At 47.3% G+C, this 130,914-nt stretch overlaps 3 protein-coding genes across 4 annotated transcripts; 2 read left to right on the forward strand and 1 right to left on the reverse strand.

Annotated features, from left to right (window-relative positions):
* The first annotated feature begins 31,689 nt into the window (after positions 1-31,689).
* EDEM2 (ER degradation enhancing alpha-mannosidase like protein 2) lies at positions 31,690-41,331 on the forward strand. Its single transcript, XM_064521390.1, has 11 exons — positions 31,690-31,855; positions 31,939-32,049; positions 32,184-32,223; positions 32,660-32,765; positions 33,774-33,899; positions 34,599-34,810; positions 36,520-36,661; positions 36,789-36,913; positions 37,361-37,505; positions 38,666-38,787; positions 39,636-41,331. Exons 1-11 carry the CDS (start codon positions 31,758-31,760, stop codon positions 40,122-40,124), a joined length of 1,716 nt encoding a protein of 571 aa, XP_064377460.1. The 5' UTR covers positions 31,690-31,757; the 3' UTR covers positions 40,125-41,331.
* On the forward strand, positions 40,183-83,269 carry TRPC4AP (transient receptor potential cation channel subfamily C member 4 associated protein). Of its 2 annotated transcripts, XM_026101142.2 has the most exons (22): positions 40,183-40,320; positions 41,358-41,478; positions 42,853-42,943; positions 43,577-43,670; positions 55,286-55,414; positions 55,659-55,775; positions 58,821-58,878; positions 60,058-60,113; positions 61,663-61,791; positions 62,728-62,929; positions 64,827-65,015; positions 66,634-66,776; positions 70,509-70,640; positions 71,299-71,357; positions 73,780-73,881; positions 75,728-75,811; positions 76,143-76,233; positions 76,592-76,732; positions 78,485-78,593; positions 78,799-78,911; positions 79,142-79,348; positions 80,424-83,269. In XM_026101142.2, the coding sequence occupies exons 4-22, from the start codon at positions 43,668-43,670 to the stop codon at positions 80,571-80,573; spliced, it is 2,214 nt and encodes a 737-aa protein (XP_025956927.1). In that variant the 5' UTR covers positions 40,183-40,320; positions 41,358-41,478; positions 42,853-42,943; positions 43,577-43,667; the 3' UTR covers positions 80,574-83,269. The 2 variants fall into 2 exon arrangements, with proteins under 2 accessions (XP_025956927.1, XP_025956926.1); XM_026101141.2 differs by lacking the exons at positions 40,183-40,320; positions 41,358-41,478; positions 42,853-42,943; positions 43,577-43,670 and adding an exon at positions 45,598-45,874.
* A 492-nt stretch (positions 83,270-83,761) lies between these two features.
* On the reverse strand, positions 83,762-119,260 carry MYH7B (myosin heavy chain 7B). Its single transcript, XM_026101140.2, has 44 exons — positions 117,552-119,260; positions 116,063-116,204; positions 115,155-115,313; positions 114,193-114,296; positions 111,922-112,065; positions 111,483-111,639; positions 110,816-110,843; positions 109,183-109,279; positions 108,327-108,350; positions 106,158-106,250; positions 105,580-105,643; positions 105,362-105,460; positions 104,220-104,323; positions 103,496-103,634; positions 102,030-102,148; positions 101,062-101,211; positions 100,580-100,750; positions 99,722-99,901; positions 99,504-99,636; positions 98,897-98,973; positions 96,996-97,083; positions 96,437-96,554; positions 95,683-95,806; positions 95,053-95,189; positions 94,347-94,602; positions 93,532-93,774; positions 92,917-93,093; positions 92,424-92,569; positions 91,717-91,807; positions 90,700-91,089; positions 90,098-90,224; positions 89,267-89,385; positions 88,569-88,765; positions 87,989-88,338; positions 87,249-87,373; positions 86,810-86,925; positions 86,463-86,655; positions 86,162-86,365; positions 85,888-86,013; positions 85,547-85,717; positions 85,077-85,181; positions 84,481-84,576; positions 84,123-84,263; positions 83,762-83,888 (listed from the first exon to the last, which is right to left on the reverse strand). The coding sequence occupies exons 3-44, from the start codon at positions 115,249-115,251 to the stop codon at positions 83,877-83,879; spliced, it is 5,832 nt and encodes a 1,943-aa protein (XP_025956925.1). The 5' UTR covers positions 115,252-115,313; positions 116,063-116,204; positions 117,552-119,260; the 3' UTR covers positions 83,762-83,876.
* Positions 119,261-130,914: the final 11,654 nt, after the last annotated feature.

The raw sequence follows: 130,914 nt of genomic DNA on the forward strand, positions 1-130,914 counted from the left end.
TGTGTCTCTCTGGCAATCCCCAACTCAGAAACCATGCCCAGTCTCTCATTCCTGCTTCAGGGCCCTTTAGTCTCCTGTGCTGTGGTGTCCTGGTGCCTGTGGGGAGCATACAGCCCCCGTGCTGCATGGATAGGCAGCCAGAGACAGTAGGGGAAGGATGGACTTCTAGCAAAGGAGATGTGCAAAAAAATATCTAACAGGCAGAAAGAAAACATTTTGGAAGGGTTCTAGGAAAAAATCATCTGCTTTTGTTTCTTGTCTTTATTCCTGCCCCACTAAATATATATATACATATTTTGGGCAGAATATTTGCTTTGGGGCTTAAAATAGGACATAAGGAAGTACCCCTGAGCCAGGCTGTCTCCCCCTGCCTCGCTAAAGGAAAGAAGCTGTTATGCATAAGACCAATGTACTGTTCTCATTCTCTCTCTCCCAAAGATAAAACCAGCTGAGCAAAAAACAAGGCTTTAAATGACATCAACTGTAAATGAAGAGTTCCCAAAATACAGCTGCATTATCAAGGAGCATAGCAAAAGCACATAGCAAAGCATTCTCTTCTCAGCACACTTCCAGCACCACCTCCCATCTCAGCACTGGCTCCCTGGGCCCAACTCTCCTCTCGTCCTGTAGGACCGGGAACCGGTGCAACACCATCCAGGCACCCCCAGCAGCCGCGACTCGGCTGAGTTGGATATTCATTAAACAAAGGTTCTGCCAGTTTTGTTTCAAAATGATCTTTTACAGAGAAAGGTGTGTCAATTTACTGCTGCCACTGCTGATGCAGAGGTGAAAACTTCTGGAAAACGATGTGAAACATCTCATTCTCGGCTAAATGAAGCATTGTAATGGTCTTCCATTTGTTCTCGAAAATTGATTTTACTTTTCCAGGCCATCCAAAACTTTCAGTTTTCAGCTCAGCCGGGGAATCAAACAGGCGGTTATTTGCACATCTCTAGCTTGTGGCTGTTTCTGAGTGGCAGCAGGAAGGGGAGGGGAAGCTGCCCTACCGTGTCTGCTCTGTGTCTCTGGACTGCACCAAAGAGCAGAGAGGACAGGGCTGGCTCTCGGTGGACGTGTCCTGCAGCCCGGTGAGGAGCTGAATACCAGGGTATGGTGCAGGGGGCCCACGGGAGCCCCACGGCTGCGCCGTGCTGGAGGAGAGGGACCTCAGACTGCCTTACAGCATAGCATCCCCACTGCTGCACGAGGCACCAGCAGCTTGCAACCAGGCTCAAGCCATGCAGGTGCAGTAAGATTTTGCAAGAAGTTTCCAGGACTCTACAGACCCCAATACTGGAAGGTTTTACCCCTTCTGCTGGGTTTTACCCACTCTGTCAGGGGTGGGCAGCTGCTTGCCATGACCTGGCCAGCACTCTCTGCGCAACAGGACCCCATCCTGCAAGAGAGATTTTCCTCCCAGCAGGCAGTTATTAATTAGTATATTGGCCTCTTTATTTAAGGTGCACACTGGCCTCTAGTGGTGCACAGAAAAATGCTTCGCAGCGCTAACTTCGGAGCTGTGTTAACAGAAATAGGTGTCAACACAAATGACTGGTGTGGATATAGATATATACATAGGCATGTGTGTGTGTGTGTGTGTGTGTTCTTTTAATTATATATATAGAACATATATATGGCCTCCTATACTCTGTATGTCATACTTAACCCCAATGCATACTTGTGGGCAATTCTTCTCTCATTACCTGAACTGCATGAGCTTCCTTGTTTTTCTGCTCTGGCAGAGACAAAACAGCTCTCTGTAAAGTTAAACTAAGTTGAGCCATGTAATTAAAAGCCAGCCCAAGCTCTGGAGTCTGGTGATGCTTTGGAGAAGCTGTGACCCCTACCTGAATGATGCTTCATTGCTCCCACTGTGTGCAAATAGACAGGCTTTTGGCTGAAATCTGGAAAGCAGAATGTCAAAACTGGGAACAATTTTGGCTGAAGACTTCAAGCTGAAAAACAAGCCTTTCCCTGAAAATTCAGGGCAGAGAAAAGTTGGTTTCGGCATAGGAGACAGTGGGGAACATTTGTTCCATCAGGAGTGGCAGACCGTGATGGGAATAGTGAGTGCAACATAGCAGATCCCAAAAGGGAGAGATCTGCAGAGCCCCAAGAGCAAATGAGTTAGATCTTCAAACAAAAATCAAAGCCTCAGGCTTATTTCTCCTGAGCACAGATTTTCAAATGAGAGCTGGTGAGTAATTTTCCTTGGTTCCCTGACAGCTTCCAAGGGAAGAAGACCCTGAGCCCTGCATGCTTGCAAGTGTCTTGCTCACCTGCCTTTGCCAGCATCCGTGTGCTCAGGCAGGAGGGTGTGTGGGGAAAGTTGCCAGCGAGGCTCACCAGGGGGAAACTCTTGGTAAATAGTCTGGCCAGATGTATTTTGCCAAACAGCTGATTTGGCCCCATCTCATAGGATCAGAGGCTCAAGGGATAATTCAGGTTAGAAGGGACCTCTGAAGGTCCTCCAGCCCAAGTGCCAAAGTCTCCTTTCCTGCCCTTGTTTCTTACATGGATGTTAGTTAAACATGTTAACGGAGACAACCTTTTAGGCTATTTCCCCAACAGGGACAGGGCCTAGGACCTCCTGGAGAGCTGGGCCAGGGCACAGCACCTCAGCCTTGCCCTCTGCTCTGCATGGAGGCTGAGGATGATCTTTCCCATACTCCATCGTTTCTGCCTTTCTTCTCCGCCATGATCCCGACAGTGTCAGCTCCATCCCATGCGGATCGGATCCCTTACTCCTCTCAGTCTGCTGATTCTAACTGATGGTGAATAATAAATGTTTCAAATTTACAAACATGTCTTGCACCATCCCCTGTCTTCTCATGCAGGTAGGCAGCCACCAGCCTCACCTTCCCTTAGACCAGCTCTAGTTTACTCTTCATTACGAACCATCAAGTGCCACCTCTTATGCCTACTTTGAATCCAGAAAAGTTGGCACCATTTGGTTCTCATCTTCTTTCCCAAAGCACAGCAGCGAATGTGCACAGTCAGTCAGGACTGGTCTTGGAGGAGACACCCCAAGCGGGGCTGCTGGAGGTGGGTGGCTCGCAGTATGGAGGGGGGGTGCCTGTGGGGCAGCAGGGAGCAAAAGTTGGCTTCATCATCTCTGGAGAGAGCAGGGAAACAGCCACAAGCAGCACCAAAGACCTGCCAGCCCAGGTCCACACATCTCCAACCTCCCATCAGTCAGGCCGCTCAATGTGCAAGCACGTCCGTGACAGGTGATTCACAACCAGCTTTATGTCGTGCACCTACCCATGAATGGAAAATAAGCCACTCATGAACCAAGGGATCAGTGCAGCTTTAGGAGCCTAACCAAACATGCCATCTTATCTGCTAAGCTACAGCCACAGAAAGAAACAGGATGAGAACGTATTTACTGTCTTCAGAATGGCAGAAGGAAAGAAGGAAGGAAAGAAGGAAGGAAGGGAGGGAGATAGGAGGGAAGGAAGGAAGGAATAAATGAATGAAAGAATGAAAGAAGGAAGGAAGGAGAGAAGGAAGGAAGAAAAGTTGCCTGCAGCAGCTCCTCTCAGTGCCAGCATGGGGAGAAGCAAACGGGTGCAGCTGTGCAGCCGCAGGCCATGGGGATGCAGAGAGGTGGCATGAGACAGAGCCAGCTCCTGCCGTCACCCTTGCAGCCAGCCTGACGCAGGCAAGCCAGATCCTACAGCAAAAGCAGGAGCCCCCAAAACCTCACGGCCACCTTTCCCCCAGGTAGTAAGTCACCAGGGAGAAGGGTGACAGGGAGATATGAAGGCTGGGCAGAGGAAGGGAGAAAGTGGGGGATAGCTGGGCATGACATTACTACTGACCACGCTCCAAAGTTGAGGAACTGGGGAGGATGGATGGTCCCAGGGGAAGAGAGGAGCAGAGCTGGGCAGGCAGCAGTGGGGAACAGCTGTGGCATCCAGTGTCGTGGCTGTGTGGGAGCAGGACAGACGAACACATGCACAAATGCCCTTGTGCCCCTCAGCAGCAGAGGCAGCGAGGTGGCCAGGCTGCGTGGGCCAAGCCCTCCTTCGGAAGGCTCCTTCAGGCAAGCTCAGCAGGCCCAGGGCCATGAGCCACCGGGTCCCCTAGTGCAGCACAGCCAAGAAATGTTGTGGTAGCATGTAATGTGCATTGGGGAGAGGAGCTCCGATGCTATCTGAACCTCAAGCTAGGGTGTTGTCTGGCCAAAAAGAGACGAGAAAAGCGGTAATCACTGATGGGGAACAGCATGGATGCACTACTCCCCATTACCCCTTGCCTTTTCTCAGTGGTTGAAGGAGCTGGTTGAGGGCCCAGCAAGTGGAACTGAGCTCTGGGATTCCCCAGAGAAAGTCCCAGAGGCTCCTGGTTTGCTCCAGAGACATTATTCTGCTGTCAAACAATGTCATTAGGAGGCCCAAGCCAGCACAGTGTGGCCATTGCTGCTGGGACAGCAAAGCTCCTGACCAGACCCCTTCAAAGCCTTTTCCATCTCCTCCCAGTCCTTCTCCACTCAAAGGCGATCTCCATCCTGTCCAGTCTTATGCTCTTGATTTTTCTCTTGATGCTGAGCCTGAGTGTGCTGAACAGCCCCAGCCCAGCCAGAGGGGACAATCCCCACCACCACCTCTGGCTTCGAGCAACAACTGAAAAACAAGGACTCAGTAGCCCACGCAGGTGATATCCCAAGCCAAATCCAGAGCACCAGCCATGCTGGATGTCCTGCCAGCCCGAGTTCTTGCCTCTGAATCACCCAGCACTGAGTCCTGAAGCCATAGGCCAAAGTTAGGGCTCTCCCACCTTTGCCATCCCCACACTTCTTCCTGACTTTTCCCAAAAGCAGGAAGGACAGATGCTGTCTGTGATGGATCAACGGTGGAAGTCATTCTTCCTTCTCCGAGAAGAATTGCCCGATGCTGATGGCAGGAGATGTTCAGACATCTCTCCTGAAACAGGAACTCAGGTAGGTTCCAATCAGATATGTCTTTGCGCAACGACCCAGCTGCAATTTCCAAACATTTAATTTTACTTTCTATTCTTTTTCTCTGATGTATCCTGTATTAAGCATTTCCAGACACGAGTGTGAATTTCCTAATGCTTTTGCTATGGTACTAGGCTGGCAAAGTTGGCTTTTGAACTCCCACTGCTGAGCTGTATTTTTCTGTTTAATGCCATACAGAGACAGGGTCATGTTAAGACCTCTGAGCCTCTCATGGCCCGCAGAACCGCACAGGGAAGGAAGCAGGTGGGTAAGTGCCTGTCCCCTTGGTCTCACACCAAGTACAAAGTTAGAAGTGAGACTGTATCCCCAAACATCTTCCATGCACTTTTTTTTCATGTCATTAACTGTCATTCTGGTTTTGCTTGACTTCTGCAGAGATGCTCAGACCCTTTTGGTTATTTTTCAGGCTGTTCTCCAGTGGGAAAACCTACCCTAACCTCAACATCAGCTTGCAGCAAGGGTCGTGACAGCAAAGATGGAGGCTTCAGGCACAACCGTTTATTTCCCATAGACCTGGAATATGCTAGCTGAAATATTAACTGAAGACAACATCTCTGGACCAAATTTCCTCTGTATGGTCTACCCCTTTACCTAGGGTGTGAAGAAAATAACACTCTTCAGACAACTTCAAAACTGAAGGAGGCTCACCCTTTCATTGCAGTATCCGGTCCTCTACTCTGGTGCAAGGGCTGTGTTTTCGCTTTTCTTCCTGTTATTGTGCATACACAGAAATGTGTCCTGGCCACCTCCTCCTCCTCATTGCGCCAAGACAGTGTTTTCTGAGTATTTTGCCCTGTCCCATGCTTTGGCCTAACATGAAAATCCCCGAATCCCAGCACTCTGTAGGTGTATCAGAGGTAGCCTTAGAGGTGTTAAAGAGCTTCTTGGGGCTGGCAAGACTCTTTGTGCCCTTAAAGTTGGGGCTGAGCTTGAAGATTTTGCTAGCTGGAGCCCAGCTACACCAGGGGGAAGCTTGCTGTGCCACCCTGAGTGCTGTGCCCACCATGCAGAGAGGACCCGAAGTGTCGAATACATACAGCAGGAGTAAATCTGGTTTATGTGGAGCAGACAGACACGTTCCAGCCTTGTCCCAAGAGGTCCTTCTTTCTCAGCCATTGCGGACCTTATTTCTTCACTCTGAAAACCTTCCCCATAACACAGGAAAATCTCCACAAACCTCTCTGGTGTCTCTCCAAAACCAGAGTACTAAGGAAGAGGTGAAACAAGTCAAGACAAAGAAATTAAACAATTGCTTTCAAACCACAGCACATTAGTCTGTTTGGACACCACTGTGCCTAGTAATTACCCTTATTAATCAAAGATGAGGGGAAACTTCATATCCTCTACTTCTAATTACTGGTTAGAGGTATATATATGAACATTTTTCATGTTTATGGATGCTTTGAGTTCTTTCTGGTCTTCATCTGTTTTCCAAGTCTTTAAACCACATTCAAATCACTTTGCACTTTTCTCTGCAAACATCAGAACCCAAAGGTGATGCAGAATAAAATTTGAAACTTTTTGGTGCGTGTCACCTTCAATGCTTTAGGGAAGTGTTCTTTTTCACAAAATCACTTCTGATGACCTGAAATTCTAAAATTCTTTCACCACAGGAGAGTTTGTGCAGAAACACTCATCAAGCTTCACTGGAATTTTTTTTCCAACTGTATGTGAATTTTTGGTACAATTGCAACTTCAGGAGCTGCAGTGACAAGAAAAATACTGAATATCATGAAGACTCACTGGATAGACCTGACAATTCAGCAATTCAGAGTGCCAAGAATACGTAGAGGTACGGAAGGTGGGCTACTTCCCTTGGGGTTTACACCCAAAACTACTGTCACATCATTGTGGTCCAAGGGCAAGATGTAAGACAGCAAGTCAGAGATTGAACTGCAAAACTATTGCAAATCACCTAAACACCACAAGAGACAAGAGATAAAAGCCTATGGGTCATTATAATCTGATGTTCATAAAAATTTGATTGAAGTGCTTGCAATTCTAACAGCAAAAGTATACCTTGGCAAAACTCAGACTTTGTTCACCTCAGCACTAAGGTTTCTTTGTTTCTTGTCCACAGTCCCAACTGCTCCACCATGGCATCATACAGGAAGGGCTGTGGGTTTTGCTTGAAAGTCTACGGTTTTGTTTAAAAGAAAGCCAAGGCAGAGCAGCTGTGCACCCACCCGGTCCCTAGTGCCCAGAGGACGGAGTTCAGCTGGGACAGCCCCCACTGCTGGCTGATATCTATTGCTCCACCATTTGGTTAAATAACAAAATATTACCATGGATCGAAACCCAGTCCTGATCCTTTCGATGTGAAAAGAGCACAAAAAACCCCTCAGCCTGGCTTTCTTACCTAGGGCTCTTCTCTGCAGTTTCTTTGCACTTAACCAGGACAGTTCATTTAATCAAAAATGTTAATCTTTGAGTGATTCTATTTTGGCTTTGCATTACACTGGAGCCTAGTGACCCCTCATTGAAAGCATGGCCAGCAGAGCCACCCCGAGCCCACGGTGCCTCTGGGGCCACCGGGAGAGGCAGCCGGCCATGGTCTCGCCGCTCCGGCTCAGCTCTCCCCCTGGCCTGCTCCCAGTACTTGTAGGAACTTCTCACCTCTGACTTCGAGCAAATTTGTTTGAAATTAGTCAATGGATTTAAAAACTCTGTAGGGGACTGACAGACAGACGGCAGGAGGACAGACAGGCAGCTGGCACGATTGCAACACTTTGCTGCTTTAGAAAACCAGGCTGCACACGTGAGTGCGTTGTCTAAAGGCTTTCAAAAAGGGTCTCGGTGCACCCAGAGCAGCCCTGAGCAGCGGGTCTGCAGTCGGTGCTGACCCCGCCATGCACAGGGAGGTGGACCGAGACCCCCAGGCTCCTCTCCCAGCAGCAGGGCTTGGGACACCAGGAGGACTGAGGGAGGCAGCTGATGACAAGAGAAAAGGAGAACAAGCACCCCAGACCTGTACGTGCTGAGGAGGAAGAAAAAAACAAAGAAATTGCTGCCTCACCCGAGAAAAAACTGCAGGACCTCCAGGGCAGAGCACAGGCTGGAGTAAACTTAGACATGGAGAAAAGGGACTTTTCTCTGGCTCCTTTTCCCCATGGGCTGAAAAGCAGAACTGACTGCAGATCTGACCCCAACACTAACTCCCTCTAATGCAAGAAGTGGATTTGAGCTGGCTGGCAAGCCACATGGGTTGTAACAAATATTTCTATTTAGTAACCAACATAAATATGAACAGAGTCCTTGATCTAGGCCCAGCCAGGATAGATGGGGTTTTTTTTTTGTGAAACAAAATCAAGCAAAAAAAAAAAAAAATCAGAGAATGTTTTGACTCCCTCTGAAACATTATGTTTTTTCCCCAAACAAACTCCCATGCTCTGCCTTGAGGTTATTTACTATTGAAAACTGTTTTCTGCCTTTATACTTTGAATTCTCAAACGCAGGTGCCATCTCGAAACAAAAGTGGAAAAGTTTTGCTTTGGAGATTTCGAACCAATTTTTTGTCATCAACTACCAAGTGAAACATTTTGTTTAGAAAATGTCTAACAATAATATTTTGACATTTTCAAAATGTTCTCCTGTTTCCTTTAGCCAAAACACATTGCTATATTCAAAGCAAATTCACAGATCCTTTCAGCCCTTCCAAAATGTCCTGGGTTTGTTGAATTTCATGCTAATCAAAAGACTCTTGTGCAGACACAAGCTGAGCGCAGGGCAGGGAGGGATGGGAGAGTCGCAGTAGAGTAGGAGGATGCAGCGAGAGGCAAAAGCGAGGTGAGCAGCGGTTTGTGGAGCACCGCGAGAATGGTAGGGAGAAAGTCTGGAGAAGTCAGAGAGGGAGAGGAGCTCCCGATGAGGACAGAGAGGAGCAGGGCAGTCTCGGCGCAGCAGCCAAGCAGATTTGCGGGCGCAGGCAGTGATGTGAGGATTGAGCCTGGAGGGAGCAGCATGGATGCTGGTGCACCTTGATGACGGGCTGAGGTCCTGCCAGGAACGGGGCCAGGCACAGCTTTTGCACCCATCACCAGCAGGGTAGCTCCTGCCAGGAGCTAATGGGGTAGCCTGGGTGAATGAGGAAGACTCAGACTCGCCACGCGCTGCGCCGCATGGAAACCTGGCCTTTGACGTGCATCCTCTGCTGCACATCCCTTTCTCATGACACATCAAAAATAACAGCAATGAACTCAATGAGCAGTTTTCCCCCTGAGGACAAGAAGGGAGAAAAACAAAATAACCACATCTGAGAAGCTCTAGTTACACTGCTTCCCGGCAGCTGTGCCACAGTACAGCACGCGCCTCTCTGGCAGAGCAACTGCGTCAGCAAGCAGCGATGCAAAGGGGTCCCAGCCACTGGCACCATGGGGTGGCCCACTCCTTGCATCTCCTTCCTAGTGTTTGCCCAAGTGAAGTTGTGTTGGGGTGGCTCGGGCCCTGGCAAGATGGAGGGATGGAGCTTCTCATTTGGACACGGCACCGTGCATTTGCCAGGATGCAAAGCCCAACCGTGTACTTCAGCCCCTCCGTGGCCCTGGGCTGACTATGCCTGTCAGGGTGAAAATTGGGGTTGCACTGGAGTTTTCTGCAGAAGCCCTTCCCTGATGTTCGGGGCTAGCAGAGGTTCAGCAAGCTGTGAGCTGTAGGGTTGCTGGTACCAGGTGCCTGCTAATCCTGCTGAGCCAGGAAAGAAATCAAACCTGCAGCCTGAATTTGAAAGAGAGATAGCTGCAGAGCATTCACCCTTTTGGGTCCCATCCAAACCTGTTTCCATGGCAAACGAACAAGCACTGTACATATTATCGGCAAAATCAGAGATTGGGTGACATCTCATTATGCCTATATTTCCTGTTATTTTACCGGATTTACATGTGGATTCATAGGTGATTCACGGGGTTCATGACCTTCTCAGATACTGTATTATTGGGGACACAGTGGGAGGCTGCTATAATTAGTGACTAATTTCTTGAATTCTGTAACACAGGCATTGCGTTGCCTTCCCAAGCCAGGTCCCAGCCCGGCGTGCGCAGCCCACTATGGGGGCATGGTGGGTGAGCTGGAGGAAACGCTTCATCTTTCACATCACCCAGCAAGTGCTCCCTGTTCATAGCAGGGCTGTAAAGGTACAGGGGGCCGGGGGGATTTTCAAGGCCTGGTAGCAGCTTGTTCATTCACCAAGTTTGAGAACGGCTGGCTGAGAGTCCACAAAGGGGCTGAAGCAGGGGTAGAGTTTGGATCCAACTCCAAGCCCCCTATCTTATTTTTAAGCAGCATGGATGCCTTGATGTGCCCCTGAAGATCCCTCCCTCTGATTTCACTGTCTGGAGAAATTAGGCCTCAATTTTGGCAGTCTGAATTGCCCACAGTACTTGATATGCATTGCCCCAAATGACCACTTTCACAAGCTATAGCAGGATGCAGAGCTTCGAAGACAGTAGTTGTATAATGACATTGAGGTGAGCTTTGTGGGAGGGTGCTGTGGGGCTGAAGGTCCCCCTGAAGGGCCACCTGCCCATGTTCAGACCCATGCCAGCCCTTCCTAGCTCTGTTCCCATCCTAGCTGGGGCAGTCCTGCCTCTGCCCCAGTACACTGCATGTGATATTATCTACCTTCACGTGGCCAGCATCCCCACTGCAAACCAGTCCCCTGAACCCCGCAACAGGGAGAGCCCTGTGTCTGCAACAGCAGAAGAAGGATGCTGAGAGGTAACGTCAAACTGGAAGGCAAAAAAATGGAGTTTGGGGAAAATTATCTCCCAGAAAGGAAGCAAACAGAGCAGAAGCAAGCGAAAATGAAGAAGCTGGACTGTGGGAAGTGATGACCAGCACAGCAGAAAGCAGAATGCCTGGGTATTGCTTGGTGTTTTCAGAATCACCTTTGATTTCACCACTGGAGGATGACTTGGAAGCCCAAAATTTGGGCCTGATCTCATCCTGGGATAGCTAACAAAGGTGATCCAGACTGAAGTGGTAAAGAAAAGATTTGAATAAGTCTGGTGAGCTGTCTCAGTTACTAATTCATGAATCTTGGGGAAAACTCCCTGTTGGGCAGGCTAGATCATACAGGCTCTGGAAGAAGGTTTTATGCTTTCCTCTGGTATTGATCACTAGCCAAGAAATGACAGGTGGGTCATCCCCAGAAGCTTTAAAGTGACCCAGATTTTCAGAAAATGCAGAGCAGGCCCCTAGCCCTACCCTCTACCACTTCTCTGGGGTCATCTGGTGCCATCAGTGCCTTCCACCTAATGTAATAGTGGAGCAGGGAGGACTCAGCATCTCTCTGTCTCAACCTTACTGTTACAAGGCCAGTTTCCCCAGCTGAAGTTCTAGCCTAACAGTTTATCCTCACATCAACAGCACAAAGCTGCACAGATGGAGGATTTCAAGGGGAAATTATTTAGATAAGAGATTATCAGGTATACTTTGATGTCAGTCGAGCTTATGGGCTTAATGCAAAATGATGAATCATCCATCCAAATACATATTATTTTCCCTGGAGGCACTGTCCTGTGAAATTTATTTCCCTCTGAAGGGCCTTGTAAATCATTTGCAACAAATAATCCACAGTATTGCCAACCCCACATGTTCGAAAATCTGGAGTCATGTGTCAGGAGATTGGCTTAAAAATCATGAGATTTTTCCTTCCTAGCAGTTTTAAGAGCTGAATAGTTCTCTGGTTTCTGAGCCTTTCCTGTTCACCTGCCCCATTTTTTACAAGCCTTCTGCTCCATACCCCAGAGCTGGCAGTATATTCCTCTGTCTTAAATGGAAATCAATGGTTTCCTGAAATCTCTTAACTGAGTAGCTGGAGCTTTCCAACATGAGCAACACGTTGCCTATTCACTTCCTCTGCTGTTCTCAAGGTGCTAGAAAACAGAGCATGATTTGCCCAAAAGCGTTTGCTAGGCAAACCCAGGCATCAAATCATTCCTGACACCAGTGTCCAGTCCAGAGCTTAGTTGTGCCCTGTTTGTTATATCTGATATCACCCTCCACCACGTGGGCCACATGACCTGGCCTGGCATGACTTGGGGACTGGATGGCCAACCAGGTGTAGACACCATTGGTGCTGCTCTGGCATCTTCTTTATCACAGGCTTTTTCCCATGAGCAACACAGGTGCTGCCCTATTCTGAGGGGTCCATCCAGGACAGACTGTGTTGCCTTTTTGGATTAAGCCACTTTTTGAGTAACTCACTGCTTCCCTCCCACTTTCTGCATCTTCTCACTCACAGCAAGTTTGCAAGTCGGTTCCCTCACCCTCTGCCTCACAGAAGCTCCGTTTCCAGGCAGTCCTTCTCATACTGCTCGGTACGGGGTGGCCTCTCCTCCTTTCAGCCCTCCCATGCCATTTCAGTGGACATTACCAGGTAATCACTTGTGTCGAGCAAAGGCTGCAGCAGTTTGCTGCCCCTATCTGATCATACCCTGTGGTAGGCACCTGGCCCTATTCGATCCAGTAGTTATTGAAAACTCAGCTCAGTGTTACTGGGATCATTTTTCAGGGGTTTCATGCTGTTCTTTAACCACGGTGAAAATTAAAGAACCAGCTGTGGAACAGGAGAAAGCTCTGTACTTTCACTATGACACTTTCTGGTAATGAGATATTTATTAATGTTCATTTCTTCTTAAAGGAAACAAACCAAACCCAATCCTTTATCTTTGTCTCGGTGTTTAAGTTATGAGTAACACAGGAAGCTATTAGGCCATGAGACAGCAAATACACCCTGCTTGGGAGCCTGTGGGTGTAGGAGGTATAGTGATAAAACCAAGATAGATCTAATCACTCCCGTTTACCTAGAGCTTTCTGCAGCTCTTGAAATGATGTAGGGATCTAAAGATGCTTTGTCTTTTTTATGAGAAAAGAAGCTGTGATTTAACAGTTTAATCACTTTTGTCACAAAGAAACACAAAACAAAGCCCCTCATCAGGATATATATTTTTAAGAGCTATGTTTTGTTTCCCTTCAGTAAGGAACAATTTTAACTTCTGAACAGCGGGTAAGATAGACACATTATATAAAGCCCTTGACTATATCATTGGCCAGGTTTAGATCCAGCTCTCTGAAACTGCAGTCCCACTAATGGTTTAGTAATGATGCCCATGGCCACCAGCTACTGACTTTTGGCACTCAACAGGTCTTCAAAGGATGCTGGCCAACTTGAGGGTAACTTGGTATTAGCCACATAGCAAAGAGCTGCCCTAGCAACAGGCAGGATTTGGCTTTCAGATTTTTGCCCTATAGTGACTTTTAAATGACCTTTTTCAACCTGCAGGATTTGAGCACTGCCTGCTGCAGCCGTCCTGCACTCATGAAAGGCACAGACGACCTGTACGCTGGCAATCTGAATTCACTCCCACGCACTGGACTTGCAAACTTCTCACTAGTCTGCTACCAGGCATTTGAGTGTGATCAGATGAGTTTCTCCAGAAGAAAATGAAATAAAGTAATGATTTCTTTTGCCATTATAATCACACCCATGTGATTCATTAGCAAGGTTGGAAACTTCGCAGATCTCTGTCAAAGAAGCTTCAGGTCTCACCCAACCTCACCGGCACTGCTCCCACCCCAGCTATGGCTCCTGGTGCTCTGTGTAGCCAAGCAAATTTTCTCAGTGGCCCAGCCCCAGCTCCCCACATTCTCTGGGATCTTTATTTTAGTCCTCTTCCCAGACCCTCTGCCTTTGTCCAGCACAGCACTCCTGCCATCCCTACACATGCTGCTCAGTCACTGGCAAGGGGTCATGGACCAGCCATGGGACACTGTCTCCCAGCCTTGGCCAGTGCAGATGGGATCTCTGGAGTTTTTAAAAAAGCTCTTACCAACCTCCTACTGAGTGTGTGCAAAATATGATTTCTCCAAAGGTTTGTGACACAGCCAAACTGGGGCAGGTTTGCAGAGGAAAAGCAAAACATCTCCACAGCAAAATGACCACCTCTTCCAAGGCTCCAAAGACTTGCTAAATTTTCCCAAAGAAAGGGCCAACAGTTCATTACTGTTTTATATAAATAGCCAGGTGTGTCTTTTCCTCCTATTTCTTAAAAACGATGAGCAAAAGAACCAGAGCTCAAATGCTGCTGTCAGCCCAGACAAGGGAGGCTATACGAGATCTGTGAACTTTGTTTCCTCAATAACCTTTCTTTTAAAACTCAGTTTTTATTTCCTAGTTTCTGGCATGGATGGATGACTGCATTTCCCAGTGTCAGGCCATGGCAGTGCAGTGAAACATCTTGCTGTACTGGCTGCTGGACAGATGTCCAGCAAGACTCAAGAGAAAGTCTGGAAAAGGAAAAAGTCTTCATGGGGCTTTAGAGGAAAAGGCATCCTCTGCCACTTCTCCATGGTGTCCTCGTCTGGCTGCACACCTCTCCCTGCTGCAGAGCTGGGGAAGGGGAAGCTGCTCCACACGCAGGCAGAAGCCAGAGAGCTTTCCCCGGCAAAGAAAGGCAGATGAAAGTGCTCCAAGCCTTTCTTCTACATATTCAGCCCCTCTTGACAACAGGAGAAAGGGATTCCAATTATCTTATTCAAATGTTTCCAGCGAGCTGTGATACACTCGGAATAACCTTGTTGTGTTCACAAACAATGAAAAACATGAGTGCATCAGAGAAAGGTGCAGCCCAGCTGCATCCCTTATGAGCTCCTAGACAGACTGAACATTGGGTGGCACAACAGGCAGCGTTCCTGCTTCTGTGACACAGCCCTGAGCACTCCTCTTGAGTATGTTCTCGGGAGCAATGAGCTTCCCTGCAAAACCTGGCAGGAGTGAGCTTTGCCCCGGAGGGAGCTGCTAGATGATGGCGGAGAGCTTTTCCACACTGACCAATGGAGCCCTGTCACCTGCCTGTCCCTCCAGCACCCTGTGGGATAGTCTTGCTGCTGGTGTGGATGGAGCTGACAGGGAATGCAGTCTGTTTGTGATGGCTGCTGGGAGACCTGCAGCAGGACAAGAGCTTTCACATCTTCTTCTCGCAAAACCGCCTACAGCTGCTGGATCCTTCCCTCCCCAGAATCCCTTCTCATGAGAGAAACCCATGGGAAATCCCACCTTTTGGTACCAAAGTGGCAGTGCTGAACATCTCTGCCTCTTGGTAGCCATCCCATCAAGCCCTGTGGCTCCTCAGGGCACAGTGCAAGCACAAGGTTTGTTTGTAGGCTGATAGAGTCCATGGCCACAGGGACCACTGGCCTGTCTGTTTCCTGCAGCTGGCCAGAGTGCCTTCGCACCATGGCCCCCATGCCCGTGCAGGAGCAAAGCAGGGCAGATGCTTGGGCAGGGCCAGCCCACCCAACCCACATTTTGCTCACTAAAGCAATGGCAGTTTCCTGCCTGCCCTTCCAGGTGTGTCTTCTGGTACCATGGAGGCCATGAAGCTGTAAACACCCCCGTCCTGCAGAAGCAAAGCTCTCATGGGTGGCCAACAGGAAAGCTCAGAAATGGACAGCATGAACTGGTCTGTGTGACCCTGAGGAGCTTTTGGCTATGTTTTAGCGCAAGTCCATCTGAATGAACAAGTACTTCACTGCAGTGTCAGCTTCCCCTTTCCTCTTCACACTCCCTCCTTTGCTCACTCATTTTCTCCTCTTCTGATGGTAATGTGTTCTTCAGCTATAGCAGCTGGACATGCCTAGTCAGCTAATTTGACTTGTTTATAAGTCCAGTTTATGCAGGAAAACATGTTTGATCAATCATGCAGTTAAGAACAAAGCTTAGCTCTGCAGTGGGTCATGGTTCCATCCCCTACAACAACATCAGCCAGAGATGGTCAATGTCCCAGACAGCCTCAGCAGCCAGCCAAGGCTGGGGGTGCCTGACAACTGCACATGCAAAAATAGGGCTTTCTATTTTAGTAAGACCAGGCCAGGTGGAGCCAAATGGGAATTTCCTAAGGGAACCTGATTTTGTTTTGGAAAATGTGTTTTTTTCAAAACTGGAACTTTTCGCTGAAATGTGCCAGGCTTTCTGAAGATTGTGTTGAGAAAGTTTTCTCAGATTTGTGAAGAATAACTGCTTAAAATCACAAATGAAGCAAAATCACCAGCCCAGTGGTTGGGAGCTCCCATTTTGGAGGCCAATGACTTAGGTTGAAATGGCTGCTTCAGTAAGTGAGCATTTACCCCTTTAGTTATTCAGATAGAGAGCAGTGAGTGGAGATACTCTCATCGTAGCACAGGCTGGACAGGAGCAGGCACTCAGAGGGATGTGAGGCAGAGCAATGCAGGACCTTCTGGTCCTGGGTGGATCTGTAAGGAGGCCAGAGATGGTGCAGCCTGCTCGGTGTATGGCATGGCTGTGAAGGCGAGAGCTGCAGCCACAGCCACCAGCGTGGCCCCGGCCCAGCCTGCAGCTGTGCGGCTTCTCCCACGGCACAGGGAATGACTGATGGCACAGAGAAAGGCTACTCCAGAATGGGCAATTCCCACTTCTCATGAGAAATGTCAGAAAGTCACATTTCCACCACAGGCCATGATGGGAACGTGTTTGAAATCACAACCAGTTCTGCAGAACAGAATAACCACTCCTCGCCCACCTCTCATGATAAACACTATGGAGCACAAGCGCCTCTGATCTCTATCACTGCATCACTTCATTTCCTAACACCGCGCTTGCAAAGACAGCGGTTATGAGATGAGCTGGCTGGTTCATCTCCAGGACACCCGCTACAATTCTGGCAAAGACAGGTAAAACACATCCAGAGAGCCACAGGCAATGCTCGGACAAACAAAGCAATTTAGGTGACACAGCCCCAGAAAGTCATGACTCCAACCTGCACGGAGTGGCCAGTAAGGCTGAGGCCCATGACTGTGGCAGGACCCTGTGCAAGGATCTTGCACCACTCACCGGCCCCAGATCAGCAGGTGCTGCCTGCAGAGCAAAGCGAGCAGTGCAAAGGTGCTGCCTCCGCATCCACCCGTGGCCTCCCGGCCCTGCTGAGCTCTGGCCATCGGGCATGAGCCCTGACGTATCAGCCCAACCACAACTGGAATGGGTCTGAAATCTTGAGAAAAGTCAAGCTCAGGCTGAGGTGCAGCCAGTGCAGCTCCACACATCACAGTGCCTGATGAAGGATCAAGGTGTTCACGTACCCTGAATTTCCACTGCCTTGACCAAGCACCAACAACTACCAGGACACTTGCTTTGTTTCTTAAAATCTCAGCCTGAAGCCATGTGGTTCGGGTAAAATCTCAGCTGTCAGTAAGAAAAATGTTATGTTTCTAACACTGAGGGTAGCAAGGGAAGGTTTGAAAAGCTCAACAGAGGGGACCCAGAAGTTTTAGAACCTCGTAATTTTGCATCGTCTCCTGATTTCAGGGGCCTGGGGCCTAGCCTGAGGGCAGGTCATTTATCCTCTTCCGTATGGACTGTGGAGGACTCTTGCAGAACACAGTTTGAACTTCCTTGGACTGTAGATTAAACAATCCCTCTCTAATCTGTGAAAGAAACGTTTCACAGTATTTTTCATTGGATTTTTTTTTTCTTTTGCAGAGAGGAGGGGGAAGTTTCAGAATTTCGGAAAGGTCATATTTTCCCCTTCCAGCTATGAAAACCACTCTTTCACCTGTTTATATGTATACAAATTCAGAAAGTATGTGCTGGTATAAGGTACCGCCCACAAAGACTTGTTAGACTAAAATCTAGATAAGTAGTCAAGCTTAGTCATCTTAATTTTAACTAAAAAATGCAAGCTCGATAAATTTTTTCAGTGAATGATAAAAAAGAAATGCTCCAAAATGCCCTTAAAACATCCGAACACCGTTCAGGAAAGTCCTAACTCATTTCTAATCTTAAGTTTCACAGAGTTTTGTTACACCACAAGAAAACAAGAAAGAGGAAAAGACAGGAAATAAGCCCCAACAACTTGGTCTCATAATGAGCAAAATTCAATTCAGATCTGTTGGCAGAATCCGATCAAACCTGGTCCCAGAATTGCAATATATTTTTGTGGTAGGCTGGTTCGTTGTCGTCGTTATTATCTTGTTGGTGCTCATCCAGTTTTTGAGAAAGCACGACTAAAACCTTGAGTCACTTACACACGACGCAGCAGAAAAGCCAAATGCCAGCCCAGTGCAAGATGCACAGACGCAGCCTGAAGCATGCTGCAGAGGAATTGCCTTCCCAGCACAGGTTCACCAGCCTTGGCCTGTTCTCTGGCTTGGCTCTGGCACTGGAGAGGGCTTTTCATCTGCAATCTGCTCTTACCAAATTCTTGTACATCTGCACTGACCTGTAATGAAGCAGATTCCCCAGCCTGATGGATCACAAAATGCAGCCTAAGCTCATAGAGGAGAGATCTCCCAACACACTGAAGTCAGTGGGAAACTGCTGCTGTTTCAGCGGCGCTGGAAAATCATCCAAGGGAGTTTTGAACAGCCCTTTGCACTGCCAGCCTGATGTGCTGTCATCACATCTGGAAATCTGTCCTATCAAAGCCCATTGCTGCTGTGTCACCTTACTGGTCTCAAAGGAGCTTCACAGCTGCCCTGGAGAATACGTAAAAACTTGCATTTTGTCTGCAGTGAAAGCAGAGTCCCCACTTGTCTTCAAGGCTCTCTAGCAGGCTCTAGAAAACATTAACAGCATAGAAATAAATATCATCTTCAGATAAGATGAAAAAGGACCTGTCATGGCATAGAAGCTATTTGACCACCTATAATAATTTTAACAAAAAATGCACACGGACTTCTTTAAAAATCATTTTCATGTTGGCAACTCTGTTGACTGCTCGAGTTTGCTGCAGCACTGTGGTCTTTCATCTACCCTTGGCCAAGGGTAGAACAGCCTCTAACCTGGGCGAACAGGAGACCAGAGCCTCACAGGGGCCCAACAAACACGGTGATATTTGCAGGTGCTCCTATGGGCCAGCCCGTACTGCCCAGGAAGGCACAGAGCGCAATGGTTGCTGCCACTGCCTGAGCACAAATACTACTCCAAAGCCACTTCAAGACCAGCGGGAGTACCAGCACCCCTGCTCAACTCCTAGTCCATCTCTTGTGTTTCAAAGGAAGATAAAATAAACAGCAGCTGCCAAATTGTACGTAGAGGAGAGACTCTGCAGGCAACCACCGGAGCCCCAGCTCAGGAGGCAGTCGCATACCTGTAGGCATGAACCCAGGATGGTACTAGGACCACGTGGCCACACAACGATTATGGCCCTGCTCATTTCCCAGCAGTACCATCATGTCTCTACTGAATCCAGCTAAGGGCATCATAGAGAAGTTCTCCCAACCTCAGGCCTGTCATGAATCTAGCAGGGGCAATGCCACCCCACATATCACAACAGTGCCTACAGGGTCCACCGTGCTGTCTCGTAGCACTGTCCAGGGGAGTAGGAACTCTCTGGGGGCATAGCCACAGCAGTGCAGAACTGCCTTTGAAACAGTTTTGGTTGACCACAGAGGGAGAGGGTGGTTAGCCACCAAAACCCAGCACTAAAAAGTCACTGCCAATGAAAACATGTTTGATTTTTATCAATAATCCCAAACTAGCAATTGAGAACTGAAAGTTTTGGTTTTAAGTGAAGTTTTCACTCTTTTAGTTCTCCATCAACCATGAACTGTTTGCCTGAGAGGTTTCAACACAAACATCTTCATGAGCACCTCTCTTTTGGGCTGGCAGCTGTGTCCAGGCAGCCGTGCAAGTGGCCTGTTCCCGGCTGGTTCCTGACATGGAAAGTTGTCCCTGTCTGCAGCTTTGCTGGCAGCAGGACCAGGACCTTCAGCTGCAGGCTCAGAGTCCTGGTCTCACTTTCTGGTTGTTTTTGCCAGGGATGTCCAGGGTCCAAGCGGATGTCAGATGCTACCCCCCTGCCAGCTCACCCCCACCTGCAGTTCACCACCTCCCTTTTGCGACTCTCCTTTGGTCACTGGGGATGTGAGAGAGCACCCTCCAACAGGCCAGAGCAGCACAGGCCCCAGAGCAGGCAGCACACCAGCCCGGGGAGAGGAGGCAGATGCAGCCTTACCTTCCTGGAGACTTTAGAGCAAGTTTGGGGCATTGGATTTCTTTCCTCTTTAAAGACCTATTCCTTGAATCCTTGGGACACTGTGAGATTCTCAGCTTGCTTAAAAAAAAAAAAAATAACGTAATTCCTGAGCCTTCAGGGTTGCACAGAAAAGCCAGGAGACACAAGCTGAACAGGATCAGAGGCACAAAGAAAACCTGTGCTGTACATGTCCATCTCCTTGCCCTTCTTGGGCAGAAGCAGTGGAGTGGGCATGGCCTGACATGTGAATCCGTGGATGGAGAACACATCCTGCTGCCCTCCCCAGGGGTTAGCTGGAGGTGAGCATACGTCGGGGAGCTCAGCCTTGGTGGAGCCCAGGCCGATGGAGAGGCAGCTCTCCCCCAACAGGAAACTCCGCTCCAGCCGCCTGAGGAACCCCGGACAGTGAGCCAGAAACGGTAACCCACAGGGGAAAGGGCAACAAATGCCATTTCAGAAAGCAGTCAGAGATGAGCCAAACCAATGGAAAAGAGGGACAGCTGAGAACAGGCATCAGTCAGAGGCCAGCACAAGGCTCAGGGAGCACTTACTCAGGCTGAGGACAGCATGGGCCAGATTTCCAGCACAGCACAAACATGAAAACCTGGGTGAAGGTGCAGGCTTTGACCAAACATTGGTCATGAACCAAACCGACTTTGGTCATTGCTGTTGTGAGCCCAGGACCCTGAGAGGACCCTATACTGGATCTCACTAGAGTGGCTGGAAGTGTCACTGTCTCCCATGGTCACTCAGCCCTTCATGGAGATCCATGCCATGCTACACAACAGCAGAGCTGCCCAGGGCCATGACTCCCTGGTCCGGGTCAGGTCAGCTTCAAATGGCAGCACCAAGCAGCGTGTGCTGAGCTCAGGGTTCCAGCACGAGGTAGGACATGCGTCTGAGGGAGCAGAGCTTTGGGAACAGCAAGATTTTCCATAGCATGGCCACCAAACCCTCCGTGTCTCCTTACAGACTGCCACTGAAATAACTAAATCAAGATTAAGTCAGGAGCCTTTGTATTTTGCTTTCACTATTTCATTCCCATATGTTTAGCTTCTGAGGCATGGGCCAACCCTGCAAACGGGCCAACATGTTGATGGGAATGATCACAATCTCTCGCTGCTTTGCAGGCACTGCTCTAACCCTCTGCCACATTATAGGGGACTCCCACATTGTACATCTCAGCTGCTCTCCAGAAGGGTCCAGATGAGCCTGTCTCTATGCAAAGATTTTCTACCAGCTTTGCTAATGAACCTAACTTTTCTTCAGAGGTGCCTACCTAATAGGAAGGAGAGTACTTTAAACAAAATAAGTTTGCTGCATGAATCCTTCTCATCAAACATGGATGAGATACTTAAAAATGCCATTACGGTGAATCCCCAGGAAAGGAGGCCAGAATCCAACAAGGCAGAAGTTACTTTATTTAGTGTGTGAGTATACAAAGGTGTAGGTAAGTTCTGAAGACACCAAATGCCAATGACATGGACGAAAAAGCAGGTATTCATTACAAGAAACACAGCTGGGATTTCTTTCCCAGCCACTTGATGGGATCTCTAAAAGAAGGAGAGGTAACAAAGTCTGAGCAGTGTTTGTGCTGGGGTGCAAAGAGCTCCCAGTTGTTCACACATGATCACCAATCCCTCTTGCAGGGAGCAGTGAAGTGAGGCCAGCACAGCACACCTCATGCTAGACTGGTCACTATGGGGCTCAGAGCCCCACACTCACACTGGACCCACTGCTAGTCCATCACAGAGGGACCAGCTCAAAGGTGAAGTTGAGGCCCAGGACTGCCCAGCCAAGTAGGCTGTCTCCCTTGTTCCTGGATGATTGGTGCTGTCTCACTCACAGACACAAAGCAGGCCACATCTTTTGCTTGTGCCTGGCTTGTGCCAGGATCGGGTTTAGTTTATAAACTAAAGAATTGAAGGGGAAAAGAAGCTTCACCCAAGACCTGGGTGCTCAGAGGTTCAAGAATCAGGTTCCCAGTTCCCATACAGTTTGGCCACTCTCAGTTTTGGGAGGAAGACTGGGCAGAGAGGACCATGGAAAGATGGCAGAGGAAGGCAAAGCATTTCAAATAACCATGTCTTATCACAGAGCAGGGAGTAACTGGGGACCATGGGCCTCTGTGCCTCATATCCTGATGGGGCAGGCACTCACGCGATGGAAGGGAGATGTCACTGAGATGAGCAACCCTCAGAGACTCTCAGGCAGCAAAGAGCAGACTGCAATTTAGCCATGCTGACTGTACAGACAACTATTTTATGACTTGGCACCTCAAAGCATCTCAGGAAGTGTGGGAGTTGGTCTTCAGAGTTTCTAGACCAGAAGTGTCACTGCCTGCAGCCTCCTGCTGCATCTGTCTGGTTCTGATGCTCTGCTATCAGTCTGCTACAGGTTGCAAAGATAAAATTTCTGAACATGAGCTGGGTGTAACCTGGGCAACAGGTCTTCCTGAATCTGCAGGCAGCCTAAAATGACAGCTTTGAGGAAGCAGCTACTCCTCCATCTTGCCAGCTGAGGCACGCAGTTAGCTCTAATGCCTAATGAAGTTTTTTTGCCCTCAGAGTCGATCGTTTCTTCAGCTGCAGGAGGGAAGGCAAGAAGATCCCAGGGACTGAGGAGCTCTTTCTCCAAAAAGAGGAAAAGAGAAGTAATTCAAAGACAGGAGAAGAGGAAGATTGGAAGCAAAGGGCAGGAATATCTGTGGTCCTAAGGGAGGAGCCCCTGCCTTAGTGTTACGGGCAAGAGCAGCTCAGCATGGGAGCAGAGATAATGCCGAGAGCAGAGCTCCCGAGCCAGCTCACAGCACAGAGCCCACATGGAGCCCAGGCCAAGTGGAGCAGGCAGCTCTCCAGTGCTGAGTGGTGTCTGGTTGGCTCCAGACAGTGGTGATCTGCTTCGATCTCGGTCCAGGACAAGGCAAACCCAGCACCATGAGCAGCCCCATTCCATTAGATGGAAACCAAACGGATCTACCAAGGTGGCAGTAGCACTGGGAGCAAGATATGACACAGGGTCACTCTTCTGTCCTATGTCCCAGGGAAATCCCATCTCCCTGGGGTCAAAGTCCTGGTGCCCAAGAGGGCATTCGTAGTCGATGGGGCCTGGAGACCCTTGCACCAGCTGAGATCTGCAGTGACCTGGGACTGGATCTGGCCCTTTCTGCTGAAACGGATTTGCTGAGCTTCACGCTGATGATTTCAGCAGAGGTGTATGGCAGCCCTGGCATCCCCCAGAGCCCCATCAGATCCCTCTATACAGCACAGCTCTGGCTCTTACAAACTGCACATTTACATATGCATGGCTTGCGACTGAGCACAGTTATCCACTTACTGGAAAACAAATATCCTTTGAAGTCACAGAGGGCTCATTTGCCTTATCACCACCAAAGCAAGTCTTGCAGACTACACTAACGTTCAGCTGGGCCACTCAAAGTTAAAGAGCTCCCACTGAGCTACAAAGATGTTACGAAGAAGCATGCATCACATGCATTTATAACAACGCCGACTTAAGCGACACGTCTCATTCCCAAGGAACTGGGAGCAGATGTGCCCCTTTGACCTGATCTTGGTCTCTGAACTTCTTCTAATTAGCTTTCCCCACCTCACAGCCAGGGCCGGGCACCAGTGGTCTTCAGTGACTGCAAGGGGGATCACTGCATTGCCAAGCAGCTCCTGTGAGCCAGCCCTGTTAAGCAGGCAGGCATTCATACAGAAGAAATTCAGCTCCCAGCAGGGCCAGGGTTTCCCTCTGCTCTGACTTCATGCTACAAACCTAGTCACCTCCTTAACAAGCACCTCTGGGCAGTTGTCTCTTTTGACGACCATTTATGGAGATTGACTTGTGCTTATTTTACAGTAATTTCTGTGTCACAAAACTGACAATCTTTTAATATCAAAGTAATTTGCACAGAGAATAATGTGTTTCAGGGTAGACTAGTAGACTAGACTAGTCTAGTAGACTAGAACAGCTCTATCAGGGAGGAACTTGCTATTCAGTTCTGTGAAAAAATAAGTCTAGAGACAAAATGTAGCCAATAGGGTTGTCACCTGATTGGCCTTAATATGACATAATTCATGTAACAGCAATAAAGTAATTTTAGGTTGAAAGCAAAAATAGTGAGCCAAAAAGGAGATCTATGGTGGAAAGAAGTGACTCCATCAAATTATTCCAGCGTACCTTTGCTATGTCTGTCACACAGAGCCATAAAAAGGTATTACTGGGAAGTAGGCTGCAGGGTCTGGGGACAACTAACAGTCCCATCTCACAGGGAACAAACAGTGCAGCATCCGGCACAATTCCCAATTCCAGTCTTTAAATTTAACCAAGCATCACGTTCCTGGATTGCTCATTGCAGAATATACCAGGCAGACAGGAATCACCTGATTTAGGACTTTGCAAGGGGGTAACCTGAAAGTCATAGGGGACAGACACAACTCTTTGGGGCTGAGAATCAGGCAGTCTTACCACTGACTCAGCAGAGCCGATACTGTCTGCTAAGGCTTGGGTTTTCAATGGACTTTCAAGCTGGCTCCTGGGCCAGTCACAGAGTGGCTGTTGAGAAAGGTGAGTGAGGAGCAGTCCCTCCGGCCAGTACCGCTGGTCATCCCAGACTCCAGAAGACCTTTAGGGACTGCATGGGTTCAGGATCACTCTTTACCTGAGGTGTGACCTGTGAGCAAGGCTGTTCCTAGTACACCCTGCCCTCTCCACCAGGCTTAGCCAGCGGTGTCCTCCTTCCTCCCCTACTCCCACCAACAGCCTCCAGCCAAAAGTTCTTTTCCGAATGCAGAGGATAATCCCTGCAGCAGCTCCCAGCTTGCCTCCCCCTTCCTCCCCCACCCTCTTTAGCACAGGTTACTATTAATGCGTTACACACTCATGCATGCTCCTTGTCTCCTGCTTTGAAAAACAAATTTACCTTTGTTCTGACCTTTATCTAACAGCGAGAGATCCTTGTTCTGTGACAAGTTTCAGTGACTTTGTTTTACACAGTCATAAACAAGGGAATAAAATGCCTCTGCAACCTGCGTTTCCTGAGAGCCACAGGGGGATTTGCACATTGCTTCTCTCCGGCTGTAAACTCAGTCCTTGTTAGCACATTGGCCATGTGAATGTGAAAGGAAGGCAACTCTCCCAGACAAAAAGTTTTTGAACATCTAGGTTGAAATCCTGGTGCCACTGGAACCAACGGCCAAACTGGACTTCAGGGAGACAAGGATTCACCGCGTGGTTCTGTCCCCATTTCCTGACGTTCCCTGTGCGGATATGTGATCAGGATTAGAAACATCTGCTCCAGGACTATGTCCCCTAGGAGCTCCATGATGCTCAGCCCTGGATCACAAAACTGGGAGGCAAAAACTGTTTCCCCTAAGACCTTTGCTAAATATTTTAAAGCAAGAAGCAGTGAAAAGTCTCTGTCTATCAGCTCAGGTGCTAGCTGAACGCCATGTCCAGCCAGGGCAGGGAAGGAATAGTTAGACAAATTGTTCGGACCTACAGAGGCAACACAAGTTGGAGTAGATAAAAGCATCACCTGCTGGTGAGGAGCTCTATTTTTGTTAGTACCCAGAACAAGATTGGCTGCTTTAGTATATTATTTAATAAAGCATTTATCAACAAGGATGTATCCATCCTAGTTTTTTCCGAGGATGGAGGAAGCTGTAGATCCTCGAACAAAATCCTGTAGCCAGTATGGGCAGACACTACCAGTCTCTCGGGGACCTCAGAGCACACAGAGAAGTCGGCTCATGTTGATTCTCTGTGAAGTCATTTTTGCATGGGTGAGAGAAGTGATCATGGCCCATCAATGACAGTTAGTGAGGAAGTTTACAGAGTCACATTTAACGAGAACAGGGCTCTCCAGGGATGATGAAGACTTATGCTGAAGAGCCCACAACTGTCTTGGCTGTACTCAGTTCAGATTTTCAACCATGAGACCTGAAAACGTACATTTGGAAGAAAGGGAAAATGCTGCGATTCCCAATGACCGGACCACGCTGTGCAGGCCACAGCTGAGATCAAGATTACATACAGCAGTTCCTAAGCCCCACCCAAAACAACCCCTCCTCCACATCCCCCCCATACAAAAAATGAAGACAGGACAGTTTCGAGGCTCACAGACAAGGTGGGAAAAGAGATCTGGGAGTATCTCGTTAACTGAGGGGTAGGCTCCAGCTCCTTTAACACTGAATTTGGAGCCACTGCTTAGAACTTACCTCCCATAAAGTATATTACAGGAGCACTGCAGGAACATTATAGACTGGTAATTTGCCAGATTGCTACAGATAGTATTCTGGGAGGTGGTCTGAGGGACAGCAATAGAAGAGTAAGGCTGAATAACCCCTCTAGTGCCAAGGCCCATCTTTACTCTGTCTTCGCAAGCCCACCAAGAAAAATGAAAGGTGTAGAAGCCAGCCCCTCTCCAGATATCCTTGACTCTAGTAGTCTCCTATTTTGCCTATCTGTATTCTACAGAGTCAAATCATCTAAACACTTCTAAATCTTACTGGAAAAAGAATATCAAAACCACAATCCCTATGGGAAAAATCCTAGTACTTAGAGAAAGAAAATGAAAGCTCATTCACACAAGTGTGGCAGCTCTGGACTTTATCGATGTCATGCAACGAGGGTGCCATAAATCCCCATACTAAAAACCAAGACACGTTGATGTTAAGTCTATTTTTGCTTTCTCACTTGTCAAAATCACAACAGTAAACCAGACTTCCATAAAATATTCAAATCCTATACAGAGCCATAATTCTTTGCAAACACAGTGTAAACAACTTCTGCATGACCCTATTTGGAAGAGACTTATTTGGAACAGGAGTCCTCATCATGCTAATACTCTGGTTACTGCCCAGCAACAGTTTCTGCAACTGTATGTCAGTCAGTCAGTCAGTCAGAAAGAAAGAGAGAGAGAGAAAGAAAACAAAAATTTAAAGAGGACCGGCTGAAGCCAGGAAGGCAGTGTGGTGCAGTACCACTGAGTCAGCTCTCTCCCTCCCAACCCTCGCCATCATTTCTGCTCGCCGACTGTCCTCTCTGTGGGCCGCTCTCTGCTCCCTTGCCCGGGAGAGCAGAGCTCCGCGAAGGCTGCCCGACTGTCACAGCCAGCCCTGGGACATCTTGCCAGTCACAGTGAAGCAGCTGGGAGCCAAGCTCTTTCTTTTTGAAATTGCAGCATGGCTTAATATCACGGCACCAAGAGGAAGGCCAGAAACCAGGCACTCCGTGAGTTTTCTGCGTCTTATATTTGGCTGTATTTCTTTTCTCTTTCATTATGTTAGTCAGGTGCTAAACAAATAAAATCAATTCTGAACTTATAAAAAGCAATTGGAAATGTCTAGTCTTTTATAGTGAAATCTCAACTGCTGCAGCCCACAGCACTTGGAGAAAAATCAATCATCGTTTCCATCCCGCTACGTGTGCTACTAAAATTAAGAATTGATGTTCGACTGCAAAGGAAAATTATTTCAAGTGAACCACCTTAGCAACAGTTCTCAGTGTTCATAAAACTCCTGTTTATGCTTCTTCTCATAACAAACTCCTACATTCCACCATGAATTATAAATATTAATGGGTGATCCTGATTTACATACAGTTTCCATCTTAATGGGCATCAAAATTGCAGGCAGGGCAACAGCACCACTTATGGCAATAGCAAGTAGTAAACAAGTCATCAGCCTAAAGATGTCATAAACCAAAGTGTTAAACACCCCTATAATAATTACACCCTCCCCCACATCCAAATGAAACTTCACATTATTTTGCTAGTGGCCTTTTCATAAAGACAGGATGCCTGATGAGCTGGATAGAGAGACATCTGAAGAAGCACTTAAGTCTGATGTGGCCTAAATATTTTAGTAACGTGCTATGTCCATTTGAAAGTACCTCTCTCCCCATCTTGTTCGATTTATTGCATACAGGCCTATGTAACTTGCATGATCCGAGGAAATGTGCACACCACATTAATGTTCCCCTAGTGCATGCTACGGCCACACCAAAATGCACCTATTCCTCCAGATAATTCCTATCCTTCTAGTAGGATCTATTTTCATTAACAGTAAGGCAATCGCCATATGACTACCTGCAAGTTGCTGTTTATCTTAACAACAGGGCCATGCAGCATCGTTTACCCCGGTTTGTCCCACACGCCTAACTGAAACCCTGAGGACGGGCACAACATGCTTCTCTCTGGAAACGAAAGCTGCTCTCAGCCTGGTTTCTACAGCCAGTTTTCTCCAGCTCTGTGTGGTGGAGGTTGTGGCGATAACAAATTCGCTTGGCTTCAGTGGGGCTTAAACCAAATCTGCAGCTATGTCAGGAGACAGAACAGCCAATGCTTAGGAAGAGCCAAATCAGAACCCAGCGCTGATTCATGGCTCCGTCTGCCTCCCAAATGTTCACCTGGGCCTGCGGACCCGACCCCCTCCGAGGGAGCTCAGCAGCCTAAAGCACCCTCAGAAATGGCAAGTAGGGTGATGAGCACTGCACCAAATGCAGCTTTTTCACAACCAGCTCAGTTTTAACCACCTGTTCCTCCCAGCCACTGCTCTGCTACCCCATCACAGTCCCCAGAGAAGCGACTCAACATCATTTACACTGTCCTCCTCTGCTGAGCTCGTTTTGGTCTTTGATACACACCGGCCCTCGCTGGTTGAGAGACAGAAAGCTCTTTTGTGATTTTCAGCTCAAATCTGTCACAGAAAGGAGCAACATTTTCTCCAATGAAAATATTTTAGAAGTGCTTAGCAGGGTGCAGTGACTAATTACCATGCTTCAATTAGTGTTCTTGCTATTGCAGCCATGGAATCTGTCTCTTCCACGGTCACGGTGGAAATATGCTTCCACCTTCTCAGCATTCCCTCTTAAGCTGGTGGAGAGAAACTGCATGGCTCTGCCTCTGACATGTCCTCCTGTTTTTCTTTCAAGTCACATACTGTATCTGTTTCAAAAAGAGTTTAGTCAACTTTTAGAATTCAATAACTGACTTTGATAGAGAAATTACTGTTCCAGTATATGGTAAATGACAGTGGTCTAGAACACTGTTAAATTTAAGTCTGGAAAATGAACTTTAATAAAATGTGCTCCAATAATGTACTGTGACTGCTTTTAGTGAAGTCAGCTCCAATACTCAGATTCTCCCAGGAACGCAGTGAGATATACTCTAGCGGCCTTGAGCCATGGAATAAGGAAGCAGACAGCTTTATGATAAATGGCCCTAGAAACCTAAATTACAGCTGCAGCAAATGAACAGTATGTTGAAATTACTCGGTGACTTTCCGCTGCAGCCACCGAGAGCTGTGGGCAGCCGCCTCTGTACCCAAGTGTACACTGACACCTAGCGGGACAGCCCCAGGCGAGGAACCAGCCCGCCTGCCCCTTGGCCCGGCCTTGCACTACGGCCCGCCCTGGAGCAACCCACAGCTTCGGGGAAGACTGTGCCCAAAGGAATTCGGTGAAGCTTGTGTTTCCTGCTACGTCACCATCATTTGTTGTGAGGCATTCAGTACATGAGCCTTGGGATAAAGTGCTTTTTTTATTAATGAACACCAAGAACAGTCAGCCCTCAGTGATGCTAAACACTAGCATGATGCGGTAAAATGTTGGGTTATTGATGGACCTTCTTGTCCTGTGAGCAGTTTTGATTTCTACAGGCTACACCTTTGTCAGCCCACAGACTAGATTATCACCTCTCTTCTCGTCATCACTCTCTCTGCAAGGGTCCCACCCCACTTGCTCCTTACCTAAGGGCATGAACGGGGGAGAAAGTGAAGGATTTACTGTGGATCAATCAAGGTTTCATGATGCTTGGGCAGAGAGACACCACACTGCAACGAAAAGTCAAAGGAGGCTAACATGCAACCTGCTAGTGAAGTGGCAAGGTGCTAAAATTCGGTGTAATCACACCGAGACTATTTGAAACCTTCCTTAGTCTGAATAAGCCGCAACGCTGATACTCCTCCATGGGACTACCTGCCATTCTGCTTTCTCTTTCAGAGACATTGGCTGCTGTGAGCCCAAGTGCTTCAGAGCACTACCAGTGCTGGTACCGGCTGCCGTGGAAAGACCTTTACAACATAAATGCTCTACAGCTCAGGAAGTTAGAGGGAAGCACCATGTTGATGCTGATGCTCCTTTTTGAAAAGCAGCCTGGAAAAAGCACTGTTCATGCATCCTTTTGGGCTTCAGAAACTCTAATCCCCTCAAAGCTGCTTAATATCTATAGAAGCCAGAAGATATCTTGGGACTTCACAAGAGCAAGTGTCAGTGCTCTCTCTCAGTCCTTGGAATGCAAACTCCTGACAAGGAGGTCTGGGAACACTCAGGTGTGCTTGTGAAGAGAGCAGGGGGAGAACAGGCTCTCTGGGAACGGGCTGGAAGAAGGCAAAACTGAGGATCCTCAGCAAATGAAACCTTTCCTTCAAAAATCAGACAGAGAAGAGTGATTTTCTTCGCAGAGTTTGGAAAGAAGACAGAGATGGCATGAGATACAGTGTCAGTCAAAATAGGATTCAATTCATACATGAAAGGGGATACATTCTATTAAGTAAAATGTGCAATGTCTAGCATTTTGTGGATAATACACTAACAAATTTCAAAACAGTATTAGTAATGGAGTGAACTGTAATTATGAATCAGTATCACAAATAAGCTGCTTGGTGTCCTGAAACTCATGCTCGCTTCTGAAGGTGGTAACATCAAGAATTAACTTTTCACTGAAGTTCTTTTTTGATAGCACAGCATGTTATATTTATTTTCAGGTCTGAGAGTTACAACTCCAGTGCTGCCAGCACTTCCAGCTCCCGTGCGCAAGCATGCTGCAGTTCCCAGCCATGGCAGGGCCTGCTCTCACTGCCTTGTGACGGATCCAGGATGCTCGCTTCTCCCTCACGGGATCTCCTGTCCCCTCACCGTGACAAAGTTACAGCCTCCAACAGGAGTAATACAGGAATCTCCTCCTCCATACTAAAGTATTGGCAACAAATTCCTGTTCTGCTGACTTTTATCACACTAAGTCTAAATAAGAGACTATTCAGCTGCACAGGAAGCAGCACTAGTCAAACTTATTAAGCTCAGGGGGTTCACAGGGACATGTTGCTCCTTCCAAAACACACAGCAAGCGGCAAGACTCGACCGACTTTTCGGACAGATTCACTCACACGAGCAGCTCACCCTTTAGCCACTCTGGTAACCTTGCCACCAAGCACCGGCGCACTGCAGCGCCGCAGAGCAACAACGATCACATGAGCTGCCAGCTATTGCACATCTATATATATACACACATACATCTATCTATCTATGTATGTATACACATGGGCACATACCTATATGTACGTGTGTGTGTATATACATATACATCCATACTATATATATACACACACACATATACATATATATATGTATCTATAACGTTGCCACGTTAAAGAGGGCAGCAGAGCCCTCTGGCCAGAGAGGCGGTACGGTGCGACCCACCCCGCCAGGCCAGGCTGCGTGGCAGAACCTGCCGGGCCCGCCCCGCAGGGCAGAGCCGCCCCCGAGCCGCCGCGGCACCGCGGCCCCAGCCCCAGCCCCAACCCCAGCCCGCCGCCGCGCTGCGCCAAGCCCCCGCGCCCACCCGCCCCGGAAGGAGCCGCCCGGCGCCGGGCGCTTCCGGCGGGCGCCCCGTCGGAGTGCGCGTGCGCCAGCCGCCTCCGCCGCTCCCATTGGCTGGCGCTCGGGGGCGGGGCGGCGGCCGGTGAGGCGGCGGCGGCGGGGTGGGGTGGCGGCGCGGTGCCATGCTGCGGTCGCTGGGCTCCCTGCTGTGCCTCTGGGCGCTGCGCCTCCCGCCGGGCCCCGGCGCGGCCTCCCGGGGGCTCGACGTGGCGTCCTACAGGTGAGGCGGCCCCGGCGGCGGCGCGCGCCCGGCGGCGGCGCGGCGCGGCGCGGGGCTGAGCGGGGCTGTGCCTTGTGCCGCAGGGAGCGGGTGCGCGCCATGTTCTACCACGCCTACGAGCACTACCTGGAGAGCGCCTTCCCCTACGACGAGCTGCGGCCGCTCACCTGCGACGGGCAGGACACCTGGGGCAGGTACTCGCCGCCCCGACGGGTCGCCGGGCCGGGCCGGGCCGTGGGGCCGGGCCCGGGGCGCCGCCGCCGCCGCTGCTGGGCCGCCCGCGGCCCGGCCCGCGCCGCGCCTCACCTCGCCTTCTCTCCCCGCACAGCTTTTCCCTCACGCTGATCGACGCCCTGGACACCCTGCTAGTGAGTACGACCTGCCCGCACCCCCCGGGCCCGCCGTGTGCCGCTGCTCGCTGCAGCCTGGCTGTCGCACAGCTCAAGGCCGCGACCCACCTCTGTTCTAACACATGTGTTTTATGCTCTAGTGGCTGAAAGTCAATTATTAATTGACTGAAGAGGTTTTGCATTTTGCTTCACACCAGCAGCAAGAGGCTGGTGGCCAGAGCTCCCTGTCTCTGACGCCTCCTAGCCCTGGGATGAATGCCTAAAATGTGGGGAGAAAAGGGTTTGAAATGAGATGAGACACTTGCCTTTTTAGTATCTTCTGCGAATAACAATCTCACAAAACGCTAAAACAAAGCAAGAATTACCACCTAATGCTGAGTCACATCTTTGTTTTTCCATGCCATCATCCTTTGAACTCTGAGCTGTGTTCTCTGTTATCCTGCTCCCACTGCAGATCTTGGGAAACGTTTCAGAGTTCCAGAGAGTCGTCAATGTGCTGCAGGAAGGGGTGGATTTTGATATTGATGTCAATGCATCTGTCTTTGAAACTAACATTCGAGGTGAGGTGGGTTTTTTTCATGGTGCTTATGCTGGAATTCCTTTGCATACTAGTTTCTGAGTTGTACACAGACACAATGTGAAGCAGCAGTCAGAATGAATTTCTAATGCGTTGTAACAGGACATGCACACACCAACAAAAAAAGCAAATGTAACTTCCTTTCTCTCTTTGCGCATTGCCTTTCCGCTTCCTTTCTCTGTGTAAATGGAACAAGACGTGGCACTTTCATTTTTCTGGTTTTAAGCTTCAGACTAAATATTCTTTCTATTGAAATGAGATGGTACAAATGGAATCTACTGTTGTCCATCAAAATGACTTACTTTGGTTTTTTTTAATGTACTGTTTTGGAATAGCAATTAATAATGTCATGTTTTAGTGACTTAAAGTGAAATCTGTCTTTTTTCCGCCCAACTAAAAGACATGGGCAGGGAATATAACTGTTAGTTATGCTTGTTTTGTTTCTCCTGTCAAATATTGCCAAGCTGGTTTCTGCAGCACTGTAATTTCTGTATGTTTATGAAATTTTAACTTATACCTGTTATGTGACAGCAGACTAGCCTGTGAAAAGGTCTAATAACTCCCTGCCTCTGTCAGTCACTGAAATTCTTGCCTCCATCACCTAGATGCTTCTTTTCCTAGGTATTTAAGCAGGTATGCTGTATTACTTTACAAAAACATAGTTTTAAGCTGTCTGGAAGAAATGAAGCACAGTTTCTCTCTTAGAGGTTCATATTTGTTATGCCATTAGCTCTTTGGCTGTCTGCAGGGTAGCACAGCAAGTAGGACCTGATGTGCTAGTGTAATGAAAGAAATCTATCTGACTACCCTTTGCAAACAGACAAAAACCAAACTGTTTCTCTTCTGTGGCATATTGCGAGATGGCTTATCGTTAACAGTCTAGCACTTTATTCCCCATGAACACAGCCTCTGTGTCATGATAATAGCACTAGTTTCGGGTTTTATTCCTTCCCCACATCCTTTAATGGGCTTCTTATTGTGCACCTTCCAGTGGTGGGTGGTCTCCTCTCCGCTCACTTGCTATCGAAGAAGGCTGGTGTTGAAGTAGAAGTGGGATGGCCGTGCTCTGGACCTCTCCTGAGGATGGCGGAGGAAGCAGCTCGCAAACTCCTGCCTGGTGAGAACTTGGCTGTTTTGTGTTGTGTGTTGTAGCTTCCGAGGCAACTAGTGTGGCTGATAAAGATGACACTGCTTAATATTTAGTCATAAAGGAGTCCCACGTTCTCTGGGCTCAAAGAAAGTTTAGCTTACAGGAAAACATTGTGTAAGTGCATGATACCAGTTGTAAATACACTTGCAAACTGTTGTGTGTGCAAAGCACGTTAGTATGTTAATTGCTTGTGGAGAGCAGTTGTGTTTTATATGGATAAATAAAAGTCAGCTCCTGTTAGGGTGTGTGCTCTAATAGCACGACACTTTCATTGTTCAGTGTGCATGCTGGGCAACATTTGACAATTATGTACTCGGTGTTTGTACCTTGCTAGTAGGTGTGTATAGTTGTGTCTAGTTTCTTGACTGCCCTGCTTGTGCAGCAAACAAAGCAGGGATGCAGTCTGCTGTTCTGGGGAAGGTGAGAGATCTGCAGTAACCGTTCAGTACTCCACGTGTAGTTTGTAGTACCTCTTCTCTGTCCCCTTGCTGGATCACGCTACACTTTCATTTTGTTCTTCACAATTACTGGGATTGCTCCAGGCCCATCTCTTGCTGCTGTATGTGCAGTGAAATGTGAGGTACAGATTTGCTCAACAATGTGTTGAACGCTGTCAGAAGACCCACAGTGAGCACTCTCATTTGAACCAGAAACATTATGTTTCAGCTTTTCAGACCCCAACTGGGATGCCTTATGGAACAGTGAACTTGCTGCATGGAGTAAACCCTGGCGAGACCCCAGTTACCTGTACTGCTGGAATTGGTACATTTATAGTGGAATTTGCCACTTTAAGCCACCTTACTGGTGATCCGGTGTTTGAGGATGTTGCCAGGAAGGCCCTGAAGGCACTGTGGAAAAATCGCTCAGATATTGGACTGGTGAGCGAGGAAACAAACTTTGAATTTGCTTGCTTGCTTTCTGTATAGTTATGTGGGATGCAGTTTAAGTGTAAAAAAGTATAAGCAGAATGAACATAGTACTAGATAAATAATTACAGTGCTAAAAATTGTGCTGAAAGTAGTGTGCTTGACATTGTTGCTGAACACCTTCAGCATCCACATCTCTGCCTTTAGTGCCACAATCCAACATTATGCAATTGTTCTGCTCCATAGCAGATGTGGTTGGGAGACAAATGCCTTGTACTAGATATTGCAGTTTTTCTAATGGCAGCTGCACCAGATTAAATAAAAGGTTCATCTAATGTCTGGCCTCACAATGGCCTAAAGAAGAGAACAAGAGCACAGGGATATTCCCAGTCTCTACAGCTTTGACGTTTTGGGGCTATCTAGAGCTAGAAATGGTGTCTGCATTTTCACTGTGTTCTGATCAATTTTTCTTCATTTAATTTTTCTAGTTGCTTTTTGATCCTGTGTAAACTATGAGTGTTGCACCTGTGAAACAGCAAAGATTTATTCTTCTGCTATATGAAGAAGTGTCTCCTTTTGTTTGCTTTTGGATTTGTTATTTTTGCTTTATGCCCCTGATTCTTGTACTGGAGAGAACAGAGTACCTGTTTTTCATCTTTGCAAGCCAGTCATGATTGTTTATTATATTCTCCATCAGCTGGGTCTGTTTCCAATCTTAAGAGTCCTAGGTTTGGAAGATGCATCTAAATATTAGAATGGCAGCTCTTTTATCCCTCTGACCATCCTTGCCATCCTTCTTTTTATCTGTACCTCTTCATCCTGCCCTATCTTTTTGTAAAATGGGGATTAGGACCAGATAAATAATATTCAAGATGTGGATTTTTACAGTGGTATAATGGCATTTCGTTTTGGCCCTTATTCCTCTTCAAGTCCCGATCCACTGGAGGTACTGTCTGTTGCTCTCTGTTCTTTCTGACTCACTGCCTGGCCATAGGCATCTTTTCATCTTTTTCTTCTTGAAATGCTGTTTTTAATGCTGAAGTTTGACCTAATCCAAAGAAGTAAAAAACCCAAATGGACTGATACATAAAAACAAAAAGAAAGCCTTAAGTTTGGAGGATGCTGACATGGAATAAAATATGGCACTGCTTTGCGTGTTTTCCATTGACACTTCTGTTTCATGCAGAACACTAGAAGCATCTGATGTTTAAATGCCCAGTTCATACATGGCTAGTGTTTAGGAAGCAATCGTGTGGCATATTTTAAAAAACTATAGCAAAAATCTAAATCTCTGCAAAACTGTTTCCCCGCTCCATTATGCCACAGCATAGAAGCCAGGTACTGCACAATTTTTTCCTTGTGTCTGAAGAATTTAAAAATTAATTTAGTTTTCATTTAAAATTTAATTGCTCTACTCTGTTGCCTTTTTTTATGTGAGAAGAAACCCAACAAAGTTCTACTTGTGGAATCGTAATCTATGAAAGTCCTAAACAAAATGTTTGACCAGTGTAGCATTTATATTGAAAGCATAAAATCTCTATGATACTACTCTGATGTTGATAAATATGTCGTCTTATAGCAGAGAAAATGGTATTCGGTATGAACATGTGAATATATTGTTCTGAAAGCAGGCCGAGGGGTTTTTTCTTTTTTTAATGTTTAGTAGATGATCTTTGATTCTACTCTGATTCCCTCTTTTCTCCTTCCCTGACTTCTTCCAGGTTGGTAACCACATTGATGTGATAACTGCCAAATGGGTAGCTCAAGATGCTGGCATTGGGGCTGGAGTGGACTCCTACTTTGAATACCTTGTTAAAGGAGCCATTCTGCTGCAGGACAAGGAGCTGATGTCCATGTTCCTAGGTGAGTAGTTCATTTTCTTGTGATGGGTCCCAAGAACACATCCTTGACTGCACCTGTAAAAACTTTGCATGTGGGACTGTAGGAGGATAAGATACTGGATTACCTACTCTTCTGTGTTTCTTCATAGAATATAACAAAGCTATAAAAAATTACACAAAGTTTGATGACTGGTACCTCTGGGTTCAGATGTACAAGGGAACAGTGTCCATGCCTGTTTTTCAGTCTCTGGAGGCCTACTGGCCAGGCCTACAGGTAAGAGCTGTCATGCCAATAGCATACGGTAATTTTGTTCATCAGTCTTGGATCCATCTTTAATACAGAACACTTAAAAATATAACCCTCACTACTTCTGGTTAGTCTGAGCCTGTGGAAGAGCAGATGTTGATTTCAGCTGTGTTTTATAGAAATGTCTCTTGTTAAGCATGATAGGAGGGCAGTTCTGTTGGAGTAGCAAAGAGACTTCATATTATTTCAGGCATGCAGAATGTGATCCAACAGAAAAGCAGCAGCTAACTTCTCTTCAGTCCTACCTATTCTTAAGGCATCCTGTCTAAATATTAGTTATGCGATTCAGACTTTCTGAACAACCCATTTCTGTCACCATCTCTTGCTTTGACTGTAGGAGTGTTATTCAGTCAATTCCTATGCTGTTTCTGCTCCAGCTGAATGTTGCTGTGCTAACTGTTTCTACTCTCTCAGAGCCTAATTGGAGATGTAGATAATGCCATGCGAACCTTCCTCAACTATTACACTGTTTGGAAGCAGTTTGGTGGACTGCCCGAGTTCTACAACATCCCCCAGGGCTATACAGTGGAGAAGAGAGAAGGATATCCGCTCAGGCCTGGTAAGCAGAAATAAAATAAGAAGCGTGCGAAGGTCTGCTTTTGTTCTGGTAGTGAGATCAAATGTTCATAATACCTACCCTCCAAAGGTCCCTTCCAAGTTTTGCTTTGACTTTGTTCTTGCATGCATCTTATCAGTGATTTCTGTGCTCAAAAATCACACATTTTGGTATCTGCCATTCCAGAAGGTGGGGCTACCTTATAAAGGATCCAAACCATAGTGTTGCTATTATAAAGGGGGCCTGTTGGTGAATTGGGCTCATTAGGCTCATTTGATATGTTTAAGTGTTTGAATTCAAAACATCCCATGTTAGAGAATCTAAGTCAGTGCAAAGTGTTAATGTGATTGCTTGTATCCTTTAAATTTAGGAAGTAAAAGTGAATATGAATAGACTGCTCCAGCTCTGTTGATTGAAGTTCCTCAAATAAACTAATTCTAGTAACACTACTGGAGTTCAACTGATGAGAGGATTATATGTTGTCTGTGATACTGCAATGGAATGATTTATGTTTTTCCTGTTTACAACTCTGTCAGTTTTATTTTTTTTATTTATTTCACAATTGATTATATTTGTAAATGAACATAAATTGAGTTCCTTTCAGTTTGAATGTTCAGGTGACATCCACACCGGACACTTCTACCAAAAATTCTCACTAGCATTATCTTTAAAATGTATTATATCATCAAAAAAACTTGTTTGTTTAGTGAGTAAGGAAAATATAGTGCATATGTTTTCCACATAGAGTAATTCCATAATGCCTGGTTTTTGCGGTGTTTTAGATACCCCTGTTTCAGTGGCTTACAGTACTATTAAAAAATGTTATTTGGGGGATTGAATCTTTTGTATGTAGTTCTGTCTAGAAGTACCTTTTTTTTTTTTTTCTTTTTCTCCTTAAACAATTTTAAATCCTTTCCTCTCTCTCTCCCCTTCTCCTCCCTGAATGTGGGAAGGGACTATTTTTCAGTCTTACCTGAATTAATGGAATCTAGTTAGTGAGCTTCCTTTGTAGCAAGTCCTCAGTAAAAAAGGTATCTCTGTACTTCCTCTACTTGAGGAAGTACAAAACAGGCCACTTACCTGACCGTCTTAAAATAATATTGTTAAATTGGTAAAAGGAACGTCTTGTCCTGATTTTTATGCTTGCAACTGCATTTTTGCAGAGCTGATTGAGAGTGCAATGTATCTGTACCGCGCTACACGAGACCCCACCCTCTTAGAATTGGGAAGAGACGCAGTGGAGTCTATTGAGAAAATCAGCAAGGTGGACTGTGGATTTGCAACAGTAAGTCTGGCTGCTAAAATCCAGTTTTTAGCTGGAAAGCCTTCTCATGAATGATGTTTTGCTATTGAGTTGATATATATCTTAGGTTGAAACATGACTTCTTTTTCAAATAAACACCTTGTATTTCTCTGTAAAGCTGATCTGGTAATGCTGGTCATGTTTCTGGGAGTAACTTCCCTCTTAGCCTGAAAACTGGGTCAAATTCTGTCATTAGCAGATGCACCGGAGTCCAAAACGTGGGAAAGCGTCGGAAGTTTCTTCAGCATGTTGTATCTTGGTAGATGCTAGACGTTCCAAGTTTGCAGGAAGGTTCATATGCTCTTTAGAAATGGAGGTGTTTTCTGCCTGTCAGTTGTGCAATTCTGCTTTCCCTTTGTGCCTTGAAAATCTGATCAAAACCAAGAGAATTGCAGCGAGTAACTTCCCCAAAATCTGTTGTTAAAAGATTTCAAATTTGCTATCAAGCTCTGTTATACAAAAAACCTGCTTATAAATATTGGGAATTAGGCCTTGTGATTGGGGAAGTAGGTAAGAGCCTTGGAATGTTTTTTTAAGGTGGGGAAATGATGGGAAGATTACTCACTCTTCCACTCCTTACCCATGTAGGAAATGCGTTTCTCCTGATTGTTAGTTTCCTGTTCCTTGTCATTAGTCCATGCTAATTCAAAGCATCTGAGAAGTAGTTGAAATGCTTGCGTACAATCATTTAAAATATGGGATGGATTGCTGTCATATTCTGCTGTTTAAATTATATGAATTGCAAGATGGTTTTACTTTCCCCCAAAGTTCATGACTACTTATGCCTTAATTCGGTATAAGTGTAATCCACTGGATTTCTTCTCTTGCAGATCAAAGACTTGAGAGATCACAGACTGGATAATCGCATGGAATCCTTCTTTTTGGCTGAAACAGTGAAATACTTGTATCTGCTGTTTGACCCAGACAACTTCATTCACAATGATGGGTCAGTCTTTGATGTGGTGTTCACACCATACGGGGAATGCATCTTGAATGCTGGAGGATACGTCTTTAACACTGAAGCTCATCCTATAGACCCTGCTGCACTGCATTGCTGTAGGAAGTGGAAGGAAGAGCAGTGGGAGGTAGAAGACTTGATGCGAGAATTTTACTCATTGAAGAGAAACAAAAAATTCACTTTAAAAAGAGCTTCAGACCATGGTGAAGGGGAAAGCATGCAAGACACTGTAGATGCCTCTTCAGGGAGTGGCGGAGAGAAAAGAAACTCTAAGAAGGCACACTCCCTCCTGAGTTGCCCTAGTCAATCTTTTAACTCCAAACTTGCAGTATTGGGACAGGTCTTCCTAGACAACACCTGATTCTGTTCTTATTATCAGTTTAAATTATTGAACTTGATTTAGACTCTGGGAATATATTTTTATGGTTTCATAATGGAAAAAGTCGTACCTCACAATGTGAATTCTGTTATGAATTAAAACAGCCTCTCATTCTACTTCTCTCAGTCTACTACTGCCAGTTCATAAAACATGATTCAGATGATCAGCTGTTATTGCTGTAAGTTGCTAATCTCAAACCAGTTGTTTGCTTAAAAAGCAAATATGTGTTCAGAAAGAAAAAGAAAAGTCTACAGTTTGGGATGTACCATCTTTATTTCATTGTGAGTCTGTTTTGAAATTTTCCAGGCTTATGCACAGTCCACAGCTTGCTTTGCTCCATAAAAGTGAACCTTAGCTGTTCCCTGCCTATAGGGAAAAGGCATTGGATTGCTAGCTCTAGTTTCACTTCTGAGACTACAGGTCTCCTCTGTGACATCCTCCACCTTTGTTGTTGGCCTCTGTATGAATACGTGGTTAGCCTGAGAGATTTATGATCAGTCAAGAAAATGGTTTTGATTCATGAGATGCAGGCTGAGATTCGAAGATCTAGTATGGGGCAGGGTGTCTGTCAAGCATCAAGGGGTGGCATGGGGGAAGGAAAGGACTTGTGACGTAGAGCATTGCTCAGTTCCTTTGTATGTAGAATCAGTGTGGGTCAATACCATCTGCCCAAAATTGGTTTGGTAAGTGTCCAGGTAGTGTCATCTGGAAACTGAGGTGGAGCATGGACTAGCAAAAGTTTGATTGTTCAATCCCTGCGGTGGAGCTGTTTCTTCTCTCAGAATCTGACATGCCTCTCCTGTGAAATTTCCTCTTTCCTTCCTCTCCTAAACTTCCCATTAAGGCCTCACTTGCATAACTCTACATCAGCCACTCCAGTCAGTAAAGCTGGCCCTCAGGATGGACTGCCTGAGCTGTTCAGTGTGGCATGCATAAGGCTAGGTTGGAAAGGGACTTGCTTCAGACTGAAATGCCACTCTTCCTTACTGAAGAAGACAGCTGAACTACAGTTTATAAGCTGCTTGCTGCAGCAGAAAGTGGGAGATCTCCTTAGGATCTTTCTTCTAATGGAAACCAAGCTATGTTTCTTTTTTTTTCCTCAACAAGTAAAATGTTGTATTTGTACCTCTGTTAATGAAACATTTTGGTGGTGTTCAGTTGACTTGACAAATACAAAGCTTTGTATGTATTCTTATTACTGTCTGTTTTCAACAGGTGCATGCAATGACTAGAAGGGGAGAAATCAGTAGTGTTTACAGAATTGGTACTAAGAAGACTTTTGTTTTTGTTTTAAGGCAGAAAAATGATTGACTTCCTTCTTCAAGCCTGCTGAAAGGTGAGCAGTCTGGAACAAGCACAAGAAAGTCATAATCAGTGGCAGAGGCTCCAAATTGGCAGTTTGAAGTGTACATTTGGACACCAGTAAGATGGTGTCTATAGGCCTATTTAGAAGCTTATATATAGATTACTAGCTAAAATCAGCCAGAAGAGTCTTGTCTCCCCATGTGTGGCCAGCCACTGCTGCCTTATTGCTGTATCTAACAGAGCTGTTCTCTAGTGACTTTAAAGTGCACCACTGGCAGCCCAAGTATGTTAGTGGTTTGGCTTTCATCTAACACTATTTTGGGTGCCATCTAACACTGATTTGGGTTTGCATCTAATGCTATAGTCCTCCTGTCTTTTTTGCTTGCTACCATGATGTCAGTCTGGCATCTAGTATACGGCTCTGTGAGCATTGCAGCCTTGTCTTGCACTATCTGTTGTGAATATCTTGAGTATCTGAGTATCTTGATGCAACTGTTGCAGGCAGGTATTGAGTGGAGTCTCCTAGAACTGAAGCATTATTAGAAAAAGCAGGAGTTTTTGCTAGTGACTCCTCATTATAACCATAAGGTATTTTTGTTTGTTTGTTTTTCCAGCTTTTCATACCTCACATGCTATTCATTGTCCACTTTGTAGAACAACAAAATATGGGTATTCACCAACAGCTTCGTCTGGGTAATCAGCATTGCCTCACCCATGCAGTAGAGGGAAACAAAGGGCTTGTGGGATAGGCTGCAGATTGCCGACACAGTAGATCTCTGCTAACCAAAGCATTTTGGTACCCTCATGTAAGTGGCTCCGGTAGCAGAACTGAGGGGTAGTAGCCTTAGGCAGTAAGATCTTTCCTCAGCTCTGTTGGAGCTTAAAAAAGGTGTTTGTCCACAGCTACTGGTCTACTGTGAGTGATTAGACTGGATCGTGGTAGGTGTTATGGGGCGAGTCAAATTAAGGTCGTCTTGACAACTGTTATTCTTGGCCTGCTACAATATTTGAGAGCGACTGCCAGCTTACGAAGACTTGCTTTAACAAAAAGATCATTGATGTAATTTCTTAGGATCCTTAGTAAACTTTTTTATGGAAAGCACTGTGACTTAGGCTTGCTGCCAGAGGGCAAACAGCACTCTTAAACCCTAGTGACCTTTGTACAAGTTACGTTATTTCATAGACAGCATGATGAAGGACAGATGTTTGAGAAGCCCTTTCTAAGGAATGGTAGGATGAAATGATGGTGCCTGTCTGTCCCATTAGAGATCGGATTCCATTCCATATATGTCAAAGTTAAGAGATTTTGCTCTTAGTGAGAACTTAATGAATCCAGAATCACTAATATGAATCAGTTGAGAAAATAAATTTAAAATTTATTGTCTTCTACTGCCTCTTCTCCCAGGAGCCTCACAATGAAGGACATCTGTGGGAAGAGATGGTGAGTCTATTTTGGCATATTCCAGCTGGAGGGAGAGCTCCAGTCAAGCAATATGGTGAGCACTTGGTCATGTTAACAGAATGTGGAGGAGTTTTGTCAGGAATCCAAAATGAGATGTATGTGAAACACAGATGGGTAGTGGCAATTTTGGATGGTTTCCAAATGAGGCAGATCAGAACTCAAAAGGTCCCACCTACAGTACATACTTGTGACATCTGTCAAAGGCTTGAAGCAAATTGCAGAGTTGGTAGAGTTGTGAAAGATAGCACAGAAACCAAATTTAGCATTTGTTGTTGAAGCCACCCTTAATTGTTTTATCTTTTCTCTGCTGTCAGCAGTGTGTGTGGGGAGGGGGGAAGGTAACTTGAGGCCAGATTTTTTTTTGCATATTTCAAAGGTAATTGTTTAGACTTGGAGTGGCTTGGAGAGGCTGTAGATGTTCATCTGACCTTGCATCAATCTAGCCACATCTTGTGAATGACTATTTTAGTAGAGCTAGCCAAGGAGAAGATACAGGAAAATGAGTAAGACCTTCACATGAATTCCTGGCGAAAACATACCTTTGGCAAAAAAGCTTGGGAGGGGAGGGGAGCAGCAAGAAAGTGGACTGAGAGCAGCCTTTTGCATCTCTGAGGCAGTGTGATTGTATTAAGTGGAGATTGCCATGTTTGCCTTTCTTCAAATGCAGTATTTAATCTTCTGTGAGCAGCAAGTCATCCATTAGAAGATCGCGATTTTTACAAATAAGTTATCAACAGCAGGCCCCTGCATTACTCATTATGGTGAGTACTGACATAAGATGTGACACTGTGAAACTTCTAAATACATCTCCTGGATCCTATCACCTGACATGTGAGGGATACAAATGGTTAGGCAGTGCTCCTAAGTGAGATGTTAATCTCTAGTGTCTCTAATAGTTCCTGTCTATTGTTCTTTGTACAGCAAAGACAAGTAGAACAGAATATAAACTAAGGTCTGCATTCAGAACTGTCATGATTTTGGTATCCAGGTCTTATGCTGCATTCCTTGCTGTCTCACCACAAACTACAGCTGAGCTGCTCTGTTGGGCAGATGACAGCAGTTTTAAATATCTAGATGAGGCTGTAGCAAGTAAGGGAGAAGGGCAGCCACCAGTGATAGTTTTCGGTCTTTGGGAGCCATCATCACCTCTCAGCTCCTGTGGAGCTGCCACCCATGTGCTCAAGAACTCCTCTCCAAGGATGTGTGTGTCATGTTTACCCTCACAGCATGCTGTGTGCCTCCTTTGGCTTGGGTTCTTTAACCCTGTGGGGTATTTGTGATGTCTTGCTGTGGTGCGGAGAATAGCACCTGCATTGGTAGGTTGCATAAATCTACCTTTTTCCCTTTTTTCCACAGGCAGATGCAGTTTTGTCATGAAAGCCTATCCTGTGGTCTAGCCTCTTCACACAGACGTGAATTGTACTTTCATAGTTTATTCTGTTTGATTCAAGAAGCTTTTTAGATGCTGCACTATGAATTTTAGTTTTGCCCACAAGTTCTTGAACTGCTTACCTCAGCCAGCACTAGTAAAGCACATGTTGATATTTTAAAGGAAATATATCATTTTAATGTGAGCAGGCTGTTTCCACTCGTTTGACTTATTAATAATGACTATTGTCCATGTGCCTGCATAATAAGGGTCTTAGATTATGTAATAAAAAAATTTATCAAGGCAGGACACTTATGAAGTGCAGCTAATTGTTCTAGGATTCCAGCTGAAGTAACAGATTTACAGTGTTTTGGGCTGCTGTGGTGAAATGGGTGTTGATTTCCATCCGTCCCGATTGTTCTGGGTGTTGCACAGAAGATGTAAGGAGGAGGTCTGATAGGCAGCCCACAAGTCACAAGACAGGGAATGTCTTTTGAGGTCAGACGCATTACTTTAGCAGAATAAACAAGTTATCAACAAAGGGAGTTCCCTAATATTATTCATGGTGTGGTGGTTTGGTGCCTGCGATGGTCCTCTGAAGGCTGCGAGACTGATGGACTCAGCTAGGTGTACAGCCCTGTGCGGCAGGATGTTTTACCCCAAGGTTGCCTGATACTTGATTTGTAAGAACAACATCCACACCGAGTAGTGCCCCCAGCTTTACTAAATGTCATTTGAGCTTAATGCTGAGTGTAATAAATCCTGTTAGGCCTGGGGAGGAGGAGAGGTGTATTTGCTAAGTTTAGAAGACTACTGGAGAATTCAGGCCAGTGAAGTCATAGCGACAGCTAAACCCCAGGAGGCGGTGCAGGGGGTTATCTGGCATCCCTTGACAGCTTCTGTCTCAGGCTGAGACAAGTGGCTGTGGCCCCGCTCCTGCGGCACAGGTGGCAGAAGGGAATGTATGCCCTTGCCTCGGCTGGCCATCTGCTTTTTAAGATGCTGGGCTTTGAACCAAGCTATCCGAGGTGAAGGCACACATGTCCTGCTGGCGCTGCTGCGAGGCCAGCGGTCACGGGAGGAGGGGCAGGAGCGTGGCACAGCCTGAATCAGGCCGCAGCCTTGCGTGAAGGCAGCTCTGCTACGTGGCGGCACCCCCGGGCATCGCCGGGCCCGGGCGCTCCCGCCGCTGCAGGCCTCGGCGCCGTCCCCCTCCTTCCCGCCATGCTCCGCGCGCTGGAGCCACCCCCACCCCCCGCCGCGGTGGTGCGCTCTGCGACTGCGTATGCGTGGCGCCCGGCGGCTGGGCTACGCTTCCCAGCGGCCCCCGGGCGGGCGGGCGGCGCAGCGCGCGCGGGGCCCGGCGGGGGGCGCTGCGGCGAGGCCCTCGCGCCGCTCCGTCGAAGGCGCCGGGGGGAGGGGGCGCTTCCTGTTTGTCTCCGTCCAGCGGCAGGAGCGGCCATGGCGGCGGCGGCGGGGGGACACGGGCCTGGCGGCGGTGGCGGCCGGCGCGGAGCCCGCAGGGCGGCCACCAACATCCTGGCGCAGCTCCGGCACGGGCAGCTCAGCGGCCGGGGCCTCACACGGGGGGCTCAGGTATAGGCGCCGCGCCGAGAGGGGGCGGGCCGGGGCCGCGCCGGGGGAGGCCGCGCCGGGGCCGGGGGCAGAGAAGGGTGGGGGCGCCGGGCCGGTGCCCTCATGGCGCGGGCAGGGCCCTGACCCGGGCTCCGGAGACGGGCCCGGCCGAGGCCTACCCCCCCGCCTGCCGCCGTCCTGGGGGCGGGCCTGCGGGGCCGCCTCGCAGCCCGGCCCGCTCCGGCGGGATTGCGAGCGGGTGTTCCCGGCGTGCGCGGGGCTGGGCTGCAGCCGCGGCTTGGGGCTGCCGGGCCTCTCCCGGAGCTCCGGCGGAGCCCGCCCGCCCGAGCGGTGCCTGCCGCCGAGCCTGTGTTTCGTGGCAGCAGCTGGCAAGGCGGCCTCTCGCTCTGGACCTGAGCGCTCCCCGAGCTCCCCGTTCTTCTCCGCTCCCTGCCAGCCCGGTTTCGGTCCAGGCGCTGCAGCGATGGGCCTGCAGCCTCCCGGGAGAAGGAGGACGCCTTTGTGCCTTCGTGCTCGCTTCTCCCCTTTCCTGTTGTCCGTCTCTCTGTAGAAAGACTATGGAGCAGGGCAAGCGTTTGCCACGCAGTAGAAGAGCTGTCCTGCAGTGCTTTGGCTGGTGGTATGGACTGTGGACTCTCTCTCCTGCAAAGAAAGGAAGCTCCACCTGGAACTGGAACTGAACCCAGCATCAAAATTTAAGCATACTTGATTGACAAATGCAACCTCACAGCATTAGGGCTCAGAAAACCTTTAGCTCTAAAATGGAGTAGGTTTTCTGCTGGTGGTTTTCCATGAAACTGTTCCAGCTCCATCCAAAATCGTCATCTTTCCCAGCTGATGATGTTGGGAAATACTGAGAAATGAAATCGACTTCTTAACCTAGATTCTTGCCTGTAGTGTGTGCCTGTGTTGGCTTTTTGAGAAGCTGCTCGTGGATGCCTGACTGCTAATTACTTTTTATGAAGAATAAGTGGCACTTATTTTACAAATTAAACATGAAATGGTGCAAAGACTTGAAAGCTAGAGAGGGGATAAAGGACTTGCATTTGGACAGTGATTTGTTGAGCTGAAGTATCTTTGAAGGGTTGAGAAAGAATAACAAACAGGATTTCTCTGAGGTTTCTGCAGTGATTTTTCATTAGTGCAAGCAACAGAGTATTTTCCTTGATTCACAAGGATTTGGAGCAATTACTAAGAGAAGACATGTTCACCCAAATAAATGTATATAATTCTGTAGATTAGGTAGGTAAAAGAGCAGGAGATCGTACTGCTCAGTCAAATACCAGTTTAGTTCTTACTTAAAAATAATTAAAAAAAAAAAAAAAAGCAAATCATCTGCATGACCTTAACCCTGATGTTGTCTATTTTATAATAAGCTATTTCTGTAGAATTGTTTTAGGAGTGTATTTCATAGGGCATGTAGACACAATGGTACCTTGTTTCACTAACTCCTCTGTCCACCTCCATGCATTTGCCTCCGCTTTCCCCTGTAACTGTAGTGAGTTAAGTCAGAAAAGCCTGTAACAATAGACTGTGCACCAGTGTGATCTATTAGGATGAGACCTAGACTGTGGGCTTTGGTTTGCTTGAGAAGTGCAGTGATACTGTATTTTTATTTGAAGCTTTTATGGCTTATTTGAAACAGCTGAAGAAGAAAATGACTGTACTTGTGCAGTAACCAAGGAAACTTCTGCCCATTACATCCTGCTTAATGCCTCTGTTTAGGGTTTGGGTTTGTTTGTTTTGTTTAGTGTATTTCAATACCAGTATGCTGCAAGGAAAGATTTAAAGCTTGGACACCTAGACTTCCCAGTGCTTGGTAAGTGCATAGGAACATGTCATTAAATTACTTGCACTGAGGAAAAAAGTAACTCCTTGGCTGGTTTTGAAGTTTGTAAAAGAGTACTTAGTAGCAAATTTGTAAGAGAACTTAGTAGCAGATTAAGGGTATTTGGGAATTCTGCACTGGACTTCAGCATGCATTTGTGAGTCTCTGTACTTGGATATGGGGTATATGAAACATTGAAGCAAATAAGTGCACTGAACCATCCTGTCCAGAAGTTGATAAATGTTACTAGAGTGAATAGTGTGTTTTAGAAGCTGTGATTTGTCTTATTCTTTAAATAAGTTCAGTGAAAAGTTTACAGGGAGCAACATTCACTGTTTTGAAATATATTCGTGTACTTTTACCTTGAAGTGGTTTTCTTTTGTTTTTAATTGTAAAAGATCAAAATATAAAGGACTATGATGTAATTTTAAAGAAGTCCAGGGCAGTTCTGGATACTTTTTATTTAATTTCTATTTTTATCAGAATGGCTCTTAATTTTCCTGCAGTTGACTGCTCAGTAGCAGCATGGTTGCCCTTAAGAGGCTCAACTCATTTTACTCCCGAAACACCTGAGAGCAAATCGACTTTCCAAGCTGCTGTCTTGGCGTCTGGCAGAACAAGTCAGAGGAGTGTTCTCCCAGCTCTTTCTTCCTGTTCTTTGTAAGGAAATTTTGGGTTAAGTGCCACATGGACTCCATCTCTGACATCCTACGAAGAGAAGAAGCCCTTTTCAAGGTGTTAGCAAAGAAGAGCCTTTCCAAATCTCTCTGAATTATGGTGTGTGCCATCTGAGTAGTGTTATTCCATGGTATTGTCACTGTACTTCAGTATCCGATCTCTGGCAGACAGCTAGTACTCTTCTGTGGGCAACTGTGGTATTTGTTATTAAATGAAGTTCTAATCACTTTTTTCTAGATGATCTCAAAATCCTTTTTTGTATTAAGGAAAGCAGGGGCTCATTCTTGAATCACAGATCTGTGTCTGAAAGTTCACTTGTCTGATCTTAGCAGGACATATAAAAATATTTTTGACGACAACAGCCTGCTGAATATCTGGCAGTGTTGAGGCTAGCTAGATCTCTAAAATCTGGATGTTTGTCGTGGGTTCTTGCTGTACTCACCTAGCAGCAGCCACAGCTGTTTTGCCAGTTGTTCTGTTTGCCTTATCATTAATAATTACAAGATTGATAGGTAAAATAGATGTTAATAGATATCTCCATTATCTATTAATATATCCATTTTAGCTCTGTTGTTAGCATCAGCTGCTACCCTGTATGCAAGCATCAACCATTAGTATCAGATTACGCAACCTCGTATCAAGGTTTACCCTAGTACTGAGTACAGATCATGTGAAAAGGCGTTTTGGGATATTGGTATACTAGAAGCACAGCAACTTTCCAGAAGTGACACACATTTTGTAATAATGAAAGATACTGCTTGCAAACTGGCTGGTCTGTATTCCCTTTCCTGGCACAGTTTTGTTCACAGACCTTGTAAATAAGACTTGATGGGGTTTATTCTGCAGTTCCATGAAGGCAAAGAAACATTCTGATGCAGCTGAATAAGCTCAAAACAGGATTTCATCCTCTTAGCAAGAGGGCACACTCTTCATCTGGTGCAAGCCAACTGTTAGTATGTATATAGTGTGAAACCAGAAGATACTTAGGTGTAATTGTGTGAATACTTGTAGATAGAATTGTAATAATGGATTAGCCAGTGATTTGTTGGCAAACTAGTGTTTCGATTCTGGTGTGGTCCCAAGAGCAGATTGTCAGCACTGGTCTCTCACTCTCACAAGATTGCCAAGGCTTAGTTGAAACAATCAGAATGAAAAAAAAAAATCCATTTTTTTCCAGCTGTATTTCATGGTCTGTTATTCCTAGGAATAAATGCTTCCCTGAGCGGTATAGTCCATGTCTACCGTGAAAAACCTCTCCGTGAAAGGAAAGTGTTTTCTGCCTCAGACATCCAAATTTCCAGATCTTAGCATTACGGATTATCAGTAGTTCATAATAGTTTTCCTTCTAGCTTTTAGGAAATATTTTATTTTCTAAGCGATATTGTTTTCTCCTTAAAACAAAAAACATTCATGTGAATACAATCCACTTTAATAGCCCTAATTGTATTGGTCTTAGCAGGCTGACGCCTCTTCAGTAGAGGACAGCTAAATAGTATCAGAGCTCTGTCAAGCACTAAAAAGTGCTAGTGCTAGACTTCAGTAGTCTTTCTTTTGCTTGACTAAAGGTGAATTGGAAAAAAACTGTTGCGGATGTGATGGCTTCTTATCTCTGATTTTTCTGAGATATCTCTACAAATTTTACTTTTCTTCAAAATGAATAGTAAAGGAAACTTTTTAGGCAGTTCTGAGAAAAGAGTAATCACTGAGTTAATATAAATTTATGTATTAGTGAGTTTCTCTTTCTCTGAGCTTAATATTGCCAAAACAAGCATCAGGAGCCTATCCTATAAATTCTGTTGTGGTTTCCTTGATGCTGAAGAACTACTAGTGTGATCTGCTTTGGAGTTGTTCTGCTCTCAGAAACACTGGATTTTCTTGAGACCTAGTCTTTATCTTGATAGACTAGCTCTTCCTCCAGTGCTAGTGGGTAGAGCAGTTGTTTGGAAATCATGGGGATGGTTAGCCACTAAAAAGGAAACACAAAGCAAAATGCTCGAGTGCTAGAACATTTGGCTGTTTGTAACCCTGAAAACTAGTTGACATGATAGAAGATTTCAAAGTGTAACCTGAAAAGGGAATTTGTAATTGAGTTTGTCTCTGACACAACCAGCTTATCAGAGAGACTCTCGTGACTACGAGAGTCCAGTTGTCAGGATCACAGTGAATGTCCGAGTTTTCAGAGGGGGCAGAACGATCAGCAGCTCCAGTCCTGGAGAAGCCTGCCTGGATGGTTGTCAGCCAGCAGAGCTTTGGCGATGCAGATTAGGGACCTGGGTAGAAGCTAATGTAGGTTGTGTCCTGGGATGCCATGTGTCTCAGTTGTGGATGAAGCTCTGCTTTTAGATTGGTAGGAGAAAGGATGACAGGCTCAATCCAAACTTGTTGGGAATGGAGAAGTAGTAGTAATGAGAAAGTTGCTTCACACTTGAGGGATCTAGCAGCTCAGGTCTCCCTTACAGGGAGAGAGGGCTGGGGGGAGATGTTCCTATGTGGACTTCTCCCCAGCTAAATATCACCTGTACATGGTGATATTATTCTTATTCAGAGCTTCTTATTCAAAGCTATATGTAAAAGACTCAGTTAATAACTGGCAACACTATCCCACAGTTGCAAAGTAGCACTTCACTGCTTCTCCCTTACAACACTTTTCAGAATCACTTTGTAGTGTTGTACTTTTATTTTTGTAATCTGCTATTGTGTTAAAATGATAATTATGGGGGCTTTTGCCTTGGTTGTAGGCTTTTTTGTGAAAAGTTGTATGAGGAAAGAGAGCTTAGCCGGACTGATGCACATTTGTTAGTGACTGAAAAAGAAAATGTAAAAATTAACTGGGATGACTGGGCACACCCCAAAACACTGAATAATCATTCTGCCGGTGTGTCAAAGACTAATTTTCCTGGGAATAGTAATAACTTAGGAAGTAAATATTTAATTGCACAAATATTACAGTTTCTTGTTCTAAAGGTGCAGGCTAAAAGGTTTGAAGGCAAGGATATGGAAGGGCTTTGGTTTTATTTAAAGTTGGTAGAGGGAACATGTGCTTGCATCTTCCTTGAGAACCATAATCCTGTGCCTTTCTTTTTTTTTTTTTTCTTAAACTTTCAGAACATTTGAATATATACTTGAAAAGAGGTCATGAAAAATATTGAGAATGGAAACTCAGTTTTTTTCCTAAAGGGGTTCTACTCTTAGCTTAATGCAACAACAAACTTGAATTAAAAAAAATCGCAAATGATGCATCTTAGTTGTAAAGCCTATCACAGAACGAATCCCTTAGTGGTATAAAGGATGCTTGGGAACCTGAGTTCATATTTTTGCTTTTTGAAAGAACAGTTTCTCAGAAAACACTATGTTAAAATGCTCTCCTATAGTGAGCAGTGAGAGAGACTTGAGAGACTTTAAAGAGAAAACCACTGTGTCTGCTCTACGTTGAATGGGTTTGATGACACATTTTAGCTCTGTAGTTTAATCCTCTCAAAAGTATTTGCCCTTCCAGCAAAACCATGCTGACACAGCTTCAATAGCACAATTGGAGGAGGGGGAGATGACTAATAATCTGGTTAGGCTCGACTGGTGAACAGCATTAAGTAAACTGTGAATGTAAAATTGGCATTAGTACAGAGCTTTTTGGTCTATGTATTAGGTAGTTTGAAAGCTCTGTGCTTGGAGTTGAGCTAGTACGTGCCTTGTTGTTTCAGAGTATAACATGTTCAGGAGAGCCATAACATGCCATCCCCAACGTTTCTTGATTTGTGATTCAAAATTTGGAATTGTTAAGGCAAACTTCTGAGAAATGACTGTGTGATGTCTTGCTCTTTGTACCAGTTCAGTTAACTAGGTGGTAGGGAAATTTTGATACGTCTTTAGTTTTGCTGGTAATTGGCACTTACTCCTTTCTCTTCTCTTTCTAATGCAAGTAAGGCATGGCAGTTTGTAATCCCTACAGTCATTGGTTAGGTAGACCCTTTGTTTTACTTGGTGCCATTTCCAGCTGAACTTCTACAGCCTCTCCTTCTTTTTGGATAGTGTCTTAAATCCAGAGGTTTTATCCAGAGCCATTCAGTAAGTGAAGAAAAGTTCTGAGAAATTGGTGTTGGATTGGACTTGTCTCACTTGGGTGAGACAAAAAATAAATAAACATTGGAGAAGGGAAGGGAGCCAGCAAAGGCCCAGTGCTAATTTGGGTGACTGTTCACTAGTGTCTGCTTAAAGAGCAAGAAAGGAATTAACTTTGCTTATATATGAAAACTATTAACTAGCTGCTATTGCAGAAATCACAAGATGCCGATTTAAAGCCAAAATGGTTGCAAAGAAAGACAGCTCCATAGAATTTAATTGGATTTGAATCCCTCGACAGAACCAAAAATCTTTGTGTTGGCAAATACCACGCCCACCACAATGGAAACACTCAGAGACAGGGTAGCCTCATAAATACAGACTAAGAACCACAGACTAGAGCTAGTGATGAAACCAAAGGCACATGTTAAATCAAGAGAGAGAAAAAAACTTTTGAAAGCAGTTACGAGAAGATGAGAGCAAGGAAGTGTTTGCTTCAGTCTTTCAGAATTTGAGTTCCGAAAGTTTTCTGCAGATCGGGGCAAGTGACAGCTCAGAGTTTGAGGAAGGGAGGGGAAGACCTGTTAGTATAGAAATGAGAATGGAGATGGAGCCTGCCCCAACCCAAAAAGTGTAGATATGATTAACAAATGCAGAGTTAAGCCCAGACAAAGTTTTAACGGCGATTAAGAACGTTTGATCTTATCAGAGAGCACTTGGGTACTGAGTTCTGAGCTGTGCTGCTGGAATCTCAGATTGCAGTCCATGCACGTCATCTTTGCATGTGGTATCTTTCACATCAGTTGGAACTGGATAGTTGGACTCTTTCCCTGGCATTTTGCTGTGCGTTCTTTGCACTTTACCCAGCAATTAATCTTGTTCCTCCTGCAGCTTGTGGGGTTCTCCACCCCTCCCACACCGGAGATGGTGTAGCGCTAGAGTTCCTCTTGCTTTTTCTGTGCTGCGTATTATAGGGAGAAGTAGAAATTTCTGACTTTAAAGGAACTGTCCCATTACTCTCAGTCCCACTGATGAGAGGCCATTTTGACTTTCTGGGTTTGTTCTGCTATTTCTTATCAGGATAGTCTCCTTAGAAAGAATTCTGTGTCATTCACCAGCAATGCTGGTTGCTTACTCTTATTCACAAGCAGGAAATCCGAAAAAAGTTTAAAATTAGAGAAGTTGTCCGAAGTTTGTTCATACTGCCTCCAGTCACTCCTTGCAGTAAGAAAAACTGATACTTCAGAGCCTTGAAGTTCTTAGTTAAGTGGAAATCTTTTGAACAGCTGTGGGTATTTCATCAGGAAAGTACCTGGGAAGCTGGGAAGAAGAGAAAAGACTCATAGGAGCTAATATTGCCAGTCTGAGTTTTTTATGTGCAAGCATCAGTGTTCTGGTCATCCTGTATACAATCTTACAGTCAGAGAAAAGAGTTAAATTCTCAGTCAGCATTTGGAGTATATTTGCATATAATTGTCTAATCAGGAATTGAATGACCCTTTGGAATTGTACACTGCTGTGTAGCCTAGAAGGATGCCTTGGCTGAAACAATAAGCAGCAAGATTTCCTGGATGTTAACCATTAACAAAGAGCATTTAAGCAGACTGCAAAGGAAACAATGCAAGTTAACCAGAAGAGATTAGGGAGTGATTGATACAGGATGAGAGCAGCTTAGATGTTTAGGTCTGGGAGTAAGAGAAAAATCCACAAATTCCAACTTGAATTGCAGTCTTGCTACTGACTTTTTTCTTTTTTTTTTTTTGAGGGCGTACAAAAGCTTTGTTAAAACCCACCAGAAATCTTGCTAGCTGTAATTATTGTCACCTTACCTTTCTGTACAAGGATAAACACACATTTCAGCATTGATCTAGGTACCTTTGATGAAGATGCAGTGAGAAAGAGGACGGTTAAATTTTGGTCCCCTTTAAGTAGATGATGAAATTTATTGAAGAGCTCCTCCTTCCTTTCCAGGTTGCTTCCAGCAGATGCTGTGTTCAGGTTTCAGAATACCTGTCAGGGATTCTTGGACACTCTAAGCAGAATATTCATTAGTCCTTTGCAGCTACTTGATTTTTTTCAGATATAAAATATTCTGGTTAATATTGAAAGTTTTTTTTTTTTTTTTGTATTTTGGAGAGGAGGAGGAGAACTGGAGAAGTTTGCAAAAATTTTTTTGCAGGTGCTAAATTTGGTGTGGCGGGGTGGGGGGGCATTTTTCCCTGATAATACTGCCAGTGTTCTTTTCCTACTGATTTAGTTGTCAGTCACCATATATAACCAGCCAAGACTACAGAGAAAATTTGCACTGCATTGTTGACATGTTCTTCTGAAGTATGTTGTAAATCTTAGTGGTTTGGACCATTGCTAAGACTAGTAACAGTTTCAGGAATTTGGCTGAGGAAATGTTTGTTACTGGCTGCATGTAATAAAGTAATGAAGTCTTTCTGTCTTCAGTATTCTTTCTGCTTCAGGCTAGTTTAATTTTTGATAGTGTCAGTATCAGTAAATCACAGTTGTACTGATGAAAGTGTTTAGAGACGAATGTCCCATTAAAAATACATATTTGGCATAAAAATATGGAATGAGATTAAGTACTCTCAATGATACCTCTGCTTTAAGAGCTGTCCTGATTAAGATGCTCTGTCCATCTATAAGATTATGCAGCTACCAGTCCTGGATAAATTGCCACATGGAAAAAGGTACTGGATTTTATAATGGTACTGTCTGCAATAAACTGTTTTTCTGTGGTATTCTAATACTGATACTTTGAGGAGGTGATGATTTATGAGTTTGTATTCTTGAGAGTGAAACATTGGACACAAGCATATTGTATTCTTCTTTTGTTGCAGATCACAGAGGCCTTGTTAAAGGAAAGAGATAAACAAGCAAAATGGAATGGGATTCCCTTGCTATTGCAAAAGTTATATGAGCAAAGCCACCCGAACAGTGACTTCTCCCAGTGCCAAAGCATCCTTAAGGTACTGTGTATACTGTTCTTGCTGGAAGCAAAGGGTTTTGTTGTTACTTTCTGTATAGGTTGATGTGATCATATTCTAACTGAAATTTTTGAAATGGCATGACAGTATCTGTGAATTGGATGTAGATAAAAGCTAGGAATGTATGTAATTGATTAGTCACTAGGTCACATGAATAGTCTGAGACAGTTGCATCTGTATTGAGGAATAGTTTTCTTTTTGAAACTTGTGTTTTTACTACATGCAGGAAATTTCTCCACTTCTTTCAATGGAAGCCATGGCATTTGTCATAGAAGATAGAATAGCTGCTCAAGAATCCACTTTCCCAAACACGTACACATTTGACTTATTTGGAGGAGTTGATGTAAGTGTGTGCTCCCTGCCCCCCCGCCCAAGATACCTAAAAAGTTTCTGTAATTATAGTTAGACTGTTGAACAATCTGTAAAGAAGGTGTCTGAAACTCTTGAAGCTTCAAAATACAAGCTACAGATTTGTTTTACTGATTTGATGTTATCTGTTACAAATGTGCATACTTCTGTTAATCAAAATGTGAAAAAAAGGTATATTTTTCAAGGTATTTCATCATCAAAGCAAGATGCTTTTTTTCCTATAAGATACAAAAGGCCTGGTTGTTTGTTCACGTAGTCTGCTTATAACTTAAAAGTGACACATCTTGTTTCTCAGTGAAAACAGCTTCACATGATTTCTAGCTGTGTGGTTAAATACTAGATGCACTACAAGAGCACTGAGAATTTCACTGCCACAGAAGGATTTGTGTTTTTCAAGCAAACTAATGCAGCAAGGCATTCTCTTAGCAAGGCTGTGTTTATTTTTGGCATGCACTACTACCTTATCTTATGGAAGTGTTTTTAAACAACTGCTAGATTTATATGCTGACATTTTAGCAATTTTTGTTTGTTTTAATTCTACATTACACAAATACACAAGTTAGCTCAATTTTATGATGACAGACCCTGGGATCTTGACTTCCATTAGAAATATGATCTGTGTTTTTTAATGGGCTAATTGGCTAACTCCTTTTATCTAACTATACATAAGTCTCTTCCCTACTTCCGTCTTGTGGCTCTTAGTATATCTTTATTTCAATAAAACTTGTATGTAGAGCATGTTGTCTTGAAATGAACACTATTTAGTTGCTGGTATCCTGTTAATTGAGGACAAAATCTTCAGCTACCCAAGCAATTTAGAACATGCTTAAAATAATACTTTTTATTTCTAAATGAAAATAGTGATGCTTCCTGTGGAAGTGCTTTTCCCATAAGAATACACAGAAAATTACTTTGTTTCATATTTAAATAAGTAGGTGTTTTGGGTATTTTTTTCCCCACTTTTTCAGGTTAGAGACTATTAAGGTGACATGAGAAACAGAGCAAGCTATTTTCTCCCAAGCTTTTGAAATATCAGATATCCCTGTTCTTAATTACCTGGTGCTATAGCCAGAGATTTGGCTGATAAAAGTGGGTTTGATCGGACTAAAGGCAGTGGTAGAACTTAATTTTGGGACAGTATTTAAGTCAGTGCTATGTGTTTTTGAAAATCCTACTCTAGGACTGAAAAGGCAAGTAGTCTAATCTATTAGTTCTGCATATGCCACCTACTGATTCCATGTTGCAGTATTTCAAACTATGAAGCAGTAGTAATTTGAAGGACAGTGAATTTGCAGTGTACTCTTTACGCTATAATGTTTAATAGTATATTCTTTAAAATATTTTTGGATTCAGACAGCCTTTTCATCAAGGAAGAACAAAAGCAGGTTTGTGTATTCTCCATTTATATGGATATGTATAAAATATTGCCTGACAGTACAAATGCATGATCTGGTACATGAACCTCATGGACTTTGATCATGAATGCTGACCCATTCCAAGAAATAAGATCCATTAACTCCATTTCTACTCCTTCTGGATAAGTGGGACACCCTCTTTCATGGTCTTTTTCTACCTTTGGACTTGTGCACTTCTTACTGCATTACTGTTGCAGTTTTAGTAGGATGGGTGAAGAAGGTCATCAGCTAGGAATGTCTTACACCGCTGCAGTCCAGAACACACGTGAGAAGCATGAATACCAGTTCTGCAAGTATGAGGTGATAAATGCGTGGTGGTTATAGCATTCACCAAGAAAAATGTATACCAAGCAGTTATATAAAAGACGTGCTCCACGGCAGAGCACAAGACACCCTTGCAGCTACTGCCACCCTTAAAAGCCAGACTTGTTCCAGTAGGTGCCTTCCCTAGGGAAGGGGCAGGTGGCCTATATTCTGAGTGCGTACATGTATTCTGGGTGCGTATCTTGGGTACCTAGTCTTGAGGTATGCATTCTCCTGCTAAAACTTAAACCATTAATATGAGCACTACACTAGTGCTGCAGTCATTTTGCTCTACACTGCTGATTCTACAAGTACTGTGGTATTATTGGAAAATGTATCTTCATCTTCTGAGTTGCCCATTCTGTGCATTTGACAGCATTTAAAATATAAGCAGTGTCTCCAGTGTTATATATGTTTTCCTCTGTGTCTGGGTGGGTCATTCATTAAAAGAAGAGTAAAGCTAAGTTGGGAAAGAATATGGAAAACACAGTGTAAAATGTGGTTATATTGTCAGTTGGCATGATCTGAAAGTGGCTGAGTACTTTACACTGTTTTAACTATTTTCAATTTAATTTTAAGCTAGGGTCTTTTTTCAATACTTCTTCTAGAATCATCAGTTCCTTCTAGTGCCTAGCTACCACTTTTAACTAGGTAGGAACACTACCCTGGGTGAATGTAATGGTATAGGCTAGAAGAAATAAAAATCAGTTCTAAATCTATTGAAACAGAAGCCCTAGGTTGGAGAGACTGGCTGCTATATTTCTTAAAAAGAAATGAGATAACACTTCACATATCTTTAAATGTATATAGCAGTATACATGTAATGTGCATGTACACAAACACTGTTTTGCCCTTTGTTGGTGAGATTAAAATCTGGAGCAACTAAGTTCTGTTATATCTGGACCTGAAATATGTTTTGAAGCCTAGCAAGATTTAGGGAGAGTTTGCAAAGTTTATGTATTTTTGCAGATTATTGCTGACGATTCACAAGCTTGGGAGATGTGATAGTTGTCTTTGATGTTGTCTAGGTACATGTGAAATTATATTCTCTGCAGACTCAAGTTCTTAAAAACTTGCCAGTGGAAACTGTTGTATACAAATGTTATGTTTTCTCCTGGATAAATACAGTAGTGCTTTATCAGTGCAATTTTTACACCAGTGGGTGCTGATTTTAGAGCTTCCATCATTTATCTCAGTGATTTCAGCAGAGATTGGACTAAGTTTGGATTTTGCACTGTCAAGTTAAAAGGTTATTAGTATCACACTGATTTTTCTCTTAATTCTTTTTCTTGTTACTACAGCTTTTAGTGGAAATTCTCATGAGACCAACTCTTATTACACAGAAAAAGAAACAGAAAAGTAAGTGAATAGATATTTTACCTTTTTTCATTCTTGCCTTCTGTTGTTCTTCAGACAGGAATTATGCTATTTTTCTATTACTTTTTTTCTTCTATACCAGCAATTTCCTGTTCTTAAACAAATCATCGGTTTCTTTATTTTCTGCAGTATTGATTCATAATGGGATTTAGGATAGTCACCCATTACAAAGTGCAGCTCAGGAATCTTCATGCTCTCAACGTGATGTATTTTTCTCAGTGCAGTAAATCTACAATCACTAGAAACTTCTGTTGTTACTGGGCCTGTAGCTACTATTAACAGTTATTAACAATAATCCATGAAATACTGTTAATGTAATAGGAGTTGTAGAGATTGTGTAATAATAAAAAGTATGCTGTCTTCTTGAGCTAGTCATAGTGATTAGTAATATCCAAAATGTTACAAGGAAAACTTGCTAATGGGGAGCATTTGCTTCAGTGCAGCTTTCCTTCTGGAACAGCTTTGGTTTAGTATTTTCATTTCTCTTGTCTGTGATTCTGCTGGTTGCCTACAACCCTTATGAGGAAGGGAAATGTTATCATACAGTCTATGCCCTTCAGGTAGGTAACTTGAAAGGTAAAGTAACTTGAACTTGGGCTAGACACACCTGTTGTGTGTTCTGTCTGTACTGAAACTGCATTTTAAATATGAAAATGCTGGAGTAAATCAGGATGAAAGCTTTTCCATCAGTTCCTGATGCTGCCTGGAGAAAACTGCATGGACTAAAGACTTTTATTTTTCCATGTTCACTAATTGGAACTAATATCTCCCAAAGCAGTTTCCTCATATTGAAAAGCTTTTCAAGTTGATCTGCAATTTTTTTTCCCCCTAAAATACTGTTTACACCTTTATCTTTTTCTTTGGCCTATGACTAAGAAGCGCATTAGACCACAAGTACATCTCTGCCTGCAGTTGTAGGCAGTTGTGATAGAGGTGCTTTTTGAAGAAAATGTGAACAGGGCAGGTATAGAGCTGATTTTTATCCTTAAGGTATCTACAGATGTGATCTGAGCTAGCAGTTAGCCTGAAATTCCCACTAACTCTGAGCTAGCAGTTAGCCTGAAATTCCCACTGATTTTGTAGCTATTTATGTCACTAATGTGGATGTTAGTTTTCTCTGGCACCTTATGGCTAATGGATGTCTGCTTTTTTCCTTGGCAGTAAGCGATGACCTCATCAAAGACTGTTTAAGCATACTGTACAACACGTGCATATGTGTAAGTACAACTGCTATGGAAGAGTGTTCTTTTGCTTGACCAACACGTCTGTCTGCTGGTCAGTTTTGTGTGTGCCAATTGATAAGATAACATAGGTTCTTTTAAGCATAATTTAAACTGACTTTGCATTAAAATTCCTTTGGTTAAATACAGAACCACTCTATATTTTGGGGTGTTACTCAGATGATTTGTGTTTTTAAGGCATATTGTCAAGCTTAATTAATTCTGCCTCGTTTGGCTCTTTACATATCTAGGTTCCCATAGGAAAGCCATTTAAGGTTTTCTTTTATTGAAACTTAATTGAAGTGGAAATGTATGCCCACAGTCTACCCCAAGCTGCAGCTCTGCCTGGCTTGTTCAGTAATGGTTCTGGCAAGGTGTTTTAGATTTCATCCTGCAAATACTTTACGTGCTGAATATCAGTTCAGTAATCAACGGATGGCAGGTCAGTGCTGAGGAAAAGTTCTGGGCTAAAGGCCTATTGAGATAGCTCACCTTTAAAATTCTGAAGCTGAAAGTACATGCTTCGGATTATGCGTACAAGGAACAACCTCTAGATGGTTTACTTAATCATACAGTTTATTATGTCATTACCTAGGGAGCATTGTTTAACAAAAACAAAAAGTAATTACTGGCTTTGAGCTGTTTCAAAAAATCAATCTTGTCTTGAGTGTTTGAGTATTAATAGATCATGTTCTCAGTAATAAGTGTCCATATATGGATGGGAAGAAGAAGAGATGGAACACTTTTACTTGACTTCTTAAGTGTTTTTTGTTGTTGTTTTTTAAACTAGAGGCAATGCAAATTTTGACTAGTATAATATGTTAATAAATAAATTTGCAATTTATTGACTAGCTACTGTTTGACTTAAATCACTTCAGAAATACTGCTCTCTTTTGAATGAGATTCAGGATTACAGAAGTATTCTGTGTTCACATTAACTGTTCTTATGCTTCTGTTTGAATATTCAGGAAGGATCTAAGTTCAATTACTGCTCTGTGAGCGTGGGTAAAAAGTCAGTCATATAATAGCTTTGCAAGCAGGTACAATTAATTCTAGAAATGACTGTGCAAGCTCTCAGCGGAGATCAGAGTATGAAAGGTGGCCTTGCTATCGTGACTTTTAGGTTAATTACTGATGTAAATTAAGGCCAGCACTTGATTCTGGTTGCTTGAACGCTGCCCAGCTGAGAGCAGTGCTAACAGCTTAGGAGGAATCTGGGGACTGAATTTAACTTCTGTAAAATGGAGCTGGTCGTAATTTGTATGAGAAACAAGAAGCAAGCTTCCCTGACGTGTTTCCAGGCATGCAGTGTTTACTTTTTTTCAGGCAAGTAAACAATTCTGCACTGAGATGAAGTCTCTCATACTGGTGTCTGGTACTCCTGCAAGCCTCGTGTTAACTTTAAACAGGGATTCGAGTTAGTTTTGATCACTATAAAGACCATGTTTCCTGGTCTCAGGAAAAGCTGATTAGATAACACATTATCTGTAAAAGTGTCCTGCCCGTGCCTTCTGTGTGCTTATGTGTGATTCTTGCTTCTTTCTAGACGGAAGGAGTCACAAGGCGATTGGCAGAAAGAAATGACTTTGTGTTGTTCCTGTTTACACTGATGACAAACAAAAAGACATTCCTACAAACTGCAACGCTCATTGAAGATATGCTGGGAGTTAAAAAGGTTTGAGACTGGTTTCTTAAATTTATTTGTATGGCTTTTTCAGACCAGTGGAAGAAATACAGCTGTATCTATGAAGAGATGGTGAAAAAAATGCTCTGAACTAGCATTCTTGTTTCTTGTAGCTTGTTTGAAACTTGGCTGTTTAGATGGATCAGTAATTTTAATCACAGTTCTGACACCTGATGTTGTATGCGGTAAGCTGGGAGAAACAGGGCGTTTAGGTCTTCTGCACAAACTACGTTTTTGAACTTGCACTGAAATGTTTGTCAGGCTGTCAAGTACCCTGTCATTACAGCTTAGTGTCCTGAAGTGCAAATAAAATATTAGAGATGCAACCATGGAAAAACCAGGGATTAAATGCATCTATGTACACTCTGTGAGAGGGTCAGGGTCCTGTAACTTATTTTGTAGAGTAAAGCTGAGGTAAGAAATAGGCTTAGTTTATCTGAATGTAAGCCTTTTTGCTGAAAACGGGCTTCAACATCTTTTTAGTATTTTTGGATGAAAATCATTACATGAAGAAAATCCAGGAGTCTGCTCTGATCTCTGTGAGCTTTGAAGAGAATGCAGACAGAAGTGGAAAACAAAATAATAAAACTTCTTAATACCTGAATGCAATTAGTCTGTTGAATTTTTTTAAAGAAGTCCTCCAAAATTTACTTAAATACAGAGTCCTGAAGTCTTTAGAAGATGGATTTCTGTACTTGTTAAGCTGATAAATATAAGTGACATCAGTTGTAAATTCACAGGTGTTTTCAGACTCTTCACTTGTTGTTGCCTGTTTACTTCTTTCCTGCTAACATTGAAATAGCACACAGATCTCGCTAGGGAAGAGCTGTAGCTAAAACCCTCTGGCCTTCTGCGTGTGTGGATATTTTCTCTTATTGAGCATTGTGTGTGATTTACTCAAACAGTAGACTATGTTGCCTCTATCAGGAAATGTTACAACTGGATGATATTCCCAATCTTTCGAGCCTTGTGTCCAGTTTTGATCAGCAGCAACTTGCAAACTTCTGCCGGATCCTTGCTGTCACAATTTCCGAACTTGACACAGGAAGTCATGACAAGCACACACTTCTTGCCAAAAATGCGCAGCAGAAAAAAAACTTGGGTCCTTCTCGAGCTGAAATTAATCAAGGTAATTGTTATATTGAACAAATGTAGAAGAATCAAAATAGCCTGTAAAACTTCATCTCCTTCTCTCAACCTCACATCTGTAGTGTATGTTTCTAGAGGATACTGTAAGCATTTTGCCTTATGATGCATGTATCTTTATTCAGTTTCCTTGAAACTGTTTTTCCTGTTAATGAAACTTACTGGGTAGCCTTCAGTTTCATGTGCTGTCAGTGCTGAACTAAAACTGCATGCAGCATGGTTATTGTCCGGGCGGTTCCTTCTATGATTTTATCTGGCTATGTCATGAGCAGGATGTCTGTCTTTATCAAGAAGGAGGAGTGTTTAATGTTAGTTGTATTGCCTACCCTTGCCACACCAGTGTGTGGAAGTCGGTCATCTTATTTTATATATATTGTTGGCTGGACGGTTAGCCTTGAAAATCTGTGGGTGTAATCTAAACTTTTAACTTTGGGCACAGTGCAGATTTTCTTATTTTGCCAAGTACTTCTTGGATCCAATAGTCTTAAGTTTGTACCATCAAAGGTAGAATCTGCTGGTTTCAGCTTTTGAGCTTTGAAGTCAAAGCTGAGTAAGAGCTTTGTTTTAGCTTCTAGACATTTACATAGGTTGTGGTCAAACAGTTTCAGAAAGTGCAAAAAAGGTATTTGGAGCTTTCCTGCACATCATCTGACAGTCATACTGCTACATTTTGCATTAGCCATGAACAATAAAGCTCTATTTGTAACAGGTGTCATCTGTAGGTCATCCAGTGAGAGTTGGATAGTACAGTACAGCAGGCAAACGCTGGGAAACTTTAAAGCAGGGGGTGTACTGTTTTCTGCCCTGTGATCACAAGAGCTTGCTTGTAAAGAGCAATGGAGTATGTAGATGCAGGTACAAAGTTTAAATTAAGCTAGTTGAACTGAATAAGCTTGGATCCTGCAGAGCTGAACTTAGCCAAACAAATATTTAATCATTTTTTGTTCACACAATCAGAGACTATATCTAAGACTATAAAGCATACTGCATTTCAAAACCTTTACCAGGTTGCATATGCTAATGGAGATGATACCAGTGGTAGAATTGCAAGTCTTTCACATAGCATTCCTGGCTAAATTCTTTGTCCTTTTACTGTATGTGTAAGAGTGAAGACTTAACCATGAATCTGTAATAAATGGCTCTAGTAATGAAGTCATTCTGTGAAAACTTCAGGACAAAATGCAGCTCCTAGTGCTTTCCCACCCCTGCAAGATTTTGCAGACTAGTGACCTCTGTCCTTGACCCACTGTGTCTTAGTGTGCAGTTCCATGACAGTTAAAGCCTTCTAACTTGGAGCTGCTGTGATCTGTTCCCCAGCTGTTTTGCTCTATGATGAACTAGTTAAGGAAACTAATACTTTAAAAAAAGCTAGCAGCTTTCGGCCCTGGTGCTGAAGTGAGCTAGTTTAGTTTGCTATGAGACAGACATCTCTGAGGTAAAATTAAGGAGGTGGCATCCCACGGAGAGGAAGGGAGAGATGGAGCTGCCCCTTCCAAGGGTTGCTACTTATTTCCACCAGCTTAATTTTCAGCCAGATCAATTCCTTGATCTGACTCATCGTGGGCTGGAAAACAGCAGGCCAGCAAAGGGGAATCGACCATAAACAAGTAGCTACAGTAGGACAGGGCTGTTTTTGTTCCAGTATCAATCCAACATAGACCAGTTTAGTGTTGACTGAATAATGCCTAGAGCATATACACTGTGCTGGGGCAAGTGGACTGACTTCTTCATTCTCTGGATCTTTTAAACCAGAAGGAAATTGCTTCTATGTACTATTTTCTGCTACTAATATAGAGGTTCGGGGAGTTTGTAGTGTAGAGGATCTGATGACTGTTGTGTCCATGATCTTATGTCATAATAAAACTATTTCTCTTTTTCAGCTACACTTTTGAATATTCCAGGCTTCATTGAGCGATTATGCAAACTGGCAACACGAAAGGTGTCTGAAACAACGGGTACTTCCAGCTTCCTCCAGGAGTTAGAAGAATGGTACACCTGGCTGGACAATGCCCTTGTACTTGATGCCCTGGTGAGAGTGGCAAGTGAAGAGGCAGAGCAGAGCAGCACAGGTATCTGGCTTCCATTCTTCTAGCCACTAATCCTTATTTTACTTCTTCAGTATCTACCACGTTTTGCTTTTCCTTCCGCCTCATATCGATCCCTTCTCTTGCGCCAAAGGCTGACATATCAGCCTTTAGGTCTGACTCATGTTTTATTTTTGTATAGCACTGATTAATTTTCATGAGCTAAAGTTAACAAAAGGGAAAGAAATGTCCCAGGGCAACCATGCTCTTTTCACACCTAAATAACCCTTACTGTAATGCTATACATCCTCCGAACTAATCTTCCTGGGACAGAGAAGAAAATAGACATGTATGGTAAGTTACTTTACCAACATTTTCTCTAAAACCTAGGGTGATAGAATTCGTTTGATATACTTAATTGTCAAACAAGTGGTCCCTTCTTTAAAAAGGAAGGTAGGTACAGCAAAATTAGGTAAGCTAATCGGGGAAAATATATTGTTCCACAAGAGTATATGGAAGTGTTGATACAGCCTTAGGAATATGCTTTTAACTGAATAGCTGGTTTGTTTCTTCACCCGTCAATATTACAAAGATGCAAAGATGTAACATCTGCCTTATTTAACCCAAAATACTCTGTAACAGAATGAGAATTACCCCAGAATTTTAACATCTAAATCTTTGCTTCTGTGCTTCTTTAGAAAACTTTCCTCATTATCCAGTTTCATCAGTCTTATAGCAATTATTGAAAGTTAGTAGAAACGGAAAACACATAGCAGTTTGAAACAGAATTCACAAGAGCTCTCTGAGGTGCAATATTCTTGGTCACCACTCTTGACCCACAACATTAGTTACCAGGCAAACATACAGATATACTTTCCCAGAATACTGTCTCAGTCTCCAGTGGCTTGTGGCTCAGGGATTTCTGAGTCAAAGGTGGCGTCTGTTTTTAGTCTTCAATGTCTTTGTTTTGTTTTGTTTTGTTTCGTTTCATGTGTGTGCCTAGTTACTGTTTCTTCACATGGGTTCAAAACGCATTCACACTATAGTGTGCCAGGGCATTTCACAGCTTAGGTACGGTATAAAGAGCTAACTCCCTTTTTTGAACTGCAACCTGCAAGTTTCACTAAGTCCTGTTTACTTTCTGTCAGTCATGATTTCTGTCATGTTTTCCACTTGCAGTCATGGCATGTTATATCCTATTTCTGTGCTTAGCAATATAATTCTAGAGTAGAGCTATGAAGATTATTTAACTCTGGCCTAAGTACACTGGTTTTGAGCTGTGAAACAGAAGTATGGTAATAGTAAATGCTTCTGATAAACCCACCCCTATTTTTATTACCTCTTCTGCCATGCCCTTTCTGGTACAGTAGTTTCCTAATTCACATAGATAATCCTACTTATTTCATGTAGGAGGTGACATTTAGCTTATTGTGGAGAAATTAATTAACTATATTTTATCTAACCTAAACTTCCAGCTTTTTTTTCTCTTCTCTTGCATTTAACTTAAATTGGTTATTTGTTGTATGCTACTAATTTTTGTTGAGAAGAGGATTCAAGGAGATACTCTGGGCCTACAGCTGCGCTGTTTGAATGTAAAAGTAGCTGTAACAAATCATTTCCTGTTGAAACTGTCTCAGGCTCACATCTTTGCCATCTTGTTCAGAGTCTTCGGATGAAAGTGGATCGACCAACGTCTCAACACAAACAGAGCTTCCACAGTCCATGAAGATCATGCATGAGATTATGTATAAGCTGGAAGTGTTGTATGTTCTCTGTGTGTTACTCATGGGGAGACAAAGAAATCAGGTGAGCATTTGCAAATGGTCACACATGCATAAGTTGATGTCTTTTTAAACCTAGGTGCTCATTAATTTGGTCATAGATGCAGGAACATGAAGAGCAATGCTCAAGGCATAAAGCTGGGCAAATCCCATCATTGCAGCGATGCACAAACAAACAAGCAGTGTTTTGTTCTGAGAAGCAGAATAAGCTATTGGGTCAGGCTTGTCACAAGCTGTGCTGAGCGGTGTGGGGGTGGTATTCAGTCTTTGCAGAGCTGCCTGTCTAGTGCAAGATGGATGCAGAATAACAAAGACAGGCCCTGATCTGATGCATATGTTAAAGGAGCCATCACCTGCCCTGATCTGCAGCAGCAAGTGCCAGGAACATCTCATTTAGGAAGCATTCTCTACCTACATGTAAGGAAGCATGTGGATATACCTGGGTGCTACTGGAGCTGCCTGCTGGGGCATTCTTCCTCCTCCCTGTGCCTTCTCCCTGTGACTCTGCTTGGACAGGCAGAGAGAATGCCCAAGATGTAATTGTAGCTACCAGAATGCGGATCTGTTATTTTGCATTGTATTAAGTCAGATCTGCCTAATTTCACTCCAAGAATGCAGTTTTATAGATGCTGCAGAAACTGCTTCTAACTTGTACTTGTGCCACTGCCACCTATTTAGGGAGCTGGCAGTGCTAGCTTTGGTATCTCTGTGGCTCAGTTTTGGTGTGTTACCATCAAATGTGACAGAGTAGCAAGTGTGCTATAGAAATAGCTAGCTTTGAAGCTAACTTCTTTTATGTGCTAGGAAGAAAACTCCTTGTTCTTCCTCTGCCATTGCTGCTCCCATGCAAACAGGGAAACTATTTGACGTAGGGTAAAGCTGGCAGGCAGGAAGCTTCTTTTCTGAAGCTAATTTGGGACTGGAAGTGCATTTTGCAAGATTTAAGTTTCTAAAGTCCAGCTGCTTTGTGTCAAGAGCCAAGTCCTTTTGTAAAAAACACTGCCTTTGTAACCCATGATATATCCAACATTACTTAATCTACATAGAGCTTTCAAGGAATTTTGATGGATGTAAATCATGCCACTTTTTGAGAGAAAGTCAGATTAAGAACTAGAACTGAACTGTTCTCCTTCAGAAATAAATCCTTTTATGTGGAAAGCTCCAAAAAGCGGGAAACAGCAGTGTCTGCGTTAGCACTCTAACTGGCAAGCATTTCAGCTACATGATGGTATCTCTATTCCATGAGGAGCTAAAAGTGCTGGCTCTGTGACATCAGTCTTCCAGTTTAGGCAGCTGTTAATAGTTTGATATTGCAATAATTTTGAATAGAATTTCTAAAGGACGTCACAACCGTCTTCAGTCCACTGCTCCATGATAAACAACATAACGGTCTGACACTTGCTTAAAGCATGATGCAACTTCTTAACAAACTGAACCTTTTCCTGAATGTTTACTCCAAATCCTTGGCTTAAACTTGACTGCTGGCTAACTTGCACAGATTGAAAACTGTGTTAGCAGTGACTCGGTTCCTACCTGCTGCCACATTGCGGATGATCTCACTCTTGGGGACAAGTGATGTTTCACTGCGGATCCTTGCCTTTGTTTCCCTCTCATTATGGTCACACCCCAAACTACACCTCTCATATGTATTTTTATAAGCTGACTTGTATTTTCCTATTGTGGTGAAAGATGACAAATTGTTTTACTTGCTCCTGCTATAGGGAGCCAAACTGCACACAGCAGAAGGACGCATAATAGCTTTAGTAGTGAGAAAGCAATAGAGCAGCTCCTGTGAAGCTGGGCAGCAACAGGAAAAAGTTGAAGGCATTTGAAGAACTGTTGGAATGAGTTGGGGGTCTGGGAGGGAGCATGATCCAAAACCAATGACTGACTCAGGAACTCTGTCATGCAGTGGTCAGGTGAGAGCTTTGAGTTCAGCAAACTAAAGGTAGATTGCATGCATTTCAAATTAGGGACATATCATTTGGGACAAGCAGGTTATGTTCTGTGTGGAAAGCAGATTCCGGAGTTAAAATGATGAGTGTGGAGAGCTGCTTTCGTGAGGGAGCCAGAGCACTCACAGGCAGCTCACACGCCTGGCTTCATCCTGTTGCGCTTGTGCCACACTGACCACTGAGGGATGGAGACTACGGGAAGTGCTTTGTTTGGACAAAACCCCAAGAGTGATTTCTGCTGGAGGCTTATGCCTGGGTCAAAGTATCTGAGAGCATTTTAAAGTAAGGGAACACAGAAGACTCCAAGTTTGCAGTCTGACAGAGGGAGGTGGGAGGGAGCTGCATGCTGCTTCAAACTTGATGCTCACAGAGCTGCTCAGTGGTGGGAGTGTGATTTATATATCAGTGGAAAGTTAGTAGCTGCAGCTGAGAGGAATTCAAAACACTACTAACTATGCTGCTAACGAGTAAAAAAGAAACCGGTGAAATAGCATTGGCTTAAATATTTTCAATTGGCTCAAGTATTTGAGGAAATAGAGCAAAATGGAGTGCTCAGCTTAAAATACTTTTAGTTATAATTCACTGCAGGGACAGCCTAGGTTAGTGTTTAGGTGACCTGATTTTTAAGGGACATTCCTCTTCCAGCTTAAAATACTTTTAGTTATAATTCACTGCAGGGACAGCCTAGGTTAGTGTTTAGGTGACCTGATTTTTAAGGGACATTCCTCTTCCTGCTTTGCGCACTTCCTTTATTATTTCTGTGCCTGTTTAAAAAAAAAAAAAACCCACCGTAGAGATATTAAATATAACCCATAACCAACACATTCAGCAAACTGCTCCAATGGATTGTTTCCTGAATCCACAGGGAGCTTGTCAGTTCAGGGAGAAAGCCTGTTGTTGTGCTTTCCCAGTCATGCATGGTTTTCAGCTCTTACATCTCAAGGGATACTGCTTGTCTCTAGGATTCTAACTGTCTGTGCCTGTTTGCTAGGACTCTAACTGGTGAGGGTCTCCATTTGTATTTCTCCTATTCCTCACCTTTCAAATTGCTTACATCAAAAGTACTGATGCTTGGGCTGAAGGCATTTAATGATAATTCACACCAAAAGCATTAAGTTTTTTACATGAGTAGCTCTGTAGCCTGTTTCAAATATGTCACAGTGTTCTGTGTCGCTGCCTTGGCGGGCGGGCTGATACACCTGAGTATTTTAGCACTTTCTTTTCTTCTTAGCGTACTCCAGAGAAGTTTGACTTTCTGTTAACCTGCAGAAGCAGTGATTGAACCGTAGTTTTACAGTGTTACTGCTGAAGTCTGCTCAGAACTCCTGCCCTAGGTCATTTGAACAAAAATGCTATTGATATTTTATGTTGTCTTCAAAGGGCTACCTCAGCATTAGCTGCATGAGCTAGAAAGGCAAAATATGCTCAGTAGATGACTGGCAGCAGAATGTTAACAGTTTAGCTTTTGTGATGCACAGAAATTAAGTATGGATGTATTTTCAGTGTTATAAATGATCTCCTGATGTGCCAAGCTGCTTCCTGAGGCACAGCGGTTGATTCAAGTGTTGGCTAAGAGCTTTCTACAAAAAACCTGAGTCTGTTTTCTGTCCATGTCCACCAAATGGAAACTATTCTAATGATACCCCATGCTTAGTATGCATGTTAACATAAACATATGATGTTTGATAAAGAATTTATTCTTTCTGTTGTCAGGAAATTATATAATTATGCCCATCTGTTTGCAGGCTATATTATATCTGTATTTGAGGCTGCAACAAATAAGAACTACTCTTCTTTTCTAGGTTCATAAAATGATAGCAGAGTTCAAGCTGATTCCTGGCCTCAATAATTTGTTTGACAAACTGATCTGGAGGAAACATTCAGCATCAGCCCTTGTTCTGCACGGGCATAATCAAAATTGTGACTGTAGCCCGGTGAGTAACTTTATTAATTCTGTATGAAATCTTGATCTCATTTGTAATATAATTCTGAGAAACTGTACTGAGTAACTGAATGTCTGGATCGTAAATACAGTGCAACATGGTAGGATTCAGTGTTTTGGTTTTGGACTGCAAATAGTTTTCACCAAAGTCTTTATTTTTGTTCACTGTAGTTTATTTGTGGGAAATTTAGCCTCTCTTTTCTCTCCCAGTTTCGGAACTGGGAAAGAGGGTATTTCTGTAATCCCTGAGGGCCAAAGGGAGGAGAAGACTGGAACTTAAAGAAATGATGCGTAAGGGGTCTAACAAAGAGGTCCAGAGAAAAAAGCGGATTGCAGTCAGGTTTTTCAAACCTAGATATAAAACATTATTCTAAACTGATCGGTGTAGAGATGAGCTTTTTTGTCTTTGCAGTGAGAACAATCATTTATTGACTATCGTATGCACAGTTTTGCATGTGGGCTTCACTTCAATTCTATTTATGGAAGCCTGCAAAGTGCAGCCTTCTGCATTTATGCAAGTCATTTGCTCTGCTGTGGAAATGAGTTTGATTTGGAGAGGTTTCCAATTCAACTGTTTCATGTCTGCTAGGTAGCTGAAGAGGTCAAAAAATCCTAAAGCAATTTTCAACCTCTTTCTTCTCTCTTTCTAGGACATCACTTTAAAAATACAGTTCCTGAGGCTTCTTCAGAGCTTTAGCGATCATCATGAGTGAGTATGAAAAACTTGGTGGATTGTGGCTCAGCAATACAGTTTGCCCAACTGCAGTTACAATGGGTGTCCTAGGCACAGTGCAGACTGTGTGAATGGAAAGTTGTCTTACCCTTGAAACTCTATTCAGATGTTCACATGCCTTTGAGTTTCTGCTATGAATAGACTCAGGATATGCTCACCAGTGAGCATATTTTAATTATGCCTATTGATTAAACCTAGCCCATTTTGCCTCATGTTGAAATGAGCTGAAGCTTTCATGTGATCAGTTACCAATTTTCAGTGAAGAAATAAGAAAGTGGCTTTCATGATGCTGTTTGTCTGGCTGTTCCCTGAGAACTGGTAGTGGAGGCAATATGTTCACAGGATAACTTTTCTCCTGTGTGCATGCTCAGGTTTAATTCAAAGTGGAACAAGTGTAAAAAAGGCTGTTGGAAGATCGGGCGAAAGACGGCATATCTCTGCAGAGGTTATCAGTGCTCTTTTGCCCTTGCACAAAGGCTAGGAAGAATGATTGCTGCTTAAATACCAGCAATGGAGAAGACCCGATTTAACTGAAGCAAAATGTTAGAACAATTATCTGTAAGCTCATCATCAGGAAGTTAGGTTAGATACTGGAAGAAAGTTTCTATTTCCTTTCGGAAGACATATTTCTGAAGCTTGATTCTTCTGGAGTAGCTGGATGGTGATGCAGTTTGGGAGTTTTTTGTTGTCTTTTTTTTAATGTGCTTATTTAAGAAGTGCACTTTCAGTGGTGATACAGATATGGTTGTTTGTTCTAATCTTACTTGCAGAATCACGTCTTCCATTGTGTCAGTGATGTGGCACTCTAATTTGACCCTGCAAGTCCATATAGATCTCATTTGAGGCACATTGCACTAAATTTGCATATTAACCATCTTGATGCCTTCACTTCTTGTCTAGCTGGTCTTATTTACAGCCAGGGCTGATACTTCTGTGGAGGTTTTATCTAGTACTATTAAACTTCTTGGATCTTAATATTAGAAATGTCAGCCAGTTTAAATAGGAAAAAAAGTTTTAAGTAGGGGGAACTGCTGGATGTATTTTAAACCTAAAGGGAAGGTTGACATATTGCAGTTCCTCCATGCAAGACATTGTTTGTCCAGGAATCACTCCAGGTTTTCCAATAAAATCTCTTAAGATACTATTCATATTTAAGTGGCTGCTAAAAAGATTTCAGGCTTGTTTAAAAAAAAAAAAAACATCTTTCAACTGTAACATTTGAGCAAATGGTATGTGTGGAATCTGGTTAGGTTTTTTTAAGCAAATAATTAAATAAACTCTCTGTGAAATCACAGATCAGTTGAGTGAGCTGAGGACAAGATGAAAACAAGTGCTTGTTTTCTAATATTGACTTCAGTAAAACTATGATTATACCCAACCTGCAGAACTGTTTATGTGTGGAGAGAGAGGTTATATTTTCATTACAGAAACCTGTTGATCCAGATCAAAAGAAGCTTCACATGACAGCCTCAGTGAGCACTAATCTGGAAGATAGTGTTTGAAGCAAGAAGGCATATGAAAGAAGCTTCCCCTCCCCATCACCTTTCTGGTCTAATAGTTTATCTTCTATGTAGTTACTATGTTTTCATGAACAGGTTCTCTTCCCACACCCAGGTATCACATCATTCTTTATGGTTTCCTGAAAATAAATCTTTGCTGTCTGATTCTGAGCAGGTTGAAGTAGGAGGGCTTTTGGGAGCATGCTGGAATTGGTGGGGGGATTGTGGCAAAAGGAGACTCTGGAGTACACTTTTACTTTGTCTAACCTGCTCTGCTATGGAACTCTGGGGGTTTCTTTTATTTTACAGATAATCCAATTGGATTTTGTTGTGAAAAATTTAGTATTCAATATGGCATTTTATTTGAATTTTTTATATCTAGGTTTTTATATCCATCCCTGTTTTCTTTTCTGCATTTCATGAAGTCTTTAAATATTTCCAGGGTAGCCAGTTCAATCACAGTAATAACATACCAGGAAGATTGGGTATTTTGTTTGGTTTTTTTACAGTTTCAGATTCCTGCCCTCTATGTGAGGTTAATTACTGATAAATAGCATAGTCACTTTATGGCAGAGAAAAACTGTAGGAAGCTATGAAGGAGTCTGCTATTTAAGTCTGTTGAAATTCAGCAAACTATCACTGAGGTTTTTAAAAACTAGTGCCATCTGGAAGCAAATATTTACAAAACAAACCTTAAGATCCTGATCAGATCAGCAAAGGATAGGTATCATGAAGCTGGTTAGTGTTGAGACTTGCATTTGGCAGGTTTCAGAGGAGGCTTACAAAACTGCAGCTAGCTTTGTGGCGTGGTGTTACTCTTCATGGAATTGCACATATGTCTGTCTCTTTAATGGTTTCATCACTTCTTTCCTCCCTGCTCCCCAACTACCTTGCTTTAGGAACAAGTATCTGCTTTTAAACAGCCAAGAACTTAACGAACTGAGTGCAATCTCCCATAAAGCCAACATCCCTGAAGTTGATGCAGTTGTTAACACGGACAGGTAAGTAGGGGTAGAGGTACTAGGCCAGCAGCTTCTGGCATTTTGCAAGCATTTACGTTGGAGGTTTGATGTCACCTGTTTTGCCTGAAGTCCTACAGAGCACCACACTTGCTTTAGTTTCAGTGATATGTTTCAGCAGGAAGTATCTCAGTTTGTATAGTGTTCGTGGTTGCTAGCAACTTTAAAGTGTGCTTGTACTCTGAGTAAGGCCCTTTAAAAACAAGCGCAACCTGATGTGGGCATTTTGAGTCTGTGGCCCAGACTTCCATATGATGTGCTAGGTCTGCCTGTTTGTCTGGCTTGTCTCACTACTGGCTTTGCGGAAAGAGCTGGGATCCCTCTAATGCATGAATTGCTGCTACTAATAAATATTAGACTTGAAATTGAGGAACAGTCTGTGCGCATAATGTCCATTTCTAGTCTGCATAAACAGATTTAAGTATGTCTACTCAAAGCTTTTATTTTAAGAGCAGCTAATAACTAGAATAAGCTAAATTAGATGAATGTATTAAACCACTTAGAGAAATCCCAGCATTTTACTTGGCTATCTATTGGGTTGACTATTTTGATTTAATTTAATACACAGCTCTGATGTAAAAACCTCACAAAGTGAAACGTTTGCAGAATTTAGTGGTCAGAATACTTCCAGAGTATCGGTAGGGACTTGGATTGCACAAAGCAGATTTACCGTGCTTCAAAAGGGAATTCTCTAAGAGGATTTCCAGATTATAATTATTATCATAATAATCTGCCTAACTGGTAAGAAGTGGTATCAGTGTCAGTCAGGTCCCTTCTTCCTAAGCACAGGTACCTTTCTGTCTTTGTTCAAAAAGGAATAAATATTTGGGAAGGGGGAGAAATTTGGCCTGTTATGAGTGCACTGAAAGGAAGTGGAACAAGGATGTAAACAGCTTTTTCCATCCTGCAAAGTTTCTCAGCTTTCTTGAGTCTTAGTACAAACAGACTATCATGCTAAAAGCATACCACTTTCCACAAGGGCTTGGTCAGCTGGTTATTGAATGCTCAGCAAAGATGCTGATACAGTATGCAGACAAGAACCTGGATGCGTCAGCTGAATACACATGCTGTTTTTCTTGGAGTAGAAAAGTGCCACTTTGAAGCATCTTATCCTACCTCTGCAGAATGGCTTGTATAGCCACACAGGCAGCATCACTCAGTTTCTGCCATAAACTTGTTTTCTTTTTCAGCCTTAGCATTTCATTTACGTAGCACCTTTCTTGATACATGAGATTAAGGCAGTGCTTCTGCACCTGCTTCCAGTGGGTAGATACTGTACTGAGGTGCTATTCTATACAGGCAATATCACAGTCCTACAGCCTCTATAATTCTGTTAGTACAAATAGAGAAAGGCTATCTAATCTGGAAGATGCAAGACGCTAGGTTTCCATCCTCTTATCTGCTGCCTACTAAACAGAATTTAGACCTTTCTTTACATTTGTTGAGGGGGGAAAAAGGCATGTTTTTCTTTCATTCCTGAGCTCAAGTTGATATCTGGCCTTTTTTCTTTTTTAATCACTTAATTTTTACAAATTGCATTTGCATTTTTGAAATCATTAATATTTTGAAAGAGAAGAAATGGTCTTCTGTTGGATTTATTTGGAAGCCATTCATTTGGAAGGTTTTTCATAACTTTACCAAAGGTAGTTAGGAGACCTCTCCCACTGGTAGAACTGTTAAAAAAAAGTTAATGCATCTTCTTGTTGTAGAGCTAGTACTGGGCTGTAGATCACTAGAAGTTCTGGAGAGGAGACTGGATTCAGTGTTCTACAAAGTATAGCAATCGTCAGCCCTTCCACTCATACTGTAATTTTTTTGCATGCTTTAGGAGTCTTGTCTGTGATGGGAAGAGAGGTTTGTTAACCAAACTACTTCAGGTCATGAAGAAGGAACCAGCTGAATCCTCCTTCAGGTAGGCGTTGCTTGCACTTCAGCATATTATTTTGAGGTGATTGGAAAAGCAGTTTTTGCAGGGCTTGCAGCAGTTGAAAATGCTTAAAATCATAAGGCGTGAAAATTTTTTTGTTGCATTTGGCTGCAGTGACAGTGCAGGTGAGGGAGAAGGCCAAAGCATGCCTTGGACCTTATATCCAATACAATCGCTGACTTTTTCTGGGATCAACGAGTCTCTCTCCAGCTTCACGTTGGAACGAAACTGATGAGGAAACTTAGTTTAAATTCTGGTTAAATTCTTCCCCTTACTCCAATATTAAAACTAAAACCTCATGTCTCCTGTTTCTCAGGTTTTGGCAAGCAAGGGCAGTTGAAAGTTTTCTGCGAGGCACCACCTCCTATGCAGACCAGATGTTCCTGCTAAAGAGAGGACTGCTGGAGGTAAGTAGTACATGCTAAGCTCAATCTGTAACATATCTCCATAACAATCAATAAAGAATTCAGAGAGGGTAAAAATGGAGTGCTAAAGATTCACTATAGTAGTAGGGCAATTTTTGTAATGTTGAAAAGTGCTTGTGAGTTCTGCTTGTGGCAGCTAGACATGGGGTGGCCCATTCTGTTAAATTAACTTTCCACTGGTGCAGACTATAGCAGACTCATCTGAATGGTTGTCTATAATTCTGCCATATAAGAACTAAACCTGCAGATAAATGTTTGAAGTAGTGATTAAATCAGAGTCTGTGCTGTACTGGTGGCTTGGGCTAAACTCTGACAATAACATGTTTTCTTCCCATGCCAGCATATTCTCTACTGCATTGTTGATAGTGAGTGCAAGTCGCGGGATGTGCTGCAGAGTTACTTTGACCTTCTGGGAGAACTGATGAAATTTAATATTGATGCATTCAAGAGGTTCAACAAGTACATCAACACAGATGAGAAGGTAGATATTTGTAAAAGCTGTCCCCAGTAGGTCATATTACACCCTTGTGTAACCAGTTGTAGCAGTGGGAAACTCAGGTTCGTTTGCTACTTTTGGTGTGATTGTTGAGTTTGGTGCACAATAAACACAGAGCACTGACCTGCCAAAGTCTCTTCATAAGTACATAAGTTTCTGACTTTTCCTCTGGGTACACTAGTATTTTCAGAAGTGCCCCCAGCTGTTCTGAGTCAGTGAGTTCTGAGTTTTTCAGAAAATGTTGCCCCGTTGCGTGATCAGGCAGATCCAAGGTCAGAGCTTAGAGACCGTAGAACAGTTCCTGTGATGTCACTGGGTTTTGGTTTAAGCTGGTTTTTGTGGACATTCAGACAGGCTATCCAATAAATCTTTCAGGGTTGCTTGTAAAGAAAATTCTTATGGAAGACAAATCTTAATGTAGGTGACTAAAAATACTCATTATTATTTGTTAATGCTAAAAGGTATGTCTTTGCTTTGGTATTATTTCAACTTACAGGCATATTTAAAAAGTCATTCCCTATAAAACACTTAAAGTTTTATATGTAGATTAAAAATGGACAGCTCTCTATGCATAACTGGTTTCATGTTTTTACACACTCTGATCTTTATGCACTCTTATGATCTCAGCTGGTGATTAGGTTTTGAGTGGCATCCCACTCTTGCTTATGATACTAAAAAAGTTTTCTAGTTGCTGCTAAATCTGGCAGACCTTGGAGAATAGAAGCAGAGAAGTATTTCCAAGAAGGGTGTATTTAATATCAGGTTGTTCCCTGGTAACTAAACTGACAAATTCTAGAGAATCTACTTCTAGAAATATAAGTTGTGTGTGCTTCCTATTTATTGGTCTGTAACTTTTTCTTAATCCTCATTCTTTATGTCTCATTGTATGCCTCCTTAGCACTAACTGCTAAAAATAAGTGTAGGAAAATGTGGACCTGTGTAGGAACTACAGAGCCCAACAGCTCCTGTTTATCTCATCTCCCTTTCAAAACAAATAGCCTGTGGAATCTTGGTCTCACTGAAGTGATTTGTGGTCTCATTGAAGTGATTTGTAACAGATTTTAGTAGTGCCAGACATCTTTGGTCAGCACTTGCTGCCAGTATTGGCTTGGCTTGGATGAGGCAGGTTGGGAGTATGTCTCTCCCTTTATTCTTGTTAGGGTTAAAGCAAGTTAATTAAGGTGGGTGTATCCACTCCTTGTTCTTGGGCTGACTGGGCCTTGATACCTGTTCCACTTTCATGTCAGTTGTTCTAGCACGCACACTTACTTAAGAGTGAAAAGGCACTCTGACTAAGTGTTCAGGCTGAAAGTGGCTGGTAGGGAAATGACCATACGGGTTTTGGCATTCAGAACCTAGCTTCTGTCTTATCTCTGTTTCTAAAGGGAAGGGGAAGTTGTCCGCATTTGTGAAGCCTTATTTTGATGATGTGCACTTGTGGCTGCTTGCAAGATGGTTTCTCCCATAACCTTTAAGAACTGTACTCTTTCAGTCTTGAAAGTTCAATTCTGGAGTCCTGTTATTATTTTCCTACTCACGAAGCCTTATTTGTTTCTCTGCCTGCTGAGGTTCAGTAGCCTGTTCCCCTTGTTCCAACAGAGTAATTGGTTTAGTGCGCCTCTTGGTTGTAACACATTCTTAAAAGAGTATGAAATGCTGTTCTGTCAGGCTTCATCTGTTAGTGCTTATGTAGGATACTTTTCAGGCAAATGCAACACTAAAAGTATTTCTCTTTAGTTCCAGACATTTTTGAATCAGATCAACAGTTCACTGGTTGACTCAAACATGTTGGTTCGCTGCATTACGTTGTCCTTGGACCGATTTGAGAATCAGTCTGATGCTGAAGGTAAAGAATAAGGAGTGTTGTTTGTGTGTGGTAGTGATAGTAGTTATTTTAAGCCTGGGCTTTGAAAATGTTGGTTGGAGACAGAGAAGTACCCCCTTTGTGTTTGTTCTTATGGTCTAAGGACCAGTTCTTACAGCTGCAATGCTCAGATCAATGTATCTTAAACTTTAAGCACCTGATGAATCTCTTTTTCTTCTTGCTGCAGTTGCAGAAGTCCTGTCAGAGTGCCGCCTGCTATCATATATGTCCCAGATGTCCATGAGAATGTCCTTTCTTTTCCGTCTCATTAATATTATTCATGTACAGACACTTACACAGGTAAGAGCTGACAATAATTTCACTGATACCTTGCTGATACTGTGTACTGATGAGCTGGGCTGGGAGCAGGGAGGAACCTGGCTTCTCTTCAAGAGATCAGTGTTGGTTTTTTGTGTTAAAGATTAAGAACTTCCGCTGCATGCTTGCCTTGAGGGCATTTTGAAGGTAATATATACAATCAATATCTCAAATTTTTGTTGTTTGACCTACTATGTTGTTTTTACTTTTAGGAAAATGTCAGTTGTTTGAACACAAGTTTAGTTATCTTAATGCTGGCCCGAAGGAAAGAAAAGCTACCTTTTTATCTGCGCACTTTGCAACAGATGGAATACACAAAAAAATACCCAGGCTTCATCCTGAACAACTTCCATAGTCTCCTGCGATTCTGGCAACAGCATTACCTCAACAAGGACAAAGACAGCACCTGCTTAGAAAATGTATGTGAACCTCTTAAACATAGTAAGAAAAATCGTAACCATCTGTGTACTAGTCACCTAGCAATAACGGAAATGATATGATATGAAGGGAAAGAAAGGAGCAAGTTCAACCGCCACCCCACCCCCAGTGTAACTTTCTGAAGTGCTTTTCACACCATTTTATCAGTCAGGTCCCTGGTGCATGCAGTCAGTAGCACAAGAGGTATGGTTCAGGTCTCTCACATGAGCAAGTCAAGAGATGGAGGTGACCATGTAAGGGAGCTGGTCATCTTTTGGGGAGCCTCTGTAGAATTGCTTTTAAAGATGCCAATCCAGGAGGCTTCTTACCACCTTCTGTGGGGCTGAGCACATGAGCTTCAGTGCCTGCTGCTCCCTGAACTAGCAGCCACCTTGCATCTCTGAATCTCCCTTGTCCTTCCAGGAGAGAGCACGTTGGCCCATAGCACTGCTGTGAAACGTCCTTCATGGCCCTTTTGTTTGGGTGGATCTTGGGTCTCTTGTAAAGTAGACTTCTGTCTTACATCTTAACCTTGCTTTCTCCCTACACATTTTTCACTAGGATGCAACCAAGGTCCACTGGTTCTATTTAGTTCTTCCGGATTATCCAAGCCATGATTCAGGTGCCTGCCAGAGGCACACACAGGTGACTGACCTGCTGGTTGTAGGTGTGTCTGTACCTCAACATCCCCCTCCAGTGATCTGTTTGCACAGGGATGTGGGATGTGCTGCCTTCTAGGGAGTTCTCCATGCTGCTGTTTTCCTTTTACCTCATTGCCAGAGGTATCCAGTGTCCTTAAATACCATCTCTAATGCTGCTCTGCTAGTAGAATTGATTGTGCTGAAGGTCATAGTAGAAATAGCATTGCCTGGGATAGTTGGTTCAGTGTCCACCTCTTCTGCTCCACACCCCTGAGAATGATGGCCTCAGTGGTGAGTCGGAGGCTAAAGTGTGTGGCCAAGGAAGTCAGGCCAGATAGGAAGTGATGCTCAGTTTTCTCTGCCTCTGAGATGTCTACTCTAATGCGCACTGGTGCCTGCAGACCCTGCTAACCAGTCTCTTCCTCTCTTTCCGCAGAGCTCATGTATTAGTTTTACCTACTGGAAAGAGACTGTATCTATACTGCTCAGTCCGGACCGGACATCCCCCTGTGCCATAGTTAGCTACATCGACGAGGCATATATGGACATTGACAGAGACTTTTCTGAGTCTGGCTCTGGCTTCTGATGGACAGCGCTTGGAGGGTACCTCACAGACTGTGGATTTTCAGGGATACGCTGCGTAGTGTCTGTGCGGCTTGGAACCATGGAGCGTTACTGCATTGTTAAAATCCCGGGCCCCCCCTCCCAGTCCCCATCTCTGTTCTCTAACGGAGGAGACTTTGAAAGCTCTCTGGGCAACACATTCAGGGATACATCTTCCATTTGTTCTGGCATAAAAATAATCACCTGAAAAAAAAAAAAGCCTCTTTTTTTTTTTTTTTCCTCCGAGTCAGATGTGACTGGTTGGAGTCCTTTTTGGTGACAGATGACAATATTCCATATGTGCCAATTTGGTTGTGGCTCTTCTTCCTGGCTACCAGAATTAGCAAGTCAAAAAGCACAGAAATTGCCCTCCAAATGTGAGGCCCAAGGAGCCAATCTGACTGGGACCCCAACACACCAGCCACATGCAGAGCCCCCAAGAGGACTCCCTTCAGGTTTAACTCTTCTGTTGGGGTTTGGAATCAGGGGTTTAGGGCTGGTTAGAGTGAGTGTGCGCGTGTGTGCTTTTAACTCCTGAGAGCCCTAGCTCCAGTCACCTCTTTACCATCTACTTTTGGATCATTTGGTACTAAATCTGTTCGGCCTTTGTCTGTTTGTGTGTTAGGAGAGAACCTCTGCTCCTGCTGTCTTTCCTGCAGATCCTTCCTGTCTGAAGATGTTTTTACAATGCTGCGGAGAACAGAGACATTTCAGCAGTGGTGGAATTGCAACAGGGGTTGGCTTTTTCATGGAGCACTAGCATTAAAACGTACTAATTTTTTAAAACTTGCGGCTTGTCCCATCTTGGGTAACTAATCTGATTTTAAAATCCATTTCAGGACCATTGCTCTTGATGCTAACCTGCTATGCCTGGAAGTCTTATATCAGTCTCTGCTTTCAGTCCTTAATATCAACACACACGCATTAATCTTGAAGTGCAATATTTATAGGAGATGTCAGTTTTTCCTGGATTTGTTTTAATCAGAATGTGTTAAATGCTGGGAATAAACACTCCTAGTTTAAAGTAACTTTGTAGGATACGTCAGGGAAGGGGGAAGCAGGTTTCAGCAGAGTCCCAGTTGCCAAACCTGAACATGCCCTGCCTACTCGCCAGTGTTAATTATGTTGCTCCAAGACAGTCACATTCCCAGGAATGAAATACAGTCTGAAGTCCTGAGCCACTGCATTTAAGTCCAATTGTATGCATCTTGCAGCTCCAGCTAAAAGAAACCATTTTCCTTTCAGACATGCATCTGAATGACAAATTTTTTTTTAACTTATTTCATGAGGCAATTTGACTGCACATCTCTCCAGGATCTGGAGATGGGGACTGGTGGTGAGGATGTCCCTGAGCTGCAGCATTTTGTCCCTAATCTTTGCCAGCAGAATGAAAGCCATTCTGGGAATCTCTGTGCTGGGGCCTGGCTTCCAGCCCCTAGTGCAGGATTTGCTCTCTAAAAGTCACCCTTCTCCTCCAGCTTTTCTTATACTTCTGTGTCCTGCTATGGACTTACAGTCAGTACTTTTGCTTGCAGGGTGGTCAGAGATGCTGAGCTTGTGCATAAACCTGGACTCTTGCAGGAACTCCTGGGGGACCTCCCTGGAGGGCTGAATTCCCCTGGTAGCCTTTGGCCAGCTCCAGTGACGTTACTCCAGTCATGTTCATTGGGATGGGGAACTGCTATGGCAGCTGCAACTCTCTGTTCTTCATCAGGTCACCCCCACCCTGCCCCCTCCCCCCAGCTAATTTCTTTCTCATCTGTACTTTTTTTGTTCTTGGGTATTTGTGTTTTTGGTGTATCTTTGCTTCTTCTTAACTGTAATAGATGTACACTTAAAATAAATGCTTCAAATTAAAAGGCTTTTAAGTTAAGGGATGCCTTTTCCCTAGTCTAGTTAATTGGTGCATCCAATGATTGCTGCTATAAACCTGCAGAGTCTCATTTACATCTCTGTATTTATGTAACTTACAGTTAGGGGCCAAGCTGCATTTGTTCTTGGCTACTGGCCTGCGTGTGGCTGAGCTGAAATAATCGCAGCCTGCCTTCTAGCTTGTGAATCCCTCCTGCCCACAGCGGGAGCACAGTAATTTATATGTCTTTGTATGTTTTGGGTCCTTGCCTGCTAAAGGCAGCTTGGCTTTGCTTTCACCTTCAGGCTTATGCAGGAGTTTAAGTCGGCTGTCTTCAGAGAAGCGCCCAGAAAGGAAACCCATGGCAACTCCTCCAGGAGAGAGCGCTCTAGTCTCCACCAGAAAGGTTTTGCTTGCAGCTGCTGCAGCAGCCAAGGGGAGGGCTGCTGGCAAATTTCTACTGGGAGCCAGTCTCCTGTGAGCTTGTCTGGCCTTGCCAGCTGCTTCAAGAGTTTTTCTTGAGAGGGACTAGACAGCTCAGGCTTTAATCCTCATTTTGTCTTATTTATGGAGCGCAGAGAGAAGTGTCCTGTGCAGTGCCAGGGAGTGCTCGCTGACATTGCTGTTGACTGCAGTGGAGGCTTCAGCAGGTTGGAGTGCTGGAGTAGGGGGTGGAGGTGGGACCCTTGAGACTAACAAATATGTCTGGAAGTCTGCACTATCCCCATGGATTGCTGAGGTTCATGCTGCCCGGATTAATGCCAATTTACTAACTGCAAATAAACATATTAAATGGATACGTATTAAAGAAATCTATTTTAAAGAAATATGTAGAATGTCTGTCTTTGTAGTGCCTTTGCCAAAGCTTTTCCAGTGAGCTTCCCTCTGCCTTTAGGAATGTACTTGTTTTCACATTCTCACCTTGGCTAATGGTTTGAGGTCAGTACTGTCCTTCCCCCCTCACCCACATCCCTCACCTCACCCTTCAGTAAGGGGAGTGTGCTGAAGGGTTCTGGGAGGGAGGGTGCGGAAAGGGCTCTTTCCCCAGAGCTGAGCCAGTGCACTAGCATGGGACAAGGAAAAAACTGCTCTTGCCTGAGCTTGGAGCGCTGTTACACAGAGACCAGTCTGCCCAGTGCTGACAGCAGCTCTGATTCCTTGGTGCCAAGGGAGGCTATTGCCCCTCCCCTATCCCTGCCTGGAGGTGAGACACACCCATGAAGATCCCACCTTGCCTCCCCCAGTCTCCATTACACTACTGCAGCAGAGCCCAAGGTAAGGCTTGTGTTACCCCATCACAGACATGAAGGAGCCTGTCCTGGTAGAGAGCTATGTTTATTCACTCAGTGCAAAGCTGGCAGTGACTGTTGCAGCCATTTGCCTCCGAAGTACAGCAGGCGGATGGGGGACAGGACTGGGCACGGGTCTGCGCTCCTATTCCTCGTGCTGGCAAAAAATAAAGGGACAGGGTGAGATGCTGGGCTAGGAGGCAGCACTCAGCCACTATTCAGGTTGGCCTGGCAGTACTAAGGCAGTGCCAGGTGACTGTGCTGGGTACAGCCTTGGCCTGTGCAGCCGCTCGCTCTGGCACCATGATCCCGCACTTGGTTGGACAGAAGCGAGCCCCTGCCCTGCCTTCCGCTCCCTGCAGCCAGGGGGGGCTCCGGAGCTGGGCCTTACCTTGGAGGTGATGACCACCTCCCTGGTGCGGGCACGCAGCTTGTTAACCTGCGTCTCGGCGATGTCAGCCCGCTCCTCCGCATCGTCCAGCTCGTGCTGCACCTTGCGGTACTTCACCAGGTTGGAGTTGGCTTGCTGTTCCTGTGGTTTTGGGGGGGGGGGGGGGTAGGCACAAACAGGGTGAGGGGAGAGATGGGTGTGCATGAGGCACAGCCCAGTGCCTGGGCCATGAGTTCCCCACACTGGACTGGGAGCCCTTTCCCCTTTAGCCCACCCAGCTGGGCAGTGTAGGTGCCCACAAGGATGCCCCAAGCAGCCCCTGGGGAAGACCAGAGCAGTGGGGGTAACTAGCACTTACCGCCTCCTCAAACTGGCGCTTATAGCTCTTGACCTTGCTCTGCAGCTTGTCGATCAGATCCTGCATCCGTGTCAGGTTCTTCCGGTCTTCCTCAGCCTGGAAGAGCCTCAGCCAGTTAGCAGGAACCCTGGCGACTGGTGCAAGACCATGTAGTCCTGCTGCCCTAACACCTTTACAGGCGTCCCAGTGGTGCCAGGACCCTCCCCAGACAGGGAGCACTAACCTTCCCCCCTCCCCGCACTAACCTCCCCCCCCCCCCCCCCCCCCCCACTGATCCCAGCCCCTGGCCCCCATGTCATGTGGGCTGTCCCCGGGCTCCCTTCTTGTCCCACAGGAGCCAGCTGAGACAGTGCCCCTAAAGGGACAGAGGGACACTGCAGCAGGTGGTGGATGGCAGACTGGGAGAGCTGTCCCCTCCTTTTCTGTGCCAGCACAGGGCCCAGAATAAGGCACGGCTGTGCTGGCCTGAGAGCTGGGTCCTCTGGACTGGTGGAGCACTGGAGAGGGCAAGGGTCTGAGCACAGGGCAAGGGACAGGTGAGGAGGGTGCCAAGCCCGAAGTCCTGCTGGGGTAGGGCTGTGCCAGTGCTGCCGTACCTGGTAGCTCAGCTCCTTGATCCTCCGCTCATACTTGCGAATGCCCTTCTGGGCTTCGGCCATCTTCTTCTGCTCCATGTCCAGCTCCCCCTCCAGCTCACGCACCTGCATGTGGAGAGAGGCCAGGTCAGTGCTCTGCTTCCCCAGTGCCACGGGCTGGTGGGATGGCCTCAGCACCCTGCCCCAGCCAGGGCCAAGCCCATTCCCCAGCTCAGAGGAGCCCCAGCAGTGGCAGAGCCATCCCAGGCTATGGCTTGAACCCAATCCCAAGCTCTCAGAACCTCAGAGGTTGAACCTCACTGCCTCTGGCCCACCCTGTGGCACCAGCTGGCCCACAGGGAGGGATGGGGCTGTGCCTGTGCCCTGCAAAGCTTGTTACCACCCCAGGCTAGAGAGTATGCGAGCTGAGGCAGTGCCAGGAGCCCACTCTGGAGTGGGAAATGCTGGTGGCCTGCCCTTGCCACCCTCACCCTGGCCTCCAGCTTCTGGATCTGCTTCTTGCCCCCCTTGAGAGCAATCTGCTCCGCTTCATCCAGGCGCATCTGCAGGTCCTTGATGGTCTGCTCCATGTTCTTCTTCATCCGCTCCAAGTGTGCACTCGTGTCCTGCTCCTTCTTCAGCTCCTCTGCCATCATGGCAGCCTGCAGGGCCAAGGGCACACAGACATCACCACGAGGCCAGGCAGCCCTGCCAGATACAGGGGCCCCACAGAAGAGCTGCAAGATCCTCCCCTCTCCTCACAGCTGCCAGCCCCGCAGGGCACTGGGCACTCTTGCCCAGACATGTAGCACAGTCTCCACCATGCTCTTACATCTGTGATGGCCTTCTTCGCCTTCTCCTCAGCATTGCGACACTCCTGCACCGCATCCTCCACCTCACTGCTCAGCTGTGAAATGTCGGTCTCCAGCTTCTTCTTTTGGTTGATCAGGCCCGTGTTCTGCAGACAGAGAATGGGGCAGTGGCACAGGGACCAGCTGTTCACCTTGGATGGTGGCCCCAGTGCCAGACAGGCTCCCAGGTGCCTCAGCCCATCCATGGGCCAACAGAGCTCCACATCCCAGCTGGTCGACACAAGGCCCCCTCACCTGTGAGTGGAGCAGGTTGACCCTCTCGGTGGCCTCCAACAGCTCTTGCTCTGCCAACTTCCTGCTCCTCTCAGCCTGCTCCAGGGCTGCCCGCAGCTCTTCCACCTCCGCCAGCAGCAAGTTGTTGCGTCGCTCCAGTGCAGCTGCCTGCTCCTTCAGGTCATCGTTGCGGCGCTGGGTGTCGTCCAGCTCAATTTGCAGGTCCTGCCAGGCAGCGTGGGGTCAGTGGGGAAGGGAAGGAGAATGGAATGGCCCCAAGCCAGGGCTGGGCACCCAATCATCCCACCCATGGCTGTCCAACCTTGATCTGGGCCTGAAGCTGGCGGCCCAGCTTCTGGAACTCAGCCGCCTGGCGGTTGGCATGGCTCAGCTGGATCTCCATCTCATTCAGGTCTCCCTCCATTTTCTTCCTCAGCCTGACAGCCTCGTTCTTGGCCCGAGCCTCTGCGTCCAGGGTGGCCTGCATGGAGTCCATGGCACGCTGGTGGTTTCGTCTGCAGGAGACATTGTGTGACAGTGTGTCAGCCCTATCCTGCTGCAAGCACATAGCCCCAGGAAGCCGCAGACAGCACCAATTGTCCCATCATGGGTGTCATGCCAGCTCTGCCCCTGCAGTAATAGCCCAGCCTGTCTCTTCTTCCCACATACCTCAGGTTCTCAAACTCCTCGTCCTTCTCTGCCAGCTTCCTGTCCACGTCAGCCTTGATCTGGTTCAGCTCCAGCTGGATACGCAGTGTCTTGCTCTCTTCATGCTCCAGGGCCCCCTAGAGATAGCAGCATCCCTGTGTGAACGCAGCCCCCAGGAAGGTCTTCCCAGCCACCCCATCCTGCCTCACATCCCAGCCTATAGCCGTGGGGAGCACGGGGAGTCACGGCAGTCAGGAGCCTACCCCAGTGACTTGATAGGGATTGCACAACGCTCATGAGCGGGGCCCAAGAATCCCCCACCTGCAGCCTGTTGCTCAGGGCTGTCATGCTCTATGGGTCACCTGTCCCAAGTCACCCTGACTGGGGCTGCAGGGTAGGTGAGGTGGCCCCGCAGGGGGCAGCAGGCACATGCGAAAATTGGTGGGAAACACAGACTCACCTCAGCCTCCTCCAGGGCTGCCTGTATATCGCTCTTCTCACTCTCCAGGGCCTTCTTCAGCTTCTCCAGCTCGTGGATGGTTTTGCCACTCAGACTGATCTGGTCAGTCAGATCAGCAATTTCCTCTGGCAGGAGCAGAAGGGCACTGGGTCAGGACTGAGTTGCAGGGCCAACCCTGCATGGCAGGCATGGGCAACTTTCCCATTTCCCCTCAGCCCAGGCTGAGCCCATGTCATTCCTAGTCCACCAGAAAGCAGCCATCCAGCCATTAGGGTTGTGCTGGCAGAATGCACGCACCAGTCCTCCTTGCTGGGTCCTGCTGCACTCCCCTGCAGTCTGGGTGGGGGAGGAGGGGCTGGGGGGTGTCTTTCTCTCACAGGAGAGGTGTAAGAAACCATGGAGATCTGCTTCTCCAAAAGCAACGCTCTCAAGTAAGCGACATGTCACAGCCGTGGCACTTCTGGCAGCAAAACGCATTTGGCAACAACAGCCAGGATGACACTGACCTTCTGCCTGGATCCCCCCCCATCATACATTGGCTTCCTGGAGGGACACAGGATCCCACAGCCCAGGCAGGGAGGAAATGGGGCTAGGCTTGGCTGAGAAGTGAAGTCAGCTCCTGCCCTGGAGTGCACTCCTCCCACCACATTTGGCTGCAGACAAGGAAGCTACAGGCTGCCCACAAAAGAAGGGCCTCAGGGAGCTAGCAGTCTGAGGGGAGAGCCTGAGCTCAGTCCTACCTTGCAGGTTCTTGTTCTCCCTCTTGAGGGTCTCCAGGTTGTCCAGGGACTCCTCATAGGCATTCTTGAGCTTAAAGAGCTCTGTGCTCAGGCTACGCGACTCCTTCTGTGATGCTTCCAGCTCTGCCTGGGTCTCCTCATACTTCTGCTTCCACTCAGCCAAGATCCTGTCAAAGTTACGTTGCTTCTTGTCCAGGGCGGCGCAGGCTGAGTTGGCTCGCTCCAGGTCCACCGAGAGGTCCTCAATCTCTGTCTGCAGCCGGTGCTTGGTCTTTTCCAGTGAGGAGCACTTAGCGTGAGCAGCCTCCACTGCCTCCTCTGCCTCCTGCAGCCGGATGGCCAGTTTCTTCCTGCCAAGGACAGCAAGGGGTGAGCATGCCCAGCCCAACTATCATCCCATCTGTTGCTCTGGGGATGGAAGGCCATGACCTGCCCAAACACCCTGGTAAGACCCTCCCCCAGGCTCAGGTCTGGGCAGAGAACTGCAGCCTGACCCTGGGGTCTGGGAAAGACCCATCATTGAATGGGAACTGGCCACCGGCAGAGAACATGCTCCTGTGTCACATGTCAGGAGACTCACTTGGCTTCCTCAAGCTCTTCTGTCCTTTGGATGGCATCCGTCTCATACTTGGTTCTCCACTGGGCCACTTCCGCATTGGCTTTGGAGAGGGTTCTCTGGAGCTCACTCTTGGCCTCTACCTCCTCCTCATACTGTTCCCGCAACAGGTCGCAGTCATGCCGGGAGGCTTGCAGGGCATGGGCCAGGGCGTTCTTGCTCTGAGGAAGGGAGAGCTCATGAGAGGAACAGCTGACACCAGGCTCCTGGATGCTAGCTATAGTGCAATGTTGGATGCAGAGGGACAGACATCTGTTTTTTCTAGGCCAAGGGCTGCTTTTGGGTCTCCTACACGCAGGGCATGTCCCATCTCCCCAGCCCAAGTTCCTGGGCCACTGCCATGGGCGGGGGCACATATCCCATCCCCTGATATCACTGTCACTCTGAGCTGCTGGCCCTGATTGTCCCGATGCAGCCATCAAAGTTAATAGGAATCTGGTTCAGCACTGGTGACATTTCTTTGACAAGCCCATGCTCCATCTTGGGCCCCAGGGTGGCCTTCCCAGCAGAGCCACCACATGTTGCTGTGTGTGGACCCCAGGAGGACACAGAGCTGATTATTCTTCTCTCAGGGCCTGGATTTCCAATCCTTCTGCTGGGCTATTCCCTTTTGGGCAATGCCTCCAGGGCCACAGAGATTAGCCATGCCCCAGCAGCCTCACCTTGGTCTCTTCCTCTAGCTGTCTCTTGAGCTCCTCGATGGTCTGTGTGAACGAAGTCTTGCCACGGCTCAGCTGGTTGATGAAGGACTCCTTCTCCTCCAGCAGCCGGCTCAGCTCCCCTGGGTTCAGAAACAAACAGCTATGTTGGGGCAGAAGGGCTGCAATCTGCAAGAGCCCATACCCCCAGAGATGTTGTGCCCTTCAGCTCACTGCAACATCATTACCCAGTCCCAGGATCCCCTGGCAGCTTGAGGGGCCTGAGCCCTGAGACTGTCCCATGCAGTGCACAAGGTTTGCTGGGACAGCAGATGTGGGCCAGGACAATGAGGCCATGGGTTCTTTTCCTCCTGTTTGGCAGCAGACAGCAAACTTGTGTAACAAAGTACCCGGGGGAAGTGACACCTATGGCCCAGACTTGCCTGCTGAGGGAAGCTGTGTGGAAACCTCCAGAAACCCCGGCTGTACAGCCACCCAGGAAAGCTGGGGTCCATGGAAAGAGGCTGAGCTCCAGCAGCTAAAGGCTAAGCATGGCAGCTAGGAGTACCCTTGTTCTGATGCTCGAGATCACAGCATGTATCCCAGCACCAGCGAAACCAGCATCACCACAGAGATTCTCCCACTTGCCAGTACGACCCTTCTGCCAGGCCTGAGCACAGACACAACAGGCACATCTTGCTCCTCTTCACTCCTGATCACAGCTCCTGCTGTCATTCGTCCATGTGAGGGGCAGGACAGTTTGTGTGGCTAAACCACTGCTCCCTGACACAGATGCCCCAGTGCAAGACTAGCCCCAGAGCAACGATGCATCCTCCAGCTGCTTCCCCCACCTACCGTTCTCGGTCTGCAGCCTGCCACGCTGCGTGCTCACATCAGCCAGTTGTCGCTGCAGCTCGTCCACCTTGGACTTGGCTTCGCTCAGCTGGTCCTCATAGGTGCGACACAGCTTCTCAGCATTGGCCTGCACACACCAAGCAAAGCCCACATGAGACCCAGCTCTGCCCAGAGAGTGCCATTCTCCCACGAGGGGCTCAGTGACTGTGCATCATCTTGGGACCCGTCTTCCCTGCTCAGCTAATCCCATATGAACACAAGACAGAGCAGGAGCCTGCCAGAGCTCTCCTGTTCCTTTTTAGGCTGACGGTAGCTCCCTACAGTAGCTCTCTGCTGTCTGTCTCATGCGAAGTGTCCTCCTAGATCCTCCAGCCTTGACTAGGACTAGCACCTCAAAGCACCTCAAATCCTGCAAGCACCGCCATACAGCAGTACACACCAAGTAAGAAGGACTCAGCCCTGGCAAAGTAGACAAACCTAGGACAACATCCCATGGATGTGGCTGTGCAGAACACACTGCAGCCAGTTGCCAAGATGCTGCAGAGTCACAGCTGCAGGGCCCAGCACACCCACAAAGGGCCCCACGCAGAGCCAGCGCTCACCTTGTTCTTGGTGAGATATTCAATGTTGGATGACAGGTCATCCACCTCCATCTTCATCTCACTCTTCTCCTTCTCCAGCTTCTGCTTGACACGTTGCAGGTTGTCGATCTGCTCACTCAGCTCCGCCACACTGTCTGCATGCTTCTTCCGCAGGGCAGCTGCCGTGGACTCATGCTGCAGGGTTGCCTCCTCCAGGTCCCGCCGCAGCTTCAGGAACTCTGCCTCCCGCTTCTTGTTCATCTCCAGTTGCGTGGCCGTCGCTCCACCAGCCTCCTCCAGCCGCTCACTCAGCTCCTCCAGCTCCCGCGACACTTCTGCCCGCTGCTTTTCCACCTTGGCTCTGGCCGTGCGCTCAGCCTCCAGCTCCTCCTCCAGCTCCTCAATCCGGGCCTGGCAAAGACCAAATGAAGTAGACGCTTCAAGCACTGGATGAAGCTCCAGCATCTTTGCTTCCCCAAATGAAGCAAGATATCTCCTCTGACACTGAGTAGCAACAAGCCACCAGCCCAGACCAAATGCTTGGGCTGTTTAGCGTTTCATGGAGGCAGGAATGCCCTGATAGCTTCTTTTGTGCATTTTCTGCTCTCCTGTGGACCCTGCTGTCAGGATCCAGGATGATACTAGCTTCTCGTCAATGCCTTGATGGCCCTCGATTCAGTAGCCTGAATTTGGGGGTCTGTCTTTGCTAGAAGGAAGCCCAACATACAAGATTTGGATCTGCAGAGTTTGGGGACTAGGTCTAAGATCTTAGTCTAGACAAAGGACTGCATCTTAGAAGATGTTCTTCGTGCTAGTGTTAGTGTGCACCTCATTGGTTCATTCCTGAATTTTTCAGTCCACCCCATCTAGACAGAGGGTTTTGCTTGAACTAAGAATATCAGTTTTTCTCAGTTTTCTGCTGCCAAGAAGGTACACTTGTGCTCAGACAGGGGCCAGAGCATCTCAATTTCCCCAGCACATTATGTTTGATGGAAATTCAGGACTACTGGCCTTTGAGAACAATCCTTCTCACCATACCTGGAGCTCCTTGATCTTCTTCTGCAGCTGGGCCTCAAGGACTTGCTCATCTTCAATCCGTGAGTTCAGCTGACTTATTTCAAAGTCTTTCCTGCATAAAAAGAAGGCAGAGCCTCTGGTCAGACAACCACTGTCCTACCAAGTTCCTCTAGCCCCTGAAGCCAGAGGAAGACTGTTCCCTTCATTGCATCACCCAGGTGCAGAAGGTAAATAAACGCACGCAGAAAAAGGCCAGCTGGGGTGCGGAGCAGTGCATGCACTGCTCTGGGGCAGGCCTGGAGTGGCCAGACTTGCAGACAACCTGACTGAGGTTTTCCCTATGAGGTCTCTGGGTGTTGTTCTCCAACCCCCCAGCTAGAATGAGGTATGAGTGATGAAGACTGCACTTGTGACTTGAGGTCCCAGCTCTGCATTAGGATCCTGCCAGGCAAGTCTCTTCTCTCCAACCGCACATGCAGAAAAAGTTCTATAGCACCTTGATCTGTTAGTCCATACAGCTGACAAGCTCCTCAGGAGAGGGACTCCTGCAGTGTCTTTGCATAATGCCCAACAAAACTAAGCCCTTATTTTGCCTGGACTGATCACACCAGCAGTGCTCACAGCCACATCCCAACAGCCTCTACTGAGGCCATGTGTCCACCTGGTTTAGAGGTGGGCTCTGGCTGGGCAGAGTAAGGACACTGCCCAGGTACATGTCACACACTCACTTTTTGAGTTTCTCCTCCAGCTGCTGTTTGTCATTCTCCAGATCCATTACAGACTCTTGTGTTAACTTCAAGTCACCTTCAAGTTTCCGCTTTGCTCTCTCCAAGTCCATGCGGATTTTCTTTTCTTGTTCAAGAGAGCTTTCCAACTGGAGAATAAAGAGAGACAGGTTAGGGAGGGAAAGGACCCCCTGTAGCTCCTGACCTTCCCCATGCCCATCGCTGTGGAAACTTTACCCTGCCTGTAGAGCCAAAGATGTTCCCCATTTGGTCTCCAGTCCCATTCCCCCAGCCCCAGACTGCTCCCTATGGGGTCCTCTGGATGACCTCTTGGTTCAGGGGCAGTTTGGCAATGGTTATTCATCATTTGGCTGTATTTAACTGGGATCTGATAATGATCCCCCTGCCAGATCCCACTCAGAGCCAGCATTTGGGCACTCGAGGACACGTGTGACCCACACCTATCCCACTTCACTGTTACTGGCCCATGACTCACATCATCCACTTGCTGCTCCAGTTTGACTTTGGCTTTGGTCAGTGTGTTAACTTTGTCTTCCTCGGCCTGCAGGTCATCCAGGGCCTGCTGATGGGCCTCTTGCAGCGCTTTCTTCTCTTTTGTCAGCTTCGCAATGATCTCATCCAGAGCGGCCATCTCTTCAATCAGGTTTTTAACCTAGATCAGTGAGGTCAGAAGTTGAGTGCATATTCTCTGAGACAGGGGAGGGACACAAAGCTAACACAATGGCCTGGGCTATGAAGGGCAGGAGTCGATGATCAACAGCAACTTGCCAGCACAGCAGCAGCCAACCCCTCTCCCCTTGACCAGGTTTACCCCACCAGCTGGTTGCCATTGCCCCAGGACCATTTGACATTGCACAGAACCATTTGCCAATAGACCCGCATGCAGCGCTGCGGGACACTGGAGGGTTTGGTCCTCTCCCACACCTCCACACTTGCACTCTGCCCAGCCCCAGCTCCTGGACACCAGCAGCTTTGCCCCCCATATTTCTCTTCTGTGTACCACCAAGAGCTGCCACAAGCACTGAAGCCACCGAGCAACGCCAGTGTCCAGGGCAGAGCATGGCTGGGCTCTGCAGGAAGGGGGAGTTACCTTGTTCTCCGTGGCATGCTTCTCCTTCTCCACCTTGGCCAGTGTGATCTCTAGGTCATCAATGTCCTTCTTCAGCTCTGCACACTCATCCTCCAGCTTGCGTTTCTTGGCTGTGAGGTCTGAGTTCATCTCCTCCTCATCCTCTAGACGCTCTGTCAGCTCCTTCACCTTGGCCTCCAGCTGGATCTTGGACTTGATCAGCAGGTCACAGCGCTCCTCCGCATCTGCCAGGTTGTCTTGCTCCTGGGACAGGCACAAGAGAGAGAGTGCTCACCCACCACCCCAAAAAGCATGCCAGGAGGTGCTCAGCCACACTGTCCCGACCCTGGGCGCAAGCTCTCCTAATGGAGGGGGCAGAGCAAGCCCAAGGTGCTCAGGTGCATTAAAAGACAGCTTCAGTCGCTGCCCATTCTAAGGACCATGGAAGAGCAACTAACACTAACCAGGGCCAAAGCGTTAATTGCAACCAAATCTTTCCAGAAGCAGGAAACAGTGGACTGACACTCCCTGGCACACAAATGCTACAGATTGGTGTAGGAGGGATGGGAATGTTGCTAATCTGAGAAGATCACCCCTTCTAGAGCCAGAGGAGCATGAATTCCCTTGGCAGACCTGAGCAAGCACATCTGTAACATAGCTAGAGGTTTTCACTGAGGTCTAACATTACAATTCAAACAGATTAGAGCAGCAAGGAGCTCCCAGAACTGCAGGAGGCTGAAGGAGGGCTCTAGCACTCTCTGCTCCTTGCTCTACCCATGGACCCTCAGCCAGCTGCAGTACCTTTACAACTGACAAGGAGTGGGTGAAGCACTCACCGCCTGCAGCTGGAGAGCGAGGTCATTCTTCTCCTGGATCATGGAGACCTGCTTCTCTTCCAGCTCCTTCCTCTTAGCCTCTGACTTCTCCAGAGCCTCTTTCACCTTCTGGAATTCCTCCTTCAGGTTGGCCATTTCCTTCTCAGTCTGAGCAGACTTGAGTAAAGGTTTGATCTTAAAGAACAGCTTCATCCAGGACCAGTTCTTGACAGCATTGAAAGCCCGGATATTCCACTGGATGGTATAGAGGGCTTCCCTGAAGGGAAAGAAGCACAGCATTATCATGGCCGTAGATTCCCCACCTCCCATCCTCACCGCAGCAGAGACTTGGCTTTTGCAGGCCTGAAGATGACTCTGCAACTCCAGCAGAAGGACAAATGACAGTGTGTTGGGTGAACGGTATGTTATTTACACATTGTGATAGCCCCAGTAGGATGGGCAGTGTGGCCTGGCTGTTGGGCCTTCTCACGCTGCATCCCATCAAATCCTTCCAGTGAAACTCTAAAGCTCTCCGCACCCAAGTACACTGACTCTTCCTGCCAGACCCATGCCAGACTCCTTGCAGGTCTGCCTCCATCCCTGCAGGACAGGGCCAGGCCAATCCACTGCCAGCCACAGCCAAACCCCCAGGGCCGAATCCACTGCAATGGGCAGAGGGAGTGAGGAGAGGCACTCGCAAGGTTCTATCTCCCCCCCACAACTCTACCTCCTGCTGATGATCTTTTGATACTCAATGCGCATAAGATGCCCACGGATTCTGGCCTGCAGCATGGTCAGGATCTTGGCCAGACGCTCATCTCGCATCTCTTCCAACAGACCCAGCAAACCAGCCTTGAAAAACACCTGCAGGCAAGGGAATAAGAGCAGAGTCGAGGGCAGAGCTTGGGAGTGGTATGACATGTCAGACTGTCCTGGGCTACAAGTGGCGTAAAGCAGGGACCTGGGCTGCTGCGATAGACAGAGCAATGAGGGCTATGCACTGCAGGTCCAGCACACACCCAGGCTCTGCACTGGTTGGAGACTCACCCACACAAGGCATGGGAACAGCTGGACACCAGGCCTCTCTACCCTGCGCACATCCCCTCACAGCCCCTAGCACAGACTGGCTTCACCTTGCCACGTTGGGTAGTATGAGGTCAGGGTGCGGTGACCTCCCTCCCAGCCTGTGTCTCCTACCCTCCTCAATCCCTTCAGGGGCCACAGAGCATAGGCCTTCAGCAGTGCTGTAGCCAGGCAGAAAGCAGGCTGGGCAGGGAGAGCACACTGGGGCTGTAGATAGACACAGGAGTGGCAACATCTCCATCTCAAGGAGATGTATCAAGCTGTTTGGTCTCACCTTGGTATGACCAAACTTGTACTGTGAGTGGTCAAGATCCAGGGAGCTCAGCAGCTTCTCTGTGGCCTTTCTGCTGTCCACAAACTTGTCATCTGGGATGGCTGTTGGATTCAGGATACGGTAGCTGCAGGGACAAAGCAGAGAGACAAGAGCATGCAAGAGAACCCCAGCACAGAGGTGATGGTTCCTCCATCATTCCTGTATGCAGGTCATGCCTGTCACCCCTGGAAGGATGTCCCTGCAGCACAGGCTGTTGCCATGCATGGGCCAGGAGCTGCAAGGTGCAGTGTGGGGTCTACTCCAGAGCAGGCCCCAGGGAACCTGCCAGACCTTGGTCCCTGTACATGAGGAGGACTGTGCAGGAGAGGGCCAATGGCCTCACCTTTCCCGGCCAGGCCCAGTCCAAGGTGGGTCAGCCTGAAAACAGTAAAGATCCCAAGGGCAGAGGGAAATCAGAACCAGGATCCGAGGACCTGGGCCTTGCCACCATCCACCTGCATCAATCCTGCATTCAGCCATCCTAAACATCATCAGCCCTCCACTGAGGCACCAAGCTATCTGTGACTGGCACCACACTCTCCATGACTCGCACCACAGAGCCAACAGCAGAGCTATCCTGAACAATGCTTGCACTGGGCATTTTGTGGTGATTCAGACCATCCCTGAATAAGTTAGGGAATGGGGCAGAGTCCAGGCAGTCTGCTTCCCCCCAGAATATGTGCTGGCTGCTGGGGCTGGGAGAAGAGGGAGTTACCGCTGCTTGAAGTCTGCGTAGAGGATCCTGTTGGGGAATCCCTTACGGCAGATGCGTATGCCTTCAAGGACACCATTACACCGCAGCTGGTGCAGCACCAGGAAAGCGTCCATGGCTCCTAGAGGTGAGAGCAGGGATGGAGCTGACATCCAGCCCACAGGGGCAGAGGAAATCAGCTGCAGCATGGGCTTGAACTCTGCAAACAACCTGTGTTTTTGAGCAGGGGTGTTAACCCATCCTGTGGGCCTATGCTGAGCAGCACCACCTCAGCCTGGGCTCTGAAGGGTAGAAGTCAGCCTGAAAGACTCATCTGTGCCTAGTGTTAGACACAAGTGCAAGGCAGTAGCACACAGCCCAGCTGAGAGCCCAGAAAAACTCATTTCCCCCAGTAGGGGGGACTAGCAGGGGCCACAGTAGTTTCCACAGCAGCAGAAGGGTTGCTGAGAGTAAATGTTTGAGGAGAAGGTCAGTGCAGCAGCTGGGCAGGAGTCCCTGCCAGCTCCCACACATGGATGTCACCCGAGGGAGCTGACAGGCAACTATCTCAGTCCATGCATACCTGGGGTCTTTGTCTCATTGGGGATGATGCAGCGGACAAAGTGGGGCTGAGTGGAGCGCAGGTTGGTCATCAGCTTGTTGAGATTCTCCTGTAGGGCAGACATGGGGTATGAGGCATGAGGTGACATCCCTGCTACCCTACAACACTTCTCCCCAGCTCCTTCACCCAAAGCAGGGAGAAAGGGGACACTGGGAGCCCCTTACTACTATTCATGGGAGAAAGCGGAATTTCCTCCAGCTTGGCTGCTTTCTGTGCTATCCTATCAATTGGACAGCCCCAGTCCTGTAGCAGGACCACTGTGCTCTGTCAGGGTGGAAGCACTGGCAGAGCAGACTGGGCTGTCAGACATGCCAAACAGCACATGCCGGTTTTGCAGTGCTGGAGAGGAGCCAGATGCCTCCCAAGTATCTGTAGGTAAAGTTTTGTGACAGAGGAAGGGAGAACCAGGCACAGCATCCACAAAACTGGCCGCATTCCTGGTATACAGCTCTGCTGTATGGTGCTCATCAGTCCAGACCTAAGGTCCCTGCAAAGCCAGTGCTGTCATCCACACTGCCTGCAGTCCCCATCACATCAGGTTTTCCCTGTGTCCCCGCAGTGTTGCCCATGTCCTTCAGCTGTGACAGAGGGCCCTGAGAAGCCAGCCTGGGCCATCTCCCTCTTGCCACCAAGCTCTGCCCTGGGCCTGGCTCACAGCAGGGTCGCTCTGTGAACATCTGCTTGGAGGCCTGTGTATCCTGGCAGGACTGTGAAAGTGAGTCTCTGGGATCAGGGCCCTGCAGAGCACTATGAAGGGCCACAAATCCAGAGACAGCGCACGCCTGCAAGGCTGCTGCATGAGGGAAGGGAGATGGGGTCCTGCAGGTGTAGCAGCTCTCAGAGCATGGGGTTGTATTACACTTGTTTCTAGGCTTGCTTTCTCTCCAAGGCAGGGCTCAAGCCAAGTCATGGCCCTGCCTTTGCTCAAGCAAAAGGCATCTGCACCCCTGGTCCTTCCAGGCTGCTTTCCTCTCCTCATACAAGCTCAACCTGTCCAGGACCTCACTCTGGGAAGGGGACACCTGGCCACAGCTCCATACCATCATGGGACAACTTCTTGCAGCAGAGGCCTGTGGCTTGTCCATGAGGAAGAAAGCCACAGGCATCCCTGAAGGGGGCTGGGTCATGGACCTTCCTCTCATGAAACTCCCCTTGGCTACCAGAGCTGTTGGCAGCCCTGACACAAGTGCTGCCTTTTTACATCACCCTTTAATCATAAGGCTGTCACAGCAGGACACAGCTTTGGGCTCACAGATCCCTCTGTGCTGTTTTTCGTTTGCTTAAGCTCTGGAGCAGACAAATAACTCCTGGGGTGAGCATGGGATCAGGGAGCTATCAAATGGCTCAGGTCACTTCCCCAGACAGGTGAGCCGAGAGCTGCCTGCTCAGAGACCTGTAAGATGCTCCTCCATTTTCTTCTGCCCAAGGGCTGTCCTTTCCGCCGACAAGAATGAGGAGAGAAGTAGCACAGACTTAAAGTGATGTTCATGTAATACATTATCTAAACATCACTACAAGTCTTAACTGCCGCTCTCTCAAAGGCGAAGGAGCTGCCGGGCAGCACAAGCATCACGCGGGCAGAAGCAGAACAAGCCCCAGCTCAAAGAGAGCCATTGCTCTCCCAGCCTGGAACTTCATGTCCTTCCCTAGCAGTATGGGGACAGAGCTTGTCCTTGCTCAAGGGCAAGAGGATGTCAAGACCTTTCTCCTAGCCAGGACAACTCTCTGGAGCACCTGTGTTCCTGAACAGCCCAAGAGCCCACGAGCAAGACACTCCAGAGTCTGGGCAGGGAAGTGGGACTGATAGTGGGAGACTCTAAACATGCTTCCCTCATGGCCTTGAATGAGGAGCTGGCTCTTACCTTGTGCAGCTGGGACACTGTTTGGAAGGAAGCTGCCTTCTTACGTTTCTCCTTGGTCCCTGGCTTGTGAGCTTCCTCTGTTGGGTTGAAATATCAATTAATTACGTAAGTACTGCACTGTGTCAGCTTGGTTTGGAGGACTCAGAAGCACCTCCAAACTCCCCTGCACTGAAAATATCAGTGAAATCCCCAGAGCCCCAGTCTCTGTAAAACAGAGACAGCAAATGCTGCAATAGCATGAGATGGCAGACTGCCAAAAAAATCCTCCCACAGCACCTCACTCTGGTTGTTGCCCCTTAGCTCTCAGTAAGAGAGCTCTCCTTCACACATCCCGTGTCACCTCTGGCAGGGCCACCCGGACAGCTCTACAGCACCATGTGGGCACAGCCTGATCCTGACCACCCACCCAGGACCTCTAGGTCAATGCAGAGCTGCAAGTTCAGAGTCCCCAGGCCACCAAGGTTTTTAAGAGCCAGTGCGGGTGTTCCCTTTGTCAGGGCTGCTAGGCACAGGAATGTTGTGCCAACAGGCAGGTATGTGGATGAGGAGGCTTTGCTGTAAAGGGAAGGAGGGACAGTGCACAAAGAGGCATGAGATTGTTCCTCACCTGAACTGGAGCCCACATAGTTCTCATACAGGGAGGCCAGGAGCTTGTTCTGGGATTTCTGGAAGACTGCCACCACTGTCTCATTCAGGGGGTCCTTGTTCTTGTCCAGCCACCCAATGATGTTGTATGGCACCTGTCACCAAAGAAGAGAGGCAAAAATAAGGACAGCCCAGCAAAGGGGGTTGCGAATACTGCAGAAGAGCTGACAAGGGACATACCACACCAGCATAGTGCACCAGCTCAAAGTGGGTCTCATATTTCCGCTTTTTATCTGGTCGAGGCTTCTGGAAGTTAGGTGACTTTCCAATATGGTTGTCATAGAGCTTGGCTTTGAACGACATGTCGGAGGCTTTTGGGAACATGCACTCCTCTTCGAGGATGGACAGGATGCCCAGTGGCTGCAGGGAGAAGGTGGTATAAGGTCTGAGCTCAGTATTGCCAGGTGCCATCCCAGAATGGGGGACTCTCTCTGAGGTGAGGGCAACGGCATGAGACATCTGCCATGGGGCAAGCTATCACTGCTCCTCTGGTGCACCCCAGGCTGCATGGACCACTGCATTCCTCCAGCCAGTCAGAATTGGCCAGGCAGGCAAGACATGGGGGCTCTGCACGTCTTTCAGATTGTTGGGAGGGCAGGTCCTCTCCAATATCCTGACAGGTATACTCTTTTCCAAAAAAGGTGAGTTTCCTCCACTCCAATGGTGGAAAATTTCATACAAGCTACTCTGAATTTGCAAGCACCCCAGTAAAAGGCACTGAGGGGCAGCAAGAGGGTAAGAAAAAAAGGGGTAGAGATCACTATTCTCTGGAGGAAAAGGTCCCACCAGGTTTCATTGCTCACTGGTGGGTAGGAACAGGAATCTCCATGTTTCACACAGCCAAAATTTGTGTCGGAAGGACCCCATGGCCTGGAGACTCTGTGCTGCAAATGTAGAGAGTGTAGACTGGGGGTACTTGCCACTGACTGAGGAGGGACTCATTTCATTCCCGGTACCAGAGCAGCCATCACTATTCCAGTCTTTGCAAACAAACCATTTAGCAGATGTACCATTCCTGTGCCCTGTCTCATGCTTTACCTTCTCAATCAGGTCGATGCAAGCCTGCAGGTCCAGGCCAAAGTCAATGAAGACCCATTCGATGCCTTCTTTCTTGTACTCTTCTTGCTCCAGGACAAACATGTGGTGGTTGAAGAACTGCTGCAGCTTCTCATTGGTGAAATTGATGCACAGCTGCTCAAAGCTGTTAAACTGCAAGAACAAAACAAACCTGCTTCAGCAGGTGGAGCTCCAGAGGTGAATGGAGTCACCTATTCCACTTTGCCTGGGTGATCTCCAGAGTACGTAGCCAGGAGCTCACTGAAGACTGGCCCACAGCAGTGTTAGAATGGTCCTTGTGAGCTGCAGGTGTTTATCACAGATAAATGAATTCAGGCATGAGCTCTTTTTCTTACCAAGGCCAGTACTTTCTTGGAGGACATAGAGCTGTCAGGCACTGGGGGACCCAAATGTCTAGTTACTACCTTCCCCTCAATCCATTGTTGGGGGCCTGCAGAACTCACTTCAAAAATCTCGAAGCCTGCAATGTCCAGTACTCCGATGAAGAACTGTCTGGCCAGCTTGGTGTCTAGGGTCTTGTTGATCCGAGCCACCAGCCACTTGAACATGCGGTCATAGGTCGCTTTAGCCAGGGCTCCCACAGCGTAGACAACCTGCCAAAGCAAATTGGACAGCAGGTCACGATAGGACTCCTGCTTCTCCCTATTTTTTAGGAGTTACAGGCTGTGTGAAAGAGCTCCTACCAGGACACAAAGGACAGGCTAGACAAATGCAGGCATTCGCAGTTACAGTACTTATGCTGAGATTAGTTTTCACATGCTTGCAAGCATGTTCTTGTGACCCTGGCCTGGCAACCAGCACCTAGACAGTCTCCAAGGTGTTAGGATTCAGATTCAGTCTAAAGTGATATTTTCAGAAGCCTTGTGCATGGTAGAAGCCTACATTACAATGACTTTGGAAAAGACTCCAGCCCTTAAGTTCCTCTTGAATTTTATTTCAGGACTGGCTTGCACTATCCAGACCAAGTTTGGGTTCCTAACTGACATGGCTGAAATCTGACACAAAACACTTTTGCTATGTTTGAGCCTCTCACAAGATCAGTTATTTGGATGAGATTTCCACTGTTCAGAGTTGAGCTCTTCATGAGCGTGTGGCTGTCTCTGAAGCAGATCCATAGGAAGTGAGCCTTTTCTGGCTTTCAATCCAACCAAAATTTCAAAGATACTGAATTGAAACTCCAGCCTTGGTTAAGGTCCAAAATCATCTGCCAGCCCTGCTACCAACTTTCCCAGCTCTTAAGGCAAGTAATCATATATACATGTTCTCATGGTGCTCTGGGGAAAACTCCTAAACCTAAAGAGAGTGAATTGAAGCACCAGGCAGCCTGTCTAGGGAACGTTATACAAAGAGCCTGTCCACAGAAGAGTCACATACCCATTTTAGCATGGAGTCCTTGTCTCAGTGCACCCACCTGTTCCACATTCTGACCTTTGGTCACGTATTCATTGCCCACTTTCACGCGAGGATGGAGCAACCCTTTGATGAGATCAGCTGAGCTGATTCCCATGAGGTAGGCAGCTTTGTCAGCACCTGCAAAAAAGTACCAAAGAATGAGGAAGCCAGCAAGGAAGTCCTGAAAAAAAGATTACCAGCTCCTCTGCTGATCAACACTAATTCTACTGTTGCTTCACCTGCTCCAGAGTCACCCCCCAGTGTCTGAAGTGTGATCTCCTACCTCAGATACTGTATGCGGCTTTTAAAGTCTGGGCTTCCTGCATGAGAAGTTACAGTTTGGAGAAGATGGCCTTAGCAGATCTGTTGCAGCTTAAATAGTTTTCAGTCATCTTGATCTGGGGGGCTCTACATGTTTTCCAGTGGAATTGTGGACTTCATACAGTGAATTCACATATAGTGAATTTGAACTGATCCTAAGAGATGTGATTTTCTTGCTTGTCTTTCACAGACTCCTGATAGTAGACCACAGCTAGAAAATCACCTCTGCAGAGGAACTCCTTCTGTTAGATCAAAATTCTCTTTAAATATCAGGTAGCAACTGAATCCAGTGTTGGCACTCCTCAGGGAAGGAGAACTCTTCTTTTGTGAATTTTAGCATGACAAGATCTGTTCCAGGCAGTCATTCCTGCTGGATCCCTGTCTTAGGCAATGCACAGTCATTTCTTAAGCCTTCCAGTTAAGTGACAGGGACAGGGCTCTCCCTTTCCCACCCTGCCACAGTGCACTGACCATGGGAAGGGTCATGCTGGAAAGCCACTCTGCCCTTGAAGCTGGCTCCATGATGCTTGGGAGCCAGGCATAGTGCAAAAGCAATAGAAAGTATCCGAGTTCTGACTTTTATGGATTTTCAATGGTTTTCTCTGCAGCCTGACTATTCCATTAGACCTATGTTTTGCACCGGATTCTCCTAAGTAACAAACAAGGAAACTTCTTAGACAGTGATTGTGTCCTACTCTAACTGCTCTTCAGGAGGCTGGGACTTGAGTAGGGCTTTGCAGCCCTAATCAAGGCCTGGCTCCTATCCTGCAGACAACATGCCATGGAAGAGGTCTAACAAAGAGCAAGAGAAGAGGTGAGGAAGGGCAGGAGAACACTGAACAAGGTGAAGCACAGAGCCAGTTTTCTCCGTGTTTGCCCAACACATATTCACAGCTCTGTGACAGCCTGTGACATTGCTGAGGCAGGTGTGAGGCTGATGAGACCACCCAGTGCCTGCAGAAGATGCTGTCCCCAAAAAACCTGTTCCTGCACAAGCCCCTTTGTGCACCAAAGCAGATGCTAAGACAGTGTGGCTGCTTGGGATTGTGGCCACTGACCTTCACAGACCAGGCCAGGGATGTTATCACAGTCTGCCCTAAGAGATAGGAAATCAAAGAGCCCAGTCCAGCTTGGGTGAACCTGGCAGCATGGAGACCAACTCACTTTCAGTGCCGTCAGCCTCTGCCTGCTCTTCCCGCTGCTTCTGCTTGAACTTCATGTTGCCGAAGTGCATGATAGCGCCCACTATTTTATAGGAGCCGTATTTCTCATCATTGCTGAAGCCCAAGATGTCCATGGCATGCTGAGGAGAGACAAAGCGGCACAGACAGAACAAAGTCACCTCTCTGAGATGAGAAGGGAGGGCAGGTGCTCCCACTGACCCCATAGGGGACTATATCCTGGGGCTCTGTGGGCTAAACGGGGCAAGGTGTTCTACCCTGTGTGCACTTAGCTGAGGAATCCTCCTCTATGGGATTTTAAATGTGAGTCCAGCTCCCCAAAGGTCAATTTGAAAGCAAAATGACAAGGCTAGCAGCAACAAGCAGGAGGCTTTCTAAGATGAGGTTGAGGGACCATATTTCTCATCTTTTCATGGGAGCTGCAGGAAGTGTGCATGTGCTACAAACCCCTCCTAATGTGAGGGCTTGTTCTCTCTTCTCTGTTTGAAAGGGGGTATTGATGGGATCTGAGACACTCTGCTCTTTCTTGCAGGCTCACAGTATGTGCACAGTGACTGCAGTAAACCATAGGAAGCTCACAACTAATTTGGAGAGGGACACTGAAAAGTGAGGACATGTCCTCCTGTCTGCCCAGAACATGGTTCTGAGGCCAAGCCCTCCCCCAAACTCCCACCTCTGGATGTGTGGTGTGAAGGAAGTGCACATACATCTGTTGCCATGAGTTCCTCGCCGTCATCCAGGTTGTCCACAGTTGTTACACCCTGAGAGCAGAAGTGGTAGTCGAAGGGGTTGAGGGAGAGCAGCAGCATATCTGTGATGGGGAAGACATGGAGGGAGTGAGAGCAGTCACAACCCCTGGCTGGATATCACCCACCATGCTGACCTCAACTAGGAGGCACTCACTGGTAGGGAAACCTTTGCAAGCTCAGGCAGGCCCTCGCACAGGTCCATTTCTTCTGTGACTGTGCCTCCAGCTTGCTATCTTGGGACATGGCTTGGCTGCAGACTGATTTAGAAGTTGCCATCCATGCCCTTGTGACCACCAGATAAGATTACTGCTCTGCACCACTCTCCAGACCTGCCTAATAAGGTAGTGTTCTGGAGCCAGCAGCAGGTTCAAGAGCCTACAGCCAAGAGGCTGACCACCCTGGGGGACTGTGTCAGCCATCCTTCCGCAGTGTGGAAAGGTTTCCTTTGCACTGTGTGTGACCTGGCACCCGGAGAGCAAGCCTGCTCAGAGCACAAGAGGTGGCCCGAGGGCAAAGCCAGGGTCAGCTGGGACTGTTCTGGGGAACACATTCAGGATATGCTGAGGCTGGGGTTACCGTTGCAAGTGAGCTGTGCAGCTGGTTTCAAGCTCACTTGAAACAGGTCATCTTGTTAGGGTGGCAGAAGGAGCTCAGAGCTCAGGACATGCTGAAAAACACGTCCGCTATCACAAAATGGGTACCTACCCAGCCTGCACATGCCAAGTTCAGTGCTGTACTAGCCACATGACAAGGAGTCTCTGTGAAAGGCAGCTTAGCAAATTGCACTCCCAGCCGGCAGACAGACCCTGAGTGACCACTTCTCTGCTCCCCGACATTTACAGAAAAGGCTTGAGTTTGGCTTCTCAGTCTGACTGTAAGGATAAAGAAGGCTGACCTCCTGAAGTCCCTTTCAAGCTGAATTATCCTACAAACCTACAACCCCATGCAGCCAGCAAAGCCCTTGAGGGCAGTGCCTCTGTGGTGAGCCAGGGTTGCTCAGTGGCCCTGGAAAGCAGGACCACCAAGCTAACAACAGGTCTTCCTGGCATTTTTCAAGCAGCCACACCGTAGAGGCTGTGCTGCATCTTTGGTTGCCTTACCCTGCAGCTCTGGTTTCTTCCCAGAGAGGATCTGGTAGTAGATATGGTAGCTTCGCTCTTTGGGTTGCTGGAAAATCACTCTTGATTTTTCCAAAAGATCTAGAAGCAAATAGGGCAAAAGGCTTAGAAGAGGGCTCATTCTTCCCTGGAGTCAACCCAGCATCAGCACAAATAGCAAGAATCAATTCTTTCCTCCTGCAGCTGGCACGTTTACTCACAGATGTCGATGTCTGCAGAGGCCAGCTTCCCTGAGGGGCCAAAATGGATCCGGATGAACTTACCCTGAAATATTCATAGGGAGGTGAGCACTGGGCTTGTCTAGACAGGTAAAATGCTAAATAGTTCCTAGAAAACAGAATTTGGGCCCCAGAACCTCTCCTTTTCCTCCAAGACACAACACAGGCATCAAAGGCACCTGTGGTTGATGAGCCCAGCATCCCAGAGCAGACTCAGGGTTGGGCCTGACAAAAGGGATGTTGTTCCCAGCTGTCCCTCCCAGCACCAGTGCCCCAGGCTGTGCTTACTGACCCCCCTCACCCATTGGTCCTGCAAAGGACCACTTCTCTCCAGCCATAGACTAGGACATTGGGGTGAATCATTCTGAACAGTGCACCATTTACTGAACTGATTTAACCAGGGGAAGCCTAGCCCAATGGTTCAACCCCACTAGGTATAAATGCTAGCTTCCTGCTACGTGCCTTGGGACCACACCACACAAATACATGAATACCCCAAATGATGTCTTCAGTTTACATAAGTGCTGCACATTAGCTGCCTCTCTTGCTAAGACACTTACAAAACGCGAGGAGTTGTCATTTCTTATGGTTTTGGCATTGCCAAAAGCTTCCATAGCTGGGTTTGCCTCAATGATTTGATCTTCAAGGGTGCCCTGGAAAACAAAGCCAAAGGATGTATCAGCTCCCACCCAGCCAGAGGGGATCTGTCACCAATGCAGCAGGGAAACAAAGCGGTGCTCCTTGACACATCATCCTGCTCTTCTCAGAGACTCCTGGTGCTGAGGCATCTCCTTGTCTCATGTAGGGGATGCAGATGGGTTCTGGGATCAACAGAGCTGGGTTCTGCAGCAATCCTCTCTGTGGGCTTCTCCTTGCTTAAACTGGCCCCTCCTGCCCCTCCCGAGATCCAGGCTACACTCTGCACAAAGAAGTCCTGAGTCACTTTCTTAGGCTGCTACAATTTGGAAACTGGGGGCACGTTGTCACTGTAGCAGTCTGAAACATTCCAGGCTCTTTGACTCTGCCAGGCATTTTCTCTTCCACCAAACTCAAGTCTTTGACTGTTTGAACCACAGTACATTATGAATGAAGAGACCCAGGAAACAGCCTTGATCTATGACTCTCTACAGCAACAAAACACACAGCAAGGCTGTAGTGTGCCAGGAACACGTCACAGATCCCAGCTGGCATGATCTGCTGAACTCACTGGAGATCTTTTGAGCAAAACCCCAAATTACCCCCTCCTCCAAACCTGTTTTTCCCTTCGTGTTTCACTAGCATAGTTGAAAGATGAAGAGACAGGCCCCAAGTAACACAGGCAAAGCAGGAGAATTGTAGGAGAGACACAAGACACTCATGCCAAGCCACATGAAAGACAGCGGGATTTGACAACAGGAGGAGAGGTTGGTGGCACAGGCACCTGCAAGATATGGGGCCCAGGATTTTTCACGACAGGGTTTTTGAGTGCTCAAGCCCTGACTACATTATAGTCCATAGTGCTGTCCTGCTGGGTGGGGAACATCAGACCTGGGCCCTGCCGGGCAGCGTGCTGGGGAGCTGCACTATCATTTCAGAGGTGGGGCCACAACTGTTCCCAGACTCCACAGCTCCAGGCATGTGAAGGGCAAAAGAGCCAGAGAGCAGTTGTGAAAAACAGCTCTTCTAACAGACTGTATTTTGCTGCCTAGGTATCCTTTAAGCTGTTATCCTTAAATTTAGCCTGATCAAAAATTGCCTTTTCTGTTAGGTCCTACAGGGGCTGCCCTAGGGCCCCCAGAATCAGCTGTCTCACTCTTGGTAACAGTTTGCCCGAGTGGTCTGAGACTCATGTATTAATGATCATTTCCCATCCAACAGGGTAGTGAATGCACCTGGGTGCATGCATTAGCTAACAGCCATCCCCAGTGCTCAGATGGAGGGACTGAGGGCCAAGGACATACCACTGAGCTGCTGAAATGCCTAAGCCCTTAGCTGAGTCAGGGACTCAACCTTTCCTGGATTTCCAGAGATATTCAGTTGTTGCCCCTGCCTTTGAATCTAACGGAGCACACAGGAGGAAGGAATCTAGGATCCCCTAGATGGAGATACCCTCAACCAGAGGCTAAATTTGAGTATCCTGGCCTGAGTCTGCCTCTGCTTCCCTCACCGCTGAGAAAGGCACTGGCTGTCTGCAATGCTGTGGCCTGAGCCAGTTCAGGCTTGTGCAGCTCCTGGCGACCTCCAGGCATCACTAGCACCCTGATCTCTGCAGCCAGAGTGCAGCACTGCCCATGGCAAACAGGCCTCTGCCCTTGCCACCAAGCGTCACCACCTTCTGCTGAGCCTCAAGGTCGAGTGGGACTCCCAAAGACTCGGAGAGTGGAGGCTTCACCTTCCCTTTGGAGAAACCCACACCAACAGCAGCACAATTCAAGCCAAGCACCCCAAAGGCAAACACTGCGTTAATTAGAAAGTAAAGCGGTTGAAGGGTAATGATTCCTTAAAGGAGAGGCTGGAGTAAGAAAGGTGGGAAGTCACTAAGAGATGAAATCCCAAAGCCTCAAACTATGGAAAGGTGGGAAATACAAAGCCAAGTGAAGAACTGCAACACTGCCCAGGTGCTGGGGCCACCCTCACTCCCAAACCCAAGACAGCTGCCCCACCTAGGCACTTCCCATTGCCCTGCTGTAGCTTGGTGGTGCAGCTGAACTCTGCCTCAACATTAAAGATCGGGAGTCTGTAACACTTACCCCAGTTTTAGTGGCAACAGATGCCTAAAGAAAAGAAAGAAAATTGTCTTTAGAAATCCAGAAAAGCCAGGCAAGAACCACAAGAAGCATGATCAGAAAAGCAGGACATGAACTTTTAGTGCCAAAAACCGTCCAAGAAAAAAAATGGAAGGATTAAACTTTTTAAGATATGCCAAAAAGTTGTTAAATAGATTAGCTCAAGAAAAAGAAGAAATGCATCAAAAGCAAGAACAGTTAAATCCAAACCCAAAGAAGAGGAAAGGAAAATAATGCTGAGGAAATGCTTGTCTGATACCTAAAGCAGCCAGTTTGCTTCTACAAGGAAAAAGCAGGCTGGAGCCTCAATGTATCAAGAAGAAATAAGCAATTGCAAGGGCAGCTCAAAAATAACCAGCACCAAAGAAATGCAAGAATCAAAACAAGAGCAAGAAAAGCACAAGGTGGAAAAGGATCAAAATGAGCAAAAGAAAAAAAAGAAAGAGAAATGGACAAAAAGCAAGGCTTAAAAGAGACAAGGTGGGAAATGGCTGGTTTCCTCCATTCCTTTAATATTCCTTAAGAAGATCATCTGGGAGGTGTTGAAGGGGAAAGAGAAGATAAAGAGGGGCATCTAAAGTACCTCTTACAGGCTGCTTAGATTGAACAGCCACTTAAAAATATCCATTTCCCCCTGAGCAAAATAGTTTCAAGCCTTGCTTGTTCAAAAGTCAGGGAAAAGCCAAGCCCTGGGTGGGTCAGACCAAAACACGCTTCCAAATGCAAAAAGTTGTGAGAAGGAAAAAAAGTAAAAAGAAGAAGGGGGGGAAAAAAAGAAAGGAAGAAAACAGCAAGAATTTGTTTCAAAAGAGGGGCTTACTCCTTTCTTGCCCGGTGTGTCGCCCAAGGCTGCGACAATGGCAAAGTACTGAATGACCCGCTTGGTGTTTACAGTCTTACCAGCACCAGATTCTCCGCTTAGAGTAACAGAAATACACAGAACAAAGACATGAGGCAAAGAACAGGCAAAACTTAAAACAGAGACTCTGAAAACCTGCCAGGGCTGCCCAGCCACCCCACTCATAGTGCCAGGTAGGAGAAGCAAATAGCGGAGGGACGGGGGAAGGCTGGCACTATCAACATCCTCCAGCCCAAGCAGTAGTTTGTGCAGGAGGCCCTGCCATGCCGACATGGCCCCCTGAACAGAGAAGAAAAACCCTGTTACAGCAAAGCCACGTCCTCCAGAGCAAAACTGCTGCAAAACTGGGCTTTGCCTTACTCCGCTAAGGGACCGCAGGGAGTCAGCTGTCTGCCGCAGAAGGGCAGATATGGCCAAGAACCGCGGGAGGTGCCAGCACACGCCAAGGCTGTGCCAAGCTTTGCCTCTCTCTGGGCATGCAGCCCTCACCCCAGGGCTTCAGCTGTCCTGGATCAGCAAGAAACCAGCCCTTTCCTGCTGGTGCTCAGATAGTTTCAGCACACTCCAGTTTGTTGAGGGTTCTTGGAGACAGTGCGGCCCCAGGCGCTGGGGCGAATCCTGCACAGGCCCATGCCGTTTCCACGGAGGGCCCTGGCAGTGCGGTGGCCACCGGGGTCCAGCTGGCAGGCCAAGCGGGGCCGGTGGGGCTGCCCAGTGCGTGCAGCTCCTCGTGCGGGCGGTCTGAAGGCCACAGTGAGCTCATCCCTATAGTTAGCCGCTCTCCTATTGTAATCCCAGATCACAAAGAGCGGGGGGGAGTTGGGGGAATGGAGCTGCTGCAGGACAAGAGCCAAGCATCTCTCCGCAGCCCCTGCGTTACCTAATTAGGCTATGGCTGAGGCTAAAAATGTCCATGGCTCCTGGCAGCAGTGTAGGGTCCTTTAGAGTCCTTTATATAGCCCTTATCTATATGTCACTTGAAATTAACCTGGCCTACCTCCTCCCACATTACCCTGGCCTCTCTCCTCCTCTCCCATCACCCCTCCGACCACAGGCGCTATCTTCCCCTGGCCTCGGCCTCCATCTCTCCTTCCTCTGCCCACAAGCACAGGGTGGTGAGGAGCCTGCCCGGTCCTCTGAGGAGCTGTGGCCTGGCTGCGGAGACGCCTGCCCCAGTGCTCAGCTGTGATTCCCCCGGGGAAGCTGGCAGGTCGGGCTCCTCCTGCGGATGCCGCCTTGCCTGGGGGATGCAGGGCCACTGCTGGTGGATGGGGTGCCCCATGGCAGGCTCCCGCAGCTGTCGGGGGGGTGCCGAGGAGCCGGGCCCCAGGCCCTCGCAGGGCTTTGTCGCTTGGCGCAGCCGACGGGAAGCTTAGCAGGACGGGCTGGGTGGGTTGGACAGCTGCCGAGGGAATGCGGTGGGGGCCACGGCTGGGTGGCACTCCTCAGGGGACAGTTACTCATCACCAGGCAAATCTGGCCCAGCAAGGAGGGGAGCATAAGGGACTATCGGGGATCTCAAAGGCTGCTTGTACCCAGGAATTTAGGCTAACAAACGGGCACCGGAGGCGCAGAGAGGGCAAGAGCCACTTACGTGATGAGCATGGACTGGTTCTCGCGGTCTGGAAGAGAAGGAGCAAACGTTCAGCTGACGCCCACCATCCCAAACAAGGAAGGAAGGAAGTATTGCTCACAGCCTGCCCTGAGTGGGGTCCTCTCTCATGTGGCCCCTCTCTGCCTGGGCTGGTGATCTACTACCTCCCCCATTCACACCTAGCACAGCTCTGGGCCCATGAACTCCCTGGGAGAGGGGCCTGGGGAGGATGGCTACAGGCACCTTCACGAGAGGTTTCTCTCTAGTCTGCTTAGAGGTTTTAGCCTTGTGGTGGGAGCCTTGCAAACCATCTCTCTGTCCTCACCTGCCAAGCTTCTGCAGCAGGGAATGCACCAGCCGTTCCTTCCCTTTGGAGTGTGCTCTGTTGGCTCAGGGGGCTGAATCCTGTCCCTGGCCTTGGCACAGTGACACAGCACAGCTGGGCCATGCAGACACTGGCCCTGTGCCTTTTCTGGATGGGGAATGCCCTGCCTCATCTCCTGGGTTACATTTTCTGGAGCTGATGAAATGTTGCCCAAGCTCAGACCCAAATCAGCATCCTGAAGGCTTTCTGGGCTGGGTCCAGGCCCAATCTGCCTCTAGTGTCAGGTCCTAACCCCTCGCGGGTGGGTTTGTGGGGCAGGTGGGAGGGCAGTGGGGAGCTTACTGCGCAGCATGTCGTTGTAGGCGTTGTCCGCGATGGAGTAGATGTGGGGGGGAGCCTCAGACCTCCGCTTGCCCTTGTAGGCCGCCACCACGGGAGCGGTGTAGACGGGAAGCCACTTGTATGGGTTGATGGTGACGCAGAACAGGCCCGAATAGGTCTGAAGGCAGGAAGGAGATGGCTGAGGGACACCTGGAGCCATGCGCACCGCCCCTGTGATGCCTGGGACATCCCCCCTGCCACCAGGTAGGTTTCTCCCATTCCTCATGGAGAGGCCCTCGCCACAGGCAATGCCTGGGGAGCCGGCCGTGGTCGGGGATGCCTTGGGGGTCAGCACAGACCTTCTGCGAACCCGCATGTGGGTGTAGGCAGGTCCCACTGGGGGCACCTCAATCATTTCTCCACCACCCCTGTGTTATGTGCCCCGGCATGGGCGGCTTACATAGATCATCCAGTGGGCGTAGCGGCGCCTCAGGTTGTACAGCACGGAGGCCTCGTTGAGGTGCGTCAGCATGGCCATGTCTTCGATCATGTCGAACTTGGGGGGGTTCATCTGCTGCAGCTCATCCTCCTTGACAACTCGCGTCTGCAGGAGGAGGGAGGGGAGAGCATCAGGAAGGGCTGCGCCAGCCATGCCCAGCGTTCACCCAGACCGCAAGGTGACGGGCCCTGGCCTCCACAGAGACCCCCTGGCCCTCCGGCTTGCCACGGCCTCCAGCGTGCCCTGGAGATGGAGGCGGGATCAAGGCCACGCTGACGGCCCCACAGCACCACGCTGCAGCAAGCTGGGGACATTCCCCCTGCCCTGGACCCACTTGGCTGCCGGTGGGCACCCCAAGCCCTCGTCACCCCTGCCTGCACACATCCCTGTCCCACAGCCATGGGGTCCTTCTTGCTGCCAGAGGGGAAGGTGTTGAGCTGCCCGGATGCCAGCACTCGGGGTGCGGGATGGACGCTCGCTGTGGGAAATGGCTTAGCCTTGGACCCAGGACATTCAAGAGTCCCCCCGGCCACCGCGGGGCAGCCCTGCTATCTGCCCCGCTCTCCTTCGCGTGCTGTTCGCGTTGATAAGTGCCACCTAAAATAATGCAGCGCCGTCTTCTGCTCAGAGAGATTTCTGATTCTTTTGGCAAACAGCTGAAGTGTGTACCCCATCACTTATAACTGGATTTATTTAATCCCGTAAATCCAAGAGCTGGCAAACTATCACATTACATATCTGGCCTGAATGGAAGAAACTCAATTTAGCAAATGGTCCTGTTAATATAGCTTAAGCAAAACCTCTCAAAGAGATTTTTTTTTACATGTGAATATTAAATCCATGGTGTTTTAGGTGTAAAAAAACAAGAAAGTGGAAGGAGGAATAAAGGCGAGGTTATTTTTGCTAAAACTGCTTCCATTGAAAATGCTAATCCAATGCAAGTAGGTGTAGTTTTATATTTTGCAAATCCAAGACATTTTAAAAAAACAGCTTCATGGGGGAACAGCAGAAAAGGTTAGGTAACTGTTTTCATCTGCAGAAGCCAAAGAATAGATTTTTAACCACAGCATCTTAAAAATCAAAGTAAACTTTTCGAACTGACCCCCTGCAAACAAATTTTATTTTGTGGAGGCAAAAAGAGTTTCTAATTTTTGTCCCAATTTCAGACCAAAGTATTTTCAAAACTTGACATTTTTCAAAGAAAATTATATCTATTTCCCTCAGTTTGGGCAGATATAGGGAAAAAAACAGTGAAAGTCACTGTTCATTGCCTGGTTGGGACCTCATTCTCTTTTCCCGTTTTACACCAGTGTAAGCCTCTGCACTGCAATCGCGTTCCACAGGCATGCAACTCCCATAGCTGAGAAATGAATACTAATTAAGCTCATTTGTGGTTATTTGTACTAGGTATTATCTTGACAAATACCAATTGATCATTTCTTGTTTTACCTCACTTCCACAGCTGGAAAGCTGGAGTAACACCACTAAACATAACTGGTCTCACCTCCAGCCACCCTATTCTTTAACTCTGCTCACTTTGAGACGTTATTCCTGGCTGGGGCAATGAGACCAGCCAGTGGACTGAAAGAGGGAGACCAGAGTTCGGGATCTGGCCCGAGGCATGTAACCACACATTTATATCTGGCAAAGAACAAGTCCTTAATCATCCTGGTGCTCACACACTCCCGCAGTGAATGGCACACTCACACTTCTCGCACAGTTGTTCTTTGCTTAGAAACCTGTTCTCCAAACAGTACCGCTCTGCCTTACACTGGTGCAAATCCAGGCTAAAAGGAGCAGGAACTGGCCCCTTACCTTTTGCTTTGCTCTTGGCAATTAGCCGCACAACGGTTCAGCGTTACAAAGGGCCGCTCTGGAGCAGGCGCTTCCTTCGCCAGCCCTCCCTACGGCTGCGGGAAGCACGGCTCGGACTTGCGCTGGGAAAGCCTGACTATCCCCCTTCAATCCGTCTCACAGGGTAGATCGGTTTTGAAAGCAAACATTTGATGGGGGTATGCTGAACCGTTGACACGCTTGGAGAGGAACTGGCCTACGTGTCCTGACACACCGCAGCGTGACAAACACCACAGCCAGCCCTCAGGGGACGAGCGACTGCGGAGCGTGCAAGTGTTATCAGGAAGAGCTCGGCTAGTTTCAGACACGATCTCGTCTCACATATCCCCCTCGGCACACATTCTTACCAGCCCTTGAAAAAGGGAAGACTTTGCTTACTTGCTTGTCTTTGGTTTCCACAGTGACTTTGCCACCAGCACTTTCTTTGATTTCTACTTCAATATAAGCCTCTTTCTCATCCGGAATCCAAGCTCGCTTCTTTCCTTAAGGAGGAGAGGAAAAAAAAGAAAAAAAAAAGGGAAAAGAAAGGAAAGGAAGGGAGGGAAGGGGAGGGAAGGGAAAGGAAAAAATCAGGTTGAAATGGAGGAAACCATTTGTCAAATGAAGGCCACATGAATGCAGTCTGATTACATGGAAGGACAGTCATTATTCTTTCCTATGCTGTTGGTCATAGGAGCTGGGATTTCTTTGCTTTTTCATGTTTGGCAGCTGTCTGAGTCAACTTTTACATTGACAGCAGTCTGCTGCTTAATGTGTACTTGCATGCAGAACGTCATGAGGAAAATGCAGTTTAGAGGAAGCAAAAATCTTATTTCTTAAGTTGTTCCTCATTTGCTGTGTTGAGATAGGCACAATACTTGTTGAGCATGTGCTTGTCCCTGGAGCCCAGTAACACTGTGGGCAGCAGAAAAAACAGCTACAATACAGTGGGGTGGCTGGGACAGAACGGGAGGGCTGCGGAGCAAGCTCTGTACACCTCCAAAATGAGATAGAGCTGGAGACAGCTTTGCTGTGCCACTACGCATTCAGCCTATCTCCCTCCATCCTTCTGGCCACCATGGGGGGGGGGGCTGGGGAAGATGAAGGGCTGCCTTCTCCTTGTACCCCAGCAGAATAAGAAGGGACAGTCAAAACCCTGCTTTTCCTACTTCTGAGATCTTCTTGTCCTCCAGGGTGGTGGGGGCAAGTCTCCAGCTCCTACAATACCAGTTCCCGTATCACAAGCCCTGTCAGGCTCAGCCGCACTGGTAGGGGGACAGGGACGCTCTACAGAGAGAACCATGGCCAAGGGCTCCCTTGGGGGCTGTGCCGGCTGGGCTGCAAGCTTCCCTGGGGCTTACCATCGAATGGAATTGTCTGAAGCTTCAGCTGCTCTGTGTAGCTTTTCCGGAGGTATTCAGCAGCCTCCCCAAACTCGCTCATGTCTAGCATAGACATCTTGCCCGGCTGGAGGGAGAAGGCTTGCCAGCAGCAAAGGAAGAGTGAAAGACACCTGAATGCTGAAAGGAGGGAAAAGAGAAGGAGTCAGTGCACAAAGAAAGTGCCCAGCAGTGGGCTGCCAACCAAGAGAAATGCAATCGCCAAACATGCTTTTAATTTTAGAGAGCAAGAGAAGACAGCGACAACAATACTAGCTATTAATAACTGTAATAATAATGCAATTACTGATCTGCCCTGCACTGCAAATCCCAGCTGCGTGCCCTGCATCGCTTTAGTGTTGAAATCTATATTCACATTTTGGGCGTCATCAGAGTCCAACACTCTCTTTTCTTGATAAACTCAGCTGAAAACTATTGCAAGTTCACAGACCTGTTGGAGCACCAGTGTCCTGCACAAAACCCGTGTAAAGACCTGGGTCCTCATTCTAGAGCAACACTGCAGAACAATAAAAGCGAGGGTGGAAGCATTAAGCCTTGAAAAATCCCTTCTAGAGGACCGCAGTGACAGCTGCTCGGAAAAGCGCTTTTACGATATTGCCTTCTATTATCCATCTAATACGACAGCACACAGCAGAAGTCCAAAATGCCGTAGCTGTTGCAACCATTGTAACCCACGCTGCTAGCCAGTCACTCGGCAAAGTGCACAGATCTCAGTAAAAATGCTCTCGATTAAGGTCTGTCCTGCCCTCCCCTGTACTGCCAGAGTCAGTCCAAGAGCCCCTGTCCTCTGGGAACGGCTACCCTGCAAAGGTGAAGCGGGTTAGTAGCACAGGACAAGCGTGCACACAGACATGCTCTTTATTACTAACCTCGGTGATAGGACTGAGTGGCTGTGTGTGTGCAGCAAAGCCCCTTTTTATTGTGTCTGTCAAGGTCAGAGTGGGAAAAGATATGTCAGAAATTCCCATGTGTCATGTCCCCACTGCTCCATTGGTGCTGCTGTCCCACTGCCTGGAGAGACACAAAAGGCAAACTTCGCTTTTATCTCTCTGCATATGCAGCCTGGTTATTTTTATTCCTGTATTGTCAGGCGAGTACAAAGGCAGAGCGAGAGACTCCAGCTTTGGAGGCAGCACAGCTCTCCAAGGCTGTCTGCGTCCGCCTGCTCTGGCGGGGAGCTGAGGAACGAGAACTTTGCTACTGCTCCTCCTGCACCTGAGCAATTCTGCTTTCTTCCTTGTGACCCTGCCAGGGGAACCGCTGCCTGGTGGAGACCACGCTCTCCAAGCCGCGCACAGCCGAACCTCTCCCTCGGCTCTGGTTCAGCCTTTCCATGGCCATGCTCCCCAGGACCAGAGGAAGAGTCCCAGAGCTCAGCCTCTGCTACCGCATTAACTTCTTCTCCAAGGGCTTGCCTTGTTTACCATGGAACATCAGCCGCTTCCTGCATTTAACAGCAGATTTCACGAACACCAGAATTTGTTTTTCTGGTTACAAGCAAACGAAACTCAACCGTTTTCTAAGGGGGGCCTTATTCTTCCCCAGAGTCACAGTGGCCCTGGGCACCCAGCCCCAGAGGGGCATGTGCACTGCTTGGAAGGGCTGGGCTCAAGCCCCCAGCTCTGCCCCACTGCAGTGGGTTCAAGCCCGGCTCAGCCCATAGCAAAATCTGCCCACCTGTAACTCCTGGGTCCTGTTCTCCCAGAGCCACCCGGCTGCAAAGAGCGAGCTTGGTTCACAGCTAGGCCACATTAAAAGACTCTCTCGACAGAGAGGCTGCTGGATTTCCCCCAGAGATGCCATACACAGCACAGCGCTCATGGCCCCCAGCATGCCTGCATCCTGGCAGCACTGCTATGTGCTTTCCGAGACGGGAAGGACCAAAGGGTTGTCTATGCCATGCTTAGGGAAGAGTAATTTTAGTTGCTGGCATTCAAAGTGAAATTACATTTCTGCCCCTCTGGTCTAGCAATGTTGTTGCCTCCCCAAAGGACTCTCGCAGGCCTTCCTCCATCGCAGGCAGTGTTCAGGGCAGGACAGCCAGTGGCATTTAGGAGCTCTGCTCCTCTGATTGCCTTTCTTTTAATGTATTTAAAAAGCAAAGCAGGCTTGGAAGCTTTTCCACCCCCTCCTCTCCCTCCTCCCTGCACAAAAGCCGATCGGAGAGGCACTGCAGCGGCAGCCCCATGCCGGGCAGCCCCACTCGTCACAGTCCTGGGGCTCTCATGGCCACAGCCTGGCAACCAGGGACACGTGTGTGTGTGTGTCAACATGCAGGCTTAGCACGAGGGGAAAGGGCCCAGGTGGCCGAGCAGCCAAGTGATTGCAAGCGCATGCCATGGCTGAGGACGCACTCACCAAGCCAGGGTGGGCTACCGCCTCTCAGCCCCTCTGCGAGACACGTGCTGGTCCTCTCTGCAAGGTAGCTTTGCTTCTTCCTTGCTGCAGAGACATCTTATCCTCTCGTGGAAGCAGGTGCTCTTGTTGGCTGCTTGGCTTCAACACTGACACACGTGAAATGAGCTGCAGCAACCTCTGAAGCTGGAAATAGTCTGACTACAGCCAGGCAGCTTGCAAGCCGTATGCAGGTGCCCAGCACCTGGGCCCTGTTGTCCTGGCTCGGGTGGCTTCTCTTACGGTCACGTCTCTCTTCAGCCTGAGGGTACCTCAGTACCAAGCTGAAGGGGAAACTGAGGCACGGGATGACTAGGGATTTGTTACACAGGGCAGCTGCCAGTGCAGGGGCTGGCCAGCACACAGGCACAGTTTTCCACCACAACCAAAGCTCAAAACACCCACGGCAATGTGCGAGTCTGGGCATCCCAGTCTCATCCTGGGGAGCATTCTTCCCGCAGCACTGCAGCCCTCCAGCAACAGATGGGCCCTCTGCCCTCCCACCCTGCTTTGCAGTGAAGACTGTGAGATTTATGGGTGGACGAGGGCCCCAGACTCTTCCCCGACGGGTTGAGCCCCCAGGGAGAGGATGGCCAGGTTCAGGGACAGGTCAACACTGTCCTCACTGACTGGGCAGTGTAAAGTTATGGCTTTTCACAGTGATCATCTTCCCTGGTGCATAGGGCATGTTCCTTCGGCATGAACAAGGTGACTCTGAGCCATTAGGACAAAGCAGGATGCAAGCCCACATCTCCGTGTCCTGTGGGGGCACTCTCCCACCAGCCGGGTGGTTGGCAGTTCATGTCCTCATCCAGATTTGGGAGCAGCCTAGGTTCACAGTGCAGAGCTGGACACCCTGGGCACATGCAGGTACGTCTGCTGCATCCTTCTGGGGAGACAGTCGGGGTACACTGGCACTGAGACCCTACTTGGCGATGGTGTCCAAGAGGCACCACTGTGTTCAACTGTGCCAAGACGGCAGTGGTGAGGGGCAGCAAAAGCAGGGTAGCGTCCTGAAGAACAACACGGTGCAGACAGGCCTTGGTTAACCTCGGGTTCCTCTGAGGTTAGCCCGGTGGTCTTCTGCCTCGCTGTCGTGAGCTCGGAGTCAGATTTCCACCCACGTCCTGGTGGGGCCTAAGGCCTTTGGCAGGTCTGGTGCCAAGTACCTTTGCCACAAGTGCCCTAGCAGTGGGATGAGCTCTCGGCCCAGACCCACCAGCTGGCCCAGCCTCACGCATTCTTCTCAGGGCATGTACCCGCCCTGTGCTCTGCTCACCCCCTCCCCTGCCTTATCTTTAAAGCGATTTTATTTTCGGAGATTCCTTCTACAGTTCCTTCTGTTAGCCGTAGTTTCTCTGCCTCTTTGAAGATGTTCCAGCAGGGTCCATCAAAGGCCAAGCAGATCTATAGAAAGGGAAATGTGGAATGGTCGCTCCAGCAGCTGCTGAAATGTACTTCCTTTGGGTTCGGACATTTTCTAAGCTGGAGGTTGTGATGTGGTTTCCAGTGCGGTAGGAAGCTCATCCTCATATTCCTGGGAAGGCCTGTGCTGTGTCCTGCTCAGATAGGTGTAATGTGGGCATCCTGAGTGGGGCAGCTATGGAAAGAAGTTTGTATGAAGCTCCCATGAAACCCCGCAGGCATAACTAGGAGCCCATGGCCTCTAGTCTGAGCAGAGAGGAACTTGCTTTAGGTGGTCAGTGCCTGCAGCAAGCAGTTTGCCTGAATGTTTCACCTGCCCTATGCAACCATCCCCAGCCACGGAAGCATCTACCTTGGCCATCGATGTGCCACTTGCCCCCCACCCCTCCCCATGGCTCTGTGCTTGACCTGTTGGGATCCCATGGCATGATGGAAGAGAAAGGGGCTCCTCAATTTTGCCCTTGAGGACAGGAGAAGCCTCTATCCACGGGATATGACACCACCAGCACTAGACTAAAAAGCTGCCCCTTCACTGAGCAGCGTTTTGCAGCCAGATCAGCTCCTACCTGATCCCGGGAGAACCAGGAGGGTGCCCAGAGCCCAGCCATCTTCTCCAGCGAAATCCCAGGGCTGCTCCCTGACCCCACAGGAGGAATGTTTCCCATTAGCAGGTTCTGATAAGTGGCAGGAAGGAGAATTACTCTATGTGTCGGACAGTTCACTAGAGGTTTCTACACTTAACATATCAGCACTATCAGCTCCCTGAAATGCACTGCAGGGGAGTGCGAAGGCAGCTGATTAGATAGAGACAATCTGCAAAGGGGCTATTTCAGGCATATTTCCATCGAGTGAGAATGCCTACTTACAGGGAGACAGGCGAAGGTGATGGGCCAGCGCTGCCAGTCTGACGACGTCCCTCTGGCTCAGCCTGGCCACACAAGCCTGTGGCTGCAGGGCTCCCTCCAAAGCAAACACCAAAATCCTGGATGTGCTTCCTAAGAAGCACTTTTTCACCAAAAAGCAATCCTGCCTTCTGGGACTGGGACAGAGTCTGGGCTACAGCTTGCACTAGGGACCATTTTCATGTTGTATTCCTTCCTCACAGCCACATCCCACCAGAGGGAGAGATAGCAACGACAATCCCAGCTCTGCTTTTAATGCATCCCTCAACATCAGCAGAGCTATCCTTGAATTTACAGGCAGAAGAATCAGGCCTTGCTCCTTGTTAGAGATGAGAAGAGGTGGTGGCCTTGGTGTGATGGTCTCAGCTTTAGAGGTGGTCTGTGAGACTTGCTCTCAAGGCCCACATGGCTGGGGAGAAGTGGCGCAAGGACAGGGATGTAGCATTAATGCTGCTGCAGGGAGCCAAAAAGGGATGTAGCATTGATGCTGCTGCAGGGAGCCAAAAGAGGCACCCACAGGGCTCGAGATGGGGCACAGTGCTGAATCCCTTCATCTCAGTGCTCCCTGGGCTCTTCCAGCACATGTCCCCTGCTGCCTGGACATGCCACACTGGGAATATGCTCTCACCCCCATCCCAAGCTGGCTGCCCTTCAACCATGGATGAGGTGCTGCCTTTATAAACCTTTGGGAAAGTACATGAACTTGCTGCTTTAGCGAGTGCCTTGGTGCTGTGGGAAGCAGCTCATTATGGCATGAGGCTTCTGCAGCATGAGGGTGCTGAGGGCTGAGTCTCTTGGCACCTCGCTTCCAGTGCAGCAGCACTGCTACATGCACCTGGGAGCATGTGAGAAGAAAACAGTCTCAAAATGAGTATCAGAGACAGCAAGATGACCTGGAGACTAGGAAAACTGGGGAGTTTTTGTTTGTTCATTTTGAATTTACCAGCTTTGAGTTTCTTGTGATTTTTTTTCTCCAGAGAGACTGGCACTGCAAAGATCCAGGTTCCATTTCAGAATGAAGGTCGTACTGAACAAAAATCATTCTGCTCATTGTAGTAATGCGTGAGCTGACTCCAGTGAAGATGCTTGAGGTTTTGCCAATGCTTTTCAAAAAGAGATGAGAGAAAACAGACGCTTGCCCTGTTCATCTGAACTCTTAACAGCACCTCAACTACAGCTAGCTTGCTGCAACAGGCCCTGGCACACAGCACTAGGGCAGAAGAAACCTTGAAAAAGCTAGAGGAAATGAATGGTAAAAGGCTAGCTGGCAGCCATAAGGCAGGGCTAGTTCACTTGAAACAGATGTTCACACCACTGGTCCTTTCCAGTGCTTTAACGAAGCAGTTGTCTGTTTCCAGCCAGGAAGTCCTTTTTGTGTGAAGGGAATTTTTGCCCTGCTACTATGCCAGCAAGGGAATAAAATAGCAGAGTTCCCATAGAGGAGGGTCACGAGGGGAAACAGCAGCTGGTGTATGTTGGTCTGCATGCAAGGCCAGTGCTGGGTTCTCAGCACAGAGCGGACAATGGTGGATAACTACTGCTCAGCCTTGTGCTGAGCCGAGGCTTGTTATCGCACACGCACAGCAGTGAGGGCCCCCCAAGGCTCCCTGGCTGTCCTTCCTATAGCCAGGCCTGTTGGCTTCAGGTCCATGAGCCAGTCTCAGAGACTGGCATCTGCGTGAAGCATGCAGCATCTCAGGAAATGGGCCAGGTCTGGGCACGGAGTTGGCAAATAACAGCTCAGGAGACGTGTATTGGCACAAGCACAAAAAGGCCAAACCTAGAGCTGCCGTAGCCCACCAGGAACCATGGCACATGTGCGGCAAGGCTGCCAGGAGCTCCAGACGGCTCTCAGAAGGATAACTCCTTCAGCAGCTGGGCCTCCGCAGGACACCGCTTCCCTGCAGGGCCTACAACTGGGCAGAGCACCAGCATGCTGGGCCAGGAGAGTCCAGGTCATGTTCCCAAAGCATGTGGAGACAAAGGCTGCCAAGGGCACAGATAATCACGTGCAGGATGCCTCAGCCCAGAGACCCTGCTAGGTCTTTGCAGTTAGCACTTTTCAGGGGCAATAGGGGGTAACAAGCATTGGAAATCAAGACCCAGAGCTGCCTTGGAGGCTGTGAGGGAGGCACAGAGCTCAAATCAGAATCGGTGCCAGGCCATGGCTCTGCCAGTCTGTATTCTGGGTCTGCCATTCCTGGAGTGGCCTAATGGCGGCTGGTTTTGTAAGAGCTTCCATGTGCTTTGAAATTTGGGAGCAAGAGGGAAGGCGGTGTTCCCCCTCCTGCCTGGGCTTCACCTCTCTGGCTCCACAAAGCCATTTAGGGATTGTTTCCTTCCCATTTTGACCCAGCTTCTCTGCACTGGAGCTTTGCAGATACCTTATCACAATGAACCCGCACAACTGAGCTGCTCACAGAGCAACGGTCCCCCAGACAATCCCATCACAGCCCCCTGCTCTCTCCACTCCTCACACGCCTTCTCCTTGCTCCATGGAAACCTAGATTAGGGACGTGTTGAGAAGATAAGCTGATGAGAAGTGGCCACACTGGGCTGGGACCTGCTGCTTGGTTCAGCTTTTGTTTCCTTGGCGAAGGCCATGGCTCTGCTCTCCCAGCCCATCTACCCAGCTTTCTGCTTGCTGTTGGCTTAGACATGGCCCAGCTTGCCCTCCCCGTGGTGCTTGGTCACCTAGGACGCACATTTTATTGAGCTCAGTTTATCTAGTGACAAGTGACAATTGTTCAAGATGGAGTGACAGCAAATGCAAGGAGCTTCTCATGGGACTCGATAGGCTTGGACCCTGCTCAAGGCTGGCTGCACCAGGGAGGAAACAATATTCCTGCATGTCCCCAGACCATGACAGGAGACCTTCCAACTTCACTACAGTCCATCACATAGTCAAAGGAAAGAGGTAGCTCACTCTCAGCTGCCCAGCAGGCCCTGCCCTGGTGAGGATGGGAGGAGATGGTGGCGACCACCCAGGACTTCTCCATTCTTGGCCATGGCAGCAGAACCTTAACATCTTCTGGTGGTGGGCACCTGGTCTTGGACACGCACAGCAAGGCCATGTCAGGTTCCAGCCCAGGCCTGGTTTGGGGACAAGAACTCACAGCACCTTGGCTAAGAGAGAGAAAAATCCAACTGCTATTCTATTATGCTCAGGGAGGACCTTCCAGCCTTGACTCAGTATCCACAGCACTTTGAGAGGCTGATGCTACCCTGGCTTTGCGGAAGGCTGCTCCACCTCGGGAGCTAGGGACTTTCTTTTCTCCACACTGTGTTGAATGTCTGATCCCAGTTTTCCACTCTCTACTCCGGATGAACCCTGGTGGGATGATGTCCTGCAGATAACAAGTTTCTCTTACAAGATGCCCCTTGTCCCTAGACAAGCCCCTGGACAAGGGCTTTTGGACTCAAGGGTTACCTTTTGCATCCCAGTGCAACTGCCGAGCGGGACACAAGCATGAAGCCAGTGCTGCTGTCTGTTTGATGGCCAGCTCCCTAAAAGTTCCCCTCAGGAAGCAAGTCCTGGTGTTGGAGGGACTCTGGCCCTGTGGTACCCAGCTGCTGGATCCATGAAAGGCCCATGACGCACAGGGAAGGGCCATGCCCTGTCTGCAGGGCTGTGCCTTCAGGGAGCTGATCCCCCCATGGTCTGAGCCAGGGGAGTCAGCACACAAGGCTCAGCATCCACAGTCACGGACAGGGGAGAAAGCCTGGGAGATGAGTGTCCCTATCCCTGTCCCTGCCCCTGCCTCTGCCTTTCGCCTGCTCTGCACGCAGCTCTGGGAAGCGAAGACGGAGTCAAACTAAGGTTTAGTACGATAGCTTTGTTTTCCATCAGCCCTCTTCCCTTTGTCTCTCTCTTGCAGCCGGGCTTCATTCTATTTATACTTCACTGCATGGCCACTTAATGTCGCAGAAAGGCCTGGTGGAAAAGCTAAGGAAGTGAAATTACTTTGGGGAAGAAATGACACTAGCCATTTATAAATAACCCGGGTTTCATTGATCTTTTAGATGCTCTCTTGGCAGAGAGTCCAATGTCATTGCTCCAGTAATGCAGACAATACTTGGACATTGTTTTATTCTCAGTTACAGGGAAAAGGACAGCACCAGCTGCCTTTCTATCTTTAGCCCATTAGAGCACTCTTCAATTGTTCTGTACTTCAAACAATAGGCACACGTGGGGGGGGGAGGGGTTAAGATTGTTGGCCTTACCGGAGCATTTCACATTGAAATGCAGCCTTAGAGACAATAGATTTCTTTCATGCCCTTACTGAAGCTGGTATTTATATGACAGAGAAGCTGGAGTGCAAGAGCTCTGTCTTGTTTTTCTTTTGCATGTTGGGCTAGTCAAAGGTTCAGCTCCCTAGGGAGTCCTCTGAACTTTCTCCCACGAAAATAGCCCTATTGTTCGGTCTTTATTTGGCTGATGTCAAACATCACATCATCCCTCCCCTCTGCTGGCGTGGTCAAGTTAGTGGATTTGGTACTACTCTAGTTCAAAACGATTTTCTGTATTAATGCACAAAATATCCAGCATTGGCCAAAACCTCAGACTTTGCTAAGCTTGTTTCTCTGCAACTGGAAAAGCAAAGCAGCCTTTGGGGTTCCGTGCTTTGTCTGCATTATTTGGTACCGGGGAAATGGACTGCACCCATGTGGGGCTGATGAGTGATTCACTGGAGGAGAGGACGGGCAGCCAGGCACCCAGCTCCGCAACAGGCCCCTGTCAGCTGCAGTGTATCAAATGCCTGTGCATAACTCGGCAACGTGGCTGGCAAACAATCTGCTCGCTTTCTGGGGCGCTCTGTCAGCGCGCTCGGCGCCGGGGTGCTTGTGCTCTGCACGTACGGAGAGGGCACTGGCAGGACCTCGGAGACCTCGGCTGTGCCACAAACCTCCCGGGTGCGGGAAGGTAGCTGTGCGGGGGGACACACCTGCGACAACCTTCACATTCACACACCAGGCTCTGATGTAAAACAAAAGCAGGGTCATGTCAGAACTATTTATTCCTCCCTGCTATTGCTGATGTTGTATTGAGTTTCAATTGTCTGAGCGCTGGGCAGCCTTTGAAAGGGGATGCGACATCCTAAAGCCACGAAGACCATCTTTGAAGGCTCTTTAACAGTCAGAGGAGAGGTTTACGAGTATAATGTGCTTTTCTTGAAACTTTGCAGGACTCTATTTTTAGCAAATAAAGATAATGTCCCAGTTGCTGTTGTTCATCTTTTGTTGCACGTAACATGCCAAATACTTACCATGTCTGCCATATTTTTTTTATCATTTAACCTTCTCTGAGCTGCATTGCAGCTCTCTTACGCTGTGGAAGAGATTATGGGCTATATTCATGTACAAATCCTTCCTAGGCTACTGGATTACTGTGAAAAGATCTCATTCTCCAGGCTGAATTTGGAAAAAGAGAAAGAAAAGGCAAGCTAGAGCTCTCTATAAAAAGAGCTTTCCTAGTCTGAGCAGTATGCATGCGTTCTGGGAGTTCTTGAGGGGACAGCAGCACCTTTTTCAATTTTCTTGCAATAAAACTGGAACACTTTTTGCAAAGTTTTGCATAGAAACTCAAGCTTTTCATGTCCTTTCTAAGACTCTCAGAGCAAATGGAGAGGACTCAGGACACGGCCAGGACCTAGGATTGAGAAGGGAATGCTTCTCTTTGAGTTGAACTCTATCATTCTGCATTGCCATTAAAACTCTTTGACTTTGTTCCCTAATTCTACCACTTGACCAACACCTGGGAGAACAGACTTTGCCCAGTGTTGAGGAACTGAGCAAGCTCCTGGCACAGAGCAGCTTTCCAGCAAGACAGGATTGGATCGCCAGTCCGCTTCTAAATTCACGGTCTGGGTTAATATTCATCAAAGGTTTAGATCCACGATTTCTCATTAAAAGGATGGCAGAGCATCCACAGAGGAAAAAGAAATAGAATAGGACTCCCCAGGCCAGAAAAGGCACAAGACGGGTGTGCTGGAGATCTGTAATCGCAGAGCACTGTTTCAGAGCTAGGCAGCATAAGATAACGCAGAGGCAGATAATGATAATACTAGGATCTTTTTAGCAAGACAGAGCAAGGGGTGGGCTGGCAGAAGCGACCCTAACCCTCAGCGCAGCACCTCGCCCTGCTGGAGATCTGGCTGGCCAGGGCTGAGACACCTCCACGCACTGGGGAAATCATCACGGGCACTGCCAGTGTCATCAGGAAACAATGCTCTGCCTTGGCGATGGTGCGAATCACTCATTCCTGGCAGATGACAGCAGTGACGCGAGCCATGTTTGGCCCCCATGTGTCACTTCCAGAGGTGCTCAGAGTGGTATGACAGCCAAAGCACATGGGACAAGGGGTTGTCACCCCTGCCTGCACCCAGGGTATCATGCTTAAATTCTGCACTGGCATGTCTGTGTCCCATGGCATCTCACACCAACCCATAACCAGGGGTGAGGCTGCTCTTCATTTTTCCCATTTTTTCCGCTGCTCCAACCACCACTCTGAGCAGGGCTCTGATGGAAGCCACACAGGGACATTTGTGGTGGTGGGGTGGGCAGTCAGAGTGACAAAGCACTGCCTGTCATGGGCACGTGGGGCTCCCAAGAGAAGTGTGCAGGGCATGCTGTACACTTGGGAAATGCAGCTGAGAAGGGGAAAAAGGTTTCTTTCAAACTCCCTCTCAAAGGAGCCCACACATCAGGCCCTTTGGATAAACACTCATTAGTGGGACAGTAAAAGCAGAGATGAGAAACTTGCAGTGACCTGGACAACTCCTGAAACTGGTAGTAAGATAAAAAGCCTTTCTGGTCACTGGTGATGAGCTGTCTGTGGAGGGCGACCAAGTGTAACGATAAGCGTTGCCCAGTGCTTACTGGAGAAATACCCTCGTCACAGGCTGGCATATCCCAGCATCCTCCAGTTAATGTGTGCCAAGGCTGGGTGCCTCTGTCTGGGGGGTTCACCTGTAGGTATACAGGTGCACACCATAGTGTGCAGACTTGTGTGAGTGCAGGAGCAGCACACTCGTCACTGCAGCATGCATGTGGCTGGCACCCTCACTGGCAGTCAAGCTCTAGGCATATATACATATACATACATATATATATACATATACATATATATATAGTCTCAATCCACCCACTGCCTCTCTGCAGGTTAGATGGGCCAGGGACTGTCTTTGCAGTGGTGGAGCACACCCAGGCAAGCTCCTTCCAGCCAACAGGTGAAGCTGATATACAGCGATGATCAGGGAAAAGGAGACATCCTGGACTTCACTTGTGCAGACGAACTCCAGAGCTGGGGGCTTCCTTTGGGGCTTGGCACTTAGCATGTCCCATCCCAGACTTGGTGCTGACTGCTTTTGCTGCTAGACAACAACAGTTAGCTTCTGTCATCAGAGAGAAGGCAGAGAAGATGGCAGATGGAGAAACCAAGGCAAAGAATAAAGTCTCTTGCCCAAAGTCATCAGCAGGTCAGCGGCCAAGTGAGGAAAGTATTCCCTTTTCCATCCCATGCAGCACTGCAGTCAAGCCCAGCACAGCAGCTGGTGGGCTTTCAGCGTGCACCAGGGTCGAGGCATTCATGACAGGCCAAGCTAGCATCAGAGCTGCATGTGTGGAGGAAGCCTGCACACGAGAGGCACAGGCCCATCACACCGAAGACACCTGACGTCCACCTAGGACACGGCCCGGGTGCTATCCATGCCTGCCATCCACAGTGTGCTTCTCCCCCCCCGCTCCCAACACAGCAGTGAGCCCACAGAGCATCCTTGCCCAGCTGCTTGTTGGAGAGCACCACTCCTCCCATTTTACCATAGGGAAAAATAGGAGAGAGAGGTAAGCGCTTGCTTGAGGCCAGTGAGGGAGGCTGGGTCAGAGCTGGTTTGGCATCTCCCGCATAGGCAGGTATTAGGGCTTGCGAAACCTAGAGCTCTCTCTAAAACCTTGGTACTTTGCAGGTCATCGGCGCAAGAGGGTGATGGGGGCCGGCCTGAGCCGCAGAAGCTATGAGCCTGGGGAGCTTTGTTTCTGCAGCGGATAGGAACACGGGAGCTGCTGGTGCGAGATGACAGAGCAGGGCAGTGGGTTCTGCCACCGCAGTGCCTGGATGAGGCCCTGCGAGTGACATGAGCTCTGTCCTTACACTGCAGCCACCCAATTCCAGAGAACAAGCTGTGCAGATCAGCACAGGCAGAGCTGTAAGAGCATATGTGTGGCACTGAGATCAGGCCCCAGGTCACCAGATTATTTCCCCACATGTCATATTATATGCTCCTAAAATAGCCAGGTTGGGGTACCATCGACAACAGCAGGATCTGGCCCATCACTCAGAGCCGACATTCTCGGTGCCCTCTGTCTCCTCCCTCCCAGCAGGCTCCTGCACCACCATCTAGGAGGACAGACTGGGACGGTGGCCACATGTCCTGTGCCCATCACACAGTATGAAGTGGCCCCACAGGGCCAGCACCACACAACTCCTGGGCCATGCTGCCCATGGGAGCGAGAAGCCAGCGGCAAGACTGGGCGGACGGACTCTCCCTTTCCTGCTATGCATGCTCAAGTGAGCAATTACCCCCCGAACCGGGAATGTATTTCTAATGCACATACAAACCAGTGTCACCTCTGGCCAGCAGCACAGCTGGATGCTGCCCTGCCAGTGTCCTGGACCTGCTGCTCCCCACAAGAGCAGAAATGTTGCACTGTCAGCTCCTTCCCTAGGACTGTGGGAAGGCAAAGGGAACCTGTGAGCCCTGCCCCAGGGCCAGGGATGCTCCACATGATGCAGGGATAGGCAGAAAGGGAGGGAGCGGAGCTGGTGCACTGCCCCAGAGCCAAGGCCACACAGGGCTGCTGAGCATGCACTGGGCAATGGAGCCCAACCTCTCCATATTCACACAAGGGCTGTTCTCAAACCCAATCCCTGCCCAAAGCGGCGAGACAACACCATACCACAGCACACTGAGTGCAAGCCCGACATGACCCCTCTTGTCCAGATCCACGGTTCAGCTAACAGCGATGTCGCTCACTCAGCCCCACTGTGGTGGCTCTGTGGCCCCAAGCTTTGCTGCACGCTGTATAGAGACATCCTTTATTCATCAGGCATGCATACTTTGACGTAAACTCTCACCAGGGATTTGAAGCCAGTGCGTCTCGTCCTTAGTCAACAGCTTCACCCAGTGCTGTGCTGAGCTCTGCCTTCACACAGATCCTGTGCTTTCATCTGTTTTTTTCTAGCAGTGGCGATTTTGTGAAGTATCCTAAGGAAAAGAAGAAAAACTTGGAAGAGGTGAAACACTCCACTTGCCCCCCTCACACATCACATATGCTCTGCTTATCCCCAGGGGCAGGTAGTCCCTCAGGAATACAGCCAACTTCTGATGTGAGAGCAATACCCGGGTCTCCGTTGCCCAGTCCCTCCCTCTCCTCTCAGGCTGCTGGGCTTGTCTGGCTTGAGAGGAGAAGGCTAAGGGGCACCCAAATGGCAGCCTGTAACTATTTCAAGGGTAGTTACATACGAAGATGATGGAGCCAAACATTTCTGGGCAGTGCTAAACAATACAACAAGGGGCAACATCCACTAATTGCAGTTTGGGATGTTCAGGTTGGACGTTAGGAAAAACTTCATCTCCAGGTGGGTGTTGCCATCCTGAGAGAGGTCACCAAAGAGGTGGGGAGATCTCCATTCTTGGAGATTTTCAAGACTCGGCCAGACAAAGGCATGGCCATCCTGATCCACTGCTGGGGACAGTCCCACTCTGAGTAGGAGGGTGGGTTAGAGACCAAACCATTACCCACCAGCACCTCTCTGACTCCCTGACATGAGGAAATGTCCAAGCTCATCTCTGGTTGTAGAGCATACAGAAAAAATGAATATCTGTTGGCAGCATACTAGAGTCAATTAAATAATAATTTACAATTTCCTGGTTTTGTGGCTGCAGGATCTGAGCATCATATATGGATTTACACATTCAATTCCAAAACCTACATTAGTGAAAAATTAAGTTCAAATAAAAATGCAAATCTGAGGTTATGTGCAGCTGTTATTCTTCCAGCTACACACAAGCTTCACACAACTCTCTATTTGCCAACAATCAGCAATTTGAAACATTATTCATAGCACAGGTCGCAAAACATGTTCATTCCTACTGTTTTTGTCAGAGCCTCACATATCCACACAGCTTCACACAGTTTTATCATAAATGTTCTGTAAAAATGCCTAAATAATTATATTCCTCCAGTAAGTACACAGAGAAATGCCTTGTGATAATCTTGCTTCTAGTTACACTGTTGTGTCAATGCTATATTATTGGTAAACTTGTTAAAATAATTTGATTTCATTATGCTTTTTGTAAGTGCAGAGCAAGTTCGGACTGACAGCTCTTTTGTATATTTAAAGAAGAAAAGTAAGAAGGGCCTGGTTTGGTTTGGATTTATTTCCATATAAACAAATGTTAGCTCTTCCTAATACAGACATATTCCTGCAAAAAAATGCCTCCAGATTTTTCACACTGCCATTTCTAGCAGAAATGATGCTGGGGATTTGCAGAAGATACTTTGGGACTGATTTGCCATGTAAAATAAATCAAGGTCTAGGTTACAAGTTCTACAGAGTGAATGTGCTTAGAGGCCCTATGAAAGAAAAAGTAGACCTGCAAGAGAGGGAAGGCCTGCAGAGCTGTGCAGGACTGACTCCCAGACTTCACAGGTCCCTCCAGGCTGAGACAATTTCAAATGAATTGGATGCTAAAAGTGTGCTAAAAGACATAAAATATGAACCAGTCTTGCCCTGTATGGGGGTGGAGAATGTGCTCTCAGTACCACCCACCTCTGCAAATCCTCAGAAATGTGAGGAGACCCCAGTCTGGGGATGCTCTTCCCTTGTAAGAGGTGAGCAGGACAGCTAGAGTTATGCTGCTGATGGACACATGTGGCAAGTACAAATTTTGGAGCTGGTACAAACTTAGAGGATGTCTGGGATATTTCTTTTTGAAAGG

This window comes from Dromaius novaehollandiae, chromosome 16 (genome assembly GCF_036370855.1).
Source record: "Dromaius novaehollandiae isolate bDroNov1 chromosome 16, bDroNov1.hap1, whole genome shotgun sequence".
Taxonomy (NCBI): Eukaryota; Metazoa; Chordata; class Aves; order Casuariiformes; family Dromaiidae; genus Dromaius; species Dromaius novaehollandiae.

What these genes read in the sequence shown, in the direction of transcription:
- EDEM2 (XM_064521390.1), top strand. Translation starts at nt 31,758, where the DNA reads ATGCTGCGGTCGCTGGGCTCCCTGCTGTGCCTCTGGGCGCTGCGCCTC. An exon ending in AGCTCGCAAACTCCTGCCTG is followed by an intron (nt 33,900 to 34,598) that starts GTGAGAACTTGG and finishes ATTATGTTTCAG; the next exon opens with CTTTTCAGACCCCAACTGGG. An exon ending in ATCGCTCAGATATTGGACTG is followed by an intron (nt 34,811 to 36,519) that starts GTGAGCGAGGAA and finishes GACTTCTTCCAG; the next exon opens with GTTGGTAACCACATTGATGT.
- TRPC4AP (XM_026101141.2), top strand. Translation starts at nt 45,740, where the DNA reads ATGGCGGCGGCGGCGGGGGGACACGGGCCTGGCGGCGGTGGCGGCCGG. An exon ending in CCAGCTGAATCCTCCTTCAG is followed by an intron (nt 75,812 to 76,142) that starts GTAGGCGTTGCT and finishes CCTGTTTCTCAG; the next exon opens with GTTTTGGCAAGCAAGGGCAG. An exon ending in GAATCAGTCTGATGCTGAAG is followed by an intron (nt 78,594 to 78,798) that starts GTAAAGAATAAG and finishes TTCTTGCTGCAG; the next exon opens with TTGCAGAAGTCCTGTCAGAG.
- MYH7B (XM_026101140.2), bottom strand. Translation starts at nt 115,251, where the DNA reads ATGTCTATGCTAGACATGAGCGAGTTTGGGGAGGCTGCTGAATACCTC. An exon ending in TCAGACAATTCCATTCGATG is followed by an intron (nt 114,297 to 115,154) that starts GTAAGCCCCAGG and finishes CTCCTCCTTAAG; the next exon opens with GAAAGAAGCGAGCTTGGATT. An exon ending in TCAACCTGCTCCACTCACAG is followed by an intron (nt 86,014 to 86,161) that starts GTGAGGGGGCCT and finishes CTCTGTCTGCAG; the next exon opens with AACACGGGCCTGATCAACCA.